This window comes from Alosa pseudoharengus, unplaced genomic scaffold (assembly GCF_046254945.1).
Source record: "Alosa pseudoharengus isolate Yale_2024_CS ecotype anadromous, Long Island Sound unplaced genomic scaffold, YU_APseudo_1.1 YU_APseudo_1.1_scf_1, whole genome shotgun sequence".
In the NCBI taxonomy this organism is placed as follows: Eukaryota; Metazoa; Chordata; class Actinopteri; order Clupeiformes; family Clupeidae; genus Alosa; species Alosa pseudoharengus.
Genome location: NW_027468564.1, coordinates 14,816,795 through 14,931,807, shown reverse-complemented (window position 1 = coordinate 14,931,807; position 115,013 = coordinate 14,816,795). Strand labels below are relative to the sequence as shown.

The following is a 115,013-nucleotide window of genomic DNA, read 5'->3' as shown; positions in this document are numbered from 1 at the left end:
TAATAGAGTTTTGTCTTCGAGAATATGATTTTCACAAGTGTAGAACCGTTTTGTAACTGTGGAATTCATTTGTCTGTGTGCAAAAAAAATGCGTACCTGCAGAAATATTTTTAGTTTGAATGTGTGTGGAACAGCTTTATAGCTACAGGCACGGGAGAAGTGTGACATCTATCTTTCGTGTGCAAACTGGAACTATGAAGCTACAAAACTTTTTTTACAGACACGAATTTTGGCAGTGTTTTGTCGTCGTTTCTGAAGTGCCAATCAACACATTTTGGCACTGTCTTGACAGTTTCTGCAGAGCCAATCAAACATTGCATCGCCTACTGACTAGCCAATCAGGGGACGTCCTGCGTTACATCTCTCGACCAGGGTCGGCAGCAAAGATTCTAGAACAGAGCTGGTCGACAGGCACACAGCTAGCGAACTTAGGTCTTAAAGGAAAATTCCGGTTTTTAGCACTTTAAGGCCCTTTTCTGGTTTGTTTTGGATGAACTAGAGTGGTGGCCACCGAAATTTTGACGATTGGTCCCGTCTCGACTTTTCTGACTCGTTTTGAATCGCCTTTGACTTCTCAGGGTGGCTGACAATGGGCATACTGTAGTAAGCTACTCAAACATGTCCTAAACAACCCTTAACGTTCGTTTTCAAAACTGTGCAACTCATCGAGTGGTTAGTGGTGTTCGTTGATGTTCCAAAACAAGTAGCGCGAAATACAGTTTCTGTCGACTTTTATTTGGCATTTTGTAAAATCCCATTGATTTCTGTTGGAAGACTCATTGCACGTTGATATTACTGCGCCACCGTCTATGCTTCAGGCTCACAATTGAGCGGAAGTTTATACGCGGTTATGAGGTGTCTGAAAAAATAGTTCCACAATGGCAAATAAGACGGCTGGAAATCATACATTGCGCCGATATATTTGATTTTAATAATCAACAAACAATTTGCTGACTCTTCCTTAACCTGACTCGCCAGATGAAGTTCCGCTCCTCATCCATCTGGGATCGCTCCATTGGAGAGTTGTTTCAGAAGGCTGGGCCTTATCAAAAATCCTTGCATATGATTGGATATTCATTTCAATTTCAATCGCGGACTCTCTTCCCTCCTTCACCGGAGTCAGCACGAGATCCCTGCCCACCCACTGCCATTTTTAAATGCCACTTCCCTGCCCACAGCATTTTTAAATCCCACCGCCATTTTTAAATGCCACGCAAGAGTCCATGCGAGATCCCTGCCCATTTTTAAATGCCACTCAAGAGTCAACGCAAGATCCCTGCCCACAGTATTTTTAAATGCCACTCAAGAGTCAACGCAAGATCCCTGCCCACAGCATTTTGAAATGCCACTCGGAGTCAACGCGAGATCCCTGCCCACAGCCATTTTTAAATGCCACTCTGGAGTCAGCGCAAGATCCCACCACCATTTTTAATTGCCACACGGGTGTCATTGTACTTACCGGTGAAATGTGGTCTTCAAAGGGCGTGGACTGTGACAACGTGTGAAGAAGATCAAAGAGGACAAAACACGGTTTCCAAAGGTATATATAACTTTATTTGACCTGGAAGTGATTCATTGTACATTTGATTCAAAAGCGTCACTGTACGGATTCATGTTGCGGAAACGCCGCTCTACGGATTGTGATGGAGCTGCTACCTGGTTACCTCCCAAAAACGCCCTCAAACGCCCACAAATACCCGAATGTTTATGTGAAAGAATTGCACTATGTAAATGAACTATAACAAACAATTAAGGACTTAATCACACACAAACTACTATTTTTACTGACTATAAAAAAATAATAATTATGTAGGTAGAACCCAGAATTGACCTGCACACTACAAAAGTGCACCAAATTTAACAAATGACTCAATACACTTGAAGGAGGTCTGCGTCCTTTCTTTTCCAGATATTTTAGGATTTCGCCATGGTATCGTTTCAGTATCGAGTAGTGATGGGCAAATGAAGCTTTGGTGAACCACTAAACCACAGCAGTGTGAAGCTAGCAACACTAATGAAAAAATCCAATATGGCTGCCACATGTAGCTTTTTCAACATAAAAGTCCTTACCTAAACCAGTATATGTAACCAAAAATATTGGTTTGCAAAGGACTTTTATGTTGAAAAATGTGTGTGGCGGCCATCTTTTTGCTTTTCAGCTAGTGTCGTTAGGTTCACACTGCTGTGGTTCAGTGGTTCACCAAAGCTTAATTTGCCCATCACTAGTATCGAGCATCGAGATATGTATGTCAGGTATTGTATCGAAGTCATAATTTAGGTATCACGACAACACTACTTCTTGTTTAGGTTTTTAAAGAATGGAGATTTTATTACAGTTCCGCAGTATAACGTCCAACTAACCCAAGTCTTAGAAAAGACAGATGAAGAACCATAGAAGAGATAGGTTATCTGACCCTCCTGTTTGGAAACTGTAAAAGACCCAAAAATAGACAAAATACTGCTTGGAGTGTTAAATGAATTCTTTAGTTTTCAGCAATATAGAGGTGTTAACAAAATGTGGCACAATATCTACTTGCAGGTTACAAAGTTGCAATGTAAATAAAATGAAAATAGTACAAAGGTTCGGCTGATTGTCACAGTCGGAACAGAAGGTGCGGTATCTGCAACAGGTTGTGTGGTGGAGTTTGGTCGACATCTTAAAGCAAAAAGGCCCGTTCTTTAGTTCAACCCCTATTTATAACATATAGGCTATCCCCCACACATTCCTGAAGCAAGTCCACCCCCTAATTCCCACAATAGCTAGTTTTTACACACTTCCCATGGTAACTAGCTTTCAGAATGTTCCAGAAATCACAGATCTTACCAACAACTTTGAAAAAGACGCACATTACTTCTCCGGGTTACATTTGGTACTGGTGGTTTACAGACAGTTTCAGCAGTTACACAAACAGTTTACATTCGACAACAATCATATCACTTTGACACGTTACATAACAATGTACACTTTTACAGTCATCAGGAGAGATCAGTTGCAATTTAGCAGGTTACAAACATTTATTGCATTGACTCGTTATCTCACGATGTAATCATTTAAAAACAGTTAAGGCACTTTGCACATTTCACACTGTTTCAGTCATACAGTTCCTTGCGTACATAATTCCCTAAGCGTTACATTAAAATAATAATAATAACCACCTATTGGTGGATAAATTGGCAGAGCTAGGGGTCAACCAAAAGCTCATCATTTGGATCAACAGTTTTCTAACAAATCAGACACAACAGGTCAGGTTTAATTCATGTATGGTTTCATAACAGGCCAAATAGAAAATAAATGTTAAATATAACCTAGATCTCTAAATATTAAAAGCAGATGGTGGAGGCTACACAGTAGTTAGATCAAGTTGCATAGCTCCAGAACTCACGCCAAATGATTGTCTTGAAGGTGCCACAGCCTTTTCATGACACTATGGCATATGAATGCTGTTCTGTTGACTTTTAGTTTTCATGACACTATGGCATATGAATGCTGTTCTGTTGACCTTTAGTTTTGTTGCGACTGTGCATGGAGGGCAGTTATATCGTATCGCAATAATGACGATAACCATGATCATTTAGGTTACTATAATCATATCACATTTTCATACCGTATCTCTAGTGGCTGGTGAAAACGTTGAGTGGCTGGTAGATTTTGGAGTCCACCAGCCACAGTGGCAGATGGATGAAATATTTCATTTCCATCCTTGGTGGTGTTGCGCAACTGTTTGGATTTACAAAGAAGTTGATTCATTATTGCAAAACAACTCCTCTATATTATATATTACCGCGGACCACTTGGGATAGTTTGCGGACCGCCAGTTGAAAAAAACATTTGATCACATATTCAGCCAACTGCATTACTTCCTCATAGCTCGTAGCATCTCTCTGAACTCCTACAATCGGACATTCTCAGTCAGCCCTTGCCACATTCAGTGCACTGGTTTGGCCTCTCTCATGTGTGAGTGCACTGGTGAAGTTTGAGATGATCCTGTTTATTGAAGCTCTTGCCACACTGAGTGCAGTGGTATGGCTTCTCTCCTGTGTGAGTGAACTGGTGTTTTTTGAGAGAACCACTCTGAGTGAAGCTCTTGCCACACTGAGTGCAGTGGTATGGCTTCTCTCCTGTGTGAGTGAACTGGTGTTTTTTGAGATCACCACTCTGAGTGAAGCTCTTACCACACTGAGTGCAGTGGTATGGCTTCTCTCCTGTGTGAGTGCGCTGGTGTTTTTTGAGATCACCACTATTAGTGAAGCTCTTGCCACACTGAGTGCAGTGGTATGGCTTCTCTCCTGTGTGAGTGAACTGGTGTTTTTTGAGATCACCACTCTGAGTGAAGCTCTTGTCACACTGAGTGCAGTGGTATGGCTTCTCTCCTGTGTGAGTGCGCTGGTGTTTTTTGAGATTTCCCTCTCGATTAAAGCTCTTACCACACTGAGTGCAGTGGTATGGCTTCTCTCCTGTGTGAGTGAGCTGGTGTTTTTTGAGATCACCACTCTGAGTGAAGCTCTTGCCACACTGAGTGCAGTGGTATGGCCTCTCTCCTGTGTGAGTGCGCTGGTGATTTTTGAGATGATCCTGTTTTTTGAAGCTCTTGCCACACTGAGTGCAGTGGTATGGCTTCACTCCTGTGTGAATGCGCAGATGTAATTTAAAGTTTGACTCAACAGTGAAGCTCTTGCCACACTCACGACAGTGGTACGGCTTCTCTCCTGTGTGAATGCGCTGGTGTAGTTTTAAGTGTGACATAACGGTAAATTTCTTGCCACACTCACTACAGTGGTACGGCTTCTCTCCTGTGTGAAAACGCTGGTGTGTTTGGAGATGGACTAATTGTCTGAAGCTCTTGTCACACTCACTACAGGGGAACGGCTTCTCTCCTGTGTGAATGCGCAGGTGTAGTCTGAGGGTACTACTCCTAGTGAAAGTCTTACCACACAGAGTGCAGCAGTACGGTTTCTCTCCTGTGTGAGTGCGCCTGTGTTTTTGGAGATAGGACAACAGGCTGAAGCTCTTGTCACACTCACTACAGGGGTACGGCTTCCCTCCTCTCCTCTCTCCTGCGTGAAGGCGCAGGTGGGTCTTGAGATTGCTTAATTGGCTGAAGCTCTTGTCACACTCACGACAGGGGTACGGTTTCTCTCCTGTGTGAGTGCGCTGGTGGGTTTGGAGATGGCCTAATCGCCTGAAGCTCTTGTCACACTCACTACAGGGGTACGGTTTCTCTCCTGTGTGAATGTGCTGGTGTTTTATGAGACCACTACGATGACTGAAAGTCTTACCACACTGAGTGCAGCAGTATGGTTTCTCTCCAGTGTGAATGCGCTGATGGGCTTGCATATAGAATAAATGTCTGAAAGTCTTACCACACTTACTACAGCGATATGGTTTCTCTCCTGCATGAATACGCTGGTGTATTTGGAGATTGCCTAATTGGCTGAAGCTCTTGTCACACTCACTACAGGGGTACGGTTTCTCTCCTGTATGAATGCGCTGGTGTATTTTGAGAGCACTACTCAGAGTGAAAGTCTTACCACACAAAGTGCAGCAGTATGGTTTCTCTCCTGCGTGAATGTGCAGGTGGGTTTTGAGATTGCCTAATTGGCTGAAGCTCTTGTCACACTCACTACAGGGGTACGGCTTCTCTCCTGTGTGAATGCGCTGGTGGGTTTTGAGACTGCTTAATTGGCTGAAGCTCTTGTCACACTCACTACAGGGGTACGGCTTCTCTTCTGTGTAAATGCGCTGGTGGGTTTTGGTACTACCTCCAAGAGTAAAACTAGAAGGTGCCAGAGTCTCTGGTTTGATCTCTCCTGACCTCAGCTGGAGCATGTACTCGTCTGTGTGGCTCCTCTTGATGTGCTTGTGGAGGTAGAGCTGAGCCGTGTAAGAACATGGACACAGGGAGCAAGTGAACACCTGAGATGCTGTCACCTCTGAAAGAAAGAATAAAGAGGAAGATACAATTTAGGTTCAGACAAAGAAGCACGCTGGACAACATTGTGTAACATCATCAACATCAATTGAGAAGGGTCTGGCGTCAACAAGGCTATAAAACAAAGCAGCACAAGACATTAATGGCCCTTGGCTACCAAACTGTTACACAGGCATGAAAATGGGTCAGGGGTGAAAAAGGTGAGAAGGGCGCGCGAAGAGGGAAATGGCCGTTTCATAGCAAAACAAGCGCGATTGACATTGTTGCCAATAGTGCATAGCTTCCATGGAGTAAGTTGCCTGTTTTCTTTATAAAGAAAACAAACTACAAAATGAATAATTTTTACAAAAAATACCTTTATTTCTACTTTTTGGCTTGAGCCTAAGTGTGAAGGGGCCCACTTGCGCTGTTTGGCAACATGCTTCAGCCTGGCCCTCTCCTCCTCAATCTACATGAGTTTTCTTTCTTTCTTTCTTTGTGCCTGAATTTATCAGACATTTCTGAAGATTTCATAGGCCTAATGGACATTCATAGTAGACTATTAGAATAAGTCTGAATAAGATAAGTCTGAATATTTGGACCAAACCAGGTAATAAATAAACTAGGTAGGGTAGACTAGGCTTTAATTTGTAAAATTGGTTTGAAATGTTTTAACCTGCAGCCTATAGGCTACTTACAGATTGTGACATTGTGCTAGTGTGTTTAACCAACCAATAAAGTTGTGTGAACAGTGTTCACATTACATGTTAAACCCTGTAGACACAGACTAGGCCTACTGATCAGGCCACTGAACGTTTCTTAAAAGACAGCATTACCCTGTCAAACACTGCTTTTGTCTCTGAACTCGACAAAACGCACCAGCCCAGTTTAGGAGCATTTAATTCAACTATTTAGTTATTCACTTTAGCCTTTGCTATACTGATAAAGTATACTATGCCAATTTGCTTCACCTTTTGTCGATCTAGATGGCTCAAACTGCACGTATTCTTCATCAAATGAACTCGTTATGTCTATATTTCTGTCCAACATCGCTAACTTTAACAGCCTATGCTACGTTGCTACACCAATCTCAACGTCTTTTTCTGACAGAAGTTGAAAGTTTCAACTAGCCCACCTGTGACATCAATAAGCATTTCTCCTCGCCGGGTTCACATTCCAGCTGACATTTCAGACTGTAGTCACACAAACAGGGAGGCTATTCCAGCGCAAGCGTTCTGTTCGCGTTGCATCCGCGGCAAAAAAAAAAGCTTCCACTGTTTAATAGGTTAAATGCATAGGGGCTGCATTCACATAATCGTTGCTGGATCAGACAAGTTTTTAATTGGGCTCGTCTCACAACGCATCAAGATGCGTTCGCGTCTGAGCGTGATTTGTAAACCCCATACCCCCCCCCCCCCCCCCACACACAATATTTTATCATCGGATCTGCGGGAACCACGCAAGTCCCCTATTTTGGATTCAAAACGGCGAATTTCATGCCTGGTTACAAGTGTGATAGCAATAAATTTATGGTTAAATTTATAATAATTTAACTTCAAGACTACTTTTAGTTAGCCATGTAACCCTTCATGGTTTTAAACAAAGACCCCATCCCCTCCCCCAATGGAATGCTAATGTGCTGGTTTAAGGCCTATCACTTACACAAGACAAAGGATGCTACCTTGATATAATGTATCCATGTATCATGAAATGTAAATGTATTCATGTCTGGTATCATTTTGATAGTCTCATTACAAGGATTGTAATGATGTGATTGTGAGAATGTTTGGAACATTCTATAAGTGATATTTCTGATATATAAGATATCTCTCCTCATGCTATTCTGATAAGAATTCATAGGTGTGAAGTGGGTGTGAGTAGGTGTGTCTGATGCCAACTGGAGAACCAATAGTGGGATTGTTCTTGGCGCCATTTTTTGTTCTTTGTTTAAAGCATTTAAAAGTAACTAAACTGCAATGTTTGTCAGATCAGATTTTCAAGATTAGAGCATGGAGAACTGAGAGAGAGAGGGTGATCCTACAGAGGCCCTGGGCTAGGCCTACATAGACCATAGACCTTTTTTTGTACTCTCTCTGCTTGTAACAGAATAAACCTGATTCCTGAGTTTTTCCTGAAGTACGCCAGTCTAAGATCAACATTAAGTAATTAGTCACCACAATTACTTTCATGGAGGTTCCACCGAGATAATATACTTTTGTCGCTGATTCTAAGATGCCGCAGTTTTTTTTTTTCTTTTTTCTTTTTCTCATCGCTCTGGTGACAGCTCCCAAGTAAGGACGCTTTTTATCTGCATTTCTTCTTTGGTGATGAACGAAGGTGGATCTGTAAACCCGGGCGGTTCCTGCTAACCACAGTTTGGGACGGCGTTAAGATATCGGAAAAGGCATTCTGAGTGAGTAGACATTTTGGCAAAACCGTAACTTAATAGTGGACACAAAATTGTGCTTCCCCGATTTTGGCAATATTTTGGCAAAACCGTAATTTAATAGTGGACATAAATTTGTGATTCCCCGATTTTGGCAAAACGTCGCACAAGACGAATTAATCCATATTTTGTAAATGGCCCTATTTGTGCTGGATTACAATAGCTTCTATGAAGCCCAATCCAGAAGAGAGCCTCTTTATTGGATATAAAGAGTAAATAGATTAGCGAGTTTGCTAGGCAGCTCAGTATTAAACACGGTGGTTCGTGGGCTATCTATTTTTCGCGGTTTTTAGGGACGACAGGTCCTAAGAAGTTACGTAGCTTATGCCCCTCTTTGTTTACAGAACATTGTTATTCCTTCACTACCAAAACAGAATATTAGACAGAACTTGGCGCTGCTGTTTTTTTTTGTTTTTGTTTTTATCACCAAGAGCGTATGAGCGGCTAGAATCCAAAGTGTTAAGCTAACACTAGTCTTGTTTTGTTTTTGAATAGATGTGGTGTTTTGTTTTACATCTGAATCCAGGATTTTTGTCGTAATCTTTTTCAAGTGTGCAAACAGCATAAGCTCAAACAGCATAAGCTCAAGAGAGCATGGTTAGGCCTCTTTTAAGTACGCCTGAGCTAACTAGCTGCCGCTAGGGGCGTCTAGATGTCTTTGTGAGCTAATATGAGCTAACTGAAAAGGCTTGACTAAACTTCTTTTGTTCTTTTAAGCAGGAAATTCTTCCTGCAGCCCGTTTAAAGTTGTCCTCCAGCTCCATGGAGCTGTGTGTGTCTGTGTGTCCAGTATGAATGAATGCGCGTGTGGGCCGGCCCTGTGTGTGTGAAATTTGTTTATTTCTTTATATGTGTTTGTTTCCATTTTTTGTTTCAAGTCCTTCTTTGTTTTCTTGGGTCAAAAGTTTTTCACACCTTTTGCTATCTTATCTCACTGCCTTTGTTCCTAGCAGCACTGTATTCTATAACCAACCCCCCAGCTTCTCCCCCATGGACACAAAAGGAACTTCACTGGGGAGATATGAACCTAAGAGGAGTGATAATGGGAAACCATTGTTGATTTCAACCATTTTCTTTCTTTCATTTGAGGGACATCTTTTGGGGTTAACATGTTAAGACATATTTTTATTTTTGCTTGTATGCCAATGGGAAATGTTTGCTACATGTTTACGCCTTGTTTGATGTGGGCAAATGTTCAATTGAATGGATTCATACCCACAACTTGAGTTTCTTTCTGTTTGAAATTACCTTTTATTTGTTTTTAGTTTGTATTTATTTTTCTTATAGTTAAGAAACTATAAAAAGGGGGAGATAGATGGTATTGACTTGAAATACCATCTAAGTTTACTGGTTTTATTGCTCAAATGGTCATTTTTTTAAATGCCTACTGTTTTGTTTTACTGACCCTCACTTCTAATGCAAAATCTCTTTAAAAGACATGCAGGGGTACCCTACCCACGTGAGTCTGTGGATTTTTTTTTCTTTTAAACATCTAAACTTAACCAAAAGTTTATTTATTTTCTTTATATTGGCCTTTTGCCAATAGATGCAAATGTGTAGTCCCTGTTTGGAGGTAAATAGCCCTGCTATGTTAGAAGAATCATAGGTGTGACTGTCTCCAATTGAGAAACTGAATACATTAGCATACTGTTGTTGACTTGTGAATCTGCATTCACGAGACACTGTTTGACTCTGTTTACACTCATGCTAATGTCTCTCCCAAGTTGTTGTGAAACCACTCTCCAGTCTCTCCAGAATCTCTTTCATGCCAGAAGGGACAAAGGGAGGTGTGACATGCCTTTGTCTTCGACTACCACTACGCAAACATCTCAAGAAGATCCTTTCAAGATGGCGGATGGCTCCACTAACCAGCCTCAGCTACCACGCCAGTACAACCCAGAGCAGCAGTGTGGACCAGGCCATGCCACTGGACGAGATTGATGGACCAGACAACTCTGCCCTGGGCTCAGGTACAGCCAGCAGCAGCGGTGGGGGCCAGGCCAGTCATGAGACGAGACTGGACGAGACTCAGGAACCACAGGTCCAACGGAACCTGTGGCAGAAGCAACTGCCATGACTCTGGAAGCAACAAAACTGGACTGACTGAAAGCAACAAAAGGGGGTGCCGAAAGCAGCCTTTCACTCCCGCATCATCAAAGACACTCATGGCACATTGTTCACTGCCCGCAATACATGTGGACATATTTGGACTGACACAAGGGTGCACGCCGAACGCGGCCTGCATGCACACCCTTTGCACTCGCATACACTTACACTGAAACAATGCAGACACATTCAAGTTTCATAAGAGGACCCTTCTTCAACGGAAGAGAAACGCAAGAAGGGGTGTATGCTGAACGCTGCTTTCCTTGCTCACGCACACACTTACATTGATTATGGACTGATTATGGACTTTATAAAAAAAAAAAAAAAAAAATTGTAAAATTGTTCAAGAAGGCTCATGTTATGGAATCTTATTTTAAAATTCAAGTCATTCAGACTTGAAAAGGGGGAATTGATAGCAATAAATGTATGGTTAAATTTATAATAATTTAACTTCAAGACTACTTTTAGTTAGCCATGTAACCCTTCATGGTTTTAAACAAAGACCCCATCCCCTCCCCCAATGGAATGCTAATGTGCTGGTTTAAGGCCTATCACTTACACAAGACAAAGGATGCTACCTTGATATAATGTATCCATGTATCATGAAATGTAAATGTATTCATGTCTGGTATCATTTTGTCAAGGATTGTAATGATGTGATTGTGAGAATGTTTGGAACATTCTATAAGTGATATTTCTGATATATAAGATATCTCTCCTCATGCTATTCTGATAAGAATTCATAGGTGTGAAGTGGGTGTGAGTAGGTGTGTCTGATGCCAACTGGAGAACCAATAGTGGGATTGTTCTTGGCGCCATTTTTTGTTCTTTGTTTAAAGCATTTAAAAGTAACTAAACTGCAATGTTTGTCAGATCAGATTTTCAAGATTAGAGCATGGAGAACTGAGAGAGAGAGGGTGATCCTACAGAGGCCATGGCCTTGTGCCATGGCCTGGGCTAGGCCTACATAGACCATAGACCTTTTTTTGTACTCTCTCTGCTTGTAACAGAATAAACCTGATTCCTGAGTTTTTCCTGAAGTTCGCCAGTCTAAGATCAACATTAAGTAATTAGTCACCACAATTACTTTCAAGTGGCAACGAGATTTGGTTGGTTTTGGCAACCAAAACCTCTTTATTCTCCTTATTACACGGCTATTTGACAAAACAAAAAAATAAACTTGATAGGACTCTTTCCATTTATTTGTTACAGTTTCATCAAGGCTTTTGCTGAGAAACAAATAGTTTGCAACATAGACTGAACTTGAATAAAAAATTCTTTAGAACACAGTTTATCAACCGTCTGCTTTCACTTTTAAATGAAGTTCCATTGCAAGAAGTGACCGGACTACTTGGGGAGTGATATTAACAACGTGAATAAGAAGCACAAAAAACCTTTATACAGTCTATGCACAAAACTCATTTTCCTTGACAGCGGTCTGTTATACTTAGCAACGGTTGAAACATGCTGATGATGTTTCCATGTGGCATTTTAGTTTTGATGGACTACATGTCATGTTTCATGCTCCTGTGTGCCAGCAAGTCACTGCACACCACACACTGGGGTTTCTGTCCCGTATTGCCCTCAACACACCACAAACTGGGGTTTCTGTCCCTTATTGCCCTCAACACAAGTGAATCCAAGCTTCAAATATTCAGGGTATTTTTGCCATAGCCATCTATGTACTGCTAAAACAATGTCTAACATGACCTGTCACATAAGCATTGTCTATATCTTATCTTGAATTATCTGCCTTCTACTCATGTTTTTGAGCTTCACTCTAAAATGTCTGAAGCGGGGCGGCAAGGTACGAAACTTCTACAGTATTTACTCACACACACTCACATTAACACACACTCACATTAACACACACTCACATTAACACACACACACACTCACATTAACACACACACACACTCACATTAACACACACTCACATTAACACACACACTCACACTCACATACACTTCAACAGTATTTACTCACACACACTCACATTAACACACACTCACATTAACACACACACACACACTCACATACACTTCTACAGTATGTTCTTTACTCACACACACTCACATTAACACACACTCACATTAACACACACACACACTCACATTAACACACACTTCTACAGTATGTTCTTTACTCACACACACTCACACACACTTCTACAGTATGTACTTTACTCACACACACTCACATTAACACACACTTCTACAGTATGTACTTTACTCACACACACTCACATTAACACACACTTCTACAGTATGTACTTTACTCACACACACTCACATTAACACACACTCACATTAACACACACTCACATTAACACACACACTCACATTAACACACACTCACATTAACACACACTCACATTAACACACACACTCACATTAACACACACACACACTCACATTAACACACACACACACACTCACATACACTTCTACAGTATGCTCTTTACTCACACACACTCACATTAACACACACTCACATTAACACACACACACACACTCACATACACTTCTACAGTATGTTCTTTACTCATAAAACGAGGCATTGACACACTCACATACACTTCTACAGTATGTTCTTTACTCACACACACTCACATTAACACACACTCACATACACTTCTACAGTATGTTCTTTAGTCACACACACTCACATTAACACACACTCACATTAACACACACTTCTACAGTATGTTCTTTACTCACACACACTCACATTAACACACACTCACATTAACACACACACACACTCACATTAACACACACACACACACTCACATACACTTCTACAGTATGCTCTTTACTCACACACACTCACATTAACACACACTCACATTAACACACACACACACACTCACATACACTTCTACAGTATGTTCTTTACTCATAAAACGAGGCATTGACACACTCACATACACTTCTACAGTATGTTCTTTACTCACACACACTCACATTAACACACACTCACATACACTTCTACAGTATGTTCTTTAGTCACACACACTCACATTAACACACACTCACATTAACACACACACACACACTCACATACACTTCTACAGTATGTTCTTTACTCACACACACTCACATTAACACACACACACACTCTCACATACACTTCTACAGTATGTTCTTTACTCACACACACTCACATTAACACACACTCACATTAACACACACACACACTCACATTAACACACACACACACACTCACATACACTTCTACAGTATGTTCTTTACTCACACACACTCACATTAACACACACTCACATTAACACACACACACACTCACATTAACACACACACACACACTCACATACACTTCTACAGTATGTTCTTTACTCACACACACTCACATTAACACACACTCACATTAACACACACACACACTCACATTAACACACACACACACACTCACATACACTTCTACAGTATGTTCTTTACTCACACACACTCACATTAACACACACTCACATTAACACACACACACACTCACATTAACACACACACACACACTCACATACACTTCTACAGTATGTTCTTTAGTCATAAAACGAGGCATTGAAAAGTTTGTAAATACACCAGGTGTTTATTTAAATAAGACTTGCCTGATGGATGCTACTATCTGCTACTATACCACTGCATCGACGTTACTTCCGTGATTTGGGAAAAGCCTGTAAAAGTCCTGGCAGGAAGCATGCATAAGGATGTAGATCCAGGAATGCACTAATATTTTGTTCGTAGTACCAGTTTGCAACAATTATTAGGTAACACTAAGTTGTTAACACTTCGGAAATACCAAAAAACTTTGGGATATACCAAAAAACGTTGATGTAATCGCTTCCTGCCAGGACTTTTACGGGCTTTTCCCAAATCACGGAAGTAACGTCGACGCAGCGGTATATAGGGTTGGGTATCGTTTGAATTTGAACGATTCCGATTTCTTATTTCGATTCTTAACGATTCTCGATTCCGATTTTTTTAAGAGGCAGGGTCAAAAAAAGTTTAGGATATTTTAAATGAGCTAGCTAACCAACGGTCTTTCTCAGGGTATCTGCACATTTTCCAAGTGACCTTTTCAAGACATCTAAATGAAACTTAAGACTATACCACGGCAAAAAGATATGACTGTTTATGCAATAGTTTTTTTTTCCCTACTAATTTTAACCCGCACCCCATTTTGGATGTCTACAGAAGTTACCAAATATAGTTTGGCGAAAGAAAAATAATTGACTGTGAATTACCTTCAAAGCTATAAATGCCCAATTTTAGGGTCTGGGCTGCTTGCTTTTGAAGCTGGCTGTACATATTTGGTTTTGCTTACTGCTGAGCCTGACTGTTCTTCACCTGTGTCTGTAGTAGCCTAGGCTACTTGCCAAAGACATGTGCACTGGACTGGATTCCCTTCAATGTTTTTTTCAAAGTTAGACTAAGCTATTTACATATTTTAATAAGCCTACTTTATATAATTTACTATGTGCATCTATTGTCCAATATGCAGCACAGCAAATTAAAGATAATCCACTACTTTACATTTTGCATACCAGTTGTATCTAAACCAACCAAAGCTTGACTGAAACATTGTAAAACCATTGACTTGTTTTAAATTAATTAAGAGACAGGTCCTCCTCGCATGATCCTGCTGAAAACTGCTGGTTTCATCTCAAGCACGCACTTATTATGAACGCACATTTTTTTTTATGTAGCCAGTCGCCGACATTCAAAAAATATGCGGTTATAGTTCACAACTTTTGCAAAGTAGGCCTAGCCTACTGGGAAACGCTGGCAAGCAAGCTGCTGGCAGATATTACAGGTAGGCTATTATAACATAGACAGATATTTTCTTCCCTAGGCTAGGCCAGCAACACACGCTGGAAAGATGCAAACAGATCAACTTAACATACAGTATTTCCTCCTGATTGCGAAGCACTGCACATAATTTGAACAGCAGTCTTTGCGTACGATGCTGCGTCTGAGCAACGATTTTAGATGCCAAGCGCAACTCCAAAAAGGAGAACAAATGAGCGTCCGGCTTGAGGCTGCACCGGACGCCGGACAGGGCTTTTAAAATCCATATATCCGGCCTAAATTCGAACGTATGGCCAACCTATCGCTCTTTCTCCCGCTCATTCTACCGTAGGCTTCCTCATTCCACGTAGGCTACCTGTATATCTCTCTAGCCTCAGCTACACAACGAAAACGTCAGGCATATTATTTTGTAGGCTACATAAGCCTACTGTATTATTACCGTTTTCACACCTTTAACCACACCCGTGAAAAACATCTTCACTCTGCAACCACTACACTTCCTCCCGTAGCCTAATAGCCTAGTCACTTATACAATTGCGTTTTAAATACACGAAACTGGATTGAGACATCACTCGCTCTCTTGCACTCGCTGGCGGTACCATACGCACATTTAATACCTCTCCTTCAAAAATTCAGTTGTATTTAAGACTATTTAAAGATCCGCGGGAACCCTAGCCTGACGAGCCAGACCCACATTAAAATGTAGGGTCTGCGCACTCACCGTTCGCAGTGCTCAGTCCGAGGGGCGGGATAATCAGTTGTCTTTCAAATTCCCTCTGCACGCAATAGCACAGCGGCAGCGCTATGAGTCCCATGCGTTTCCCACCAGCGGAGCTAGTTGGCTAGTTCAAAGGTTTGCCAACTTAATAAAAGCTTAACTCGTGTCACACTGTTCGCCAGCAGCAACATCCATCTTATTTGTTTTCAAGTAGCAGGGAGTTCAAGCCAAACCGTTGCAACTCTGCCATCAATCATTATGTTAAGCCCACCTAATGACTCTATACACGATTTCATTGGTCTGATTAAGTTTCGATTTCTGGAGCTTACAAGCCAACGGAGAGTTGCTAGACTAGCCCTGACAGCAAATGTAATTTGCTGCCGCTAGAGCCGCGTCTAGATTTCTAGGCTACGGGAACCCTGCTTTCTGAATGAAGTAGTCTGAACTTATGTGCTTCTTCGTTGGTGTTCAGCCGTTTCTTCTTTTGGTCGGCGGACTGGGAATTGAAACTAGGAATCGAAATTTAAACTTTTGAACGATTCTGGGAAAATCGCAAAGATAGTCCCGGTTCCAACCAATACTCGATACCCAAGCCTAGCGGTATAGTAGCAGATAGTAGCATACATCAGGCAAGTCTTATTTAAATAAACTCCTGGTGTATTTACAAACTTTTCAATGCCTCGTTTTATGAGTAAAGAGCATACTGTAGCAGTTTCGTACCATTCAGGGCATTATTAGTGGGGTAATTTACGAGATAGAAGTTGGTACCATTACGACTGCAGAAACTCATTAGTTAGAACTTAGAAGAAAGAGAAGTTAGAAGAAATAGAACTTCATATAGCTGGACTTACCCCACGTTTTTGTCTGTTTTTGTGGCAAAGCATGTTTATAATCCAACGCTATCGTGTGTTTCTCTATGGCAAAACATGTTCATAATCCGGTTTTGAGATCCTAGCAAATTCCTGCATGGCATCCAATTCAAGGCTCAAATTGCATCCCAGTTTGTTCAACAAAGAAACACCTTTTTTGCCTTTACTTTGTTCATGGCAATGCAGTAAAAAGTTGAGAATCATCATGTGTGCATACACCATAGTGACACATGCTAACAGGCAAACTTGGGTCAAGTCAGGTCAGATCAGTTCGTGTCACAGATATGGAGCGCAGAATGGTCATTTTTCATCACTAAATAAAAAATGGCATTTATTTCCGTAAATCACACACCACATATTTCTGTAAATTGCTCAGCCCCAGAGTATCCCTCCAACATGGCAATTATATTGCCCGTTTCAGGACAGTCTGCCCTACACACACATGAAATGCATGTAGAGCTATGAGCTTGCTGTGGTGAGATACAGGTCAAAATATAAGACTTTATAAAATGATTTTTATATTTTAATTCTTTAAAAATCAAAATAAAATCAATGCTAGTACTAATACATGAAATGATCTGGATAGCCTAGACTCTGCTGAAAAAAACAATATATAATATGTGTGTGTGGCACCTACAATGACCAGAATAAATCCTTATGAATAAAGGTAGTGAAAATGCCCTAAAAACAGCTTAGGGTTCTAAGGGTTAAGTTGGAAAATGTTTGAACTAGCCAACTAGCTTCCCATGGTGGGAAACGCATGGGACTCATAGCGCTGCCGCTGTCCTATTGCGTGCAGAGGGAATTTGAAAGACAACTGATTATCCCGCCCCTCGGACTGAGCACTGCGAACGGTGAGTGCCCAGACCCTACATTTTAATGTGGGTCTGGCTCGTCAGGCTACCTCTTAGTTGAACTCGGGTTCGAAAAGGTAGGGTCTTGGATCTTGGTAGTCGAAGTAATCGTCTTCGTCTATCGTGTAATCTTCCATATTCATCGCCATTAGAACTCTTAGAGAAAGCCCACCTGTCAGTGTCAGCCTAGTAGCAGAGAACTTGGTAGTCACGCTGGTGTATTGCCGGAAGTTGAGGGTTTACAGATGCTGCGTGATGTCTTTGCGCCTGGCAGTGGTGATTTGACGGTGCTATGCCCGAAAATAGTTCCAAATCTAAATTGGTCTAGTAAATCCCTTCGTGTTAATTTGCATTGATATTTGTACTCGATGTGAATGTACAGGTTACGAGAAATAATTATAAAAAATCTTGAGTTATTTCATTCACTTTTGCAACGACATGCTAGCTGATATCGCTGGATTACAGCGACTACGCTAAGCAAAAGCTAACCGGGCCATTTCTAGATTAGGACAATGGCTGGGTCGGCTATAAAACTCTTTGGCTCACTCATCCAACTCTAGGGACTGCGGGGAGTGACCCAATTTGACCTAGGGGTGGCGTATTCCTTTATTTGCCAGGGGTATGAATGAACATACATTTTTTAATATTTGGAATGCTGTGTTGTTGTAATCAGTATTGGTCATTCCAGATAAATTAATTAAGTGTGTGTCTTTGTGTGTGTGTGACCTCTTACGGCTCTTGGATTGTTCTGCATCTGTGTTGTTCTCTCTGTTCCTTCCTCGTTGTTCCTTTGTTCTACGGCAGTCCACCAGCACCACTGATACCCTCTTCAACTGGACCAGAGACTCTGGGTCTGTAGGGGACAGGTCCATTTCTGTAGACACAGACACATAAGAATAGAACATCATGGAACAATTCATGTATTCTAGAATAGTTAGGTAGTGGAGTGGTTAAGGGGCTGGGCTAGAAAAGATGTAGGAGAGGAGAAAGAGAAAAGCTGCTAATATGCTGCGATGGAGGGCCAACTAGTGCAGATACAAGCAGAGATGTAGGCTACAGGTCTACAAACATGGCAGAGATGTAGGCAAGCCTACAAACATGACAGAGATGAAGGCAAGCCTACACACATGACAGATGTAGGCTACAGGTCTACAAACATGACAGAGATGTAGGCTACAGGTCTACAAACATGGCAGAGATGTAGGCTACAGGTCTACAAACATGGCAGAGATGTAGGCAAGCCTACACACATGACAGAGATGTAGGCTACAGGTCTACAAACATGACAGAGATGTAGGCAAGCCTACAAACATGGGGCATAAAAAATAAAATAATTCTTGGGTTCCAGTTTCCGACCGACCCTGTCAATTTATGTGCGACCCAAATGTATTTTATGAGCTTGGGGAAGAAATAACACTAAATAGTCTAGGCTACATTAAAAATCCACAAATAAAAGGCGAACTATAATTACATGAATTACCCCTTGCGTTATGTATAGGGATGAGCGTATTCTCTCTTTTACAAAGTAGCCTATGCACAGCTGTTCACGAAGACGATTGTTTTCATCACTTACCAAGGCACTCGCAATTTTGTCCAAACACAGCAACTTTTTCGCAAATTTGACCAATCATTGTAGTTTCACCGTGAAATTTCACCTACCACAACAGTCCCTCGCGCAGAATATTGAGCCAGATGGCACACTTACTTCTGCACCTTCTACATATGACACCAAAGACTGCCCTAACGTGTTCGTTCCTCTGCAGTTTTGATGACAATAAATAGAAGGCTAACGTTAATAATCTGCTTACTTGCATCTCTCAACCTGGTGTTGCTAACCTACCTAGGCTATGAAAGTAAGTAAGTAGTAGTGTTGTCACGATACCAAAATTAATGTTTCGATACCGATACCAAGTCAACAATTGTGATTTCGATACTTCTTCGATACTACATATTTCATATATTCTCCATAATTACTAGTAAATATATTAGCAGTTTGAAAACTATTCTAAAACTATAACTATTTTTAAACTATTACACTTAGGCATATCTTTAATGTGGTGTGTAGGTCTAATTGAGTGCACACTGGTGATGTGTAGGTGTAATTGAGTGCGTGTCACTTTAAGAGATTAAGAGTGAGAGTAACTGACCTTGTCTCACGGTTTTAGTCTAGTGAATAAAGTTGCACATAGCGCATAAGGATATGTGGATGCAATTAATTATGTTTTGTATGTCATTAGATAAAATAAATGTTCAAAAAATGTACAAGTCGAAGAAAATCTTTCTGGGATCATAGAAGAGATAAGTGGACGTCTTGCAATGTTCATTAATGATTTTAGCGAGCAATAATTGTCAAACGTGACCTGAGCTAGCGGGATAGTTAGCAAGGATCTCTCTTCAGATGTAAATGTTTGCCATGGTTGCTTAGCCTATTTCTAAATTACATTGAACCCAAAAAGTAGGCCTAAATAACCAAAATCCCACAGCCTAGGTAGGTTAGCAACACAAACTTGTGAGATGCAAGTGAGCATATCAACTTGATATTAGCCTATGATGTGTTACCATAGCATCACTTGAACTAGCAGCCATGTCTCGCTGTTTATAGCACGACAGCTGCGCTTACGTGTGTGTGTGGAGAAAAGACGCACAGCCACAGGTTAGGGAAGGAGGCGCTAGAAGCATGCCTTGTTGTTATGAATCCAATAAAATATGAAAATGGAAACACGACATAAGAAAGGCCCAGGAGTCAGGAATAAGAAAAATATAAATGTTAATTTATTTTGGACGAACTGAGACTTCAGCAACGATGCCAATGCTTCGAAAGCACAGTAATAAATAACTAAAAACAGATTCTAGCAAGCTTCCTAACCTTCTAATAGTTTTAAGCAAATTCTACCTTACCTCCTCGAAATAAAAATGCGTGAGTCTTCCGCACGGCTTACCTTCTACACTAACATCCAGCTATTCTAATGTGGGAAAACAAACAAAAAATTCACCGGCCCGTCACCAGTTACAAAGGTCAGTTTCGAAAAACGAGGAAAAGAAAAGACAATTCGTGAGCAGAGTAGCGAAACGGCGAGAATAGAATCCGTATCTGAATCGGTCTGTAAACAGCGTGTGATCCGAGATCGAGCTGCGGCCATGTTGGAAAAGGCGGCTTTTATAGGCAGGCCAACTCGCATACGCCAGCACACCTGCACACAATAAGGGGTAATGACAGGTAGAGAGAATGCAGGTAGAGGGTGAGACTAGAACAGCCAAGTAGGCTACACAAGGGCACGTAACACTTGTGCACACGCATGTTACTTCAAAAGAACATGGTCATTCTCAAAAGTATCGATACTAATAAAATTAGGCATCGTGACATTTTTAATTTCAGGGTATTGCGATACTTTTGTAGTATCGGTGCACCGTGCAACACTAGTAAGTAGTGTACTGACATTTGAGTAGGCTATGCAACCCATTGGCAAATGTTTACCTGGATATGTCCTTTTAGCTTATGTCATGTTTGTGGGCTTAGTTTGAGTAGTGCTACCAAAATCATAAAAAATAATAAAATTGCAAGACATTTACCTCTTCTATGATCCAAGAATGATTTCATTCGAGTTGTTTTTTTAACATTTATTTTAACTAATGACATAGAAGACATTCCCAATTGCATCCACATATCGTAATGCACTAGGCAAAAAGTGATTTACACTCGGAGCCGAACACAGTGAGATGCAAGCCTTCCAATCCACTCAGAAATGTAAATAGGCTACTCGCACGTCCTTAAAGGGGCAGGCAGTCAATTAGACGTACACCATCAATGACATTAAACAGAAATGTAGTCAAATATTCTAAATCAATATGAAATTACTAGATACTTACTTGCTGGTAGTAATTATGCAGGCCACAGTCTATGAATTATTAAAAAGATATAAACTTAATATGAATCACGAAATATATGAATGTATTGAAATATATGACATGATATCATCTCTTTAGGTGACTGTCTTTTTTGGACAGTTCTACGAAAGGTTATACTGCTTTGTGAATTACCTCAGTCAAAGCATTATCACAAATAAAGTAGGCCTACTTTGATTTTCTGTAATCCTTACTGTTTACCTTTGATTATCCTTTTTTAATAAGCATCAAGATGATCAGTGTGATTTTGGTCTTACTAACCTTAATTGCCCTACATTAAAAAAAAAATATATATATATTTACTTCCTCCCGCAATTTCTCCACAAGAAACAGCTAAAAACACCGCAACTTCCATCCAGACATTTTAGATCGCAACAGTCTCAAAAAACCTCCTATCCTACCTATCCCTTACTGCCACTGGGGAAAAAATAAAAGAAAAAAATAATCCCTACCGACCCATGGCCTCAACTGACAACCAACAGGAACCAAACCTTTTTTTTTTTTTTATGCCTGGCAGAGATGTAGGCTACAGGTCTACAAACATGACAGAGATGTAGGCAAGCCTACAAACATGGCAGAGATGTAGGCTACAGGTCTACAAACATGGCAGAGATGTAGGCTACTGGTCTACAAACATGACGGAGATGTAGGCTACAGGTCTACAAACATGGCAGAGATGAAGGCAAGCCTACAAACATGGCAGAGATGTAGGCTACTGGCCTACAAACATGACGGAGATGTAGGCTACTGGTCTACAAACATGACGGAGATGTAGGCTACAGGTCTACAAACATGGCAGAGATGTAGGCAAGCCTACAAACACGACAGAAGTAGAACGTCTGGATTTATCTATTCAAAATGCCAGAATATGCCACACACCACAGAATATAATCACAATGTAGGCTAAAACATCAGGACATATGTTACTCATGAATATAAATATCATAACGGTCATCTCATATGTAGAAGAACACACTTAAACATCAGGACATAAGTTACTCATGAATATAAATATCATAAGTTCTGAGTCCAAAACTAATCACAAATGTAGGCTAATGCATCTGCTGTTTAAGTTATTCAACTTCACTTGATTTCCATATCATAGCCTATTAGTGATCTGCGGTTGTGGAAATAATGGCTAAGGCTAATAAATAATCAGTAATCGATAATCTTAATTACAATTTTCATCAAAACACAAAATTATCTTGATTATGATTTTTTCCATTATGCAATAACTAGAAATAAACTATACAAACATTATAAATTCACTGAGTGAGGGTATGTGTGTGTGTGCATGTGTGTGTGTGTGTGTGTGTTCTAAGTCTCCGAATTCGGAGGACAGCCCCCAGAAGCGCATTGTGTTAGACTAGCTACTACATGATCATGGCAAAGAAAAGTGGCCCTATGCTGCCCGGGTACTTTAATGCTATAAAAAATGCGGAGACCAAGAAACGGTACATGGAACAAATGTCATTAGCTGTACAGATCCTTACGCAATCTGCAAAGCGGATCTAAAAGATGATTTGGACCCCTGGCCCGATCTGACATACATATATGTCGGGATGTATCTGCTTTTTAAAGAGAGCAGTTACACGCCGCTCCTGGAATTCAAGCGCCTCTGCAAAAAAAGTTGCCTAATTAAAATTAAACAAAAAAAAAAAAACACGCAAGTGATCTTTAGGAACAGCTGCCGTTCGTTCAGGTTTCATGTCAACAAATAATAGTAGGCTAACGTTGAAGGCGCAGTCAGGGATTCCACAGATGATCACGCTTGTTTGTGTTTATGTTTAAGTTTATTAGCAGACACAATTTTGTGCAAAAAAACGTAGCCTACATTATGTTAACCAAGGAACCAAATTAAACACGCCAGCGAGATAGCTCGCCCAAGTAGCCTATTCCCAGATAATGCTTTCAATTTTGTTTGTGATACAGGCAATGCTTTCAAGCCCTGTGTTGCTAACATACATAGGCTGTGAAACTAAGGTCTAGGTAGGCTATTGGTGGGTTTAATTGAATTTTAGTAATAGGATACGCAACCATTTACATCTGGAGATAGTTTGTAATTCCTGTAGAGCTCACCAAAATTATAAATTATAATAAAACATGTTTTGCCTTTTGTCTTAATGCCTTAATTAAAAAAAATAATAGGACATCAATTATTTTTTAATGTATCATGTATCGTAAATAAATAAATGTTATTATATAAATAAATGTCTGAACTTATGCACAGCACTGTATATTCTAAATAATAGTAATAGTTTGTACAGTGGCCTACAGTGTACAGTTGTACAGTGGCTAATTACTAATAATGTAAATGAAAAAGGTGAAAGAAAAACATGAATAATCCTGTTCAAGTACTGCAATAATCATGCTTTGTAAATGCTTGTGTTGATAGTTATGTCATAATTTGTAACTCAATCTGTCCATTTCTTTCACAAAAATCCATTTTTTTTCAAATTTTTCTTTTTTTGGGGTTAGGCTTCCTACAATCAACAGCACCGCTGCTGGAAAAAATTCTAGGGGAAACACTGACTGCTTTGCTAAAAACATTACCGCGGTCCAGCTAGCTCTTGTTCAAAATCTCTATCACCGTTGTTGTCCTCAGACAATTTTGGTGTCAAGACCCAGCAATAAGATTAACAAGCAATGACAGAAATAAAGCTGTTACTTACATTGCATTCAGCTATCAAATCAGTCAGACTGTTGCATGTCTCAAAAAGTTTGACAACGCCGGCAGCCAGGTTACTTCCGGAGTGGGAGGGAGTCTTAAAGGCACAGCTGAGTAAAAGTGGGCTACAGATGTTTTACTAAAAGCCTTTAGACCTGGTCATGTTCAGAAAAAGCTAACTTATGTCTTTATTTTATCCCCAGGTTAATCATTCTCAGAAAATTAAACGCGCTTCTAACACCATGGGTCATATTTGAAAAAAAGGGGAAGCTTTTGGCTGCACATTGCAATTGCATGGCAGGCCTAGGGGAGAGTTGCACTCATGTTGCCTCTATGTAGTGGGCCACAGAGGTCGGTGTTAAACGTCGTGATTCCCTCACAGTGACAGACAAAAAGGCATATTGGGTTTTGCCTGCAGCAACAAAAACAGTGTATGCCAGATTAAGAGACATAGATTTTGTTAAGTCTACTAACACAGAATTACCTGAACCCAAGTATACTCCAGCTTCTGAAAAAGTTGGTGCATTTCTTAAATCTTTACATAATTGCCCTTCTAAGCCAGCTGTTTTGTCCCTCATCCCAGAATATTCAGGTGCATATTTGCCTAGGTCTTTAAAGCTTGACCTCCCTCCATTATTAATTGGCCTTAATGATAAATCACTAAGTGATGCAACATTTGACGAAATTCTTAAAAAAACAATTCCCAAAGCGGCTAAATACTTCACAATTACAGAGGCACAACCACGTGCAGTGGAAAGAGAAACAAGAGCACAGTCTCAGTCACACAGGATGAGATCTGGAAGGATAACTGCTTCAAAATTCAAAGCAGTTTGTCAGACAAACCCTAAACAGCCAGCACACAGCCTTGTAATGGGAATCTGCTATCCAGAGACCAAGAGATTTGCAACAGAAGCTACTCAGTGGGGTAGAAGAAAAGAGGCAACTGCAAGGAATGATTATGTAGAGCAAACAAAGGAGAGACATGGTACTTTCAAGGTGCAGGATTGTGGACTTTTCATACACAAAAGCAACGCATACATGGGTGCTTCACCTGATGGGCTGGTGTCGTGCAAATGTGGTGTTGGAATATGTGAGATCAAGGTAAATAGGCTTACAACATGTAATGGGTCTTTAAATGAACCAAATTTGAAATTTTGTTACCTTACTTATTAAAACAAACTACAACTTATTTTTTTAGTGCCCCTTCACTCACAAGGATGCCTCAATTGACTCAGCTTTGAAGGACAAACATTTTTGCCTTGAAAGGAAAGGAGATGAGAGCTATACACTTAAACATACTCATCAATATTACTATCAGGTAAAAGCAAATCTAGTAATCCCAAATTAGTCAGTCTAAACTTATACAAACAGTGTGTTATTCAATTGAATACTGGAAATTATTTACAGGTCCAAGCTCAACTCCTAGTCACATAAATATTGTGACTTTGTGGTTTGGCCCGCCAACTTCGTTGAGAGAATCTATCCAGATGAACCTTTCATGACGGATAAGCTACCAAAGGCCAAAGAATTTTTTGAACAAGCACTACTTCCAGAGTTGGCAGCTAAATTTTATTCAAGAGCACCAAAGCCAACTGTTAATCACCAACCTTCCACAGAAACAAAGAAACGGAGAGTGGATTGTGAAATTGAAATATGAAACAATAAAAACAATCAATTTTCATAGAATTAATTTAAATTAATTCTTGCACTGTAACAAAGTTGTGAGTCATTCAAATGGGACAACAGAGTTGCACAATTGTATAGAGAGTTGGCAAATTTGAACTGTGCACCCTGGTGAAATCAATTGGAATGGTTGAACTCATTATGGAGAACTTCTTCCTGATGTTACCGATGACTCTTCACATGAATTCTTAAGTTGGCTATCCTTCTGGTTTGCTCCACCTCAATCCCAGTCAACTGTGCCTGGCCTTTTGTGAATGCTGGCATTTTAACTGTGGCACAGTATAACCCTACTGTCTCGCGGATGTCAAACCCTCGGTCTGCCAGAATCAGATTTTCTAGCAACCCACTCTGCTCAGTCAGATGCTTGTCTGAAACCCGGCCACCCCATCCATCTGAGATGAAGCTTACTGTGCCCTGTGGAGTTATTCCAATCAAATACTTTACTGTGTTGTGGTGTTTATATGACGAGTATGTTTGGGCTCTAGCCAGTGGATTGGTGGGTCGCTCCAAGAAAATTTACGATACAATTTGGGGAATGCTTCCTAAAGTCCATAGGCATTGTTTTTTTTCAGTTCTTCTCTTTCAGGCCAGATAATTAAGGGTTTGAGGCAATCATACAAGATTAAAAATCCTTGATACTGTTGCTTCACTGATTCCACCAAATCTATAACACAAGTTTTTCCCATAAAGATTAAGTTTCATTCGCATGATTGCGAGGATCAATTTTTGGAATGGACTTAGAACTGATGATGGAGTTCCCTCAAGGTCTTCTCTCACATATTCATAAAGGGAAAACAATAGCTGCCAGTTGGGAAGGCCAGTAAAGTGCAGTGTTTTTTCATCATTTCCCTCAAATCCATCCATGTCAAGTTTGTATTTACCTAGTTCATGATCCAATCTGCAAACTTCCCTTTCCGATTCTTCATAACTACTCATAGTTATGTCAGTTTGACAAGAAATCCCTGATTCACAGTTGCCGGTGGAGTCATTTGGTGTGGATTTGAGCACGATTTTGGCAGCATTTTTTGTTCTTTCCTGCAGTCTTTCATGCCTACCTATACTGCTTGGTTGTAATTCTTGGTAGTGATGTCCTAAATTTTGAGATGGAGCCTAATCTGGATTGTTTTCATCCATAGGAGATGAGGGTTTGTCTATAAAAGAACACATGAGCTAATTGTTAGGCCTAGTATGTGCTGTATAATGCCACCCCCTTGTGGTAAAATAAATTATAGCTGTGTGAAAGTTGACTACTCCCCAGTTGACAAGTGATTATCTCCCTATAATTGCTAGTGTATGCCACTCCTCTGAATCTCAGGTATGTCTCAATGTAACACAATGCTGCTATGTTTTGTTATACATTAATATGTTTTTTTTTTTCTAGAAGTCTAATGCTAGGGTTAGTTTGTATGTGATCTCTCAATAGCTAGTAGCTATCTGCTAACGTTAGCCTTCTAGCTAGTGCTACTCTAAACTTTAGGCTTGTGCTACTCCCATACATAAATGTGATATAGTTTAAGTCATGCTACTCATATTATGTCAAAGTTGGGCTGGTTACAGATAATAGAAGTGAGAATAGAAGAAGTGAATAGAATAGAAGTGAGAAGTGAGGCTAAACATTGCTTAACTCTTGTGCTCTGAGTAGCAGCAGTTAGTGCTGGCAAAGTCGTCATACGAGGTGCTTGCTAACCAAAACATGATATCTATGAGTTTTACCCCCATTCAATAATCCAACATTTCATAGACGTCTTTTGTTTATATTTATTTACCGTTAATAAGCATACCATGCATCGTGATTCTTAGCCTAACATAGCCTATTACCTGTTATAAAATGGTCACTACAGACTCGTAAGTGGTCAAGGCTTTTAGTGGAGTCCTCTCTTAAGAGATCTTCTCTCTTTATTTTTCTCAACCATGTTTCCCGACGTTTTCTATACATCTCCCGTCTTGCCTGATGATGACGTTCAGCCGGGATTGAAGGCAAACGGTAATAGTCCCGTTTATCACGGGTTGAGCGGTTAGAACAGCCATATACAGCACGAAAATTAACAATTTTGCCGTACAGTAAAAATGTTACATTCAGTCGGAAGTTCAGAACAGGCACAGGGTTCAGAGCGGTTGCTTGTCCTCCGAGTTCGCCGGGAGGGTGAAACCGGTCTATAAGTCGCACCTGAGTATAAATCGCACCTGAGTATAACTCACACCTGAGTATAAGTCACACCTGAGTATAAGTCACACCAGTCAAAAAATGTGTCATGAAGAGGAAAAAAAACATATATATAAATCAGTGTTTCCCATACATTGACTTATTTGTGGCGGCCCACCACAATATCAACATTGACCACCACACAATGATTTTTACAGGTTCTACTAAATAGTGCTTATCCCTTAGAACCCTAAGCTGTTTTTAGGGCATTTTCCTTTATTCATAAGGATTTATTCTGGTCATTGTAACTGCCACACACACATATTATATATTGTTATTTTCAGCAGAGTCTAGGCTATCCAGATCTGCATCATTTCATGTATTAGTACTAGCATTGATTTTATTTAGATTTTTAAAGAATTAAAATATAAAAAGTGTATTATAAAAACTCTTATATTTTGACATGTATCTCACCACAGCAAGCTCATAGCTCTACATGCATTTCATGTGTGTGTAGGGCAGACTGTCCTGAATCGGACAATATAATTGCCATGTTGGAGGGATACTCTGGGGCTGAACAATTTACAGAAATGTGTGGTGTGTGATTTACGGAAATATATGCCATTTTTTATTTTGTGATGAAAAATGACCTTTCTGCGCTCCATATCTGTGACACGAACTGATCTGACCTGACTTGACCTGAGTTTGCGTGTTAGCCTGTGTGTATGCACTCATAATGATTCTCAACTTTTTACTGCATTGCCATGAACAAAGTAAAGGCAAAAAAGGTGTTTTTTGTTGAACAAATTGGGATGCAATGTGAGCCTTGAATTGGATGCCATGCAGGAATTTGTTAGGATGTCAAAAACGGATTATGAATAGAGAAACACACAATAGCGTTGGATTATAAACATGCTCTGCCACAAAAACAGACAAAAACGTGGGGTAAGTCCAGCTATATGAAGTTATTATTTTGCTGTCACTTCGTCTGTTATAACCCAGAAGGATGTAATTGGTACCAATGGATAGCCCTGTGTCTCCTCTTTCATCTGATATGCTTGCGATCACGGGTTTGCGAGTAATTCAAACAAGAGTAATGGTGCACAGATGAACGCAGAGAAGTATAGACTGTAAATATGATGCAATTTGATTTAATTTCATGATTTTTTTTATTTTCATACTTGATCGTACAGACATGTGTGTAGTCTCTTTGGAAAGCCCCGCTTCTGCTCTGTCATGCAATAAAGGTCTCACTGCGATGAACAGTTCCGGAGCAATGTAACAGAGAAGAAAGGGTGTGTTTTTTGACGCACTTTGCGTCAATCGGGTTCTAAGGGTTAAATCTGGTTAGCATCATAACCACGCTGCAAAGCTGTAAGCCCTTGAAAAAAAAGTGTGACTAATAGTCCGGAAAATACGGTATTTATCCACTGATATACATGTAAAGCTGTAAGCCCTTGCACAGTGTTTGTGTTGCTGTGCGAGACATAAATGGGCGCTTTATTAATATTTGGAATGCTGTGTTGTTGTAATCAGTATTGGTCATTCCAGATAAATGAATTAAGTGTGTGTCTGTGTGTGTCTGTGTGTGTGTGTGTGTGTACGTGTGTGTGTGTGTACGTGTGTGTGTGTGTGTGTACGTGTGTGTGTGTTAGAGCTGTAACGATTTACGATTCGAAACCGAAATCGCGACATTCATATCCACGATACTGTGTCGCGGTGTGGAAAGGCAGAATCGCGACACATCCTTCCTAGTGTTTCACGCAGTGCTTTGCAGCTTATGCGGCCGCAAAAGCAACCCACAGCTCCCGCTTTACTTATCGGTAGCCTACGTTGTCCAAAAATAAATAAATAAATAAATAATAATTTCATACCTCACCTTGCTTTCATTGTAGACTATGTGTGCAACTTTACCAAAGTAAACCCCCCTCTCCTTGCCCCGCTCTCTCTCGCGCTCCCTCCCTCTCACTCTCCCTCCCTCTCCTGCTCAATGAACACGCGCGACTTAAATAAAACATTCACAATCGTGAAAGCAAGGACGCATAGACAACTAGCTAAATTACTATTAAATCCGCTTAGCATCATTAGCATGCTGCACATATTTGTTTAAAACTCTTGCATTGAAGTTGACTGATCATCTCAATACCAACGTTTCCCAAAAGGGCCTGTCCCAAGGAGAACAAGTATTACCTTGAAACTTAAACACACATGGGGAAACTGAACAGCCCAATCAGTAGACTATGATAGGCTAAGCTATATGCTACTTTGTTTACAATATTTCCAGGCTTCAACCAGACAGCTGAATTAAAGAGGTAGAGTTGTAATAAAAAATAGTAGGCCTAGGCTATAGGCTAATCTGCATAAAGTGTGCTGTCATAAATATCAGTCATTCAGAAAAATATTTTTATATCAGGATATAAAATAAAATATATATTATATTGTAATCCTCTGGTGTTCTAAGGGAGGCTATTAAAATGTTATTTAATAAAAATGCCCCCCCCCCCCAAAAAAAAAAGGAAAAAAAAAAGAAAAATCGAGATTCATATCGAACCGTGGGTCAAAAATCGTGATACAAATCGAATCGTGAGGTTGGTGTATCGTTACAGCCCTAGTGTGTGTGTGTGTGTGTGTGCGCGCGCAATCTCTTACGGCTCATGGATTGTTCTGCATCTGTGTTGTTCTCTCTGTTCCTTCCTCGTTGTTCCTGTGTTCTGCAGCAGTCCACCAGCACCACTGATACCCTCTTCAACTGGACCAGAGACTCGGGGACTGTAGGGGACAGGTCCATTTCTGTAGGGACATGACAGAGACACATAAGAATAGAACATCATGGAACAATGAGTAGTTGTGGGTTTAATTCCCAGCCCTCACCGTAGTGCCGTTAACCTGGTGCCATACTTTTTTGATCCCGTGAGGGAAATTTGGTCTCTGCATTTATCCCAATCCGTGAATTAGTGAAACACACACAGCACACAGTGTACATAGAGTGTGGAAGTTCAAGTTGGAGTCTGTACACAGTGTACACAAGTTGGAGTCTGTACACAGTGTGAGCGGTGTTACTGTCCGAAATAAAACTCCATAAAGTTCAGCTCGTGTATTTTGCTCATCAGAAATGGGACCGTGACCCCGACGTTATTCTATCTTATAACATCGGCCCTCGAATAACGAATCTCCCCTGCGTTTCTGACTACGGTCTGAAACAAAGCAGGAAAGGTTAACAGGGGTTTTATACTGTTTGGTAAAGTCTACAATGAAAGCAACGTAGGCTACCGCCAAGTAAAGCGGGAGATGTGTGTTGTTTATGCGGCTGCGTAAGCTGCAAAGCACTTGCTACACCGCGACACAGGTTTGTGGATATGAGTGTTGCGATTTCAGTTTTGAATCGCATATCGTTACAGCCCTATTAAATTCCTATTATGACCATATAACTACATTCTGCCTGATACACAGTTATATTTAGCGTACCGCGAGAGATGTAGTGCTAGGCGTGACATGACATGCAAGCCAGCCATCAACTTGACTGCAAGCAACGCGAGCAGCGCGATACAACGCAACGTTTTTAAAGAACTTTTGTCAGATGCCCAGTGTCTTCTTTCTGTCAGTCTTGTTGCCCTGCTATTTTAAATAAGAAATATGATGCAATAGAAGGGCATATTTAACAGATTCAGTGTAGACAGATAACACGCTTGGATTGCTACACACACGTCAAATACACAGGAATGATTATCGGCCTGTTCACATCGGCCCTATTTTGACATCGGACCGATACCGATGTGTAAAAAAATGACCATATCGGCCGATATTATATCGGCGGCCGATATATCGTGCATCACTAATTATTATTATTAATGGCAAAAACAGCCAACAACCAAAAAATTTTTATAATTAAATTACCATATTTTCTCAATAACTTTGAGACAGCTGTTCAGGTCATTTTAGCATGCCAATAATTAAAAACATGCACATACTCAATAGGCTAGGCCAATATTAGGTTCTCTCAAATATATAAATATAGTTATTATATATTATATATATATTAAAATCTCACATAGGCTACCTCCATTTGAGGACCACTGGGCTAGGCCAATATTATGTTCTCCACTCTTAGCATGACCTTTCATATGGTTGTTGACCATATATTATAGGGATACTGAAGAGGTTCATTGTTGCATGTTCCCTTTGGGACTCGCACTACAGTTAGGCTTCTAAACTATTCTATGAAAATACTGGTAGCCTAGAGATAAAATGCATGGATCAGGTAACGTTAGTGGTATGTTTATGCAGACTGGATGTAATTAATGATCTTTGCCTATAGCGTAGCTTACTTAGATTACTGTAGGCTACTGATCATGTCTGATGCCCTTCCCCCTCCCCTCCAAGAAACGATGGTAAACAACACAGATTCTAGAACGCTATAGGCTACCAACAGGTTCCCAGAGAAGCGCTCTGCTGTAAGGACCGTTCGTTATTTATAAACGGGGTCACCGGAGGGTTTTTGAGTGCTTCAATCAAAAGTCGCATGACCCTGCCCTGCCTGCAAGAAAATTTTCAACGACCCTCCAGCAGTCTTTTCAAAAAAAGACATGATCCTCCCCGGCCAATTGTCGATACCTTAATGAATGCTATGAAACACATCGACGCAAGCTATCGTTCTAAACTCACCCTCTGCTTTCTGATCTTACACATCACACTTCACCAAGATGGTGGCCATTTCAGTAGATTTACTCACTTACATTGTTGTGGAAACACAATAAGCATGGAAACTAAATGCACACTTCCTGCAACTGCATTAGCCTACTTGAAATAAGTTACTCCTCTAGTAAGTATTCACATGAAATAAAACAATAAAACATTGAGACCATTCAACAAAGCACACTGGGTAATAACAAATTCAACACATGAACTTGTTGCTATGGACTCGTCTCTAGGCTTCCTCAGTCATTGTAAAGCTGCCGAAGCTGAACATTATCCAAAACTCAATTTCTCAGACGAGCGTCAATTTGGGAGCTTGCTACACTCCTTCCTTCTCAAATGACTTGAAAAGACCGTTTGCACAATTTCACAAATAATCACAGGGACCGAAAAATACCTAACATGCCAACTTTTTCCGGGTTTAGGCCTATCATTTTAACTTTTCCCCGCTGTCTTGCCGTTGTAATATTTTCCCGTAGAATATCCCATATTACTGTAATACTCTCATAACATTAGTCCTGCATTCTGGCCTGTCTCTGTGTTGTCCTGTTGTTACCTCTTGCCCTTCCAGAGCAATAGATGTATTCAAATCATCGTTTTGCTTGCTTGAATGCGAACTCAGAGTGATGTTAACCTACAGTAGGCCTATTTAAGTTAACGACGTGGTTGTCGTGAGAGCACGATTCATTGGCGCTTGCAGTGTTCGGCCGTAGGCTATGTCTACGTGCGCACCTGCCAGGCTAAGAGCCAAATCCCCCTGTATATTCACTCCCAAGTTGGCTTACCATAACTTACCAACTCTACACTGTAGACCATAAACTGGCTATTTATATCAGTGTTTCCCAAACTTTTTTTCTGGGGACCCACTTTTTAAAAATGACAGACCATCGTGACCCATTCACTTCAGAGCAAACAATCATCTACCAAGAAGACAGAAAAGGGCTTAGGGCGCTCAGGAGACTTCAGATAATCATTTGTTTGTTATGTCTACTGTGTGTCATCTGTGAAGACACAAAAGGGCTTAGGGCGCTCAGGAGACTTCAGATAATCATTTGTTTGTTATGTCTACTGTGTGTCATCTGTGAAGACACAAAGGGGCTTAGGGCGCTCAGGAGACTTCAGATAATCATCTGTGAAGACACAAAAGGGCTTAGGGCGCTCAGGAGACACAAAGGGCTTAGGGCGCTCAGGAGACACAAAAGGGCTTAGGGCGCTGAGGAGACACAAAGGGGTTTAGGGCGCTCAGGAGACACAAAAGGGCTTAGGGCGCTCAGGAGACACAAAAGGGCTTAGGGCGCTCAGGAGACTTCAGATAATTACTTGCTCAGGTGCTCTTCTGCGACGGGTGAAGTGAGAATCCAAAGAAAAAAAGAGTTTGCAGAGGCACTCTGAGGTTGAAAAAGTATAAAAAGCCTTTAATTAATCATGGCACGAACTGGTTAAAAGCACATGGGCCTACGCGTTGCGGCCATATTGGCCTTCATCAGGGCATAGAAACAGGAAGTACAACAAAGCTTAAAATGGACACCCTTAGGTGTTCAGTGGGTGGAGCCTTCCCATTGTCACACACCATGTGACTAACAACAAGTAGATAGTAGAAAAACAAACAAACAATTAATTAGCAAAATAATAACAAAGAGACATCTCAATAGACAATCATCTACCAATATTGTTCTATTGTTTTAGGCCACAGGTTCTCAAACTTTTCATCATTAGCGTGGAAAGTTGGAAATGACTACCGAAAAGATACGCATGTCACGGTATGTTGTGACAGGCTATGTTGTAAGAATGGAACAAGAGGCTTTTGCGCAATAGCCAAAAGATAATGTGCCTTTATTGTAGGCTAGCCTAGTAGAGTTCACAAGGTGGAAAACGAGAGGAAATAATAGCATTTAAAATGTCAATTTAAATTGTAGCCTAATATAATGTGCTGTAGTGTGTTTTACTCGTTTACTTCCACAGGAATTATAAAGCAGACAGTTCTTCAAGGACATCGAAAATGAGCCACGGTTGTAAATGCAGTGTTCTAGGCTGAAACTTAGGCTACAAAGAAAGCTGAGACTTCCCAAGGATTCAAAAGTTCGAGGGGCATGGATAATGTTTTTCTACCAGAAGATCCCTGCAAAGTTCGACACTCCGTTATTAATTTGCAACACATTTCACCGAAGTCAGTTTTCAAAACCTTGGACAGTTAAGCAGGATTTGCTAAGCTGCTGTTACTGAAACGAGGGGCTGTTCCGTAAGGTCATCACAACCGCATGCTGTAAGTATTATTTTGTCGCTAAGCAGTTATTAGCCATGCTAACGTGTATCTAGCAAGTAGAATGCGTGATTTAGTTCATTGGCAAGGCTATTTAATTTTCCTGTGTGTCATTCGGATAAAACCTGTGTTGTCATGTTAACCTACATTTTACTATGCATGTTTGTCGAGGTCTCTGACAGGTTATGTTCTCAACAAGATAGCTAACTGAAGCGGAGTAACACGATAGTTTGCTTGCTAGCTGTAATATAACCCATACCCATATAACACATACGTTTTTGACGTCGGAAGTGGAAACAACTTCACGTTATCAATTCAAATGATATCTAGTCGATATGTTGAAAACAGTGTTGTCTAGATACAATGGATTTATTTGCACGTTCTTATTTTATAACATTACAAGAACGGCAACATGACAAACGCAGCATGCCAAACAGATGCTCCAAGTGTGGCATCTTGCAGGGCTTAGAATATTAGCAAATGCTTTTGCTGTGAGTTAACAGCTTAGTGTGTATGCAAAAGTGACTTTCACTTGTGTTACAACATTTCTGTTGTTTGGTTTAGGTTTTATCTTGCAGCCATGCACTTCAATGAGAATGCCCCACAACGGAAGACAGCCAAGGAGAAACTATGTACAGACTTGCCAAATAATTTGTAAGTTTAATAAAATATATATTTTTATTACAAACAACAAATCAAAATGTGCAAAATGCACTGTATTACAGTATCCAATATAAGTCCTCTTTCTTGTCCTCTTCGAGATCATCAAAGACCCTCTTCCTTATTGGGATGCCGTCCAGCGGATTCCTGTGCCCCAAGACTTGTGTGCTCAGCTTGACAGACCTTCCATGGAGGATGCTGTTGCTGAACATGTGTCACGGTTCAGTCGAAAAGGGGTCTGAATCCAACGTACTGCCCTGAAGTATCCGGAAGCTCCCTCCATATGCGTAGCACCACACACGAGAGGATCATGACACGGACGCTTCTTCTAAGGAAACCCCAGCTCCTGCTCACAAAAGACCTGTAGGCCAAGTCACTTCATTGCCTGCAACGAGAACAGGGTGGAAAAGCAATTTTTTTTTTTTACTATTTATTTTATAATAGGCTATTTTACATCAGTATCACTGGACGATTGTTGGGATAAAAATAAAGTTTATCATTTTGTGGCGTTGATCAAACTGTGTTTTTGCAATATGCTGAACCAATAATGAAATATAGCCGCAAGCGGCAATGGCGGGCCCGAGCACCTGCGGGCCGCAACCCGTGACATGTCGGAATCCAACAAAGCACCGACGTAGTGCGTTTGTGAAATGTACATATTTAATGCGTGTGCTATTTGTTTTTGTATTTTATTTTCTGCCACATTTACTCGCTTGGCCAGGTGGGGGCGTAATGCAAGGCAGGCCCATTGGGTGTCATCATAATCATAATATATATTAACCTGAGAAATTTCAGACCATTCATTTTAAGCAAAGAACATTTCTGATACACTTTTTGGTTGGCCAGATGGTGGCGCTATGTTAGGCATGAAAATTACACATGTGAATATCATCACAATAATGATATCCAAAATGTTTGTAAACTTTCAGATCAATCACTTAAGGCATTGTCCATTTCTGGCACATTTACTGCTTGACCAGGTGGTGGCGCTATGCCAGGCAGGCCCATTGGGTGTCTGGATATCATCATAATCATAATATCTATTAACCTGAAAAGTTTCAGACTATTTATTCAAAGCATAGAGCATTTCTGGCACATTTCCTGCTTGGCCAGATGGTGGCGCTATGCTAGGCCTGTGAATTACGCATGTGAATATCATCACAATAATGATATCCAATATTTTATAAAGTTTCAGATCAATCACTTAAGGCATTGTCCATTTCTGGCACATTTCCTGCTTGGCCAGGTGGTGGCGCTATGCCAGGCAGGCCCATTGGGTGTCTGGATATCATCATAATCATGATATCTATTAACCTGAGAAGTTTCAGACCATTCATTCAATGCACTGTGATTTATGACACATTTCCTGTTTATGTGGTGAGATATTAAAATCATATCAAATATATTACAACATTCAAAAATCCATTCACAATTTAACATCAGCGACATCTTGGCATAATGTTTGCCAAATTTCACATGAATCTGACAAACCGTCTAGGAGCAGTATGTTAAAATTGATCATGTGACATCAGTGTAATTGTCATTCTTTCTTTTGCCAGTTGGTGGCGCTATGCCAAACATGAATTATGGGCATGTAAATATTATCATTAACATGGTCTTCAATGACCTGTGAAATGTAAAACATTTCAAGCCATGCATGGTGAATTATGACACATTTATTGCTTATGTGGAAGGGTATTAAAATTAATAATTTCGCCATTTCGTCAAATTACAACATATCAAAAAAAGGCTTCACAATTTATAATCAGTAACATCTCGGCGTCATGTATACCAACTTTGACATGAATCGGATCAACCGTCTAGGACACGGGTCGGGAACCTATGGCTCGCGAGCCACATGTGGCTCTTTTGGGAACTGCATCTGGCTCTCGGACAAACCTGCCATTTGTTTACTCAATAAGTCATGAATAATGTTGCTACTGTATTAAATAAAAAATGGACCTACTGAAATCAAAATGTTAAAATAGTGTTCGAAATATAATATATGTTCACGTAGCCTAGTTTAATCCATCCCATGTCTGTTCTCTACCGCTGAAGTTCACGGTTACGTCGATGTAGGCTACTGTACAGATATGAAAAACGCGTTTTTTTTATTGGACAATGCTGTGCCGAGATAACATTCCACCCGCTGATGCTTTACTTAAAAATTCAGCTAGCTAACGGTTGTATCCAAAACAAAGAAAATGGCGAAGAGAAAAAAAGATGAACGAGAACACTTTAATTGTTATTGTTTATGTGTGCGCTTGCTGTAGGCTAGATAAGGACAATGTCAAAAAGGAAACGTCAGTGACCACAGCTTGCGAGCGCGAACACAAGCGGGCTGAAATGGGAAAGTTTCCATCCGAAGACTGATTCTGAAAACGCGAAATGAACTGCGCGTTATATATCGCACACGGCAACGAGTTAGTATTGCTGTGTTAACCCTGTTCCGTTCCACTTGCATATGAGAAATCTTTCTCACATATGAAAAATATAAAGACAAACCTGCGCTCACGTTTAAGGGCAATTCCGCGCAAAACTGTCACATGGATATATGACAGTTTTGCGTGGAGTTGCCCTTAAATGATGACAGCCTCAATTCTTGCATGAAACTTCACCTCACTGAATATGAGCCAGCCAGACTCCAAGGCCATCACCAAATCTAATCTCTGGTACAGTAGGCCTACTGTTCAATTTCGCCAATGACATGTCATGTCATGAAAATTGAGTGTTATGTTGTTAACTATGAGGTTACTTTGCATACCAAAAGAACACTGGGAAAATAGGGGGTGGTGTTTAGCCTACATGGGAAGCCTAAGGCCTATACTTCTGTCATTCCACTTTACATTTCAAGTTACTTGCACATTACTTTTAAAACTAGTAGAACATGTATTTAAAAATCCTCTGTTGAATGAAAGTAAATGTACGTTAAATATCTAAACTTTTTCTTGTAACCGTCTTTATGTGGCTCTTCTGAGATTAAAAAAAAAAAAAAAATGGTAAAAGTGGCTCTCCAGGCAAAAAAGGTTCCCGACCCCTGGTCTAGGAGGAGTATGTTAAAATTGATCATGTCCACAATGCACAAAATCTCAATTACCTCACTTCCTGTGGGCGTGGCTAATGGCATGTTAATACAAAAGTTGTTTGTTTTTGGGAGGTACATACACCCACCAAATTTGGTGTGTGTATCTAAAACTATATGCCAACCACAAGTCACAGTGACATAAGGGGGCGCTATGGAGTTCCTGGGCAACGCCCGGTGCCAAGCTTTTATCCCTGTCTATTCACTGTATCACTTGATGTGTGTGCCAAATTTCATGCGTTTTCACCCATGGGAAGCACCTCCTTTGGCATCATGATTCATCACATATTTCATCACATATTAGTCTGCACAAAATCCCAAATACCTCACTTCCTGTTGGGCGTGGCTAATGCATTGTACATTCGAAAGTTGTTCATCTTGGGGAGATACAAACACCTACCAAATTTGGTGTGTGTAGCTGAAAGTATATGCCCACCACGGGATCAGTCATCTAAGGGGGCGTAAGGGGGCGCTAGCGAGTCTCTGGGCCATGCCCGTGGCCAAGCTTTTTTACCTAGCTGCTTTGTGTGACACCTGATGTGTGTGCCAAATTTCAAGACTTTTCGATTACGTTAACCACCTCAAAATATTTGCCAACCACGGAATCAGTCACCTAAGGGGGCGCTAGCGAGTCCCTGGGCCACGCCCGGGGTCACGCTCTTGTACCTAACTGCGTTGCGTGACACCTGACGTGTGTTCCAAATTTCAAGAATTTTCGACCATGTTAACTCCCTCAAAAACAGGAAAGCAAAAAAGTAGAATAACAATAATAAATAATAATAATAATAATAATAATAATAATCCTTACAAAAACAATAGGGCCTTGCGCCCTTCGGTGCTCGGGCCCTAAATATAGCCGCAAGCGGCAATGGCGGGCCCGAGCACCTGCGGGCCGCAACCCGTGACATGTCGGAATCCAACAAAGCACCGACGTGGTGCGTTTGTGAATGTACATATTTGATGCGTGTGCTATTTGTTTTTGTATTTTATTTTCTGCCACATTTACTCGCTTGGCCAGGTGGGGGCGCAATGCAAGGCAGGCCCATTGGGTGTCATTATAATAATTATATATATTAACCTGAGAAATTTCAGATCATTTATTTTAAGCAAAGCACATTTCTGATAGACTTTTTGGTTGGCCAGATGGTGGAGCTATGTTAGGCATGGAAATTACCCATGTGAATATCATCACAATAATGATATCTAATATTTTATAAACTTTCAGATCAATCACTTAAGGCATTGTCCATTTCTGGCACATTTCCTGCTTGACCAGGTGGTGGCGCTATGCCAGACAGGCCCATTGGGTGTCTAGATATCATCATAATCATAATATCTATTAACCTGAGAAGTTTCAGACCATTTATTCAAAGCATAGAGCATTTCTGGCACATTTCCCGCTTGGCCAGATGGTGCCGCTATGCTAGGCATGTGAATTACGCATTTGAATATCATTACAATAATGATACCCAATATTTAATATTTAATACGTTTCAGATCAATCACTTAAGGCATTTTCCATTTCTGGCACATTTCTTGCTAGGCCAGGTGGTGGCGCTATGCCAGGCAGGCCCATTGGGGGTCTGGATATTATCATAATCATGATATCAATTAACCTGAGAAGTTTCAGACCATTTATTCAATGCACTGTGATTTTTGAAACATTTCCTGTTTATGTGGTGAGATATTAAAATCATATAAAATATATTACATTTCAAAAATCCCTTCACAATTTAACATCAGCGACATCTTGGCATAATGTTTGCCAAATTTCAAATGAATCTGACAAACCGTTTAGGAGGAGTATGTTCAAATTGATCATGTGATATCAGTGTAACTGTCATTCTTTCTGTTGCCAGTTGGTGGCGCTATGCCAAACATGCATTATGGGCATGTGAATATTATCATTAACATGGTCTTTAATGACCTGTGAAATGTAAAACATTTCAAGCCATGCATGGTTAATTATGACACATTTATTGTTTGTGTGGAACGGTATTAAAATTAACAATTTCACCATTTTGTCAAATTACAACATATCAAAAAAAGGCTTCACAATTTAGAATCAGGAACATCTCGGCGTTACGTATACCAAGTTTGACATGAATCGGATCAACCGTCTAGGAGGAGTATGTTAAAATTGATCATGTTCACAACGCACAAATTCGAAATTACCTCACTTCCTGTGGGCGTGGCTAATGGCATGTTAATACAAAAGTTGTTTGTTTTTGGGAGTTACATACACCCACCAAATTTGGTGTGTGTATCTAAAACTATATGCCAACCACAAGTCACAGTGACATAAGGGGGCGCTATGGAGTTCCTGGGCAACGCCCGGTGCCAAGCTTTTATCCCTGTCTATTCACTGTATCACTTGATGTGTGTGCCAATTTTCATGCGTTTTCACCCATGGGAAGCACCTCTTTTGGCATCATGATTCATCACATATTTCATCACATATTAGTCTGCACAAAATCCCAAATACCTCACTTCCTGTTGGGTGTGGCTAATGCATTGTACATACGAAAGTCGTTCATCTTGGGGAGATACAGACACCTACCAAATTTGGTGTGTGTAGCTGAAAGTATATGCCCACCACGGGATCAGTCATCTAAGGGGGCGTAAGGGGGCGCTAGCGAGTCTCTGGGCCATACCCGGGGCCAAGCTTTTTTACCTAGCTGCTTTGTGTGACATCTGATGTGTGTGCCAAATTTCAAGACTTTTCGATTATGTTAACCACCTCAAAATATTTGCCAACCACGGAATCAGTCACCTAAGGGGGCGCTAGCGAGTCCCTGGGCCACGCCCGGGGTCAAGCTCTTGTACCTAACAGCGATGCGTGACACCTGACGTGTGTGCCAAATTTCAAGAGTTTTCAACCATGTTAACCACCTCAAAAACAGGAAAGCAAAAAAGTGGAATAACAATAATAATAGTGAAAAATAATAATAATAATAATCCTTACAAAAACAATAGGGCCTTGCGCCCTTCGGTGCTCGGGCCCTAATAATAATCCTTACAAAAACAATAGGGCCTTGCGCCCTTCGGTGCTCGGGCCCTAATGAGTATTGGTTAAACATATTTTATTTATATACTGTAACTGCGAACACTTGTATCAGATTGTCCTCACCTTTCCATTCCTCTGATTCTCAAACGGCCGTGGTCAGCTCTGTAAATATTCATTGCATTTTGCAAAGAATATAGAGGCACAACGGATCGAGGCCATGATGGTCATTCAGGTCAGCTCCTCAGGAACCTGGGTCATTCTTTTAATAACCTGTAAAAACATAATTTCCCTGCTGTTATTTCGTAATTTTGAATGAGCAGGTAGCACAAAGTAGCAAATGTCTCCAGTTTTAGTTACCAGAGTTGTAAGATCACATATTAGGCTACATGGAAAGAAGGTAATAATCTCAATCAGATGTCAGCAGGATAGTTACAAGATTACATTAGACCTACTGACTGTACCTACTGTATTTTAAACAGTGATGTTTATAGGATTTTTGATTATTGTACTCTACTCCATTGTACTATGTAAATAAAATGATAAATAAAAAAGTGTTGAATTGAAACAAATTGGCCTAGTAATATTTTCGTTGACCTCGTTTCACTTCAGCCATAGGCTACAAACTGCACAGAGCTCCTGCCCAGCTAACTGGACATCCCATTGTAAGATCATACATTACTACATGGAAAGAAGGTAAAAATCTCGATAATCAGATGACTTAATCAGCAGGATAGTAGTTACACGAGTACATTAGACCTACTGACACAAACGTAATATTTTCATTGACGTGAGCAGTAGGCTACTCGTTTCACTTCAGCCATAACGTTATAGCCTACGAACTGCACAGAGCTCCTGCCCAGCTAACTGGACGTCCTGTTGTAAGATCATATATTACCACTACAATAATGTAGGAGAATATACTTACTGACTAAAACGAGTACTTTCCTTGCAAGCAGCACTCCTTTCACTACAGCATAGCCTGAACTGCCCACGACTGGCTACGAACTTTTCAGCTAGCTTCTAACTGGACATCTTGACAAAAATTGCACAAGAGTACAAGTTGTAAAACATTTGTTTGTGTGCAAATTAATAACTTCTGTTGCTTAAAATGCTAAAAACGAACCTAATACAATGTTTAGCTTAGTCTACGACACTAACGTGCAAATATTACAGCTAGCTAACTGGGCTATGTGTGGCAAACTCAAGTAAATGACAAAACTTACCACTCTTAAGTAGTCATTTCCAATCTATGGGCGACTGGTTGCTCCTCTATTTCAGATTCTTCCTCTGATTCAGGCTCAAATATGCTGTTCAACACCTGTCTCCATAGTGTTTCCACCTTGGCTGTTTCAGTGAGTGCTGTCGGCCATGTTTGCGTCTTTGCTCCGGAGCTTCGCTCGTTGTAAACCAACCAATCAGCACGCAGGTCATCTAAATATTCATGAGCATACCATAAAAGGAAGAAAACCTCTCGTTTCATTCTAAGGCTTTTAACCAGGCTTGCATTAGGGCGCATAGAACAGCATATATGCCATTTTCAGCCCAACCAATGTTACACACCCTATTCAGAGACCTTAAGGACCAGCACAAAATACCCTATATCATCATTCTATCACCCCTTTAAGGAATGTGAGGAGGTTGCTATTAACTTTAAAGAGTGCATCTACAATTGAAAATATACAGCCTATGACGCAAATTGAATAGCCATGTCCGGTATACGGATGTCTGCTTTAGTTGACTAGATTTTAATCGGTCAAGCTGAAGAGAAGTTAATGTTTGTGCAAAAAGACTGATTCATGTCCCTTGCATTTTGCAACTGCGAGGTCCATGGCAGCCGCCCCACAGAAATGTTTAATTTTGTGATTTCAGAGCTATTCTAAATGGGCCATGACTGTAGTTAACAAACTAGATCCTAATAGAAAACTGTTAGCTTTCCTGGTTAAATGGTATCAGTTAGGCCTATTACACAACATAAATTGTGCTGGCGACCCAAATAAAATCTCATCCCAGTCTTTGGGAATCAATGATTTATATGACCAATGTATTTGTTCAACTTTATGAAGCAGAATTACGCACTGCTACTTGGAACGTAACACATTTTTGTTGGCAGGAGAGAGAATGACGGCGATTAACAAATTGCACTTGTTGCTGGTTATCAATAAATAGGGACTACATATTTTTTTGCAAACAACAAAAACAGAAAGGATGGAGACAGCAAAGCTAGAGATGGGCAGGAACAAGTTCAATTGGTAGAAATGCTTGTCAAAACGTTAAGAGCTGGATGTGTGGATGAATGAAGCACAAGTATGCTTTATAAGCATGCACAATGTTTAAAGTTAGGCTAGGCTACACGGTAAACTACAAGTAGGCCTAAACCAAAGTTAAATTTAGCTTTTTTAGGGCTGGATAAAGTTGACCAAATGGATATAGGCTGTTAGGCGTGAATAAAGTAGGCTACTTTGTTGGTCCAACCCTTCCAACGTTAATGGGGACGGATGTTTTGCGTGAGAAATCCGGGAAATCTCCCTTATTTTCATTGTTTAATGTTGACAGAGCTATGGAACGAAAGAGAACGTTATATTGCGACAGAGATCAACAATCAAATAAGTCACTTTGATTTTTTGCTGTTTTCATTAATACAAAAGATGGGAGACATGGGAGACCCCCCCCCCCCCCCCACTAGACAAAAAAAAGTTAGGTGACCCTCCCCTCAACAAAGAATAAAAAGAAGACATGACCCTCCCCTATTTTCCTCCGGTGGCCCCGTTTATAAAAAACAACGGTCCCTAACCAGACTGCCGGGAGGGGACATGACGGGTGTGGGCAGTAGTTCAAGGAGGATACGCTTTTATAGAGTTATGCATTCTTCCTTTTTGAAGAATTGAACTCCGGGAAAATAGACGGACACAGAGAGGTCAGGGAGTTAAGTCATTTTCCGACGAATGACCGTCGCAGGAAGTTGCGTCATAACAAAGGGACGCCAGACCCTCTTGTAACAGCTACTCGGTGATACTGCAGACTCGTAAAAGTAGTTAGAAAATAAGGCAGAAAAACGACAAGTTTCCTCATGCTGCTTCCTTATGTTGGAATATGCAAAAATGTACAAACAATCAAGAGGATGCTTTCTTGTATGTGATTTCTGCAACAGTGATACTGCAAACGTGTTGATAGCCTATTGTTGAGCCTATTTTTATGCTGTAGCCTAGTGTAAAGCATGTCACACTAGACTAGCCTACAGAAAACTAATTGATGTGATATAATGATAACTTGTATGCCTACAATGGTTTATTAAACATCGTAGTCATTTATTTAGTCAGTCATCATGTTCATGTTAATGAATAGGAAGGACATCTAAACGATACCAACATTTACAATAAACAAACATTTCGCGCAATATCTGCCGTGAGTCCCTATGCGTGAGTCACAAGCTCCTCCCAGCTGACTGGCAGATCACGTGGACAGTCAGTCGCGATCGATTATTTAATAAATACATGTGAATTACGAATAATAATAAAAAGATTCTACCTAATGTGACTATTTTTTCCATGAACTGTAAAAGAAAACACGTTTTTCCCCACTGTATTCTCCATAAAGAGTAAAGTAAATGATGTACTTATTTCTGGAATTGACGTCACTTCCTGGACTCGTCTGAGGCTGGTCTAATGGGTCATTCGTATGGCTAGTGTGACGTCAGGAAGCATTCGAAGTCACTTCCGTGTCCACTAGTATTTTTAGGTCACGCCAGGGTCACCAAAACAACAATGGCTACAGCACAGGAACCGGTCACCTTTTATACAGTGACAGCCTACTTTGCTGACTTCCCAAAGTCTGTTCAAAAGGGTCTTAACTCCTACAATTCAAATAGGGTAATAACGGTTAGTTCAATGTCAGGTGGAAGTCTTACAGGGAAAGTCCAGGCCTCAATGAAAAAAAAAAACTACGATGTTGAGGTGAGAAAGTGAGGGTGATGGCATTAGCTATCGGAACGCCACATATTACCAAACCAGATTTTGTTCAAATCGACACACCTATGGCTACTGAAACATGTAAGGTTAATTTATGAAATGTTATTTTGAAGTATTAAAAACATCGTTGTCGAACGAAAGGTCCAGTAATTGGAAGCTAGCGCTGGCTAACTAATGTAAACACAGGCTGCGTTGCTGGTTGTCGCCGTCTTGGGGTTTGATGAGGGTTAGCTAGCTACGATGTTGAGGTGAGGGTGATGGCATTAGCTATCGGAACGCCACATATTACCAAACCAGATTTTGTTTAAATCGACACACCTATGGCTACTGAAAAATGTAAGGTTAATTTATTAAATGTTATTTTGAAGTATTAAAAACATCGTTGTCGAACGAAAGGTCCAGTAATTGGAAGCTAGCGCTGGCTAACTAATGTAAACCCAGGCTGCGTTGCTGATTGTCGCTGTCTTAGGGTTTGATGAGGGTTAGCTAGCTAAGTTGTTTTCACTCAGGTACACGTTGAGGGACAGGAGGTGAAGGCAAGCACCTGCTCTTGTGCTATCGGGAGGGCTAAGTGTCACCATGTAGCAGCCCTGCTGATTTGGGCTGAAAAGAACCAAACCCGCACGGATGTCGAGTGTGTGTGGAAGAGGCCCCCGGCACCCAAAACAGATGAGATCACAGCGAAGAGAGTGTCTGTGATTGCACCTTCCACATCTCAAGGTCAGTACATACATTAATTCAGAGTTATCAATCATGATTGCAAGTTTATTAGTACAGAACAACTATTATCCTAACCTAAGTTTACTTTGAATATTAAAAGCTAAGCCCTGTCTGGCTTTAGTGTAATAAATTAATGGTGATGCTACTGACAGCAGTTATGTGAGGTAGGAGATGATTTCAAGTGAGAACACTATAATCTATTTTATTAACCCTTTTATGCCATTATTTCAGCTGGTATTAAACGACCTGTCGCCCAGGAGGACAGAGAATGGACTCTAATGTCCTTGGCACAGCTGGGCCGTTTCACAGGTCTGGGTTGGATTTTGGCACCAGAAATACCTCAGGTATGACTTCTGTCCTTTGCATTTTTGATTTGTCACGTCCTGCTATATCAGAAATCTGACAAGTACACTAAATGCACTACATACAAATTAGCTAAGTTTGACTGAGTTATCCCACCACACTCCATTTTCCACTGATGATAAATTCAATGACATACCCGTTCATCAACTGTTCACACTTTGAATGTATTTTGTTTGTACTGTGTTGCCAGACAACATATGTGATCCATGTCTTACTGAACATCATTGGACAACATTTTCTGTCTAATTTCATGATATTTGTCTGTTTTACTTCAAATTTAGACCGTTCCTATTAAGACCTTTGATGGGGTAGTGACCAGCCCAGGTTATGGCCATGCAGAGGACAAAGCTCTGTATGTACTTTCATCGCTTGCTGTCAGCCCACAAGAGAAAGAAGCCATTGAGAGAGCCACAGTTGGGCAAACTAAGAATGCCTTATGGTAATGATGTATACAAAGATAGTCTCTATTGATTTCAGGTGTACAGCATTGACTAGCTTTCTCTCCATTAGTGCTGGAAACATACCTGTGTGCTACATGGACAAAATGCACCTGTGTTGCAAGTGGCATGAGGTTAACTGTTATGGTTTTCTTTTAACAGGATGGCATATCGGCAGAAAAGAATCACAGCCAGCAACTTCGGTTTGGTGTTAGCAGCAGTGAAGCGGAACTCTTACCCTCCTTCCTTATTCAAAACCCTGCTTGGCCAATACAACCTCAAACAAGGATCTCATGTAAGTGATGGGCACTAAGTTGGGCAGTACGTGATTTTAATTGACGCATACTTCCATACTATATATATGTGTGTGTGTATTTGAAAAGACTGAATAAAAACATATATTAGGGCTGTCAATCATTTTAAAAAAATCATCTAATTAATTACATACTCTGTGATTAAATTCATCTAAATTAATCGCATGCATCCATTTTTTTCCCTATAAACAAGTCTTAAACACAAGTTTGGCAGATGAGTGAATTAATGAACAGTCAAACCAATATTATAGACTTTTTATTATAATTTTCCCTTCGGGTCAGGCATCAGCATAGTGCCTGGTGTCAGAATTTAAGCACGATAAATGCAAATGACTGAAGTTACCACTCACTGTCAATGACATGTGCAGAGTAAGCTACCCTAACACCAAGGTAATGTGTGGAATACCACCTATGATTTAGCCTTTTTTTGGCCATTTAAACATAGATTTTTATTCACGTAATTACTAGGTTGTTGCCTTTTCTATCCAGTAGGTGGCAGTCCAGGATAAGAAATAGCAGTTCATAAAAATAAACTAAAGGTACAAAGAAAATTTTAACGCGTTATTATTTCTGTAATTAATTAATCGAAATTAACATGTTATTTTGACAGCCCTAATATAAATCATTAATAATACTACTATGTCAATGTTAGGCCTAAAGTATAGGAATGCATACTACATCCTGTCAAATTTTGTAGTATGCAAAGCCACCACTTTTGTGTTGTTTAGTATGGACGTATACGGAATTACACCTTTTTCCTTCTATGCCCCCAGGCTTGTGATTGGGGAATCATCCATGAGCCAAAGGCAAAGCAGGAATACATGGAGCAGACTGGTATGATTATCCAGGAGAGGGGAGTTTTCCTTTCTGACAGCGGCCTGCTCGGTGGCTCTCCAGATGGGATGGTGACCGATGACCTCATCATTGAGGTGAAATGTCCCTATTCAGCAAGAACCAAGACCAACCTGCAGGCAGCGGAGGGAAAGGACTTTTTTCTAGAATTGGATGAAATCACTGGCTTACTGAAGCTCAAGAAAACCCACAACCACTGGCATCAGATTCAGGGCAATCTGCACATGACAGGAGCCAGCAGTTGTCATCTTGTGGTATGGACTCCTCTTGACCTTGTAATCCTGCTCATCCATAAAGACCCAGCATGGGTTAACAATATTAACATTCTAGAAAATTTTTATAAGGATTATTTCCTACCTCGCATTCTGTCAGAAATGTCAGAACTGTAAAATGGTTGGTGTATTGACCCTGCATTCATGACCTGTTCTAGTGCAGGGTTTCATTCTGCTGCAGCTTGCTGGGCCACCAAAGTATTTATTCTTTGTTTTGTTGCACATTCTCATCACACAGTACATAACACACTACACATAGTCAGATGCCATTTACACTGATACTTCTAGTCTCTTTAAGGGGTAAGGCCTCATTTTATCATTCATGATATAATTTTATCAAATGACCATTTATTATTTTTAAGGATTTCAGTTTCAAGCATGAATTGGTGTGGTGTCTTTCAAATCACAACCATTGTTCTAATTATTTAAGCAAGGACACTTGCAAATGTTGTGACAGACAATTCATGCTATTTCACGGAGAATGGGCGTCTGTAAATTCGTAAGACAAACACATACTTTAAGGATCTTGTTGGCATGCTTCTTATACTGATATGGGATGTAGGTCAAAATATCAAACGTTTTCAGACGTTGTATAGAACGCTCCACATGAATCCTTGCACTGGCAACGAGTCTGTTGTGGTTAACTTGCTGCACTGTGAACTGTCCATTGACAAGAAACGTTGGGATGTTCAGTGACACTCCCTCAGGCAAAATGTCACGAATAGTGAATCCCTTATCTGCCATCACCGTATCACCTGGTTCTAGCTGTTGGAGTACTCCGCAGTCAGCTGTTATCGCCTTGTCCGAGGTACTTCCACCATATAGGTCACTGACGAAGGTAATAACTCCATTGGGAGCCACGCCAATCAGAGCTTTAAGTGTGGTGCGTCCTTTGTAATGACTGTACAGATGACTCTGGGTGTCCAGTCTTTCTGTGTTGGAGACAGCCACTTCAGTGCAGTCAAGCACAATCCGACAGTCAGGAAATGGATGGAAGCAATCTGGCAGGGATGTTTGGTTCTTGACTCTGGAGGAGATGTTGTTTTCCCATCATGCCGACATACAAAATGTCGTACAGTGCACTGCTGATGGTGGTGAAGATGTTTGTGACTGTGGCACGGCAGCAATTGAACCTTGTTGCAAGGTCTAGGATGCCACAATTCAGTCGGAGCTTCATCAAAGTCAGGAGTAGCTGATCGATAAGGAGCATAATTTGTACATTCCAATCAAAATGATACTGGAGATCAAATTTGGAGAGAAGGGCTTCCAAAAAGAGGACAGTGGCAACATCTGGCAAGCCAGTGTAGTAACTGACTTTGTCAGGGTGGGAGGAGATTTGACTGAATGAAAATGTTTGTTTTTGTTTCTCCAATTCTTGTTTCAGTTGGTCATTTTCTTTTCTCAGCATATCATTTTCAATTTCAAGCACCACGACACTTGAAGTACCGGGGGTCTGTGTAGCAACGTCAAGGTGGTTTGGGCCTGGTCCAGCTGTTCCTTCTTCCTCCACGCTCGCAGGGACCATTCCTTTTTTTCGTTTGGTGGGGATATGATCGGGGAAAGCCTTTCCATCGTTCCATGCAAACCGCGTTGGCCCAGCTGCTTTTCCATCAGGAAAATGCCACCCACAAACCCTGGAGTTGTAGTTCGGGGTGAACTTGTCACGCCTACAAAAATAATAATAAAAAAAAACGGCAATTAACATCTTATATCTCAGGCTCCCTCCAACTTGCAGAACCAACTTATATTATCAGATGTGTTGTTTAGCTAGGTCTACTAGAGTCAAAGTCAGTCTAACTTCAAAGTCTAATGATTTTCTATGCAGCAGAGACACTAGCTGTCTTCCATAGCATACAGTACGCAACATTACTGGTAGCAGTTCAAGAACGATAACAATAACGTTAGCTGCTAACCTAAAAAGCACTTCGAAGTGCTGACAAAACAACTTGCAATAGCTAGCTAGTAGTTGCTGCTACCTAACTGGTAACGTTAGGCGAGCTAGTAACATCTCACCTGTTATTATTATTATTATTATTATTATTATTATAGTTCAAGAACGATAACAATAACATTGAAAGCACTTCGAAGTGCTAACAAAACAAAGCTTGCAATAGCTAGTAGTAGCACTACCTAACGTTAATACAGCTAGTAACCGTTAGCCTGTATTATTGTTATTATTGTTCATTATTTGAGATCTAACTTACCGTATCAACTTCAGCCATCTCTTCCTCTCTTTTTCGTCGAGGGGAAATCGGTAATACGATATCGTTTTGTTGACATCGTTTCTGTTGTTACAACACGGGACACAGCACTGCACCATTTTACTGCCGTTCAGGTTGACAGAACACCATAACCGTTAGAATATTAGCGTTGGACACGGAAGTGGCTTTTTGGATATGATGACGTAGCGCCTAGCCATGCCCATAGGGAGGGAAAGTGAAAACCAGCGCCCCAAGTGGTTGCGTTCCTATCGAAGAGCAGCTCCAATGTTAAAGGAACACGCCACCCAATGTCAGTAGTAATATATGTTCTTACCTTAACTTTCACGAGTTGAGTCATACCTCTCCCGTGTCCGTACGTGCACTCAAACGCTCTGGTGCGCGGCTGGACTGTGTTAGCATGTTGCTATGCTAGCGGGCTTTGACGGCAACTAAGCGTAGAAGTAATCAAAAACATCCACGTTTTACCGACTTAAATACAGTTGCACGAGTAGTTGATAGAAATGCTACGGCCACGCAACATGAAACGTGGCGATTTTCCAAGCGAATAAACCGGAGAACTACAATGTGTGGCGCAATAGCACTTGGGAGTACTTCGACCTAGCGTAGTAGTATTGTTAACACCTAATTGTAGATCCTATCCACCACAGAGTTTAGAATCCATGCTGGATCGACCCTCAGCCTCTCCCTCCCCTCTGAGCGAGAGAAAGGCACACACACTAGAGATGCGCTGATGGGCTATTATTTCAACCATAACTGCATAGCAAAACTTATCATCCATCAGCCATCCATCAACACCAAAGTTTTTTGACCAATCTTCGAAACGGCACCCGCCCACCATCCGCTGGTTGTTTTAATGTAGGGGGTGATGCAGCACTGCTGACGTGAGGCTAGAAAGCCCTTGCCTGTTCTAGGAAGACTGATCCAATGCAGCAAATATATTAAAAGGCTAAAGTCGTACATTGGCTATGTTGTAGCCTATCCCCAGAATATCAGCAGCAAACTCAGTCTCTGTCTCGCAAAACAGTCTCCAAATAAAACGCACATCGGCCTGTTGCCTATACTGCCAGCTTGTGACAATATATCGTCCAAAATGCTTGATTGCATTGCATTCTCCACATTTTTAGCTACATTTTCATGTACCACATCAGCATTTTTGTTCAGTGAATCTTTTGTAAATTGCTTTAAAATGAATTGCGCTGTCTGTCTGAAAAAGACGCGCTCGTGCAGTCAAAATGAATGGGAGTCTTCAGAACAGGCTTTCAGTCACCCTGACATAACAGTGTGTAAAGTAGCCTATAATGTGAATGACTTGTTATTTTATCAAGGATTTCTTTCTTTTTGCAAAAAATAAAGTACAATAGGCATTAATTAGTAGGCCAGGAGCATGTTGAAATTATGTGGCAAATTGCGTTTTTTATTACAATGATAAAATTGTAAAAGGACGTGACCGAAGCTGAGGCAAGCCAGGCAATAGGCCTATAGGCCCGACGGTAATTGTAAAGCAATTTACAAAAGATTCACTGAACAAAAATGCTGATGTGGTACATGAAAATGTAGCTAAAAATGTGGAAAATGCAATGCAATCAAGCATTTTGGACGATATATTTTCACAAGCTGGCAGAAAAGGCAACAGGCCGATGTGCGTTTTATTTGGAGACTGTTTTGCGAGACAGAGACTGAGTTTGCTGCTGATATTCTGGGGATAGGCTACAACATAGCCAATGTACGACTTTAGCCTTTTTTCTAATATATTTGCTGCATTGGATCAGTCTTCCTAGAACAGGCAAGGGCTTTCTAGCCTCACGTCAGCAGCGCTGCATCACCCATATAGCCTAGGGGAGAACCGGCACAATTGTAACACTTTTTTATTTTTCCAATTCAAACTCGATTTACACAAAGACGATAGACTTGAGAGTTGTGAAATTTGACCAGAACAGAGTCGTACATGTCTACTCCATGAAAGTTGAAACAGAATTTAAAAAAGATGTTATAGTTTGTCAATAATTTAACTTAACAGCCATAAAAAAGTGCGGTACAGTTGTAACAGTAGCGTCATGAATGTAACACTAAAATCGTGAATCCTATAACATATTTTAACACAAAACAGTGCTGTGTTAAACAAAGAGCATCTGTTTTCATATAAAATCAAGAAAAAAAGTCCAAATGTATGACTGTTAAAGCTAATTTATTGCATTATTGATTAGCCATTGCAGACCATATTACGGTGTTATGCTAGCTCACAATAACCTTTAAATAGGCTTATTTTGGCCATATCCACTTGATAAAACCAGTAAATATAGTTGATAAACTGCTTATTTCTTACATGTCTGAAGCATTTGGTCCAACAGTGATATTTCAAGTTGCTGTGTTAACTTTAATTGGGTGATGGCGGCACAAAAATCATAATCCATAACTCGCAATGAGAATGTTCGTGCATTCGCGATAAAATCAGTTCATCTTGCCATAGAGACTGGTGTTACAACTGACCCGCACAGGTCATGTTTTTATTTCCATTTAATTGCATGTGCTGTGACTACATAAATCAAATAGGACTCATGTTAACTTGAAACAGAGGGACTGAAGATATGAATGACATGTGATTGAAGTCCACACGCTCAAATTTCACAAAGCAAACTTAAACAAACAGTTGCGGTTAAAAATAAATAAAAAATCGCGATGCTTGAATTTTGCACCTTTTGATCTCTGGTCGTATTTATAGTAGACCATTCATATTTGGATGGCTGTAAGATTATACATAATTACATGATATGTGTCTGTTTACGTTTCCGTAGCTACACCATATCTTGAGAATAAAACACTGTTACATTTGTACCGCTGTTACAATTGCAGTTCTCCCCTACATTAAAACAACCAGCGGATGGTGGGCGGGTGCCGTTTCGAAAATTGGTCAAAAAACTTTGGTGTTGATGGATGGCTGATGGATGATAAGTTTTGCTATGCAGTTATGGTTGAAATAATAGCCCATCAGCGCATCTCTAGTGTGTGTGCCTCTCTCTCGCTCAGAGGGGAGGGAGAGGCTGAGGGTCGATCGATCCAGCATGGATTCTAAACTCTGTGGTGGATAGGATCTACAATTAGGTGTTAACAATACTACTACGCTAGGTCGAAGTACTTCCAAGTGCTATTGCGCCACACATTGTAGTTCTCCGGTTTATTCGCTTGGAAAATCGCCACGTTTCACGTTGCGTGGCCGTAGCATTTCTATCAACTACTCGTGCAACTGTATTTAAGTCGGTAAAACGTGGATGTTTTTGATTACTTCTACGCTTAGTTGCCGTCAAAGCCCGCTAGCATAGCAACATGCTAACACAGTCCAGCCGCGCACCAGAGCGTTTGAGTGCACGTACGGACACGGGAGAGGTATGACTCAACTCGTGAAAGTTAAGGTAAGAACATATATTACTACTGACATTGGGTGGCGTGTTCCTTTAAGTCCCATAGACCTATTTTAAAAAAAATACTGTGAAGCTAAATCAGCGATCTAATCCACCAAAAATATTTTTCAGTGTCTATACAGTAATAATCTTCTAACTGTGAAAATGTCAGACCCTATTTTGCCTTATTTAAAAAAATCGAAATTGCTCCTTTTGTTTCATAAACGAACTACAAAAAAGCCACGTGACTTTACCCTTCGACTCACGGTAGCATGGTTTGTTTATTAGCCTGGTTAGCATTGCCACATAACACTTACTGCCAGCTCTTCATGTGAGTAGAAGCACAACACTAGTTATCCAGACATAAAGGTTATCACCACGCGGTTTACATCACCTTCCGTTATTACAAAAATATGTAAGCCAGTTAAGCAAATTGCCGTATTGATCAGTTAGAGATTAAGCGCCCAAACCTGTGACGTCACATGCAACTGTAGTTTGTTATGACCATGTTACGACAAAAACTCAAAACAATTCAACTTATCCTAAAAATAAGGTATGACCACTTGAAGCAATATAGGTGACCCCAGTGCCTAACATATGGAAGGCATTAAATTAAGATCCCAATGTGCACCGAGATATATTTTTTCTAAAAAAAAATCCCATCCCCTCCGCTAAACTCTAGGAACGCAACCACTAGATGGCGATGAGATTACTTTCCCTCCCTATAAGACTTAACTCCTACTGACAGAGAGGTCAGGGAATGACGCGCTGATTTTGGGCTGAGCTCCGCCCCACATTGAGCCCAGCCCCGATCTGCAAGCTGCAGCCAGGGGTACTTGGACCAAAAAAGATAGCCTACATTTTGACAATGTAAAGTATATATGTAGCGTGATACAGGCAAATGTAGGAATCCAATAACAGCTCATGTCTAGCAAGGAAACAAACGTTCAGTGTTAGAAGTAGGGATGGGCAGAACGAGGCTTTGTGAAACAACGAAACGTTCGAAGCAATTGCGCCGGAATGTGTCGAGGTTTCGAAACAATCCGACACGCGTAACTCCATGGTGACATCTAGTGCTTCAGACGAAGAATATAAATAGCCAACATGGAACGCAAGATTTCGTCCACAGCTACGTGGTTCAGTGGTTAACACACTTGCATTCGGCCGGAGCGGCCGATGTTCGACTCCCTGCTGGTGCTTAGAAATTTCAGACTAGTATATGCCTTCAATGATAAGAACATTTTTATATCTGCCAGTTAGATGTTTTGTTATTTCAGTTTCATAGTAGGCTACATTATCCTTTGGAATATGCTGGAGAGGAAAATGCTACAATGGTTTTAAAATGTAGGCTATGCTTATGGCCCAGGGTTTTTTTGGGAACATGTTGTAGGGAAATAAAGGATACATGTGAAGCAGGTTAGACTAATCAGGTACAACATGGGGAAAAAAACAACACATTTTTTGTATGTCAACATACATTTTTATTTAGGAATAACAGTTGTTCTGCCGTCTTGGCATTTAATATGTTTCTTGTTTTTGAATAAACCTCCCCAGCCTTGGAAAAAAATATTTCACAAGGCACACTTGTTGCTGGCATGCACAAATATTTTTTTGCCATCACAGTTAGGTTTGGATAAACCACTCTCCTCTCCTACCAGTATTTCAAAGGGTCAGCTGTTCTTGAAATAAAGGCATCAGTCATATATTTTTTTACTTCTGCTACTATCTAAATATTAACGTCACTAGACTATATCTATCTAAACTATCGCTCACTGTCTGTCTCTAGCCTGTCAATTAATCTATATCACTAACCTATCAATCACAAGAATGCACTATAAATCGCTATATCTCTATGTCGCTATATCTCTCAAAATTTCTCTCCTCACAAAAAACCCACAAAGATAAGATGTGTTTGAATGACTTTTAAGCATTCTGGGACTTTGTAATTTAGATCAAACAGGAGTTTACTCGGGTAATTGGCTCGCGCGGCAAGTGTGCCACCTGTCCAAACCAAATTAAAAACACCACGAAGCCTCACTAAGCCATGGTCACGTGACATGGGCGTTTTGAACCACACTTCGAAACACTGTTCGAAACACTTGCGTTTCGGAAGCTCGACACTGTTTCGAAACGTCAGCTTCGAGCGTCACATCCCTAGTTAGAAGTACCGAAAGAACATATTTTAGCTCGATGTTGCAGACCAAATATACTCGCAATATGTAATTGGCACTACAATGTAAGCATGCTAACACGTAATAACACTCGTTTTTGGTTTGTTCTAATGTTTCCCATTCAATAACGCACTCGCTGTCCCATTTAAATAACACGACACGCAGAGAGCTCTTTGGAACTGTTGAACCGCGTGGCGGCGACTTCACTTCGAGTGTCGCAACTCTCTTTTTTAAATTATCTATCTATCTATATTTTCTATAGCTCTGGTTATAACTATAATGAGTCTGACCATGCGTGGCAATTACGTACCGCCTTACCTGCTGATCCAGTAGCCAAGGCTTATAGATATGGCGGCCAAATCCCCACTTCTTGTTGTATGCTAGACGTCAAATATCAAATCATGAACAAAGAAAATGCCAAGAAAAAATCAAAACAAAAACGAACAACTTAAGCCCTAGGTAGACAATGTGTGTAACTTTGTTGCGCACGGAGGAAGTCGCATTGTTATAGTGATGTGCCACTCTTCTTCTTCTTCTTTCGGTTTTAATGGCGGTTGGCAACTAACTTTAATGGTGCATTACCGACACCAACTGGACTGGAGTGTGGTACTGGAGTCTAACTTTTCCAAATACGATGCAAACAAACAAACAAACAAAACAAAACAAAACATCAAACTAAATTCTTTTAATTAGTCCTGTATTCCTCAGGAAGCCAATTACATAGTTAAGACAAATTTCACCTGTGTTTCTTTGTAGACTGTCTTCTAAATTTAACCTCAATCTCCTGGCAATTGTGAGATTAATCTTTGTCTTTCTTCCTGATATTACAGTGTAGAATAACATGCTCTTTAGTCTCTGGACTACCACAGAATTCACAGTTGCCATCGGCATGCTTCTTCATTATTAGCAAGGTTTTATTTAGACGTGTGTGTCCATACCTTATTCTTGAAAATACATCCTCCTCCTCCTTGCTTCTGTTCGTATTTCTGCCCTTTCCCACTTTACTCTGAATATTATAGAGCTGTCTTCCAGTCTGCCCATAATGTTTGGCATTTTCCCTTGCTTTTGGACTTGCTTTTAATTTCTGCTTTGCTGTAGTTTACTTCAATATCTATATTAGAATTTCCAGCTGATTGCTTGGCACTTTTATCTGCTAACTCATTTCACTCCTATCATGAGCTGGTACCCATACCAGAGTTATAATAATTCCTGACTTTATCAGATTATTTGCAACTTGCAGTATGTCATACATAATGTCCTGCCTTGACTTTGACTGAAACGTTTTGATACTGATCAAAGCTGAGCTGGAATCTGAAGCAATTACTGCCATCCTTGGCCTATTGACCTCCACCTAAAGCAAAGCTAGCCACACAGCAATCAATCCCGCTGTGTAAACTGCTAAATCATCACTGATTCTTTTACCAACTTTAATTTTTAGCTTTGGGATGACATAAGCAACCCCCATTCTTTTATCCGTTAGTTTAGATGCATCTGTATTCAGTGTTGGGAGGGTTACTTTCAAAACGTATTCCGTTACAGAATACAGAATACATGCCCAAAAATGTAATCTGTAACGTATTCCGTTACGTTACTCAATCTGAGTAACGTATTCTGAATACTTAGATTACTTCCGCATTGAATTGCATTGGAATGTGGCCATCAAATCCTGCTTAGGCCTACTAAACAGGCCTATTCTAGTGTGTTCATCTGTTCCAAATGGCTGTGTTAGGCCCACATAGGAGAATGTAAAGTCAACTAGGCCTAAGCTACCTGATACAACTTTAAAATAGCAAGGTGACCACTACAGCAGGCGACTAGGCTAATTAAAACAAACAAAATAAATAGGCTACTTTAAGGGCGTAGCCAGAAATTATAATTAAGGTGTGCCTGTGAGATTTTTCGGTGGCATCAACCCAGTACAAGTGAGGGGCGCATATGACTGGTGGAACGCAAATTACCTGTACATGTAAACACTATGGGCTACTGTATATCAGTGCTCTCAAAACGAACGTGATCGCGTAATCAAAAACCGCACGTTAAAATATGCTAGGCCTACTCGCAAGAATAATTCTTCAGAGGCTGCACCATATAATTCATTTTAAAACGTAAATGTAGATCTAATTAGAAAAAATAATAATCCATAAAGCTATTTTAAGTTAGAATAAACAACTTAGAATGCAGTGCCTATTTTAGAGATTGGTTTTATTGCCTAGGTCCAGGCCCGGGGTGGGTAATCGGGAGAATCGGGAGAATTCCCGGTGGGCCGCTTCACTTTTGGGCCGGTCGAGGAAAAAAATATTGACATTTGTCACGTTAGTCTAACTTCTCTTAAAGTAGGCTACACGTTCCGCATTCTGTGCATGGCACCGTTGCCTCTGCATGGGTTGTAGCCTACCGTGTGAGGGAGTTCTCCCCTCCCAAAAAGAGTTGGTTGGGTCCATATAGCCCGTCTTTCCCAAAAAAGTTTTCTCAGATACGGATAGCCGGGCCGGCCCTACAGTAGCCATAAGCGTCAGGAAGGATGGATGGTAGAAAGAGGCCAGGAGGGACTGAAACGGCCAGTTAGATGCTGCTAAATGTGCCAAGCTTCTAGATTAGGCCTACAGACAGGCAACTGGTAAAGAGAGATAGCCTATAGGCAATGATTATTAGCAGTTATGTAAGGGATAACGGCCGCCGAGGTGTCCTGTTATACGGAATTAATGGACGAGGGCGAGGGGCAAAAACTCCCCGACGCGCAGCGGAGCCCAAGCCTTGCCTCCGCCCAAGTCCATTAATTCCGTATAACTGGACACACCTCGAAGGCCGTTATCCCGCTTATCACCCGGTTGCCACTGTAAATAAACACGCGGTTCTGTTTAAAAAGAAGCTCACTAGTTCAGCTTGTTGTACAACTTTAGCATGGACAGTTAGCTTGTTTACAGTTGATTCCATTGTTGGGAAGCCTGCAACCAAAAGATTGTAGAGCGCTGCAACCGTCGTCCTACTATGGTTGTTATAGTTACCATTCATAAGCATTGATATGGAACGGTGTCCTGTTATTCAGAATTAAAGGCCACCCGCCAGCCAATCAGAAAAGAGTATTTATTCTCTCCGGGTGATAATGGGCTAATATTGGACGTTTGTAACGTTGTCAAGCTATTTGAAAGCAACATATTACATTTCCTAAAATATTAGCCTTTTGTATCCGATTCATAGACTTTGCAGTATGCAAATATTAATAACAAAACTGAAGTTTGATCTGTGTAGGCCTCCTATGCGGTAAAAATTGTAGCCTCTGAGCAGCAGATCAACCAGTCGACCACTGAAAATGATGAGCCCGAAATTAGTGATGAGGAGGCCATGACTACAGGGACAAGTAGAGAGGATAAATTAAAGTTATTTAATGTAAGAAAGAGCAAAATATGTATGCTACATGATGAACCTATATGCCTTGTTTGCTTAGAAGAGGGTGTAGTAAAGGAGTAGGCTAAATCACCATATAACAATATAGCCTACCCATGCAAAAAACATGTAGCCCTAACATTAGTTCAATATGCCTCTTTGTGGAAGCGTGGGATAGGCTACATTTCAAAGGCTTTCTTTCTTTCTGTCTTTCTTTCTTTCTGTTTTTGTTAACTTGTGGAATAGTGGAATATTTTTTGTTAACTTCTCAGTTGAAGTGAATTAATATAACCTTTAGGCCTACACATTTGTTGAACCATGGTACTAATAAAAGCTACAGGATAGTAAGAGCTGAAATGTTGCTTCATTTATCCAATTTCCACCACTATGGAAAACGTGGGCCGGTCTTGGGCCTGAAACTCCCGGGCTGAAAAGTGGCCCCACTCCGGCCCTGCCTAGGTCTAAATCAACACGTGAACTAGGCTTTGCTGCTTAGCAAACTGTGTAACCGATTGGCCGAAGTAGCCTGAGCTATTAATACTTGGGAAAATATCCTTTGAACAGACATCAGGAACCACGATCAGTGAGGAACAGGAGTTACCTCCACTTACTTTACTCGTAATTTGCTGTGCAAACAGTCATTTCAGGGTCTCCGATATGACGCGTCCATAATGCGCGCTGGCTGCGTTTTGAGGCTAGTGCAAGACGGCGGGGCTTGGATTTAAACATGTAAACAATTTCATCATAGATTGCTTTCAGGAGCTTCTGGGAAATGGACTTGCCTTAATTTATTTAGTGAGTGAACAAACTTATGAAACAGAGAAGTATCGTCATGTAATCCATTGATTTCAACAATGTAACTGTATTCTAAATACCAACTATTTAACTTGTAACTGTATCGGAATACAGTTACTCATAATTTGTATTCTGAATACGTAACGCCGGTACATGTATTCCGTTACTCCCCAACACTGTCTGTATTATATCCTCACTATACCTCTCCATTAAATAGCTCTGTACCCTGTATTTGTCCATGTCATTATCTTGCTTTTCTTCTAATAATCCCAAATCAATGGACACCTCCTTAGAAACCCATGGTGGAGCAGCTGGGAAAGGTACAGTGGGACTTATTTTCAATTCAATAAGCCCCAATTGGTTTACTTTATTATTGACGACCCAACCAAAACTTCTGACTTGAGCGTTTCCACGCTCTTGGCATTGCTGCAAAACTGACTGACTGACCCCTCAACTTTGCCCAATACACAAGGGCCAGCTGATCTCTTCTAAGGTGAAGAGGCATTTCTCCCATCTCCACCTGGATAGCTGTTACTGGTGTGGTTTTGACAGCACCACAGCATAACCTTAACGCCTGATTTTGGATCACATCCAGTTTACTAAGCCATGTTTTGGCTGCAGACCCACATATTACTCAACCATAGTCAAATACAATTTTGATCAATCTTGTATAAATTGTTCATAGAGCAGGTCTACTTGCTCCCCACTCCACTCCGCATACTCCGTAGAGTATGTTGCATGATTTTATGAAAGTATGAAACAAAATAAACTTAAAACAAAATAATGACAGAAACTGATTCAATTTGAAACGGTCTAGCAATAGCCAGATAGGTTTACAGATGGGCTCGTCCCCTGATGGGATGGTCTATGACCCCAAGAGCCAGCCTGTCTTTGGACTTGTTGAAGTTAAGTGCCCAAACGTAGCAAGTTATGTGGACTGTCCATACATTGCAGTCCGTGACGGAACACCAACTTTGAAGAAAACCCATCCTTACTTCTGGCAGATACAGGGCCAGATGCTGATTTCTGGATGTGAGTGGTGTGATTTTGTTGTGTACACACAGGAGGACATGCTTGTAGAAAGGCCTTACTTCTGGCAGATACAGGGCCAGATGCTGATTTCTGGATGTGAGTGGTGTGATTTTGTTGTGTACACACAGGAGGACATGCTTGTAGAAAGGCCTTACTTCTGGCAGATACAGGGCCAGATGCTGATTTCTGGATGTGAGTGGTGTGATTTTGTTGTGCTTGTAGGTGAAATCACTCATCATCATCAAAGAGGGTTGATTACTTTTGTTTCTATGTTTACCTCAGCACTTTCTTGTGTAGTGTAGTGTAGTGCATGTTATGCATTTTTTTTATTTAATGGTAATATTTAAACACATGAACATGAGTTAAATAACAAATGGCTGACTATTCAAAAGATGGTTTTAAATAATTTGGTATGATGGTATTTTTGCTACTGTTGCAGAAGGTCAGATATACTTAATGGTAAGACATGACATTGGTGCATTAAAGTAAACAAAGGGACACAGTTTTAGACAGTAATAATACTAATAGATTTATTTAACAACCAACATGCTTGTTTTCCCTGGTAAAATAAAAGGATAAAAAGCTTCAGCTTTAGCTGTTCTTGCAACTCATTCCTACCCATGGCTCAGGCTTCAGGCTTCTTAACCCATGCTTTGACAAGAGGCCCATTTTCATAATTGGTGAGGAGACACGCAACAGTATAGAGTTGGTTGATGCTCCCAAAAAGCCGTAGAGGGATTTCAGTGTCAAAAAATTTGTGCTCTTTCACTCGACGAATGAGTCGCTCCACATGCACCCTAAGACGAGCTATGGCCTGGGTCTCCCTAACTTCAGCAGCAGACATTTGAGACCGCCCAGCGAGGAATGCTGGCCTGTAAATCTTACACGGTACAATGTCTTCGATCAGAAAACCACGATCTACCATGACAGCCATGTCAGGTTTTATGAGGTTGATGATACCAGATTCCTTTGTGATCTGCTTATCGCTTATGGAGCCGGCATAGAGAGAGGAAACAAAGGTCACTGCTCCATGTGGAGCAATCCCAATTAGACCTTTGAGTGTGCAATGGGATTTGTAGGTGGAAAAAACCTCACTCTGGAGGAGAGGAGAGGATGGGCACTGACACTTCAGCTCGGTGCAGTCAAGGATTACAGTGGTGTCAGGGATTACAGTGGTGTCAAGGTAGTCCTTGAAATCCTCAGGCAAATATTCACCTATCTGCTCCTGTGGTATCCAGATCCGGACTGAACCGAGTACTGTGTATAGGAAATTACTCCATGATGCTATAATGCAACTGACCGTGGACTGATGGACATTGTACCGGTCAGCGAGGTCTCGTTGTTTGGAGCCCAGGGCGAGATAGTTCAAAAACATGAAGCACTCATCAATGGGCTGGAGGGAATGGGTTGCAGACTTCGACTCAGTGAGATGGCCTCACACTGACCATGGATGGCACCGCAGGTTCAATCAAGGCCCAGAACCGCATCAGCAACGTGTATGAGGCAAACCTTAAGAAATGAGATACAGATATTTGATTGAATATGTGTAAATGATTTTCACAATTAACTATATAGCAGAATAAACAGCAATCACTTTAATTCAACACTGCTGATACTGCATTCAGACAGTATCACCAATTAAAATAATTAGGTTAATACTCTGAGAAAATAATTTATTTGCTGCCCATGCATCTTTTTCGAAATTGACTAGGCTACTCATCTTATCTTGTAAAGAACCGGATGTCCTTGTCTGAAGCAGCAAAGCGATGGATCCCAAACCTCTGCTTCATCGTAACGGTGTGTTTCCACACAACGAAATTTCGCGTCGCTCTCATTGAGGTTGAATGGAGACGAAATTCGCCCTAGTTGGGCGAAATGAAAGCGAATCGCCGAGGCAGGCGAAACAAAGTTGGCCAAAGTTTAACTTTATTTAAATGAGGACCAATCGAGAACCAATCAGGTCCGCGTCTTTGTGTTTGGAGGCGGGAGTTACAAAAAAGTCTGACCAAGATGGCGGAGACTACCTGAGCTGTAACACGAACATTTGTATGTGATTAAAATGTTTCTACACGAACATTGGCACTTGTATCAACACGAATTGTGGTTTATATGCCACACGAACTTAGTCAGAGCACATACACCACTAAATAGACCACTATATATGTTAGTTTAAGCACTCGATCTTTTTAGCTAGCTGACAGGCGAAATGCTAGTATTTTAGGACATTGGATTGCATTGTAAACCTAGCTAGACAGCTAGGCTACATGCTGCAACACAGGTATGAAATATATTATGTCTTTGTGACCTTGTTGTTTCTATGAACATGAATTGTTGTTTATAGGAAACATCAACTTAGTCGAGGCATAAAAACCCCTGGATATCTTCATTAAGTACTTAAACGTTTGAATTAGCTGATTAGCCTAATTAGCTCGCTTGCCACCACTGGCTAGACACTGCAGTCTAGGTTAGCGGTTTCGCCGTCACGCCCCCGAGGCGAAATTTCGCTGGCCGAAAATCGCGAGGTGTTTCGCTGTGTGGAAACACACCTTTCCACACAGCGAAACACCTCGCGATTTTCGGCCAGCGAAATTTCGCCTCGGGGGCGTGACGGCGAAACCGCTAACCTTTTGACTGCAGTGTCTAGCCAGTGGTGGCAAGCGAGCTAATTAGGCTAATCAGCTAATTCAAATGTTTAAGTACTTAATGAAGATATCCAGGGGTCTTTATGCCTCGACTAAGTTGATGTTGCATATAAACAACAATTCATGTTCATAGAAACAACAAGGTCACAAAGACATAATATATTTCATACCTGTGTTGCAGCATGTAGCCTAGCTGTCTAGCTAGGTTTACAATGCAATCCAATGTCCTAAAATACTAGCATTTCGCCTGTCAGCTAGCTAAAAAGATCGAGTGCTTAAACTAACATATATAGTGGTCTATTTAGTGGTGTATGTGCTCTGACTAAGTTCGTGTGGCATATAAACCACCATTCGTGTTGATACAAGTGCCAATGTTCGTGTAGAAACATTTTAATCACATACAAATGTTGGTGTTACAGCTCAGGTAGTCTCCGCCATCTTGGTCAGACTTTTTTGTAACTCCCGCCTCCAAACACAAAGACGCGGACCTGATTGGTTCTCGATTGGTCCTCATTTAAATAAAGTTAAACTTTGGCCAACTTTGTTTCGCCTGCCTCGGCGATTCGCTTTCATTTCGCCCAACTAGGGCGAATTTCGTCTCCATTCAACCTCAATGAGAGCGACGCGAAATTTCGTTGTGTGGAAACACACCGTAAGGCTTTCAACTTGTTCCCTCAGCAGGCGAACCTCCTCTCGTAGAGCTGTATTTTCGGCAGCGACTGCGGAGGCAGGATCAGGATCACCGGAATCTTCCTCCATGGCTTCATCTTGTTCGGGGGCGTGATCGTCCAGCGGCAGCGGTCTATCTCTCCTCTCCCAAACACTTGTTCTTACAGGTGGGAGGGAGAAGTTATTCCATTGAAACAAAGCTGGGATAGATCCCTTTTTCAACAATCGTCGTCCTTTCTCCGACGCTGGTTCACGAAGATGTTCTTTCTTAAAATGCCGGCTACACACCCGGGTGTGAGGCGTTATCGTGAAGTTGTCCCTACGAATGGCGACAACCCACTTGCGTCTTAATTCTTCATCCGTGGGGAAAGTGTGGAAACTAAGTACTTAGCAGAGGCCTGACACATCGACACACAACAGTGTTAAGACGTTGAGCCCATAGATCGTTGATATTTAAATTCATCATTTATTTACCTCAGCACCAAGCTTGTCAACAGCGGTAGGGATAGCATTCCGGAAATGGCAACGGTGGCTTAGTTGTAAACGGAAGTACGTCGGCACTAGCGTTGGCATATAGGCTATACACGAATCCGACAAGCGTTCTGTGGAGGCTGCCATCTTGTGGCGACGCCATTACTTAGCTGTTACTGGTATGTAAACAAACCTCCGTGATAACGCACCCTCAATGACAGCTACAGCGAGGCAGTATGGCTTGTTGGGTTGATGATGTTAGACAGTGGCCTCCAGTCACAGATGAAGGTACAAGCGATCTTACAGATTATGTATGAAAATAGCTTAGAGTAGAGAATGAGGAAGACATAATTGGGACTAGGTTGATATTATATCTACTTAACTACTGTAGCTAGCTAACGTTAGCAATAACTAGGCTAGCTAACGAGGAAACTATACAAATATCTGTCCATTTGGCATGTTTTCCCACTCGACATTATAAAAGAAGTAGTGAGACAGTCGTAAATCGCGGGCTGTTATCCCTCTGGATACAACCAATCCAATATGGTATGTAAACAAACCTCCGTGATAACGCACCCTCAATGACAGCTACAGCCAGGCAGTATGGCTTGTTGGGTTGATGATGTTAGACAGTAGAGCCGGACCGATAAAGGATTTTGAAGGCCGATACCGATACAAATATTTGTTGATTTAAAAATCCGATATTCCGATACATCGGCCGATATATATTTATTTTTTCAGAAACGCGCAACAAAACATTAACAGATTTCCCTAACATTAGTTATTTGTAGTTATTTATGAGTATTGACTAAAATAATATGATAATGCATTTCAAAAACAAAATTTTAAATAATATTGTCACAGTGGAACAGAGGAACATCGAAATATATTAAAGTTCTGATAAATAAAATGTATAAAAATAGAAACTTAAGATATGAAACTTAGTCTTTTGAACAAAAACACAATAATAACAACAACAACTTACCAGTATTAAAAGACTTAGTTCAAAGTTATATTTATGAAGCTTACCACTAAGACTTAATATTTGCAAAAAATAATGATGACATTATTACTATCATTATCATTTGTATTATCATTAAACAAGATAAAGGTCACTCTTAAATGTTTGAGTGTGCGTGTGTAATAATTAGTCTTGCCTTATAAGCTACCTTATAATTAGAATGTCAGCTTGCTTATCCCTTTACCTGCACTTTTAAAATTATTTCCATCAAGCTACATCAAACCATTTTCAATCATCAGTTGCTGCCTGCCTTCTAAAACCTACTATTTAGTGATCTAAATCCATTATGTAACTCGTTAATGCTGCGGCTGTACGACAGTCTGAAACGCACACTTTGGCGTCATTGGATTTCACACACGTGTAAAAGAAAAGCTAACTTTTATGCACAAGCTACGATTTGCACAAGCTACGTTTGATACTTTTTCCCTATGTCTAAATGTTCACTCCTCGCACGTCTAACTTACATTTTACAATGCAGGGACTGTAACTACAGATATACTAGTTATAAATCATTACTTTATTTAGGCAGAATAAGTTCGTTGTGGTTTCCAAGCTCATTAATGTTAACGTTAGCGGTCTTCCACTGATTCATAGCATTAGCTAGCTTTGTGGTTAGCTAGTCTATGATGAGCCTTAATTTAGCAATGGATAGCGTCATACTGTAAATTGCAAAACATACGCTTTCAAAATAACAGGCCGGGGAGAGATGTTACGTCTCACTGCTATAACAACCGTCACGCTATTAAAGAAATACATCTTCAGTCACATTGTCAAAAGTTAAAAGGACAGACAGTCAACTACACTGTAACAACGTAACGTAATTACTAGCTAATTCCGCTTCACTCTCGGCTTATTTAACAGCAGCAAAACTGGACATTGTTTTCACAAATTTGTCATGCTTATTTGAGTTAAGAGAACTGATGGGGATGTTCTTTTAATTGTTATTTCAAGCAATGTATGTCTCGTGACCAAATCACCATGAACACACTTCACTAATGATCTCTCTCGCGGATAACTGGTTCTCTCTGCCCGACTCTGGCTGGATCAGAAGGTTGCAGGATGCGTGGCGCGTTATTTCACCTTATTCCGCGCGCAAACATGGGGGCGCTAGCTTTGCCCACATTGTCTCCGAACTTCCGATTGAGCAGTACATCCATTGCGATACATTGAGATAGCAGAGCTCTATCGAGATGACTGGCATCATATATTATGGGTCATCCTAAAGTTAGGAACGTTTATTTAGGATTTTGGTGACTTAAGACATTTCTGTTATACAGCTTTCCTATCTGAAGTTAGGAAAAAACTGACTTTGGAGCGGTTGTTCTGTAATGACTTTCTAAACTAGTTACCATAGTTACCAAACAGATAAGGATTTGCGAGTTTCTCCATAAGATACAGCGGCCACTGCCGCATCGTCTACCCACGTGGCCCCTTTCTTCACCTGACCTAAACCCCATTGAGAACTTGTGGGCCCTTCTTAAACGTGAGATTTACAGTGAGGGAAGACAATACACCTCTCTGAACAGCATTTGGGAGGCTGTGGTTGATGCTGCGCAAAAAGTTGATCATCAACAGATAAAAAACTAACTCTTATTAGTAACTAACTCTACTCTATACAACCACAGGTGACACTGTGGTAACTCTATATAAAACATATTGATGTCAATAGGGCATTTTGCCCATGTTCAGGGTGGAAAAGAAAGATTTGCATAAGACAAGTGAAATTGGTGTTTTTTAAAAAAAGGGATCGTGGAGAATAAAGAAAAACATATTACATTTTTTTTGTATATTCCCACAAGGTGTTCTGAAAATGATGACCAAAATGATTTTTCAGACTTGTGAGGTCTGCTGTTCAGACCCTGAAGGGATTTATTTTCTGTTCATTGCTTTTTGTGAGAGTGTTTCTACTTATCTCAATAAGGAAAATAAATCAAGAGCCTATGTTGAGTACAAATATGTCTTCTCCCCCCCACATCAGCCCCACATCATCACATTCCCTTCACCATACCTAGAGATTGGCATTGTGTGTATTCCCAGACCTCTCAAGTCTCACGCATTGAGCGTGAGACACACGCATTTCAATGACTTCACACGCTCACACGCCACACATGGCATTTCTCACTCCGAAAAATTATTAACTTGCCCGCACAGAAATGTCTAAGGGCTATATTTTACAAACGTGTCACACAACGTTGCTGTCTGTGCGCTCATTCAGCTCAGAGAGCTGCTGTTCAGTTACTAACCTATCGGCCAATCAGAAAATAGGATTCCTCTGATGCAGGATTAGTTTATCCGAAACGTCAGGAGTTTTCCAAGGAGCAACACTGTATCTATGCTTTTATCCTTACTAGTTAATCCAATTGTTTTTAAATTGTTTGAAATAAAGATTGGCTTTTAAATTTTAACAAACACTGTAAGAGGACTACCCTATCCACCTGCCTGACCACATGGATTAGCATGCTAGCACATATCTGGACTGTCTGCTACACACCTTGCTGTCAAGACTGTGCTCTCTTTCATGAACTTGGACTGCAACCTCACTCTTTTGGAGGTAACCTGAGCAATCTACCATCTGGAACACTACCCTGTGGATTTTTACATCAAGCTCAACACAAGCATGAGATATGCAAACCTAGGTCTACGCTACAGGTAATGACACCCCAAATCCTCTTACTAACCCTAACCCTACACCCACAAACACCCATCCTACTGACACTCTCCCGGTCCCCCCTCCCACCACAACCCCACCAGTTCCCCCCAGCCTCTCCCCTACCCTTACACCACCCAAAAAGAGACACCATACAGGTTACAGCCCTAGTCACTCACACTCATAACAGTCAGCCCACAATCGCCCAACACCCTAACACAGTCACCACCACCAACACCACCTCATAACACATTTGGTTCCACAGGAGATAACACCATGTCTCTCTCCACCAACACCACCTCATAACACATTTGGTTCCACAGGAGATAACACCATATCTCTCTCCAACAACACCACCTCATAACACATTTGGTTCCACAGGAGATAACACCATCTCTCTCCACCAACACCACCTCATAACACATTTGGTTCCACAGGAGATAACACCATGTCTCTCTCCACCAACACCACCTCATAACACATTTGGTTCCACAGGAGATAACACCATGTGTCTCTCCACCAGGTTCCACCCAAGTGGGAGGGGTAGACCCAGGACAGTCCAAACCATCAAGGGTGATGATGAGCAAGGGAAACAAAAAAGCTAACCAGCTTAAAAAACCCAATGCTGAGCCCTCCACCTCAACAGGTGTAGAACTGTCTGGGGCTCCTACTCCCACCCCCTCCCACTTACCTCTACACAAACCCCCACCCGCACCACACTCTACACAACCCCTGTCCCCTAGGCCCCCTCCTCTTCTTCGGACTCCTACAGTCCCACTTCTCTTACCTATCACAAATGGTCCAACAATAGACTTCAAGAGTGGCACATCGGACCGAACAAACCCATAGGTGATTCCAAACCTAACAAACCCATAGGTGATTCCAAACCTAACAAACCCATAGGTGATTCCAAACCTAACAAACCCATAGGTGATTCCAATCTGGCCCGTATTCCCCCTCATCCATATCCCAACATACAGATAGACAGTTACCCAGGTGCCACAGCCAACCACATGATCCGGTTACTTGAAAAAACTTCCCCACAAGAAGCCGTTGAGCAACAACAGAGAGCACAATGCCAAGGCCACCACCAACAAACAACTTCACAAAATGTTTAAGTTGGCCACCAAAGTTTTCCCCAACGCTAACATTTATGTCCCTGTTATCAACTTTTCCCCTTCTATTCACCCACACTACAAGTTTAATCTCACTGAGACTAACCGCTACATCACCACCCACCTCCCCCACCTCCAACCACTTCTAGCAGATCAATTTTCCACCACACTTGATCACATCCACTGGACCCCAGAAGTAGGCTCCAAAATCCTCCACTTCTGGTGTTCACAACTAAATTTAACATTCCACAGACCCTAAATCAGGACACACCCTCACACACCCTGAATCACACTTCACCTCACACTGACTCCCTCATCCTCAACTTTAGTCCCTTATTCTCTCCCCTGCACAAACTTCACTATTAGAAAAAGGTCTTTCTTTTATTCCCACACCCACCATCCAGGACCGGAGGGACTGCGAAGGGACATCCATGGTTATCACAGACGCTTGAAATTACAGGATCATTTCAAACACAAACCCCACCGTGAGCCCGTCCCCTTCACTCTCCCCTCCACCTGGGAACCTGATTTCTGTGTATTTCTATTCCTATTGAGCTCAATGCAAATCAAAGCAGCTAGTAGGCTAACTTGAAATAGAAGCACGTCGGTTATGTTATTATGGACACGTCAAGGCCACGCAGACGACAAACACGGACGTCCCCGGACAAAATTGTTCCCCAACGTCATGTTCGCTAGCGGACGTCACCAGAACGTTATTTACGTCCGGAACAAGTTATCCTGTGTGATGTCCGGTGAAAGTAAGTAACATGTTTGGCTGTGTATATGTAGCTGATAAAGTTTTCAATAACTGAATGAAACTGAATGAAAAGTTGTCAAATGTTAATGTAACATACTGTTTTCCTCATGGGATGAATAAAGTATCTATCTATCTAACATAGCAATTATGCTAGCTCACCTTTAGCAGGTTATTAATGAGCTAATGAGCTGCTAACCTCTAGCAGGTTAGCAGCACATTAGCCTACCTTAGTGTACGGCAACATACAGTTTATGAAGTTGTGCGCGAACAAAGTAGGTTCACTGCAGATATGTGAATTATGTTGCACTTTTTTGAGTTTAAAGTTATGCAAACTAGGGAATGGATTTGATCAAATTCATGTTAGCTGTGCTTGCTTGCTTGGTAGCTTCTACAATGCACATTTCTTCAGATAACCGTCATTACGTGATGCATGTAACATGCTCTAAATAGGCCTAGTCATGTACTTATTATCTGTTTTATTTTCAGAACCACGCACGGCCGAATCGGGGCTGAACCGAGGACTTTCGGAGCTGAATACAATGCAATAAAACTAGAGAAATGTTAAAAACAGACCACGTAGCATTTGTTTAGGGTTGCCTAGCAACAGAAGTGACTTTTCTTAATTTGTAAAGCAAAACGATCTACAGATATATAAAAACATTGCAGAAGAATCAAGGACACTGCTTCTTACAATTGTATGACTTGTTTAAATGTCATTGTAATTTATTTGACGCATGCTTGCATTTAAAAGTTTCAAGCATTGCTGTCCCCGATGTCACAGCAGCTCCTTGTGGAAACAGCAAAGAATAGCGCATGATATCCGATGATATTTCTGCACTCTAAGAAATGGAAGTACCAGTGTGTACCTAAGTCGGTACAAATGCTTGTCGATATTTCTGACGAGGATCAGGGGCCTCATGTACAAAGACTTGCGTGGATTTCATACTAAAACATTGCGTATGCGCAAACCTGAAAAGTAGCGTACGCACAAAAAAATCCTGATGTATGAAACTGTGCGTACGCAGCATTCCAAGCAGCTTTTCTTTGTACACCCCAATTAACGTAAAATTAAGCGTACACGCACAAGCATTACACTCCACCCTCTCTCCACCCTCAATCACACGCATTTTAATATGCTAACTAGAAGGACATATGAGAGCGCAGACCTCCGAAGACAAAATGGCCCACAATATTAATAACAATGAAAACTCATCTGTGGATCCATTCATACTCAAACCTGTTGCAAAGTTTACTAATTGAAATCAAATGAATAAAGTTTATTTCCAGTGAATGTGAGGTGCTTATCTGAGAATCTTTACGTCATCAAGAATTAATTACACGTCTTTATCATCTGTAATTAACTGATTGAATGCCAAGCTGTTTTCCGAAGCTTTGTCCTAGAGTGCCAGCAATCTAGACCATTGTTGATGATTTTTGTACAGCCACAGCATATTCTGTGTTATAGCTATGAACACATACAATGGCTCGTTTGAAAGGTGAGACTTTAAGCTCTCAGTGGGTGCAAACCGTGTATTTCCACACACTTCTGTTCCTGAGAAATCGCAAGCTAAACAGTGGCTAGTTTTCATCAAAATCGCTGTTTTTTTTCTAGAAATGGAGATATAACGTCTTTCATGAAATATGAAGTATTGCCTGTAAAGGAAGGGGAAGTGACCTAGTGAGACCTGGCGAGACTGCCACCTAGTGATAGACCCACGAAAAATGGCCTGGTTTTGAGCTGACGTGCATACTGATTCGACCCAAAGCGGCAACCGAGTTATGATAAAATGTCCAGATTGTGCGTTTTCATGAGTTTTCGATCGTCTTATATTTCATTTCCATTCATCACAGAGTTCCCAAAATCACATATAAGGTGTGTTAGAGTGTCTAGTTTTGTAATTTTAAAAAAAAGCTAAAAACGTAATATTACGTTTTTGGCACTCAACGCATGGGAAGGAAAAACTTAATATTACGTTTTTGGCACTCAATGAGTTAATAACAAAACAAAAAAAACAGTAGTGGCAGAGCGTGGCAGTGGCTAGGGTAGGCTATAGGAGACCGTGGCAGTCTGCAAGTAGGTGAAAGGGTTCACATAACTGGGTTTGAATGCATTTGGACCATTACAACATAACTGCATTTATTAAAAATCATCAAATCAATCGTACCACGTATCGTGCACCCGAATGGAATAAACTAAGTTGATCCAGGCCACCTCGCCACAACATTACGTTTTCTGGATCATATCCCTATATTTGCACACAAGTGTGACAATAATGCAAATTCTTACTCGAGGAAAGTCAACGTAGCCAGTCAATCAGGGAAATATCTTATATTCACGCTTATTAGTCAGCCTATCTATTCACATGCATGATCCTGTCCCATATGTATTTCTTTTAAAATGAAAACTATCGAAGATATGAAGGGAAAACACTCGGCAAATTTCAAGGCATGGGCAAATGCGTGAAGCAGACCCCATTTTTCACAGGTTTTGTGGAAAGCCAGTCATCAACAATCGCGTAACCAAATATCGGCGCTGTGTAGGCTATGTTTCACGTTCCCTTTTAATTCTTATCCTCTAATAAGTCTACAGTTGTCATTATAGATAGGTTGTTGCACAACTTAGTAGAATTTGTGCATGTTGCATGTCCAAATATAGAAACATAGGCCTACTTTCAAAGTGTTATCATTTTTAATAACCCACGTTTTGTACATGAGGCCCCTGATCTCTGGCCTTAGAGCCTTACTGTTTATGAATAAAAAATGATATGGAATAGAAACATCTGGAATCTATTTCCTGGAATCTATTTCTCCAAATCCTTTGTTCCGTTTGTTTTATGGACTACTAGGTGGTCGTGGAAGAGATTGTTAAAACATGAATTTGTCTTTGTCTGTTGTGGAACAAAGAACCTACAACCTTGTGCTTTCATTGGATAGTCGCGTTGTCTTCAACGGATTCATTTGCATAAAGATGGGCGTTGGCTAGCTTTTTGACACCCGACATTTTTTCAAATGCTGCGCCGCCTTCCTGGAATGCTTTGCGGGCGTGTTAAAGACGCTTGACGTTACCCATAAAATGTTGTGTAGTACTAGTGGATCAGCACCGTTACTCTAGAGGAATACGCCTGGATTCAGGGGAAAATAGGGCAAAGCTTTTTTCAATAGCCAATCGCAGAGAGGTGGCAGACCTTGTTAGAGGTGGGTCGGTCGCGAACGAATCAGTTTGTTTGAACGGGTCTTTAAAATAAACGACCTGAACTGATTCGCCTTTCCAGTTCTTGTTCCTTCTTTCGTTTGTCACTTAATCACACTGACCTAGTGCTGCTGTAAATGCCTATGGCCCAGCTTCCTAAGGCGAAAGCCAAACCAATCGTATGCTGTTATCTGTATTGTTTCTGAAACGTTCTCATCGAATTATCCAATGAGGGGCATGAAAGCATAGCAACCGTTTCCATGAAAAAAAAACAAATGGGCCAGTAAAACTAGTGGGAGAGCATACGATAAAAAATAACGATAATGGTTTACATTAACAATTCTATTTTACATTTCAATATTGGCATTTACATTTAAATATATGTCTAATGGTAAATGCATGCCATCTTTGTATTTTCTGTGTCATGCCAGGTTAATAAATGTCTCTTCAGTCTGTCTCATTCGTTCGTTCTCACGCCAAGAGCCCCCACCTGTTTCACTTCCGTCTGTCATTCTCGTTCAGGCAGTCACTAGTTCTTGGCTAGAAGCAGAGTGATTATGGCTCTGTAGCCTAGGCAAAATGGGGACTTGAAACCTTTTCATCAATATAATCTTTCTGCCAAGCCTTTAAACATGTTTGTCGGCATAGCCTACTGGGTCTTTGTTCCTTTATGAATGAACACATTTTTAAAAAAGAAATTAACTGATCTAGTGTGGTGATTTTATTTGATCATATACATGTGTGTGTATGCTGATTGATTTACCAGAAAATTGATAAAAAATACTGTTTGTGCAATGTCATGCAACATTTGCTGAAGATTATGAGACTAAGTCATAAGACTGGACTGTCTGGAAGTCATAAGATTGAAATGTCAAGGCAGGTAAAAAGAGGAAGTAAAATTAGGTGACAGTGATTCACAGAGCCAAAATGAATAAAGGCCCTACTTAGCAACAAGTAATTACACATAGAACCTGGCCAATACATATTTTTAATGTCTAAATGAGGAAGAGTTTCCACCAATATCTTAAGTTTGAAAAGGCAGGACTGTCTGGAAATCATGAGACTAAGTCATAAGATTGAAATGTCAAGGCAGGTAAAAAGAGGAAGTAAAATTAGGTGAAAGTGACACACATAGCCAAAAACGAATACAGGCCCTACCTAGCAACAAGTAATTACACAATAGAACCTGGCTAAGTGCATTCTGCTGATTTTATTTGATCATAAATACATGTGTGTGTATACTGATTGATTTACCAGAAAATGTATGTAATACTGTTTGTGCAATGTGGTGATTTTATTTGATCATATACATGTGTGTGTATGCTGATTGATTCATCAGAAAATTGATGTACTGTCTGTGCAATGTGTGGTGATTTTATTTGATCATATACATGTGTGTGTATGCTGATTTGATTTACCAGAAAATTGATGTAATACTGTTTGTACAATGTCATTCAACATTTGCTGAAAAATTATGAGACTAAGTCATAAGACTGGACTGTCTGGAAGTCATAAGATTGAAATGTCAAGGCAGGTAAAAAGAGGAAGTAAAATTAGGTGACAGTGATTCACAGAGCCAAAACGAATACAGGCCCTACCTAGCAACAAGTAATTACACAATAGAACCTGGCCAATACATATTTTTAATGTCTAAATCAGGAGGAGTTTCCACCAATATCCAAAGTTCGAGAAACGTTCTGATTGGTGTCGTGGAAAACTCTCCACTTTCCCGAACCTCCAATCCAACTAGCACTTTGATGTCAAAGACCCGAAGAAGAACACCAAGACGAGAGATGCTGAAGACTGTTGATCCTTTATTCACCGTATTGCAGTGAAAATACAACCCAAACAGCGTCAGGACTGGACCGTCAGGCAATAGAGTGATGAGTGGCAGCTGCTACCCCGATGAGATCTGATCTGAATGTGCCTGAGCTCTTTCTTTTATGCTCTCAGGGGCCTGAGAGGCGTTCCTATCACCAGGAACGTCACCAGGCCCCTTTTAGCCAATCAGAACGTTTTTGGACTTGAGATATTGGTGGAAAACCCTTCCCATTTAAACATTAAAAATGTGTGTTGCTGGTAGGCCTGTTAAACTCGATTCCTTTTAAGGATCCGGGTTATTCTGAGTCACTCACTAAACTGATCCGGGTTGAACGAGTCACTTGAGTCACTTAGTATTGCTAAATCGTCCCCTTAGAATTACAAGGTTCTATCTGCACTCTGAGTAGTTTTGAGATATTGAGGTTTAAAGTTTTTGCATTCTAAATAACAAAACTGCTATATGGTATAGGTTTATTTAATCCATTAAAGTTACATACACCCTAAATGTGTTCTAAATGTGAAATATTAAAATCTTTGAAAAATCGGAAGTGGGGCTTTTTGGAACAGGTCAAATGTAAATAGAACCTTGTAATTCTAAAAACTCACAGTCGCCTTGGAATTATAAGGTTCTATCTTACAAAACATGAAAGGAAACAATGTTTTTTTTTGTAACACTACAGCTGTTGCTTATAAAAAGCTTAACAATGTTAAGGGATGCAAGTTATAGTCTAGTGCAGATGTACATTTTAGAGACCTTTGATTTAGATAGTGCTGCAGGCCAGTAGAAAGGAAGGATAACTTAAATGAAAGTACAAAATTACTGTTTCTTCTGATGGTTTATTCAGCGATCAATTAAAATGTAGACATTAACTTATACGGCAATAGACAATACATTACAATTAAGAAGTACCTCAGGAAAGGATAATACAATATAGAAATGTAAATACAAAGACAAATTGTTACCTTTTTGATATCATAAATCAATCAAATACATCAATTTAATCAACAATACAATATATTAATATATCTCAGAGTATGAACAATAAGCTTAATTGTAACTCATGTTGGCAAACTGGTCTTATCTCATTTCATCATCAATCATCATCATCAATGACATCAATTCAATCAACAATACAATATATTAATGTACCTCGGAGTATGAACAATAATTGTACCTTGCGGGTATTTGCTTTCCATGCCGATGGATTTGAATGTTTTTTTCTTGTTTTTTTTTTCTGCACCACTGTAGCCCCCTGCATCACCACTGTAGCCCCCTGGTCCTCCACTGTAGCCCCCTGCATCACCACTGTAGCCCCCTGCTCCTCCACTGTAGCCCCCTGCATCACAACTGTAGCCCCCTGGTCCTCCACTGTAGCCCCCTGCATCACCACTGTAGCCCCCTGCTCCTCCACTGTAGCCCCCTGCTCCTCCACTGTAGTCCTCTCCTCTTTCGTTGTGACCTGTGGCTGAAGGCCCACTGCACTTCCAGCTGGCTCGACCTCATCACTGGCCTGAAGGAAAATAATGCATATTTCCCCATATTATATATTTGTGTGCAATTAAAATTAAAATATAAAATACAATCTAAAATTCAATATCTAACATATTCTTTTATCAGCTCACTATCTTTTATTATCTTGTATTGCAAAACTGTTGTTACACTAATGCTTGGCTTTCTGTCCGTGTCCATTTTTTTCTTCCTCCTCATCACTTCATTCATCATGTTATATTCTCTACTGTGCATTTCCTTCTCTGCTCCTCAGTACTAACATTACACTTGCCTCTGTGATTTTATTGGATGCCCTCTTTCTTTTTCTTCCTCTCCTCCTGGTATGTTCCTGATGTTTTCTAGTTTTAGACACACCATTTGGCACCATTAAAACAGACAACAAAGCAGTGGCCTTAATGACTGGCTAAACAGATTAGGTTATTAAAATACCATTATTAAAATAGCATTAATGTTATGCTACTCAAGTAATTGTCTACAATGATATTTATTCAAAAACAATCCTATGCTTGCCTCCGTGTCTAGATTGACATTGGAAAGCTACAATTAGCTAGCGTTAGCTAGCCAGCTTACTTGGCTACCGCAATGAAAATAAACCCTTCAATGGAACTTAAAAAAATAAAGAGGGAAGATGTTTATTCAAAATCATAATTTCACCAAGTATTGCTTGCCTCGAAATGTTGACAAACTATAGGCTACTAAATTAACTTCAGCCCACTTACTATCATTAGCTAGCATGATAACTAAGTTGGCTAGAGTTAGCTAGCATTAGCTAGCAAGCTTACTTGGCTACCACAAAGAAAACAAACACTTTAATGGAACTTAAAACAATAAAAGAGGGAATAATGTTTCTTCAACAACATAATTCCACCAAGTTTTGCTTGCCTCCAAATGTTGACAAAAGATAGGCTACTAAATTAACTTCAGTCCACTTGCTTTCATTCGCTAGCATGATAACTAAGTTGGCTAGAGTTAGCTAGTGTTAGCAAGTAAGCTTACTTGGCTACCCCAACGAAAACAAACTCTTTAACTAGCTAGATATAAAACGATTTTTAGAAAGAGAACTTACCTGCCCTCTGTAAGGGGATCGTTGGTAATAGTGCCAATGAAGTCTTGCACTCGTAGATTTCGGGTAAATCTTGACTTTGACATTTTCAAGTGGGCTACCACTGACAGTTGCACAACACTCACTGCTGAATCAGGCGGGAATAGCAACAACATAACATCGCAGAACGTGATTGGTCCTCTTGTATGCATTCCAAGTGATGATTGGAGCACAGATGGAACCTTATAACACCAAGTTTGAGTTTGACTGCGCAAATAGAACCTTTTTATTTTGTAGATAAAACAACCAAAAGTGCAAAAAAAGTTTTAAAACACCTTGGATAATGTTAACAAGTTATAATAGATTAGGAATATGTAAATAACTCAATTTTGACAAAAATGTCAGATAGAACCTTGTAATTCTAAGGGGACGAAATCGCAAAGAAATTCAGTCCTACGTTCAAGCAGTGCAGTGGGGTGCTTCATTTCGTTAAGTGCCTTCTCATGTTGGATGTGGATCCTCCATGATTTGAAACCAGGTTTTTGCAGTACTTGCATTTAGCCTAAGAGTTTTGGTCTCCTGGTCAAAGTGCATCCACACATTGTTCATCTTTTTGGTGCTCATGTTCAGAAACTTTGATCTTATTGACAGGGAGGGTAGCCTATATTATAATAATTAATTATTTGTTGTTGTTTTGTTAACAATAGAAAATTTGCCTAGGTCTAATGCTACTCTGCTACAATGTTTATTACCACTACTATATACTAATAGTAGGCTACTAGGAATCTATTCTAATAGGTATTATAGGCAGCTAATACTAGGCAACTAATATTATTAGCCTATTAATCATAGCTATACATATATCATGTTAGGTAGACTAATATAATATCATATATAATATAATATAATATAACATAATATAATATAATATAAAATAGCCTAATATAATAGCATCAAAACCTCCACCCACTCACGGGAAAGAAAGCAGTTTGAGCCAGACTGTTTATTTATTGTCTTAGCCTAAGCAATTGACTTTCAATGTAGACATAGAAACAGGAACATAGAAATGCCCTGCAGTGACTAAATTATTACAGTGCATGAAAATGCACTGTACTGTTATTCCAAGGCATTTTATTATTACAGTGCATGAAAATGCACTGTACTGTTATTCCAAGGCATTTTATTATTATTATTATTATTATTATTATTCTTCTTCTAACGCACTTAATGCAGCTTCAACCGTTTAACGTAGAAACTTCATTCAAACTATGTTACGTAGGTCTTAATTAGGACATGTGAGCTTTGTATTTTTCAACTTTGTAACTTTTATACTTTTTAAACTATTAATTAAAAACTAATCAAAATTTCCCCATTGACTTAACATTATGATTATGACATCACAATACGGCCGTTAAGCAATTAGAATCCTATGGCAGGTGTTCGGGCCACCTGTTTCAACTGCCAGTCTCAGGCTTTAAGCATACAAACTGGCCCTATTAAGACTACACATCCTGTTCAACTGCTTCCTCTGCCAAAAACTGTTTCAAAATAAAAGTCCTCACTACAATATTTCACTGTTAAACAATTTAACCCTTTAAACTACTGAACTTTTTAACTGTTCAGCCATTGTAACTGTTACTTGTCATCAACTATGACTCCTACCCACTGTAGCTAGTTAGCATGGTTAACATAGTTAGCATGCTAGCATGTTAGCATGCTAGTTAGCATTTTTTACAAAACTGCTAAAAATGATTAGCTAAGTTAGCTAAGTCACATGGTTAGCATAGTTAGCATGCTAACATGTTAGCATGCTAACATGTTAGCATGCTAGTTAGCATTTTTTACAAAACTGCTAAAAATGATTAGCTAAGTCACATGGTTAGCATAGTTAGCATGCTAACATGTTAGCATGCTAGTTAGCATGCTAACATGTTAGCATGCTAGTTAGCATTTTTTACAAAACTGCTAAAAATGATTAGCTAAGTTAGCTAAGTCACATGGTTAGCATAGTTAGCATGCTAGCATGTTAGCATGCTAGTTAGCATTTTTTACAAAACTGCTAAAAATGATTAGCTAAGTTAGCTAAGTCACATGGTTAGCATAGTTAGCATGCTAGCATGTTAGCATGCTAGTTAGCATTTTTTACAAAACTGCTAAAAATGATTAGCTAAGTTAGCTAAGTCAAATGGTTAGCATAGTTAGCATGCTAGCATGTTAGCATGCTAGTTAGCATTTTTTACAAAACTGCTAAAAATGATTAGCTAAGTTAGCTAAGTCACATGGTTAGCATAGTTAGCATGCTAACATGCTAGTTAGCATTTTTAGCAAAACTGCTAAAAATGATTAGCTAAGTTAGCTAAGTAACATGGTTAACATAGTTAGCATGCTAACATGTTAGTTAGCATAGTTAGCAAAACTGCTAAAAATTATTAGCTAGGTTAGCTAAGTCACATGGTTAACATAACTACTAAAAATGAAAACATTAGCTAAGTTAACTAAGTTAAGTATTATCCACCTATTTAACCGTTCAATCATTCCAACTATATTAAACCTTATCTACCAAGCAAATCATTTAACCATATAAACGATCCACCTATTTAACTGTTCAGTCACTCCAACTATATTAAACCTCATCTATCTAGCAACCAATATAGTTTGTTTTTACTCTGTATGATATTTTACATCATATTTTTTGCATTTTCATGCACTGTATTTCCTTCAGGAAATGCTTTTCTAGTTATTATTATTATTATTCTTCTTCTAACGCACTTAATGCAGCTTCAACCGTTTAACGTAGAAACTTCATTCAAACTATGTTACGTAGGTCTTACTTAGGACATGTGAGCTTTGTATTTTTCAACTTTGTAACTTTTATACTTTTTAAACTATTAATTAAAAACTAATCAAAATTTCCCCATTGACTTAACATTATGATTATGACATCACAATACGGCCGTTAAGCAATTAGAATCCTACGGCAGGTGTTCGGGCCACCTGTTTCAACTGCCAGTCTCAGGCTTTAAGCATACAAACTGGCCCTATTAAGACTACACATCCTGTTCAACTGCTTCCTCTGCCAGAAACTGTTTCAAAATAAAAGTCCTCACTACAATATTTCACTGTTAAACAATTTAACCCTTTAAACTACTGAACTTTTTAACTGTTCAGCCATTGTAACTGTTACTTGTCATCAACTATGACTCCTACCCACTGTAGCTAGTTAGCATGGTTAGCATAGTTAGCATGCTAGCATGCTAGCATGTTAGCATGTTAGCATGCTAGTTAGCATTTTTTACAAAACTGCTAAAAATGATTAGCTAAGTTAGCTAAGTCACATGGTTAGCATAGTTAGCATGCTAACATGTTAGCATGCTAGTTAGCATTTTTTACAAAACTGCTAAAAATGATTAGCTAAGTTAGCTAAGTCACATGGTTAGCATAGTTAGCATGCTAGCATGTTAGCATGCTAGTTAGCATTTTTTACAAAACTGCTAAAAATGATTAGCTAAGTTAGCTAAGTCACATGGTTAGCATAGTTAGCATGCTAGCATGTTAGCATGCTAGTTAGCATTTTTTACAAAACTGCTAAAAATGATTAGCTAAGTTAGCTAAGTCACATGGTTAGCATAGTTAGCATGCTAGCATGTTAGCATGCTAGTTAGCATTTTTTACAAAACTGCTAAAAATGATTAGCTAAGTTAGCTAAGTCACATGGTTAGCATAGTTAGCATGCTAACATGTTAGCATGCTAGTTAGCATTTTTTATAAAACTGCTAAAAATGATTAGCTAAGTTAGCTAAGTCACATGGTTAGCATAGTTAGCATGCTAGCATGTTAGCATGCTAGTTAGCATTTTTTACAAAACACCTAAAAATGATTAGCTAAGTTAGCTAAGTCACATGGTTAGCATAGTTAGCATGTTAACATGCTAGTTAGCATAGTTAGCAAAACTGCTAAAAATGATTAGCTAGATTAGCTAAGTCACATGGTTAACATAGTTAGCATGTTAGCATTGCTAACTACTAAAAATGCATTAGCTAAGTTAACTAAGTTAAGTATTGTCCACCTATTTAACCGTTCAATCATTCCAACTATATTAAACCTTATCTTCCAAGCAAATCATTTAACCATATAAACTATCCACCTATTTAACTGTTCAGTCACTCCAACTATATTAAACCTCATCTACCTAGCAACCAATATAGTTTGTTTTTACTCTGTATGATATTTTACATCATATTTTTTGCATTTTCATGCACTGTATTTCCTTCAGGAAATGCTTTTCTAGTTATTATTATTATTATTATTATTCTTCTAACGCACTTAATGCAGCTTCAACCGTTTAACGTAGAAACTTCATTCAAACTATGTTACGTAGGTCTTACTTAGGACATGTGAGCTTTGTATTTTTCAACTTTGTAACTTTTATACTTTTTAAACTATTAATTAAAAACTAATCAAAATTTCCCCATTGACTTAACATTATGATTATGACATCACAATACGGCCGTTAAGCAATTAGAATCCTATGGCAGGTGTTCGGGCCAGCTGCATCAACTGCCAGTCTCAGGCTTTAAGCATACAAACTGGCCCTATTAAGACTACACATCCTGTCCAACTGCTTCCTCTGCCAAAAACTGTTTCAAAATAAAAGTCCTCACTACAATATTTCACTGTTAAACAATTTAACCCTTTAAACTACTGAACTTTTTAACTGTTCAGCCATTGTAACTGTTACTTGTCATCAACTATGACTCCTACCCACTGTAGCTAGTTAGCATGGTTAGCATAGTTAGCATGCTAGCATGTTAGCATGCTAGTTAGCATTTTTTATAAAACTGCTAAAAATGATTAGCTAAGTTAGCTAAGTCACATGTTTAGCATAGTTAGCATGCTAACATGTTAGCATGCTAGTTAGCATTTTTTACAAAACTGCTAAAAATAATTAGCTAAGTTAGCTAAGTCACATGGTTAGCATAGTTAGCATGCTAGCATGTTAACATGCTAGTTAGCATTTTTTCCAAAACTGCTAAAAATGATTAGCTAAGTTAGCTAAGTCACATGGTTAGCATAGTTAGCATGCTAGCATGTTAGCATGCTAGTTAGCATTTTTTGCAAAATTGCTAAAAATGATTAGCATAGTTAGCATGCTAACATGTTAGCATGCTAGTTAGCATTTTTTATAAAACTGCTAAAAATGATTAGCTAAGTTAGCTAAGTCACATGGTTAGCATAGTTAGCATGCTAGCATGTTAGCATGCTAGTTAGCATTTTTTGCAAAACTGCTAAAAATGATTAGCTAAGTTAGCTAAGTCACATGGTTAGCATAGTTAGCATGTTAGCATGCTAATTAGCATTTTTAGCAAAACTGCTAAAAACGATTAGCTAAGTTAGCTAAGCCACATGGTTAGCATAGTTAGCATGCTAGCATGTTAGCATGCTAGTTAGCATTTTTAGCAAAACTATTAAAAATGATTAGCTAAGTTAGCTAAGTAAAATGGTTAGCATGCTAGCATGTTAGTATGCTAGTTAGCAAAGTCACATGGTTAACATAGTTAGCATGTTAGCATTGCTAACATGCTAGTTAGCATAACTACTAAAAATGAAAACATTAGCTAAGTTAACTAAGTTAAGTATTATCCACCTATTTAACCGTTCAATCATTCCAACTATATTAAACCTTATCTACCAAGCAAATCATTTAACCATATAAACTATCCACCTATTTAACTGTTCAGTCACTCCAACTATATTAAACCTCATCTACCTAGCAACCAATATAGTTTGTTTTTACGCTGTATGATATTTTACATCATATTTTTTGCATTTTCATGCACTGTATTTCCTTCAGGAAATGCTTTTCTAGTTATTATTATTATTATTATTATTATTATTATTACTACTACTACTACTACTACTATTCTCATTAGGCCTATTATTATTATCACCTTGACACAAGTAGAAACTAGGCTACTTGCTCGTCTACAGATCCACTCATGACAACTAGCCGGCTGATTCGGCTGACTCGCACTCATAACAACAACGTAACCGGCCCGCTTGGCTGATCCACTGGCTAGTCTACTCTCCATACAGAGCTTGCAATGTTTCAGACTGTCTTCGCGACCTAATTGCATTTTAAAGTAGGCTATGCGTGCAGAATATATGTTATTTCAGAAGTGAACGCATGGCTTTTGTTGTGGATTTTCTTTTAACCTTGACGAGGAGTTACTCGCTCGTCTACTGATCCACTCATGACAACGTATCCGGCTGATTCGGCTGACTCGCACTCATAACAACGTAACCGGCCCGCCCTGCAGATCCAACTGACCCGGCTAGCCTGAGCAGCTCCATACAGAGCTTGCAATGTTTCGGACTGTCTTCGCGACCTAATTGCATTTTAATATGCTACACATCTATACACCAAATCTAAAGCATGCCTAGGCTACATGCAGAACATTGAATGTTATTTAAGAGGTGAAGAATGGCTTTTGTTGTGGAATTGATTTTCACTTTGAGGAGGAGCTACTCGCTCGTCTACAGCCACTCATGACAACGTAGCCGTAGCCGACTCGTTCTCATGTAGCCTAACCGGCCGGCTGATCCGACTAACCCGGCTCTGCGGGAAGTTAACCAGTTATCTCAGACTGCCTGCTCACTCAGTCGCTTGAGTTGATTTGTGGAGTTGTGGTTATCCTACTTACGAAATGGTTACATTTTTGGCAGATATGACGGCTAGTAGGCTAGCTAATATTGCAAGAGGTTTGTGTGTGGCGCTGTTTATCGTTTTAGATTGAATTGTAGTAGGACTCAACTGATCCGAGTTAATGATACTAGAGACTCGCGACTCGTGGGTTAATTTAAAGATACGGGTGAAAGATCCGAGTGAATCACGACTCAAACAGGCGTACTAGCCTGAGCAGCTCCATACAGAGCTTGCAATGTTTCGGACTGTCTTCGCGACCTAATTGCATTTTAATATGCTACACATCTATACACCAAATCTAAAGTATGCCTAGGCTACATGCAGAACATTGAATGTTATTTAAGAGGTGAAGAATGGCTTTTGTTGTGGAATTGATTTTCACTTTGAGGAGGAGCTACTCGCTCGTCTACAGCCACTCATGACAACGTAGCCGACTCGTTCTCATGTAGCCTAACCGGCCGGCTGATCCGACTAACCCGGCTCTGCGGGAAGTTAACCAGTTATCTCAGACTGCCTGCTCACTCAGTCGCTTGAGTTGATTTGTGGAGTTGTGGTTATCCTACTTACGAAATGGTTACATTTTTGGCAGATATGATGGCTAGTAGGCTAGCTAATGTTGCAAGAGGTTTGTGTGTGGCGCTGTTTATCGTTTTAGATTGAATTGTAGTAGGACTCAACTGATCCGAGTTAATGATACTAGAGACTCGCGACTCGTGGGTTAATTTAAAGATACGGGTGAAAGATCCGAGTGAATCACGACTCAAACAGGCGTAGTTGCTGGGCAGAATACATGTGACCAGGTCCTATGTGTAATCTGTTGCCAGGCAGAGTATGTGTTTGTTTTGGTTCTATGTGTACTTTCACTTTTGGTTCTGCCTCCTTTTCTTGTAAACCCCTCCATTTCTCCTAAGCCTTGTTTGGTTCTATTTTCACTGCCAGTTTCACTCTCAGTCCCCGACAGCCCAGTCTCATGACTTCCAGTAAATGTTGCATAACAGCCATAAACCAGCATGCGCACATGTGTTTCTAATAAACCAGCATGCACACGCACACACACACACACGAGCATTATGTTTAGATAAAATCACCACATTGGCTAAAAGGGGCCTGGGGTCTTAGGAGAAAGAGACATCTCCCAGGCCCCTAGAAGCATAAAAGGTAGAGCGCAGGCACATTCAGATCAGATCTCATCGGGGAAGCAGCTGTTACCCATCGCTCTCTTGCCTGACGGTCCAGTCCTGACGCTGTTAGAATTGTATCTTCACTGCAAGACGGCAAATAAAGAATCAACAGTCTTCAGCATCTCTCGTCTTGGTGTTCTCCTTCAGGTCCTTTGACATCAGAGTGCTTATTGAGATTGGAGGTTCGAGAAAGTGGTTAATTTTCCACAACACTAGCCGTAGTCTACTCTATTTACTTCAATATATCAATTTAATGTCAAGGTGAATGAACACATTAGCTACTGCTGCTTTGTCTAAAAGTACACATAATCATCAAGTTGCAGCTATATATTTGCCGCTAAAATTACAGTGTTGTGTTGACCGTTTGCGAGGAGCTGAGAACCTACATTCCATGATTCACCGCTGAACTACGTTGTACCAGAAATGCGACTGAACGAACGATTCAGAACGAGTCATCTTTGCGAACTGAACGATGCGAACTGTGTCATGAGAACAAACGATAAAATCCACCTCTCGACCTTGTGAGTATGCACATGTACTGGGTGTTTCATGAAAATACCGCCGACAGCGAACTAACAACCAAAACGATGGTGTTTAGTTTGCCTTTGTAGCCATCTCTGGTTAGTCTTTGTATCGGCAGCAATTTCACACTGGTTTCAGTAGGAACTTTTGCCCATGAACACAACGGAAGTGAGATCAGTGGGCGTCTCTGAGAGTAGCTGTTTTCTAGGGCTGTAACGATATGTGATTCGAAACCGAAATCGTGATACTCATATCCACGAACCGGTGAAAAGGCAGAACCGCGACACACCCTTTCTAGTGTTTCACACAGTGCTTTTGCAGCTTACGCGTACATCTCCCACTTTACTTACCGGTAGGCTACATTGTCCAAAAATAAATAAATAAATCATAATTGCATACCTCTCATTGCTTTTATTGTAGTCTATGTGTTCAACTTTGCCAAACAGTATAGAAGTAAACCCCCTCTCCTTGCCCCGGCCTCTCTCGCAATGGACACGTGCGACTCGGCCAGCACAATCCAAATTAAACATTCACAATCGTGACTGAATCGTGACAAAAGCAAGGAAGCATAGTAGATGACTACTAAGCTAAATTACTATTAAATCCGCTTAGCATAATTAGCATGCTGCATATATTTGTTTAAAACTCTTGCATTCAAGTTGACTGATCATCTCAATTAGCCTAGAAATCTAGACATTCCTTAGCCCGGGCTAGTCTAGCAACTCTCCGTTGGCTTGCGAGCTGGAAAAATTAAACTTCGATAGGGCCAATCACATTGTTTATAGAGACGTTAAGCGGGCTTAACATAATGATTGATGGCAGAGTTGCAACGGTTCGGCTTGAATTCCCTGCTACTTGACAACAAAGAAGATGGATGTTGCTGTTGGCAAACAGTGTGACACGAGTTAAGCTTGTTTTAAGTTGGCAAAAGTTTGAACTAGCCAACTACCTCCGCTGGTGGAAAACGCATGGGACTTATGAGTTGTAGCGCTGTCGTATTGCGTGCAGAGGGAATTTGAAAGACTTGATTGTCCCGCCCCTCTGACTGAGCAGTCCCCAGACACTACATTTTAATGTGGGTCTGGCACGTCAGGCTACATCTCAATACCAATGTTTCCCAAAAGGGCCTGTCCCATGGTGAACAAGTACTACCTTGAAATTTAAACACACATGGGGAAACTGAACAGTCCAATCAGTAGACTATGATAAGCTAGCCAACTATGCTACTTGTTTACAATATTTCCAGGCTTCAACCAGACAGCTGAATTAAAGAGGTATAGTTGTTGTTACGAGCCCATCAAATTATATGAAATGGTGCAACATAACATACAAAGGCCATAGAGAAGCGGTGACGGTGTATAACAACTTAATTTAATAAAGGATTGTGGTTTGACATAAACTGAGCATGGTGGTACTAAAGCAACTAAAACAGAATAGAAAGGAAACCCTGACCACACATATCTGCGGGGAAATATAGATCTTGCCTGACTCCCGACCAGAAACAAAAGACATGGTGTTGTTGTGAGTCTTCCGGGTCCGCTTATTGCTGTGCTGAACTAAACCTAAACTAAATAACGTGAAACCCCATCACCGAATACCACCTGCTCTAAATATGAATTAACTAAAGACAACAAAGATCAATCCCATATGGGGAACGTGCTTGGACAACAAAATAACTAAATCTACACAAAAAGCTAAACAAAGAACGTGACGTGCCAGCGAGGCACCACGAAGCTGCCCTGCATCTGCCGACGGGATCGGACGGGAAGCGAATGTCAGAGAGAGCGCCCAGACGTCAAACAGGGCGTCCTTATAGATGTTGCCCAACCCACAATCAGCGCTTGGCGGGACGCAAGATGGCCTGTAGGGGGACACAAGGAACAGCAGGAGTAACGCAACAAAGTAGCGCAGCAGCGCAAACACTGTTCAACCTGCCCTGAATAGCGTAACAGTTGTAATAAAAAATTGTAGGCCTAAGCTATAGGCTAATCTGCATAAAGTGTGCTGTCAAATATCAGACATTCAGATTTCTCTCTTTTTATATCAGGAAGTTAAGCGTTTGCAGCGAATTTAGTCACGATTAGTCGAGCGACGAGTAAGAATGAACAGGTATAAGGGATCAGTCCAAAAATAATTCTGTGGAAATGGATGGATTCCAGTTTCTTCCAGTACAATACGTAGACCTACTGGTGTTGGTATAAATAGGCTACTGCGTATTAGTAATAATACCCACCCAACACAATATGGTTCCCTCTAGTGCCCGATGGGCCTCACCATATAACCCACCTGCACACCGATATGATGCACACAACGCAGTTAGCTTTGATACGGACTATGAAACAGGAGACATAAACAGTGGCGTACATGATGCTCTGCTTCTCACGCTATGTAACTCATACCGTTCGCGATAAACACCACAGCATAAACGTGGACCTCAACAAACGCTCCAGCAAACATTCAGCTGGACGAAGATGGCAAGGGGCCTGTGCAAACACACACAATCATCTGCTCTCCCACCTATACTTACAACCGGACCCGCGTCACACAGAGCAGGTTGTTTGCGCCATGCCCCTTTTGAGGGGAAAACATTCCCTCAGAACAAGCCAAAGTGAACCGGTAGACATGCCGAAAAGTTGCAGGTGGGTTAGGCTACAGCTTTGCTGGCAAATAAATATTAGCCTAGTTATTAAATCTTTATGAAATTATAATATCGTTCATTAGTCTTCAAAAGACAAACAACTAACGTTACACCAAAAATGAATCAGACCAAAGAAAACAGAAATCTAGGCTAACACTTAACGGCTATGACAGAAATTATCATATCTCGGAATTATCTAACTAACATACTTTACATCTGAGCCTGTGAGTCAACTACACTACATTAAAATTCAAATATGAAGGCAAAAATACAGGAAAACAATTTAGTTACTTACCTGGAGACTCGATGAGAGGCTACGAGTAAATGTCCGGGTATGACAGAGTGGGGTTGTTGCACCACTTCGTACTCGGGAGACTGAAGGGACATGTTTTTTATATTAATTGAATTAAGCTTTTGTAGGTATCTTTCACGGTCAACGACCGGCAAAGTGGTTATGTATTGAGTGGTCATATTGATTTGTGGTATTTTTTGTTATTATTTATTCCTGCGATTTCTGTACGAATTACGTTTATTGACCCTAATTTGCGTTGGAGTTAATGAGAGGGGTTGTTTGTTTTCCCCCCGAAAGGGGCGGGAACGTTTGTCACGAGTCAAGTTCCCGGATGTGCCGGTCTAACGTATAGCCTGCTATATCCAGGTGCACTGCAATCAATGAGATTCCCCCTACGTCACTACAAGTGACACACCTCCCGACGTCATTCCCGGGGATACCCCCCTTGACACCACACTACGTTTTTGTGCACACAATTTAATTTCTTCGAGTCCTCGTTTTAATTATTCGTGGGTGCGTTTTAGTAGATCGAGATCTCGAATATACTATAACATGCTCATGTTTACATGTGTCAAGACAATATTGAGTGCACGTTTTACAAATTGTGGTGTACAAAAGTCGATCGTGCACCCAATGTTCTATAACCATGTTCACAAATAGTGCCCTCGTTTTAGTAAATCGTGCGCTCGTTTTAGTAAATAGTGCCCTCGTTTTACTATGCTTAAAATGAGAATTTAGTAAAATGAGAATTTAGTTTACTTCAATTTAGTAAAATGAAGTAAAACGAGAACACAATATTGTAAATTGTGCACACGATTTAGTAAACTGAGCGCAAAATTTAGTAAAACGAGCGTATGATTTAGTAAAACGAGTGCACAATATAGTTAGTAAAACGAGCGCACATTTTGCACAACATGCAAAACATTTTGCGATGACACCTCTAGGGCTCCGTACAGGAACACAGAGCACTGGGCAAATCATTCCACCAACTACCACTGACAATAAGAGTTTTGAAATTGACCTAGCGTTGTTGCATTGTTGCGTTTACACTTGTACACTCATCAGAAGACCACAGTGGGTGTTTGGGGACATAAAGCTATAGATTTGGGGCAGCCGTGGCCTACTGGTTAGTGCTTCGGACTTGGAACCGGAGGGTTGCCGGTTCGAACCCCAACCAGTAGGCACGGCTGAAGTGCCCTTGAGCAAGGCACCTAACCCCTCACTGTGCCGGGATTAGTGTGTGCTTCACTTCACTGTGTACGGAGTGTGTTTCACTAATTCACGGATTGGGTAAATGCAGAGACCAAATTTCCCTCACGGGATCAAAAGAGTATATATACTTATACTTTTACTTATCATAGAATTGCAGGGAGCAAATCCCATAAGTGTCATATATAAAAAGTCCCATAGGCCAAGGTAGTGATGGATTTTATCGTTTGTTCTCATGACACAGTTCGCGTCGTTCAGTTCGTCAAGATGATTCGTTCTGAATCGTTCGTTCAGTCGCATTTCCGGTACAACGTAGTTCAGCGGTGAATCATGGAATGCAGGTTCTCAGCTCCTCGTTCACAAACGACCATGGGAACGGTCAAAACAACACTGTAGTTGTAGTGGCAAATATAAAGCTGCAACTTCATGATTTTAGACAAAGCAGCAGTAGCTATGTGTTCATTCGCCTTGACATTAAATTGACATATTGAAAGTAAATGGAGTACTGCTAGACCAGCTAATTTCTTTGTTTAAAATGTGTTCATTCATAAAGGAACAAAGACCCAGTATAGTAGGCTTGGCAGAAATATTATATTGATGAAAAGGTTTCAAGACCCCATTTTGCCTAGGCTACAGATAATCACTCTGGGGCAAACCAAGAACGAGTGACTGACTTAACGAGAACAACAGACCTAAGTCAAACAGGTGGGGATCTTCGTGTGAGAACGAATGAACCAACGAGACAGATTGAAGAGACATCCAATTATTTTATTAACCTGGCATGACAGAAAATACAAAGACAGCATGCATTTACCATTAGACAGATATTCAAATGTAAATGCCAATATTGAAATGTAAAAATGGTATTGTTAATGTAAACCATTATCGTTATTTTTTTATTGTATGCTCTCCCATTAGTCTTACTAGCCCATTTGTTTTTGTTTTTTTTTCATGAAAACGGTTGCTATGCATTCCTGCCCCTCATTGGCTAATTTGATGAGAATGTTTTAGAAACAATACAGACAACAGCATACGATTGGTTGGCCAGAGAATGTCTCATTTGGCTCTCGCCCTAGGAAGCTCAGAGCTGGGCCATAGGCATTCACAGCAGCACTAGGTCAGTGTGATTCAGCGACAAACGAAAGAACAAACAAGAAATGGAAAGGCGAATCAGTTCTGGTCGTTCAAGACCCGTTCGAACTAACTGATTCGTTTGCGACCGACCCACCACTAGGCCAAGGTGAGAGATTTAAATTTAATTCAGGCCACTATAGTGAGCCAATGAAGAGTAACTACTTATTAGGCTTTTGTAGTGATTCAGCTTTCAGGAGGATGGGACTAGGAGCTATAGGCTAGGTTATGTTATAGTCATAATTTCCCATTTTAATTTTCTTTAGAAGTTTCCATTTGTGTCAGCTTCTCTCACTCCTGAAGAAGCTCTATGATTGAAAGCTAGAATAAAATAAAATATAATTTTGCACAGATCTGAGTGCAGATTCTTCATCCTGTGTTTGCCTGTCAGCTTCTCTGAAAAATGTCAGCATTACAAAGGACTGTATCATGATTGTAAAATGTCAGCATTACACAGGACTGTATTATGATTGTAAAATGTCAGCATTACATAGGACTGTATTATGATTATATTGTTCTACTCACGGTCACCGTTGTATATGCGGAAGAGTTCAACTTAAATCCAAATGACTGATTGTCATTTATTCATAAGTGGCTGATCTCCACACATTGGCTGCCTCTGCCACCTTCTGCATAGCAGCCTCCCTCCACGGGGTGACTGTTATTGTGCTGCCTCCCTCCACGGGGTGACTGTTATTGTGCTGCCTCCCTCCACGGGGTGTCTGTTATTGTGCTGCCTCCCTGGCTCAATTTTATGTCCCTCAGTGGGACCCCTGATACGGACCTGCCGTATTTCTGCACCGAGTTAATTTGAGTTAATTGTATGTCCCTCAGTACGGACCTGCCGTATTTCTGCACCGAGTTAATTTGAGTTAATTGTATGGCCCTCAGTACGGACCTGCCGTATCTCTGCACCGAGTTAATTTGAGTTAATTGTATGTCCCTCAGTGGAACAGAGCTGCCGTATCTCTGCAACCCACGGGAACACAGACAGGTGTTATTAAATGTTCAATCCAAATGAGACAGACAGGTGTTATTAAATGTTGCTAAACACCATGGGCTTAGCCTTAACTAATACTAAATCCTCCACAATTACAGCTTTGACACTTGAAATAGGCCTAATATAGTGTAGTTAGGTTTAAGCTACTTACTTCAGTAATTTTGCCTGCAGTTTTTGCATTTTCTATCGACATTGTCAAGGGGGGGGGGGGGGCACATAAGGGTTTTGGCTCTGTCAACAATCAGACTTGCTATCAGTGAGAGCACACTGGTTGTTGGTCAACCAGATAGCAACTACTGTGTCCCCGAATAAGAATGAGGTTGCGAGAGGCCTAAAACTCGTGGCCACACACTTTAGCCTGGTGGGAGGCTTCTCGTTTGGCGAACCACTCTTTGATTTCCCTTTCATCTAAAATGAAACACACAATAGGCTATGTGTAATTAAGCATAATCACAGTCAAGTTGTTGTAGGTTGCACCAGGTTTTACACCGAACAACAAAGAGAGGACAGGAGAGGATCATGGGATGGGATAATCAAGCCTGATTGAGGGCTGCCAGCTGAACAAAGAGGATGTAGTGCAGGTAATGGCCTCCTTACACCACACAACTTTGACAAGATTTGGGAAAGATTCTTGAAAGATTGGAGTTTTTTAACTAATGTCACCCATTTAAGCTTTACTCAAAAGACTACAATCTTTCATGAATCTTTCCCAAATCTTCTCAAAGTTGTTTGGTTTAAGGAGGCCATAAGTTGATGCTTGAGCCATGTAGCTAATGATATAAAATGTAATAATAACTTAGTCTTTTTAAGATTCAATATGTCTTTATTGTTATGTATGCTATTATTGTAGCTTATGAGAAAATGTCATGGTTTCGTCCCCACAAGCCAGCACTGTAGCCTGTTTTAGCCAGGGCGATTTGTTAACCTGATTCTCGCCAGATGAATTTCGTTCCGCCTAGCTCCACTCACATCCATCTGGGATCGGTTCCGTTGAGAGTGATTTCGGCACCAGATTGTATGGTAGAGCCAATCAGGACGCAGGGCGGGAGTTTCATAGATGTGACAGACCCAGGCTGCACACTTCTCCACTGCCCTTTTTGTCCACTCTACAAGGGTGTGCAAAGTCATTTAAAGACGTGGTTAATCATGGAGGTATGTTTTAGGCGGATGTTGAATGTAGAAATTTGTCTTTGGCCATCCACACATAGACATGCTCACACTCAGAGATTTTCGTCCTCATTACAAGTATAAAGTATTTTAAAAAGCTCCATGAAGATATTCACGGAATGCATCACAATCACAACTGTGCATCTTGCATGTGGCACACTGCCTCCTCATTAGGCTACCTCATGTACAGTACACCTCATGTACACAGCCTACAACATATTGCATCCTTCCCTACATTATGGCCTTCACTTAAATAACCTTAATTAAGCAACATAAATTTTTTTATCCATCGATGATGGACACAGCTTACAAAATTACATCACTTAGCCGAAGTATCGAGTTACAAAAGTCATTCTGTGCTCACTGACAGCATGTGGCATTTCTTGCACTTTGCCCTGTATCATGGCATTCTATGATAGTTTCTGTTGATTGATATGAAATTGTTACAAATATGTTACTGATGGTCAGTTGTCGGCATCGTATTTGCCAAGACATTGTTTTTGTTACCTGTGTCTATTTATTTATTCATTTATTTATTGATCTATTTATTTTTCAGAGTATGTGATGTACAGATGCAATTTGAGCTGCAGAAAGGGCAGTCACTACCACTGCTGTGGCATCACCTTTCCACGGAAGAACAACTTAATGAAACACCTGAACACCTGTCATCCTCTACAATCTGAATGCCATTCTCAGAATTTGCAGGGTGCCAACCAGAGGCCAGAATACCAGCCCCCAGGATGAGCCTGTGCAGGAAGAAGTGACTCAGCCACCAACAACCAAAACAATTGCGAGTTCATCTCAAGTGAGACGGGTGCAGTGCACGATTTGTGCAGTTGTCTTGAATAAAAAACCTGAACCAACACATGGGAAGACGGCACCCTACTCTCAAAGATGATGTAAGAGTGGACCGGCATTTAGGGTGTGAATGTCTGGATGTGAATATGGGGATATTTGCAGTTTTAAAGTCCTTTAACAGTAACAGTGGGCCTATTCACGTCCAGAAAAAAACATCTGGCCCGCACCACCAAATTAGGTGTGCATTGGATGACTGTGTCAGAAATACCGAGGTAATGCACAGAAGTGGTTTTGCTACATATGACTGTGACCACATACTGTCCACCACCCCTCACCTCTAACATCCAGCTTAAGGAAAGATGTCCTCCGTGAAATTGTCCACAGCAAGTGGTTTAGTGAGGAGAAGAAAAAACAATGCCTTCAGAAACAAGCTGCAGCCATTGAGGAAGGCATCCCCTTCAGCATTGTGGTTGAGGAAGGCATCCCCTTCAGCATTGTGGTTGAGGAAGGCATCCCCTTCAGCATTGTGGTTGAGGTAGGAAGCTCTTCCACAAAGAAATATGTGTCAGTGTATGAGCCACACTTCTCCTACAGCAACCACTTTGGCAGAACCATGGTGAAGTTTGACATGGTCAGAAACACATGGCACTGCCCTTGTGCCACAGGGAAACAAGCTTGCATTCACAAGTGCATTGCCAAGTGGCACCTCTTCCAAGTAATGAGGGAGTATTTTGCAAATGCAAATGATGAAGCAGAAGAGAGTGATCTTGGAGAAGAGCCTGCAGAGCCCAGCTTTGAATGTAGGTACTCCCCACAAAAACAAAACTTGAAAAGAATCATCAAGTATATACATAGCCACAAAAGAATCATCAAGTATACACATAGCCACAAAAGAATCATCAAGTATACATAGCCACAAAAGAATCATCAAGTATATACATAGCCACAAAAGAATCGAGTATACATAGCCACAAAAGAATCATCGAGTATACACATAGCCACAAAAGAATCATCGAGTATACACATAGCCACAAAAGAATCATCGAGTATACATAGCCACAAAAGAATCATCAAGTATATACATAGCCACAAAAGAATCATCGAGTATACACATAGCCACAAAAGAATCATCGAGTATACACAAAGCCACAAAAGAATCATCGAGTATACATAGCCACAAAAGAATCATCAAGTATATACATAGCCACAAAAGAATCATCAAGTATACATAGCCACAAAAGAATCATCGAGTATATACATAGCCACAAATCATCGAGTATACATAGTAGAGCCCGACCGATAAAGGATTTTGAAGGCCGATACCGATACAAATATTTGTTGATTTAAAAATCCGATATTCCGATATATCGGCCGATATATATATATATTTTTTCAGAAACGCAAACAACAAAACATTAACAAATTTCCCTAACATTAGTTATTTGTAGTTATTTATGAGTATTGACTAAAATAATATGATAATGCATTTCAAAAACAAACTTGTTTATTTTTAAATAATATTGTCACAGTGGAACAGAGGAACATCGAAATATATTAAAGTTCTGATAAATAAAATGTATAAAAATAGAAACTTAAGATATGAAACTTAGTTTTTTGAACAAAAACACAATAACAACAACAAGTTTCATAAATATAACTTTGAACTAAGACTTAACAATTACAAAAAATAATGATGACATTATTACTATCATCATCATTTGTATTATCATTAAACAAGATAAAGGTCACTCTTAAATGTTTGAGTGTGCGTGTGTAATAATTAGTCCCTATTGCCTTATAAGCTACCTTATAATTAAAATGTCAGCTTGCTTATCCCTTTACCTGCACTTTTAAAATTATTTCCATCAAGCTACATCAAACCATTTTCAATCATCAGTTGCTGCCTGCCTTCTAAAACCTACTATTTAGTGATCTAAATCCATTATGTAACTCTGCTGCGGCTGAACGACAGTCTGAAGCGCACACTTGGCGTCATTGGATTTCACACACGTGTAAAAGAAAAACTAACTTTTATGCACAAGCTATGTTTTGCACATGCTACGTTTGATACTTTTTCTCTATGTCTAAATGTTCACTCCTCTCACGTCTAATTTACATTTTACAATGCAGGGACTGTAACTACAGATATACTAGTAATAAATCATTACTTTATTTAGGCAGAATAAGTTCGTTGTGGTTTCCAAGCTCATTAATGTTAACGTTAGCGGTCTTCCACTGATATTCATAGCATTAGCTAGCTTTGTGGTTAGCTAGTCTATGATGACTAATTTAGCAATGGATAACGTCATACTGCAAATTGTAAAACATACGCTTTCAAAATAACAGACCGGGGAGAGATGATACGTCTCACTGCTATAACTGTCACGCTATTAAAGAAATACATCTTCAGTCACATTGTCAAAAGTTAAAAGGACAGACAGTCAACTACACTGTAACAACGTAACGTAATTACTAGCTAATTCCGCTTCACTCTCGGCTTATTTAACAGCAGCAAAACTGGACATTGTTTTCACGAATTTAGTCATGCTTATTTGAGTTAAGAGAACTGATGGGGATGTTTGTTTAATTGTTATTTCAAGCAATGTATGTCTTGTGACCAAATCACCATGAACACACTTCACTGATGATCTCACTCGCAGATAACTGGTTCTCTCTGCCCGACTCTGGCTGGATCAGCAGGTTGCAGAATGTGTGGCGCGTTATACACGAGTGTTGCCAGCAGGGACGGTGTAGAGTGCCCTCTGGAGGACAAACTATACAACGCCAACACTCATGACATGGTTGAAGGGTGTTTCGTCCGTTTTTATTTTATTTTTAAAATATTCATTTATCGGCCATTATAAATGCCGATACCGATAGTTTGGAAAATGCCTAATATCAGCCGATAATATCGGCCCGCCGATAGATCGGTCGGGCTCTAATACATAGCCACAAAAGAATCATCAAGTATATACATAGCCACAAAAGGCTCCCTGCAGACTGGCCTGCACATTTCTGTGGTCTGTCAAGCGAGGCTGGACTTCCGAAACATTTTGTCCCTAAGGAACATCTTTGACCAGAATGCCCTGGCAATGTTTCTCTCGGTAAACCCTTGGTCATTACAACATCAGCAAAAATAATCACATTGAAGGGAGTCATCGAGGGTAAGTGTCTAGGAAAATTAACATTGAACTGTGTGATTTTACCGTTCCAAGTTTTAGGTGACTCTTCTGTCATGATTTCTTCATGTTACACAGGTGTTACAACTTATTGCAAACAATGCAGTTCATGTGGCATGGTGGTTCGCTATCAGGAATGGGAGGATGGCGTCCACAATTTTGACGACAGAGTTCTTCTTACTCTCCATTTTTGCATTCACCTTCGCAACTGCCTTCAGGTAACTGTTTAATTTTCAATATGTGAATTTGGATATTATATGTGTTCCTGTTGTGTATCATTTTTTAATTGAAAATCTTATTTTAGACACACACAGCACTAGGTCGAGCCATTGAAACCTGTGAGCTGACCTCTGGTCAAAAATATCCAAACAAAAACACAGTGATACATGGATACCTTCACTTTGAAGCACTTACCAACAATAGTTATGATTTTGCCTGTGTTCGCTGTGGACACCACCCACCTGTTGTGATCATGGATCTTCACAAGAACTGTGTTTTTGGCTTGGCAGGTATTGTCCAGGTTTATTTACTTAATTTTACATTTTAAGAATGCATGCACATGCGCGTACACACACACTTTTATTTTGAACTAATTTGAACTGTACTAAGTAAGTTCTTTTTCACTTTTAGTCAGTGAACTTAAAAATCCACCTGAGTCATTTGATGGAAAGGTGGACATCAATGATTTCTGGGAGTCTATCTGTCTGGAAAGAATTGCCAGAGGTTTTGTTCCAAGTAAGTGAACTGCCATGTTACCCATTGAGGTACTATGTTCCATCCCTGTCTGTTAACTGCCCTATCCAAATGACTTACAAACCCTAAGCACAAACTTTTTTTCTCTCAGGTGACAGGCAAAATCTCTTCCAAGTGCAGCCCACTTAGAACAACTGGGCTCCTTGGATTGGCTCTCATACCCGTGATTCGAACAAAGTGCTCAATACCGAGTATGAGAAAGCCCACGTGTCCCTGCCAACAAATCTCTCCAGAGAGTTGGACATAACAGAGGACCGTTTGTTGGATGAGATATCCAATTTGAAGGTGAACATAATCTGCATTTCTATACTATATCCAAATATTACTGCTACTAGCAATTACACCATTATGTTTGTGAAATATATCAGGTCCATTCCATCTGCAAGCTTTGCCAGGAGTGCAAAATTGACCCCAAGGGATCAAAGATGGAACTGATCTTGCGGCTCAGGGAAGAAATGGCAATGAGAAGCAAGTTCGATAAAGTTTTTCAGAAGGTTTGGGGGGCATCTGGTAAGTAATAATAATTGACACAACACAAGTGTTTATCTCAGCAATGTTAATCATTGCACTGGCTACTGTTAATTTATCTGAATATTGTTCTGTCCCTTCTTTCTACCTTAGGTGGCTGGCCTGTTGTAATGTGCCCATGTGGACAAGTAGTTTCCCTGAAATTCAACATTAGGGCAGAAAGTCCACGTGACTTCACTGATTTGCTGCTGTCATGGAAGCATATGCCAAACGTAAGTGTGATGAAGGACTTGGGGTTGGGGTGATATTGAAATGTGGCTTATTAGCGCCCCCTGTGTTCAACGTTAGTAGTTAGTGAGATTTTGATGTGATAGGAGGACTGTGATAGGACTGTAGGGTAGGGATGATAAGTGCATCCATCCTGTATAGCTATCATCCATTGCCATCCATCCCCTATCATACCTTGTGTGCGTTCATAAACCAGTAAGTGAAATTCTGTTATGTATATTTTTTGGTTTCAGTCTATATGTATATGTAAATGTTAAGAGGTTCATTATGCTACATGTGCCTTAACTGTTAGTAGTACTAGCTATATGCTACTAGCTACTAGCAGCACATGTTTTCACAATGAGAAATATAATTCATCAATACAACCATCGGAAAAACATGACCTGATGGAGGAGTTAAAGAAGCTTGACATTCCACTCACACTCAATCAGTTTGGACAGGCAGAATTCAGTCTCTTGTCCTCTTCACAGACAAGAGAAAGTGGTGATCTCCCAGATCCACAATCTCAGACAAAGGAATTGGACCCAAATGCACCACCACAATTTCAGCGTATGGGACATTTTGAAGCTGTTTTTTAAAAGTAATCGTACACATACATTACATTACGGCGTGCGCGGATGGAGAGCTAGAGGCTACACATACATTACATTATGTATACATTACATTACACATGTTTCTAATAATGCATTCTCTTTCTTTTCTCCTTTTCTCTGATTTCAGCTGGTGATTCCAGTAATCTTGCCTCCCCAGTTACAGATTGGAAACAACCTCTACATTCAAGACTCTCTCAAGCAGTAAGGTGTAATACTAGCTTTTTCAATCAGTGTCTTACACGCATAACCTGACCCTAGCCAGATGAATTTCGCTCCGCCTAGCTCCACTCATCCATCTGGAACCGATCCATTGGAATGGTGCTTCAGAAGGCTGGGCCTAATCAAAAAATGCTTGCATATGATTGAATAAGCCACTTGTCCGTCATCTATTGACGTGCTACTTCACTCACATCGAAGCTAACCCATGACGCTAATAACAGTCTCACAGTCGCTTCTACGCTATGTCATATCTATGAAACTCCTGCCCTGCGTCCTGATTGGCTGAACCATAAAGTCGGTTGCAGAAATCACTCTCAGACCCCGTTTACACGAGCATGTGTAATTTTATAAACGAAGACATTTCCCTACGTTTGAGCCTTTCATTTAGACGCAAATGGAGAATTCGCCCCGTAAAACGGTTATCCAAAAAAACTCCGGCCAAAGTGTTTTTTTTTGGGAAAACTCCGTTTATGCGTTTGGTTCTAAACTGTGGTAAACGGAGTTTTGTGCAGCCAACGTCACAGTATGCAACAGAAGTACACCAAATGTGCGACCAATGTTTACATTTACATGCTCTCACGTGCGACTTTTCAGGGTTCTGATTGGTTAATGTGAGCTTGAGGCTATCATTAGACTGCCACTGTGGTTTGGCGTGCTCATGACAGCATGTATGTACACGGGTTCGTGTAAACACATTTTTAAAAAAAACGTGTACATGCAGTTTTATTTGCAAACGTAGATGGCCAGATATTCGTTTAGGAAAATACCCTGCTTCGTGTAAACGTAGTCTCAATGGAAGAGGTCCCAGATGGATGTGAGTGAAGCTAGGCGGAGCTAAGCGGAACGAAATTCATCTGGCTAAGGTCAGGTTATTACACGCATGAGTGATTTATCATATTCTACATATTCCCCCATAGCTAGATTATGTGTTGGACATTGATGGCAACCCACATGAGCCCATTGTCCTATTCAACTCGTGATGCTCAGAAGGTCAGACTTTTGGACTCTCGGCCTACAAAGAGATGTAGAAGCAACGGTAAGTATTACTCCAGTACAGTATCTTTTTTTACCTTATACTTGTGGACTGTTTCCTTTTAGATTGCAAATTGTTGTTTCAACATCATTGCAAACACTGCAAATGCACATGTAAGTCAGTGGTGCAGTCATTTTAATCTTAATTCTGTAAGAAGGGACCTGTTTTGTGTGGAATTTAATTTGAATTTTATGTAGTGTTGGCAAAGTCTTTTCTATCCTTTTTTTTTATTAAAGGGGATAGCAACTATTGCTGCGGACGCCTATGTGATGGTGACCTGGCTTCCTCCATTTTCTCTTTGCCCAGCTGATTCCATGCTTGTAAGTAGTCATGTAGTGAAAAGAATTAGCCTCTCAGCTTTAACCCCATGTCCTTCAAGTTCCTCTTTGATCTCTTTTTGTTTTCTCCAGTGTGACTTTGCATCCAAGGATGTTGTGCTTCTCCCAGCCTGGCACCCAGGACACTGGAGTTTGTGTGTGAGTAATCTTGTGTTGAATACACAGCACAATTTTTATACAACCCTCATGCTTATTTTCTATATGGTGCTGCAGATCGCAACATTGTCATCCACCATGAAATTGCTTAAAGTCCATTAGATATGAATGTAATGTGTGAAAAGCATATTTTTATCAGTTGCCTTGCCTAGTGTAAGTGGATAGCTCAGTCAAGTACATAATTAAAACATCTGTGTTATGGGGCTGAGGAGGTATACTGCAAAAACTGCTTATCTAACAAAATCTAACCAAGTGTTATTAATCTTATATCAAGATAAAAAAAACTAGTCGGTATTGTTTTCAGTATAAAGAGACTTACCTAGCGCTTTCTTGTGAAAACATTTTACTTAATTTAAAAAAAGATTGACTTATTTTAAGACATCTCATCCTGAAAACAAGCAAATTTGTCTGCCAGTGCGTTAAGCAAATTTGTCCTAAAAACAAGCAAATTTGTCTGCCAGTGCGTTGAGCAAATTTGTCTTGATAAGACTCCTTAAAATAAGTCAGAGTCTTCTTAAATTAAGTCAAAATGTTCTTTTGAGAGGGCGCTAGGTAAGTCTTTTCATACTAAAAACAATACCAAATAGATTTTTTAATCTTAATATAAGATTAATAACACTTGGTTAGAATTCATTTTTTGCAGTGGCTGAGTGAGAAACATCAGCTAAAAGTGCTTTTGGGTTTGCAACCAACCTATGCATTGCTATTCCATGAAATGAAACTTTTAACAGGTTCTCAAACCAAAACAGAGGACTATTCACTATTTTGACTCCAGTGATCCTAGTGGCTTTGGAGATGGCCGCTACCTAGATGTCTTCAGGTTTTTCCTAGAAATCTGATTGCTGGTTCTCCATGTTCATGGAAAACTCTGTCTTGAAGCATTGTTCATTTCAATCTCTAAACCTTTAGAGCAGGGGTTCCCAAACTTTTCAACCCGCGACCCCCAAAATAACCGTGCCAGAGACTGGCGACCCCCACTATCCCTGGATGTGACTCAAAAAATAAAATAAAATGTGTGCACCGGCCATACGCACTAGGCTTATCCAAACACGGGCTTAACGACAACACAAAAGAACAGAGCAGCCTGTTATGATTTTACATATAGAAATATACTATATGATAAAAGCAGAATACCTTAGTCAAAAAATAATATCCATGTAACATGAGTGCACATTATTGCTGTCGTGCAAACTTAACTTTGAAACATTACTTTAATTTCCATTTTAACAGAAATGCTGCACAAATTTACATTTTGGCAACTATGTTTCAGCGTTAATCTCATCTAATGAGATGGATGCGCGCTATGCGCGGAACACAGCAAGTCCATTCTTGGTTTAATTGTGGAGACGGCCACACGGAGATCATCCTCCACATTTAGACACGATCTGTATTTGTTTTTAATATATGTCAGTGCAGAGAAAGTCTTTTCGCACAGGTATGTGGAGCCAAACGGCGTCAGTACGTCCATCGCGGCCTTGAATAGCTGTGGATATTCCCTCTCGACTGAAATCCAGAACTCAACAAGCGTCTTGGAATTAAAGTCTGTCTTTAAAGTGCGGTCAAGTGACAGCTCTTTTATTTTTCCAAAATTTATTTGATTTATGGAAATCATTTCGCGACCAACCCATCGGCGTCCCGCGACCCCCCGGGCGGTCCCGACCCCCACTTTGGGAACCCATGCTGTAGAGCACTTGTAGTTTTATTTTTTATCATAATGAAGATGGTTTGAAACACCAGAAGTTATTCCTGCTTAAAAGGCCTTTCGAAACTTTGCTTCAAGAAGAGGTGTTTTTTTGTTGTTGTTGTTTGTTTGGGGAAACCATAACTTCCTTTTATCCAGATTAAATTGTTTCCCCTGTGTAGTCAAAATTAATCCAAGACAACTGGTGTGAGACTGCAGCTTTATTCACGACGCCGGGAGCATGTTACACACATGAAATGTCAAAGTAACAAGCCCACACATTTGTGAAGCCAACTCTTATACCCTTAACACACACCCACAGAAATCACAAGTTGTCACCCTGCAGTGATCACCTAACCATCTGGTATTTTAACAGAGATAAGAAATGTTTACGACCCCCCATCCTGAGGGTTACCCACAGTTCGGTGACACAGGGGTTAATTTAACTAAACATTCCAACATAGGAGTTTCAGAAAACACAAGGGTCAGAGTAAGGAGATGACAATTAAATTTCACTACATGTATATAAGGTATACTAAACATTCAATGAGAAAAATAAAAATTATCCCACATATTCCCCCCTGTGGAGCTGTAAAGCTACATGTTTACAGTACTCTACATGTGTACTAACACAACTAGTCTAATCAACCTTATATTTAAACCTACCAAACAATGGTTAAAAGTTACTTCCTACAATTAATCAGATTATTGAAGTTCTAAATCTAAATTACAAAGGGAAAACAGAAAATGAAAACAAAGTTACATCATCATCATTTAAACCAGGCACATAGGGTCAGACTCATTTAAACCAGGCACATAGGGTCAGACTCATTTAAACCAGGCACATAGGGTCAGACTCATTTAAACCATCACATAGGGTCAGACTCATTTAAACCAGGCACATAGGGTCAGACTCATTTGTACACTTATTTTACTAACATGTTTCCTCTATCTCAATATCTGGTGTTTCCCTGAATGGGAAGATGTCTTCATACATTCCAGTCACAGTAACCGATACATAACTTGTGTCACTGTGGCCTGTCTGTTTAGAGCTCTAAATATACAAGCTAATGTGAACTTCCCTATAAGAAGTACTATAAGGACGACCACCACAGGGACAAGGAATGGTAATCCAATTCGTAACATTACCATCAGGATGTTTGAGGCAGACCCCCTTGCTCTGCTAACAACAAATCTAGGGCCATTCTATGGGCTACTACCTCAGTTCGCATAGATTTTACTTCCTCATTCAGCATCGAAAGAGCTGCTGCTGTTTCATTCACTACACTTTGCAAGTGATAAGCTAGTCCGTTAATTTTTTGTAAAGCTGCTACTACACCACCCCAGAGAGAAAAAGTCCAACCCACAGTAGCTCCCTGTCCTGTCCATGGGTCTGCTATAACATATCCTTTCCAGTTACTCATACCTCCTGATGTAGAAGTCATCTCTCTTTTCTCTCTATGGGTAAATCTAGTAGATTGTTTTTGATTAGAATCTTTTCCATGTAAATCCACATTGTAGGAGCAATAGCAGCTATGTAACAGGTTCCTACAGCATTAGGAGGCCAGTATGAGTATGCCATTTTACCACACACCCAATACATGCCCATGGGAAGCGCAAAATTGAAGTTTGGACTTGGAACACTGCTATACCTTACGAGAGGAAAATAGTTCCCTCCACAAATCCCACGTTCACTTTTGCTATCAGCAGAATCAAGTTGATCATAATTAGCTTTGAGATAATATTGCATTTACTATGCCCTAATTGTTTCCTTATCATGTTATCTTTGCCAGAGGACCTAACAGACAAACACACAAAATCTTTAGTAGCAGGCACCTGCATAGTTTCTAAGTTCCATCCGGATACTCTCAAAGGAAATCCACTATTATTACAAACGGTATAAGGTTTTGCTGCTTGAGGTATCGCTTGTCCCTTTGTGATTGACACAGACCAATAGTCTTTATACTTTGCATTTGCCTCAGAGTTAATCCATCCTAATTTTCTTTTTGACCACTCTCCTGTTTCATTTAACCACACTGAATCCATTAAGGTTAACATAATATTCAAGGATGAGCCATGCAAGAATTTCTCTATGTTTTCTAACCCTACTTCTGAAATACATTGAGGGCTAGTACATACAGAGTCCTGAAAAGTGCGATATGGAAATACTCGCACCTGAAAAGATTTGTCTTGGCATACCCAACATGTGTCATTATTTCCTGTTAATGTTGTTTTGGCACGAAAGGCTAACTCACATACTTTATTGTTACCACACACTTCATCCTTAAGGGAGGAGGTTATAACCCTTAGATGAATAATAAGCAAAACAATCACCAACATCTCGTCTTCTCAGTTATTCAAACCCAAAATAAAACCTAATCCTAGTCTTCAACAGCAGAGCTGACTTGGGTGGTTTAGTCCCTCCTCAGGTTACTGTCAAAAATAAAATTAAACCAAAACAACAAACTTGTAACGTTTATCTAGCTAAACTGAGAAAGAATATTCTTATATGAAGCTAGTGATATTTTATTAATCCTCTTCAAAATATGTATTCTTCAGCCTATTGCAAAAAAGGTTTGTCAATCCTCTCGTGCAACCACGTGTTGGTTATGATACTCAGTTCAATCCATGTATTGTTCCGGATTCTTCACCACTCTACAGTGTGACAAATGGACCCAAGTGTCTCTTTCCGCAATACTTACGGCTGTAGGTGTCGCTAAGAACACTTGATGAGGTTCCAGTGTCCTTTACAAATCTTTGATGAGTCTCCAGGAGCCTGGCTTGGCTGGGTGTGTCAAGGAAGTTTTGTGGAAGGGCTGAGGCCACCTGTTGGGAAACAGAAGACAGAGCAGCAATCAGTTCTCGCATGTAACCATTGTCCTATGTATATCTCTTAGGTTAGGTGGGAGCCGGCAAGGGACGTCCGGTCAAAATCTCAAAAGGGCTAAACCCTGTAGATCTTGATGAACGGCCTCTGAGGTAGAGTAGAGCCAAAGGAAGAGCTGTCACCCAATCCATCCCTGTTGACACTATGATTTTAGTCAATTCTGTTGTGCCCCATCTAGGCACACCATCTCTCATTAAAGCCTTAGCTACTGAGAAGGCATTCGCATGCTTGAATTTTTTAGAACATGTCAACTATCACCAAATAATATTCATATCCTCTACATTTGTTCAGTTCAATGAACTCCATCATTATGTGCTTAAACAGGCCTTCAGGTGGTGGGTGATGTCCTTCCTTGACTCTCATTGTAGGTGCAACATCAAATATTAGACACATAATGCACCTTGCACAATACATGGCTGCTACTGTAGTGAATCCTTGTGTAAAATATATTTTCTCTGCTGTCTATGTCATAGTATTTGCATGGTCTAAGCCACTGAGTTTAACAATAATATGAAAACAAGATCTTGGAAAAACCGGCCTGTCTGTCGGTGTATGTACCCACAGACCATGTGTTCTGTCCTTACAATTCTTCCATTTCCATCTTTCCTTATTATCTGATGCTTTTATGCTTCCTTTAAAGCCTCTTCAGATGTAACTACATCTGGTATTTGTAAATTCAGAAATGTGGTTTTAAAAAGTTTGGTGATATTCTCTGCACTCCCCCCTGCGCGGCTCTCTTACTGCAGCTGCCGCGTCAGCCCTCCTATTGCCCCAGCTGATAACATCTGTATTTGCAGAGTGGGCTGCACATTTTACGACAGCCACAGATGTAAGGAGTTGAATGGCATTCAACAATATTGCTATCCAATTTTTATGTTGTACGGGTTTGTCTGTAGATGTGATCATGCACAATTCCCCAGTTATAATGACTATATATATATAAATACAAATTGATTCCCATTTGCTTAAATACATGCCCTGAATAGGGCTACCAATTCATCTGCTTGGACAGAAATAATATCTAGGAGAGAATGAGAGTAAACTACATCAAATTGATTCACTACAGAGTAGCCAGTCCCTACCTCTCCGGACTCCAAACGCATAGATTAGCCTAATAAACAATGTTAGGATTTGACAAAGGTGTTAGAAATGTCTGAGCTAGGTTTAGTGTACATAGAGACACCTTCACCACAATCATGCAAGAGCCACAGGGTTAATACCACATGCTGATATATAGATGTAGGATTTAAATTTTTTCTTGTAGAAGCAGTGAGTGTAGGCTACTTCATGTGGGACATGTACAGTGAGTGAATGTAACAACACAACGTCAGCACATGCTAACACTTCACTTGCAGCTGCTGCCACATCATTCCTCTCACTACTGCATCTAATTGCTTAGATAAATAAGCCACTGGTCTGTGCTGACCCCCGTGCTGTTGACATAACACCCCCGACATGTACCCTGCTTTTTCACACACCAATAAATCATAGTCAACAAGTCAAGTAAGTCATAGTAGACAAGAGCTGAAACTGAGGCTAATGCCTATTTATAATATGTAAAGGTCTTATCATAATTGTCAGTCCAAGTCACATTGTCAGTCAAGTTTTTTACATGTATTTACATTACATTACATTACATTTGGCTGACGCATTTTTAACCAAAGCGACTAACAACATGGTAAACAGTTTAAGTTTTAGAGCAATTCTCAACAATATTAGGACAATTTAAAAACATAAGAATAAGTACAGTAAGAATAAGTGAGTGCTGTTTTTAACAGTTACGTGTCCGTTTAAGACGGCTGGTGAGTGCTAGGATCAGCAAGACTTGTTGTAAGTGTTGCTATGAGAGGAGATGTTCTCTAAAGAGCTGGGTCTTCAGGAGTTTTTTGAAAATGGAGAGGGATGTCCCTGCCCTTGTAGGAACTGGCAGTGTGTTCCACCAACGAGGAACAACAGATGAGAAAAGTTTGGATTGGCCTGAGCGTACCGGAGGTAGAGCTAGACGTCGTTCGTCTGAGGAGCGCAGCGGTCTGGAGGTAGCGTATGTCTGTATGAAGGCATTCAAGTAGGTGGGAGCAGAACCGGAGACTACTTTGTAGGCAAGCGTTAGAGCCTTGAATTTTATGCGGGCCGCCATAGGTAGCCAATGTAGCTGGATGAGTAGCGGGGTAACGTGCCCTCTTGGGTTGGTTGTAGACCAGGTGCGCCGCCGCGTTCTGGATCATCTGAAGTGGTTTCACTGCGCAGGCTGGGAGACCTGTCAGGAGGGCGTTGCAGTAGTCGAGTCGTGAGATGACTATTGCCTGAACCAGAAGTTGGGTGGCATCTTGAGTTAAGTAAGTCCTGATTTTCCGTATATTGTAGAGTGCGAAACGGCATGACCGGGCGACTGAGGCAACATGATCTGAGAAGTTTAGTTGGTTGTCGAGAACAACTCCTAGATTTCTTGCAGTCCTGGTAGGTGAAACAGACAGGGAGTCAAATTTGATGTTGATGTCGTGGTGTATGGTAGGTTTAGCTGGGAGGACCAGCAGTTCAGTCTTTGAGAGGTTCAGCTGGAGGTGGTGTGCCTTCATCCATGTAGCTATGTCTGAGAGGCAATCCGAGATCCGTGCTGAAACCAAGGGGTCATCAGGTGGAAAGGACAGATAGAGCTGTGTGTCGTCTGCATAGCAGTGGTATGAGAAGCCATGCGAACGGATAATCTGTCCCAAGGAGGTGGTGTAGATAGCAAAGAGAAGGGGGCCCAGTACTGAGCCCTGGGGGACCCCTGTGGTGAGATGGTGAGGTGCAGATAGCTGACCAAGCCATGATACGTTAAACGAGCGTCCTGTGAGGTAGGATTCAAACCAGGAGAGAGCAGGACCGGAGATTCCCATGTTGGCGAGTATAGAGAGAAGGATGCGGTGATTAACCGTGTCAAAGGCAGCCGATAAGTCAAGCAGAATGAGTACTGATGACCGAGCGGTCGCCCTGGCTTCTTTTAAGGCTTCTGTTACAGACAGCAGAGCCGTTTCGGTAGAGTGGCCGCTTTTGAACCCAGACTGATTTGGATCCAGAAGGTTGTTCTGTGAAAGGAAGTCAGAGACCTGTTTGGAGACTGCTCGTTCAATGCCTTTGGATAGGAAAGGCAGGAGTGAGACAGGGCGGTAGTTCTCGACTTGAGCAGGGTTGAGAGAAGCTTTCTTAAGTAACGGTGTTACCCGGGCCATTTTTAACGCTGTTGGAAATGTGCCGGAGGTTAGCGAGGCATTGATCACGTGTGTGATAGCTGGTGCGATGGTCGGGCTGATGGACTGAAGTAGGCTCGTGGGTATAGGGTCCAGCGAGCATGTGGTAGGACAGCTGCATGTCAGGAGTCTAGATACTTCATTCTCGGAGAGAGGCGTGAATGCTGAAAAAGATGATCTAGCAGTCCCTAGAGGTTGTAGGAGTGCGGTATCTGAGTCAGATGCTTTGAGTGGGCATGTAGAGAATTGACTGCTGATTGCCGCCACTTTGTTTGTAAAAAATGAGGCGAGGGTATCTGCAGTAAGGCTGGATGGAGGAGGAGGCATCTGAGGGTTGAGTAGCGATTTGAAGGTTGAGAAAAGCTTTCGAGTGTCTGTAGCGCTGTTGATTTTGTCATTGTAGAAAGCCGTCTTAGCAGCAGTGATGCTGGCTGAGAAGGAGGTCAGGAGTGTCTGGTAGTTTTTGAGGTCATCAGTTAGTTTGGATTGCCATTTCCTCTCCGCGGCTCTGAGTTTGGTGCGCTGCGATCGGAGGGTATCATTTAGCCATGGATGAGAGTGTTTGGATCGAGCTGGCCTTGTGGTAAGAGGGCACAGCTCGTCTAGACACGAGCTCAGTGTGGAGCAGAGCGAGTCTGTGGCCTCATTAACCTCCAGAGAGGAGAAGGTGTTGAGTGGAGGTAGACCGGAGGCAACCACAGAGGAAAAGTGCGTTGGAGACAGGTTCCGGATGTTGCGGCGGAACGTGACCATCGGCTGAGGAGCCGGAGGCTGTTCTGTCAGGCTGACGGTGAACTGGATGAAGAAGTGGTCAGAAAGATGGAGAGGCGTCACCGTGAGGGTGTCTGTGCTGCAGTTCCGAGTGAAGATCAAGTCAAGCTCTTTGCCAGCTTTGTGTGTCGGTGGGCTTTGAACCAGTTTGAGGTCAAAGGAGTGGATCAGGGCCAAAAAGTCCGCTGAGCCTGGGGCATCTAAATGGATGTTGATATCGCCGAGAACAAGAAGCGGACAGTCATGCTCAGGGATGGAGGACAGCAGAGTGTCAAGTTCATCCAAAAAGTCGCCTAGTTGGCCTGGAGGGCGGTAGATGACCAGCACGTAGAGTTTTGCTGGGGCGATCACTGTGATGGCATGGAATTCGAATGAGACATATTTGTTTGAAGGCAGTAGCGGGGTGAATTTCCATTTGTTGGAGATCAGCAGGCCCGCCCCACCTCCTCGTCCAGATGGACGAGGGGTGTGGGATAGTGTAAGGTTAGTGGAGAGTGCAGCCGGGGTGGCAGTGTTCTCTGGTTTGATTCAAGTCTCAGTGAGAGCAAGGAGTTCCAATGAAAGATGGTTGGCATAGCCAGCTATGAAGTCCGTTTTGTTGACTGCGGATTGACAGTTCCACAAGCCCATGGAGAAAGAGTTTTCTGTAGGTGAGGACCATTTAAGTTGCTGGAGGTTAAGCAGATTTCTGCCCCTTTTGGCATGATGCCGTTTTCTGCGATGGCCGGTGATAACAGATATGGTGGAATGGCACATTTTTGCCTTTGTCGGCGCCTGTGCTCGGTGAACTTGCACAGGTAAACTTGCTTGTCTTGACCGCGTCCGTCTTCAACGAGGACGGCTGAAACGAGGGCTGTGTATTTGCACATGCTTGGAGAGGCTGTGCCTCTCTGTTTAATTTAGAATCCAAGCACGGCAGTAGCCAATCATTCTTAGGAAGCAAAACTTTTGCTGCTTTGTCTTGGGTCTGGGACAAGCAGTTATTGCTGAGATGCGAGATGCATCTAGGGCCCGACAGCCAGGAGTGAGTATATGACCCAAGTACTTCACTCTCTCTTGACAGAGTTGCAACTTTTGTTTGGAGACTTTCAGTCTCACACTGGCCAGGAATGTTAATTTTGCCACAGTGTCAATTTGGCACACCTCACTCGACGGACTTGTTAGTAAAACATTATCGACATAGGAGAGGCTTGGTAAGAGCGGAATTAATTTTGAGGGGCAAGATACCAGAGCTTTGTTTGAAACGGACGCTGACTCTGTGTATCTTTGTGGCAAATGTGTCAAAGTATATACCATCGTCCTTTAGAAAGTAAACGCAAATCAAAACTAAAATATGGATCCGCTCTAATTGAAACTTATGCATTTTTATATCAATTACAGAGAAACACGTTGCATTCAGAGTCAAACTTGAGTCACAACCTCCTCCTGCAGAGAAGGAAAGCTGTTAAAGATCTGTCTCTGCACAGGGGTGACTTTTACAAAAACACCATTTTTGGAAAAATTATGTCTTTTGTGATGATAATACATAACCCAAGGTGTGTTGGACATTACCACACCCCAACTGAATTAAAAATCAACCTGGGGATAAGAATATTGAGTTTGCAAACAATGTCAGACCAGATGACAGGTCTACTACATCTGCAGAGTAGCTTTACTTGTAATTACGCCGGCTATTTCAACAGTCTTACTCAGTCAACAGTCCTACTTGGTACCATTTTCTAAGTATTCCGGATCCGGGGTCTCATGAAAACATTTCATCACAAAATGCAAGCACTCTGGAGTTTCCTTATCTTCCTGGACTGAGACTGGAGATGTTAATACTATACTAGGCTGTTTGCTAATGGTCCCTTTAAACCAACCCCATTATGTGTGAGTGAAATTATAAGATATAATTTACACATTAAGTCCCAGTCCAGTAAATTTTCGGAGCAAACACTGCTGAGGAGGAATGCTGTTTTACTACATGTTCCTTACATTTAACTACCCATGGGTAAGGAACTCTCTCAAATATGAACTGATCTGATACTCCTGTTACATGCACTTTTCCTTGTCATATACTTACACTTTCCTTCTTTTCTTTCACACTAATATCTGCTCCTGTCTCGTTCAAAAAGAAAAATATCCCCATTAACAGAAAGAGAGTTGGCTGAGTAGGCTGTGCTGATGCATTCAGAGTGAGTTGAGGAAAACAGTTCAAGTTGTAAATCAGAAGTGTCACCACAGGGTCTCCTGTTCAGACCTCTCTGTCCTCTTCAGCTTTGTCCTGCTGAGACCAGACAGGAGTTTGAGAGCGCTGCTGTGATGGGTGATCCCAGTACTGTTTCTGATGTTCCTTGTCACAGTGGCTTGCTGAGTGGCCTTCTCCTCTGGTTAGCCCCACAGCCACATCCATGTTCTTCCTTCAAGCCTTTCATCGTTTTCAATTGTTCAGTTCCTTTAGAGCTGCTACTGTATACTCCAAGTAACAAGCTGGCTCATAACATAGTCCATGATGTCCTCCGTATAGCCTTTGCCTCTCTTCTGCGCAGCCCTACTTTCTTTTACCCTGTCTACCATAGCCCTAAAAAGTGTAAAATCAGGGACTCACCACCAAGTTGTCTGTGACCACCAAATCCAGTCGTTACCATATCCGAGACACAGGAGGATTCCCTCTGGCCAGGCTGGGTGCCGCAGAGCAGTGTTTGTTGCCAATGACGGCCTTCTCCCAAGATCACAAAGAGATCTCCCTCCAGTCGACATGGTTGGGGTCCTGCGCCTTTGGTCCTCCTCGCTATACATCAGAGATAGGTAATCCCATCCTCGTCGCCATTAATGTGGTCAAAATTAATCCAAGACAACTGGTGTGAGACTGCAGTTTTATTCACGACGCCGGGAGCATGTTACACACATGAAATGAATTGGTTCAAAGAATTTGTTAAAAATTGGTGAAAAGCCTGCTTAGTGCTGAGGCATACAGGGTATGGGAGGTATTTGGTTGAAGATATACAGTTTCCAGAGTAGTCTCATTTCTTTGCCCTGCATGTCAGACTAGCCTGCATGTCAGAAAAGACTCTCTCTCTCTCTCTCTGATTGGGCTTATCAGCATCCTTCTGTCAAGCAGTGTGTTACAGTGTCAGGTAGCCTATCCACAGACATCCCAGATTCAAGGTTAAAAGTGCTTTATTGGCATGACAAGAGTGTACTTCCATCGCCAAAGCAGTCGATACATCATACAATAACATGTATAATACAATTTCGTACAATAGTGTGTGTTTGTGAGAGCGAGAGAGTGTTGTGAGTGTGTGTTTGTGGATATATGTGTCTTGATCTGTCATTCACTCATTGTCCCACAAGTTGTGGCACATGGACACATATTGGGCAGCTAGGTGAGCCCTGTCTCCTTCACCTAGTACCATTTTCAGTTTTAGTTTGTCACAAAGTTCATGAAAATGGGGAATCGTTATTTAATTTGGTAAAGTAAATACTCAAGTAGAAAGTGCATTTCGGTACCTCCATATTCTGTCTTTTGGTTGCCATGGTTTTGTAAGTATTTTCGATTGACAATTTGTGGTCACTTTACCTGTGTTTGGTAAGGGTCAGTCTCTGATTCTGCTCATTTTTATTCTCTGTTTAGGGCCAGATAACATTGTAATGTATTTTGTATTTTAGTTTCTTTCCAATAGTCCAAATAAGCTTATTTACATTGGTTTATAATTAATAAAAATGGTTTACTCTGATTTTGTTTTTGGAAAACAGTGTTGTGAGACTGGTGCACACACAGGAGGGGACCTTTTTTTTTATTTTAGTTTTATTTTATACAAATATTTTATAAAACTTTTATATTGTGTTAATTGGGTCCAAAAATAAAGTTTACTGAAGTTGTAAATGTTAAAGTATTTGTCTTTCTTGAAAATATTATTATGTAATAAGAGAGCCCTTGTGATATGCCATCTGGTAAGTGAAATGTATCAGACTATCAGTCTGCCTATGGACTATTGAGGAAAGTAGGCTACAAATGTGCCGGAGGAGGTCTTAGTTCTAAGATATTCCATGAATTCAACTCAACTCCAATCTGACACCGATTTACTGCTGTTCCGTGCTATGGCACCACAAAAACGTACACATGTAAATTAGGGATCGACCGATATGGATTTTTTAGTGCCGATC

The 115,013-nt window shown here is 40.6% G+C and overlaps 2 protein-coding genes, 1 long non-coding RNA gene and 2 pseudogenes across 3 annotated transcripts; 3 read left to right on the top strand and 2 right to left on the bottom strand.

Annotated features, from left to right (window-relative positions):
• Nucleotides 1–1,590: 1,590 nt before the first annotated feature.
• On the bottom strand, nucleotides 1,591–57,055 carry LOC143121752 (uncharacterized). The gene is made up of 4 exons (XM_076282328.1): nucleotides 56,853–57,055; nucleotides 30,772–30,912; nucleotides 18,459–18,599; nucleotides 1,591–5,931 (listed from the first exon to the last, which is right to left on the bottom strand). Exons 2-4 carry the CDS (start codon nucleotides 30,908–30,910, stop codon nucleotides 3,950–3,952), a joined length of 2,262 nt encoding a protein of 753 aa, XP_076138443.1. The 5' UTR covers nucleotides 30,911–30,912; nucleotides 56,853–57,055; the 3' UTR covers nucleotides 1,591–3,949.
• On the top strand, nucleotides 35,062–36,147 carry LOC143121801 (uncharacterized). The gene is made up of 3 exons (XR_012986539.1): nucleotides 35,062–35,077; nucleotides 35,639–35,728; nucleotides 35,836–36,147. It is a non-coding gene; the product is annotated as an uncharacterized LOC143121801 (long non-coding RNA).
• Nucleotides 46,702–48,863, top strand: LOC143117168 (uncharacterized). Its single transcript, XM_076278715.1, has 4 exons — nucleotides 46,702–46,852; nucleotides 47,153–47,310; nucleotides 47,471–47,603; nucleotides 48,396–48,863. The coding sequence occupies exons 1-4, from the start codon at nucleotides 46,787–46,789 to the stop codon at nucleotides 48,861–48,863; spliced, it is 825 nt and encodes a 274-aa protein (XP_076134830.1). The 5' UTR covers nucleotides 46,702–46,786.
• Nucleotides 48,929–51,216, bottom strand: LOC143121780 (uncharacterized; annotated as a pseudogene).
• Nucleotides 57,056–95,367: 38,312 nt separating the features above from the next.
• On the top strand, nucleotides 95,368–100,757 carry LOC143117159 (HMG domain-containing protein 3-like; annotated as a pseudogene).
• Nucleotides 100,758–115,013: the final 14,256 nt, after the last annotated feature.

What these genes read in the sequence shown, in the direction of transcription:
- LOC143121752 (XM_076282328.1), bottom strand. Translation starts at nt 30,910, where the DNA reads ATGGACCTGTCCCCTACAGTCCCCGAGTCTCTGGTCCAGTTGAAGAGG. An exon ending in TGCAGAACAATCCATGAGCC is followed by an intron (nt 18,600 to 30,771) that starts GTAAGAGATTGC and finishes CTGTGTCTACAG; the next exon opens with AAATGGACCTGTCCCCTACA. An exon ending in TGCAGAACAATCCAAGAGCC is followed by an intron (nt 5,932 to 18,458) that starts GTAAGAGGTCAC and finishes TCTTTCTTTCAG; the next exon opens with AGGTGACAGCATCTCAGGTG.
- LOC143117168 (XM_076278715.1), top strand. Translation starts at nt 46,787, where the DNA reads ATGTCCTTGGCACAGCTGGGCCGTTTCACAGGTCTGGGTTGGATTTTG. An exon ending in TGGCACCAGAAATACCTCAG is followed by an intron (nt 46,853 to 47,152) that starts GTATGACTTCTG and finishes CTTCAAATTTAG; the next exon opens with ACCGTTCCTATTAAGACCTT. An exon ending in ACCTCAAACAAGGATCTCAT is followed by an intron (nt 47,604 to 48,395) that starts GTAAGTGATGGG and finishes CTATGCCCCCAG; the next exon opens with GCTTGTGATTGGGGAATCAT.